At 37.5% G+C, this 144,179-nt stretch overlaps 1 protein-coding gene and 2 pseudogenes across 3 annotated transcripts; all 3 read right to left on the bottom strand.

Annotated features, from left to right (window-relative positions):
* Window positions 1-80,408: 80,408 nt before the first annotated feature.
* LOC122052052 lies at window positions 80,409-100,950 on the bottom strand (annotated as a pseudogene).
* A 4,179-nt stretch (window positions 100,951-105,129) lies between these two features.
* LOC122052050 (protein RICE SALT SENSITIVE 3-like) lies at window positions 105,130-137,511 on the bottom strand. 3 transcript variants are annotated; one of them, XM_042613439.1, is made up of 8 exons: window positions 137,280-137,511; window positions 136,903-137,213; window positions 136,784-136,837; window positions 135,727-135,876; window positions 135,508-135,619; window positions 112,346-112,387; window positions 112,194-112,250; window positions 105,130-105,536 (listed from the first exon to the last, which is right to left on the bottom strand). In XM_042613439.1, exons 2-8 carry the CDS (start codon window positions 137,043-137,045, stop codon window positions 105,207-105,209), a joined length of 888 nt encoding a protein of 295 aa, XP_042469373.1. In that variant the 5' UTR covers window positions 137,046-137,213; window positions 137,280-137,511; the 3' UTR covers window positions 105,130-105,206. The 3 variants fall into 3 exon arrangements, with proteins under 3 accessions (XP_042469373.1, XP_042469375.1, XP_042469372.1); XM_042613441.1 differs by having other exon boundaries at window positions 136,903-137,210; XM_042613438.1 differs by having other exon boundaries at window positions 136,903-137,511.
* LOC122054532 lies at window positions 112,613-112,745 on the bottom strand (annotated as a pseudogene).
* Window positions 137,512-144,179: the final 6,668 nt, after the last annotated feature.

The following is a 144,179-nucleotide window of genomic DNA, read 5'->3' as shown; positions in this document are numbered from 1 at the left end:
AGTGTAAGACATTCCTTTTGCATCCTTTCTTTTCTTCCTTTTAAATCCTACCCGAGAGCCCTAGAAAGTGCTAGCACACTTGGGGCTCTCTTCTCCATCCTTTGAGTGTGAGAGACACTCCTTGTTCGTGTGGATATCACTAGAGAAGTATTTACCTTGATACTTTGGAGATCCGACACATACCTTGGACGAGCGGGAATTTTGCGAGGGCACGCATCAAAGGTATAAAGTGTTTTCCTTTATAGATCTACTGTAGATCGGAGTTTATAACTCGTACTCGTGTTTTCAAAATTTTTCCTTGGACGGATCCTACGGCTTTGGGTGATTCGGGGTTTCCGCGACGCGAAAAGCGGTTTTCGCGGCCCGAAAAACCTAACAGCCTTGCCTTCAGGAGCTTCCTTCGGCCTCATCCTAGTTATCGAGTTCTCCTTGCCAAGTCACACTAGGACTTACCTTGCCAAGACCACATGCTTGGACTTTCAACCTTTGCCAAGATCACACTTGGACTTTCCCAATTGCCTGGCTCCTCACCAGGACTTTCTCCCTTTGCCAAGATCACACTTGGACTTTTCAATTGCCAGATCTCACTTATCAGGACTTTCACCACCAAGTCTAGTCAACACTGACCTACTTGGATTTTCACTCTTACCAACCTTCCTGTTGGGCTTACCTTTGCCTAATCTCCAATTAGGACTTTCCCATTGCCTAAACTCCAGTTAGGACTTACCCGGTCAAGTCTCCGGTCAACACTGACCCACCTGACCTGTCTTCTCATCAACCTGGTCAATCCCTTGACCATCTCCACAATCGGACGATTGCTCCAGCAATCTCTATACATTATCAAACGGGCGATTGCCCTAGCAATCTCCATATATTGTCAAACATCAAAACTCAAATTCCGACTCAAGCTTGACTCAACTCAAGCTTAGTCAAACTGGTCAAACTTGACCTAGGAAAATTGCCCCAACAAGAAAGACCTAGTGAGTGAAGCCATGCACGTGGAGATCAAGGTAGGTCAAGATTGACTAGACACCTGGTGTTGGGAAGCCCAAGTAGGTCAAAGAATAGACCGGATACTTGGCACGAGAAAATTCAGATGGGTCAAGGGTGACCGGACATCTGGTGGAAGTCCAAGTGGGTCATGAAGAACCGGACACTTGGCGCGAGACGGTAAGTCCAAGTGGGTCAAGGTTGACCAGCCACTTGGCAAAGAAGTCCCAGCAGGTCAAGATTGATCGGATGCTAGGCATGAGGAGTTCCAACAAGTCACGATTGACCGGATATTGGATTTGGGGACCCCTAGACTTGAGTTAAGCAAGTCAAAGGGAGGTCAATCGATCAGCCGATTAATTGAACCGAAACCCAGTCGATCAAATTATCGATTGGGGAAGCTACTGTGTGCTCGATATAGGCTCCCAATCGATCGACTATAGCGTCTCGTCGCGCTTGCTCGTTCTTGCTTCGTCTTTATAATGTGCAGCGGAATACAAAGACAAAACAACACAAAACACTCACAACGCTAACACCTAGCGTTTACTTGGTATCCACCTCAAGAAGAGGTGACTAATCTAAGGATCCACACACCGAGCACACACCTCCACTATGAAACACTCCTTCTCGGTCGCAACCGAAGGCGGAGAAGCCATACACAAACACCTCACAACAAGAATCACTCAGACAAGAAAAAAATACACAAGTGTATAAAATAAAACCTCTCCTTGCTTGATCTTGCTGATGTAGGTTGCCTCTTGAACCTTGGAGATGCACCCCAACAGCCTTCAAGAACTGGCGGTGAAGATCGAATGAAGCTCGGTGAAGATCGAACGAAGCTCGGTGAAGATCGCACAAAAAATCGCAGGAAGAACACATATTTCTAGCAAAGCAAATGCTCCACCCAGACATAATACAGTGCTCCCAATGAATGCAAATTAGTCTCAATCAATTGCCACAACACATCTGCACAATCCCAGCCGCCCATTGCTCATTTCCTGCTTTACGGTCACTTCCCAATCGATCGACCGATCGATTGGGACCATCTGAATCAATCGGCCGATCGATTCAAACCCATTCTGTGCTCTCGCGTCCGCGCGAGAGCTTCTCCTCCCCAATCGATCGACCGATCGATTGGTAGATCCCAATCGATCGCCCGATCGTTTGGGAAAGCTTCTGTGCTTGCGAGTAATGCTCCCAATCGATCGGTCGATCGATTGGAGTCATCCTACACTCACGACACACTCCAATCGATCGACCGATCGATTGGACACTGGTTCTATCGATCGACCGATCGATTGGATACTGGTTCAATTGATTGACCGATCAATTGAACACTCTGAACTTGCCTCAAACTCAAGTTCAAGATCCAAAACCCAACTCCAGGTTAACCATGACCAGTTGGGTATCTATGCCTAGCATTTGGCCAACACCCGACCGACCTCGAACTAGCCTTCTACCCTCCTCCATCAGCCTTACGCCCCTCGGATATCTCCCATCCTTCACGCCTTGCCTTCAGGAGCTTCCTTCGGCCTCATCCTAGTTGTCGGATTATACACCACACTCGATCAAGCTCGAACTAGCCTTCTAGCCTCCTCCATCAGCCTTGCGTCCCTTGGATATCTTCCATCCTTCACGCCTTGCCTTCAGGAGCTTCCTTCGGCCTCATCCTAGTTATCGAGTTCTCCTTGCCAAGTCACACTAGGACTTACCTTGCCAAGACCACATGCTTGGACTTTCAACCTTTGCCAAGATCACACACGGACTTTCCCAATTGCCTGGCTCCTCACCAGGACTTTCTCCCTTTGCCAAGATCACACTTGGACTTTTCAATTGCCTGATCTCACTTATCAGGACTTTCACCACCAAGTCTAGTCAACACTGACCTACTTGGATTTTCACTCTTGCCAACCTTCCTGTTGGACTTACCTTTGCCTAATCTCCAATTAGGACTTTCCCATTGACTAAACTCCAGTTAGGACTTACCCGGTCAAGTCTCCAGTCAACACTGACCCACTTGACCTGTCTTCTCATCAACCTGGTCAATCCCTTGACCATCTCCACAATCGGACGATTGCTCCAGCAATCTCTATACATTATCAAACGGGCCATTGCCCTAGCAATCTCCATATATTGTCAAACATCAAAACTCAAATCCCGACTCAAACTTGACTCAACTCAAGCTTAGTCAAACTGGTCAAACTTGACCTAGGAAAATTGCCCCAACAAGAAAGACCTAGTGAGTGAAGCCATGCACGTGGAGATCCAGGTAGGTCAAGATTGACTAGACACCTGGTATTAGGAAGCCCAAGTAGGTCAAAGAATAGACCGGATACTTGGCACGAGAAAATTCAAATGGGTCAAGGGTGACCGGACATCTGATGGAAGTCCAAGTGGGTCATGGAGAACCGGACACTTGACGCGAGACGGTAAGTCCAAGTGGGTCAAGGTTGACCAGACACTTGGCAAAGAAGTCCCGGCAGGTCAAGATTGATCGGATGCTAGGCATGAGGAGTTCCAACAAGTCACGATGGACTGGATATTGGATTTGGGGACCCCTAGACTTGAGTTAAGCAAGTCAAAGGGAGGTCAATCGATCAGCCGATCAATTGAACCGAAACCCAATCGATCAACTGATCGATTGGGGAAGCTACTGTGTGCTCGATATAGGCTCCCAATCGATCGACTATAGCGTTTCGTCACGCTTGCTCGTTCTTGTTTCGTCTTTATAATGTGCAGCGGAATACAAAGACAAAACAACACAAAACACTCACAACGCTAACACCTAGGGTTTACTTGGTATCCACCTCAAGAAGAGATGACTAATCCAAGAATCCACACACCGAGCACACACCTCCACTATGAAACACTCCTTCTCGATCGCAACCGAAGGCGGAGAAGCCTTACACAAACACCTCACAACAAGAATCACTCAAACAAGAAGAAAATACACAAGTGTATAAAATAAAACCTCCCCTTGCTTGATCTTGCTGATGTAGGTTGCCTCTTGAACCTTGGAGATGCACCCCAAGAGCCTTCAAGAACTGGCGGTGAAGATCGAAAGAAGCTCGGTGAAGATCGCACAAAAAATCGCAGGAATAACGCAAATTTCTAGCAAAGAAAACGCTCCGCCCAGTTTTTATACAGTGCTCCCAATCGATGCAAATTTGTCTCAATCGATTGCCACATCACATCTGTAAAATCCCAGCCGTCCATTGCTCATTTCCTGCTCAACGGTCACTTCCCAATCGATCGACCGATCGATTGGGACCATCTGAATCGATCGGCCGATCAATTCAAACCCATTCTATGCTCTCGCGTCCGCGCGAGAGCTTCTCCTCCCCAATCGATCGACCGATTGATTGGTAGATCCCAATCGATCGCCCGATCGATTGGGAAAGCTTCTGTGCTTGCTAGTAATGCTCCCAATCGATCGGCCGATCGATTGGAGTCATCCTACACTCACGACACACTCCAATCGATCGACCGATCGATTGGACACTAGTTCAATCGATCGACCGATCGATTGGACACTGGTTCAATTGATTGACCGATCAATTGAACACTCTGAACTTGCCTCAAACTCAAGTTCAAGATCTCAAACCCAACTCCCGGTCAACCATGACCTGTTGGGTATCCATGCCTAGCATTTGGCCAACACCCGACCGACCTCGAACTAGCCTTCTACCCTCCTCCATCAACCTTACGCCCCTTGGATATCTACCATCCTTCACGCCTTAACTTCAGGAGCTTCCTTCGGCCTCATCCTAGTTGTCGGATTATACACCACACTCGATCAAGCTCGAACTAGCCTTCTAGCCTCCTCTATCAGCCTTGCGCCCCTCGGATATCTCCCATCCTTCACGCCTTGCCTTCAGGAGCTTTCTTCGGACTCATCCTAGTTATCGAGTTCTCCTTGCCAAGTCACACTAGGACTTACCTTGCCAAGACCACATGCTTGGACTTTCAACCTTTGCTAAGATAACATTTGGACTTTCCCAATTGCCTGGCTCCTCACCAGGACTTTCTCCCTTTGCCAAGATCACACTTGGACTTTTCAATTGTCTGATCTCACTTATCAGGACTTTCACCACCAAGTCTAGTCAACACTGACCTACTAGGATTTTCACTCTTGCCAACCTTCCTGTTGGACTTACCTTTGCCTAATCTCCAATTAGGACTTTCCCATTGCCTAAACTCCAGTTAGGACTTACCCGATCAAGTCTCCGGTCAACACTGACCCACTTGACTTGTCTTCTCATCAATCTGGTCAATCCCTTGACCATCTCCACAATCGGACGATTGCTCCAGCAATCTCTATACATTATCAAACGGGCCATTGCCCTAGCAATCTCCATATATTGTCAAACATCAAAACTCAAATCCCGACTCAAGCTTGACTCAACTCAAGCTTAGTCAAACTGGTCAAACTTGACCTAGGAAAATTGCCCCAACAAGAAAGACCTAGTGAGTGAAGCCATGCACGTGGAGATCCAGGTAGGTCAAGATTGACTAGACACCTGGTGTTGGGAAGCCCAAGTAGGTCAAAGAATAGACCGGATACTTGGCACGAGAAAATTCAGATGGGTCAAGGGTGACCGGACATATGATGGAAGTCCAAGTGGGTCATGGAGAACCGGACACTTGGCGCGAGACGGTAAGTCCAAATGGGTCAAGGTTGACCAGACACTTGGCAAAGAAGTCCCGGCAGGTCAAGATTGATCGGATGCTAGGCATGAGGAGTTCCAACAAGTCACGGTTGACCGGATATTGGATTTGGGGACCCCTACACTTGAGTTAAGCAGGTCAAAGGGAGGTTAATTGATCAGCCGATCAATTGAACCGTAACCCAATCGATCAACTGATCGATTGGGGAAGCTGTTGTGTGCTCGATATAGGCTCCCAATCGATCGACTATAGCGTTTCGTCGCGCTTGCTCGTTCTTGCTTCGTCTTTATAATGTGCAGCAGAATACAAAGACAAAACAACACAAAACACTCACAACGCTAACACCTAGTGTTTACTTGGTATCCACCTCAAGAAGAGGTGACTAATCCAAGGATCCACACATCGAGCACACACCTCCACTATGAAACACTCCTTCTCGGTCGCAACCAAAGGTGGAGAAGCCTTACACAAACACCTCACAACAAGAATCACTCAAACAAGAAGAAAATACACAAGTGCATAAAATAAAACCTCTCCTTGCTTGATCTTGCTGATGTAGGTTGCCTCTTGAACCTTGGAGATGCACCCCAAGAGCCTTCAAGAACTGGCGGTGAAGATCGAAAGAAGCTCGGTGAAGATCGCACAAAAAATCACAGGAAGAACGCAAAGTTCTAGCAAAGAAAACGCTCCGCCCAGACTTTATACAGTGCTTCCAATCAATGCAAATTAGTCTCAATCGATTGCCACATCACATCTGCATAATCCCAGCCGTCCATTGCTCATTTCCTGCTCAACGGTCACTTCCCAATTGATCGACCGATTGATTGGGACCATCTGAATCGATCGACCGATCGATTCAAACCCATTCTATGCTCTCGCGTCCGCGCGAGAGCTTCTCCTCCCCAATCGATCGACTGATCGATTGGTTGATCCCAATCGATCACCCGATCGATTGGGAAAGCTTCTATGCTTGCGAGTAATGCTCCCAATCGATCGACCGATCGATTGGAGTCATCCCACACTCACGACACACTCCAATCGATCGACCGATCGATTGGACACTGGTTCTATCGATCGACCGATCGATTGGACACTGGTTCAATTGATTGACCGATCAATTGAACACTCTGAACTTGCCTCAAACTCAAGTTCAAGATCCCAAACCCAACTCCCGGTCAACCATGACCTGTTGGGTATCCATGCCTTGCATTTGGCCAACACCCGACCGACCTCGAACTAGCCTTCTAGCCTCCTCCATCAGCCATACGCCCCTCGGATATCTCCCATCCTTCACGCCTTGCCTTCAGGAGCTTCCTTCAGCCTCATCCTAGTTGTCGGATTATACACCACACTCGATCAAGCTCGAACTAGCCTTCTAGCCTCCTCCATCAGCCTTGCGTCCCTCGGATATCTCCCATCCTTCAAGCCTTGCCTTCAGGAGCTTCCTTCGGCCTCATCCTAGTTATCGAGTTCTCCTTGCCAAGTCACACTAGGACTTACCTTGCCAAGACAACATGCTTAGACTTTCAACCTTTGCCAAGATCACACTTGGACTTTCCCAATTGCCTGGCTCCTCACCAGGACTTTCTCCCTTTGCCAAGATCACACTTGGACTTTTCAATTGCCTGATCTCACTTATCAGGACTTTCACCACCAAGTCTAGTCAAGACTGACCTACTTGGATTTTCACTCTTGCCAACCTTCCTGTTGGACTTACCTTTGCCTAATCTACAATTAGGACTTTCCCATTGCCTAAACTCCAGTTAGGACTTACCCGGTCAAGTCTCCGGTCAACACTGACCCACTTGACCTGTCTTCTCATCAACCTGGTCAATCCCTTGACCATCTCCACAATCGGACGATTGCTCCAGCAATCTCTATACATTATCAAACGGGCCATTGCCCTAGCAATCTCCATATATTGTCAAACATCAAAACTCAAATCTCGACTCAAGCTTGACTCAACTCAAGCTTAGTCAAACTGGTCAAACTTGACCTAGGAAAATTGCCCCAACAAGAGAGACCTAGTGAGTGAAGCCATGCACGTGGAGATCCAGGTAGGTCAAGATTGACTAGACACCTGGTGTTGGGAAGCCCAAGTAGGTCAAAGAATAGACCGGATACTTGGCACGAGAAAATTCAGATGGGTCAAGGGTGACCGGACATCTGGTGGAAGTCCAAGTGGGTCATGGAGAACCGGACACTTGGCGCGAGACGGTAAGTCCAAGTGGGTCAAGGTTGACCAGACACTTGGCAAAGAAGTCCCGGCAGGTCAAGATTGATCGGATGCTAGGCATGAGGAGTTCCAACAAGTCACGGTTGGCCGGATATTGGATTTGGGGACCCCTAGACTTGAGTTAAGCAAGTCAAAGGGAGGTCAATCGATCAGCCGATCAATTGAATCGAAACCCAATCGATCAACTGATCGATTGGGGAAGCTACTGTGTGCTCGATATAGGCTCCCAATCGATCGACTATAGCGTTTCGTCGCGCTTGCTCGTTCTTGTTTCGTCTTTATAATGTGCAGCGGAATACAAAGACAAAACAACACAAAACACTCACAACGCTAACACCTAGGGTTTACTTGGTATCCAGCTCAAGAAAAGGTGACTATTCCAAGGATCCACACACCGAGCACACACCTCCACTATGAAACACTCCTTCTCGGTCGCAACCGAAGGCGGAGAAGCCATACACAAACACCTCACAACAAGAATCACTCAAACAAGAAGAAAATACACAAGTGCATAAAATAAAACCTCTCCTTGCTTGATCTTGCTGATGTAGGTTGCCTCTTGAACCTTGGAGATGCACCCCAAGAGCCTTCAAGAACTGGCGGTGAAGATCGAAAGAAGCTCGGTGAAGATCGCACAAAAAATTGCAGGAAGAACGCAAAGTTCTAGCAAAGAAAACGCTCCGCCCAGACTTTATACAGTGCTCCCAATCGATCCAAATTAGTCCCAATCGATTGCCACATCACATCTTCACAATCCCAGCCGTCCATTGCTCATTTGCTGCTCAACGGTCACTTCCCAATCGATCGACCGATCGATTGGGACCATCTGAATCGATCGACCGATCGATTCAAACCCATTCTGTGCTCTCGCGTCTGCACGAGAGCTTCTCCTCCCCAATCGATCGACCGATTGATTGGTAGATCCCAATCGATCGACCGATCGATTGGGAAAGCTTCTATGCTTGCGAGTATGCTCCCAATCGATCGGCTGATCGATTGGAGTCATCCCACACTCACGACACACTCCAATCGATCGACCGATCGATTGGACACTGGTTCAATCGATCGATCGATAGATTGGACACTGGTTCAATTGATTGACCGATCAATTGAACACTCTGAACTTGCCTCAAACTCAAGTTCAAGATCCCAAACCAAACTCCTGGTCAACCATGACCTGTTGGGTATCCATGCCTAGCATTTGGCCAACACCCGACCGACCTCGAACTAGCCTTCTACCCTCCTCCATCAGCCTTACGCCTCTCGGATATCTCCCATCCTTAACGCCTTGCCTTCAGGAGCTTCCTTCAGCCTCATCCTAGTTGTCGGATTATACACCACACTCGATCAAGCTCAAACTAGCCTTCTAGCCTCCTCCATCAGCCTTGCGTCTCTCGGATATCTCCCATCCTTCACGCCTTGCCTTCAGGAGCTTCCTTCGGCCTCATCCTAGTTATCGAGTTCTCCTTGCCAAGTCACACTAGGACTTACCTTGCCAAGACCACATGCTTGGACTTTCAACCTTTGCCAAGATCACACTTGGACTTTCCCAATTGCCTGGCTCCTCACCAGGACTTTCTCCCTTTGCCAAGATCACACTTGGACTTTTCAATTGCCTGATCTCACTTATCAGGACTTTCACCACCAAGTCTAGTCAACACTGACCTACTTGGATTTTCACTCTTGCCAACCTTCCTGTTGGACTTACCTTTGCCTAATCTCCAATTAGGACTTTCCCATTGCCTAAACTCCAGTTAGGACTTACCCGGTCAAGTCTCCGGTCAACACTGACCCACTTGACCTATCTTCTCATCAACCTGGTCAATCCCTTGACCATCTCCACAATCGGACGATTGCTCCAGCAATCTCTATACATTATCAAATGGGTGATTGCCCTAGCAATCTCCATATATTGTCAAACATCAAAACTCAAATCTCGACTCAAGCTTGACTCAACTCAACCTTAGTCAAACTGGTCAAACTTGACCTAGGAAAATTGCCCCAACAAGAAAAACCTAGTGAGTGAAGCCATGCACGTGGAGATCCAGGTAGGTCAAGATTGACTAGACACCTGGTGTTGGGAAGCCCAAGTAGGTCAAAGAATAGACCGGATACTTGGCACGAGAAAATTCAGATGGGTCAAGGGTGACCGGACATCTGGTGGAAGTCCAAGTGGGTCATGGAGAACCGGACACTTGGCGCGAGACGGTAAGTCCAAGCGGGTCAAGGTTGACCAGACACTTGGCAAAGAAGTCCCGGCAGGTCAAGATTGATCGGATGCTAGGCATGAGGAGTTCCAACAAGTCACGTTTGACCGGTTATTGGATTTGGGGACCCCTAGACTTGAGTTAAGCAAGTCAAAGGGAGGTCAATCGATCAGCCGATCAATTGAACCGAAACCCTATTGATCAACTGATCGATTAGGCACAGTGCTGCGACAAATGGCAACCCAATCAATCAGTCGATCGATTGGGAGCCTATATCTAGCACACAGTAGCTTCTCCAATCTATGAGCTGATCGATTGGGCTCCCAATTGATTGATCAATCGATTGGGGATAGGTTTCTCGCACAGACGCGAGAGAACAGAAGAAGGCTGAATCGATCAGTCGATCGATTCAAGCCTTCCTAATCGATTGGTCGATCGATTTGGATTCGACCATTGCATAGGATGCAGGTGATGGATGGTGCATTGGCTAAGATGTGATGTGGCAATCGATTGGGACAAAGCTCAATCGATTGGGAGCCACAGGAGCACACAGTATATTGCCGTTGCGAGCAATTTTCTCAGTGCTTTTCACGTGCAATTCTTCCCAATTCTTCATTTGGTTTCTCCATTGCTCACAGCCAGTTCTTGAAGGCCCTTGGAGACAAGTACTGGTGCACTTCCAAGGTTCAAGAGGCAACAACAAATGATAAGTAAGCAAGAAGAGAGGGATTTTTGTTGGTGCAATTGACCTCTAGGTTTTCGATGTTTGACAATATGACCAAGAGTTGACCCAAACAGGACTTAATGTTTGGGAGAGAGAAGTCTAGTCAAGACTAAATGACTAGCAAAGGTAAGTCATAACCAAAGGTTAGACAAAGTGGAAGTCCCGGTGAGTGAAGTCGGGCCCTAGTGAGTGAAGCTAGGTGGTGGAAGTCCCGGCGAGTGAATCCGGGCCCTAGTGAGTGAAGCTTGGTGAAGGAAGTCCTGGTCAGTAAAGTCAGACCCTAGTGAGTGAAGCTAGGTGGAGGAAGTCCTGGTGAGTGAATCCAGGCAATGGAAGTCCTAGTGAGTGAAGCTAGACAACCCTAGGAGGTAACCTTAGGTTATACTTGAATTCTGTTAATACCATGCTAACTCAGTGTTGCAGGGGAGCTCAGCTAGGTTGACGGGCAGACCAAGTAGCTGACACAAAGTCTAGACGGGTCGAAGGGTTGACCGAACGTTTGGCAGGTAAGTGAAGGTTAGTCACTAGAGGAGAGTGACTGTGAGGACACGTTCCCGGGAAGGGAACATTAGGCGTCGATCCGACTTAGATCCATTTCAGATATCTAAGTCAAGATCGTGACTAGATTCCGATCTCGAGGAGACGGAATCTAATTAATATTCTGTTTGATTTTAAACTGTGCTAATTTTCTATTTTGCAGGATATATATCTTGTATTTGCCTCCGGACTAACATTTTCTTGCAGGAAGGAAACTGCTGGAAAACAGGGTCCGGGCGCTCGAAAGCAAACTTTATCCATTTTGTGCGTTGACATATGGAGCTTCATGTTTGGCTCATCTATGTCATATCCAGGGTGCCCGAAAGGATCCAGGCACCCCGAACCTCCTATATAAGGAGGGTAAAGGTTGGATTCAAGATACAACGACTCACAATCTGTTCTTCTGTGCTCCTGCGACGCTGCGAAGACTCTCCGACAAATTGCTAATTTGTTTGTATTCTTTCTTATTGTCGGTTGTTTTATTTTCTAATAATTCCTGTGCTTCTTTTGTAATCCATATTTCGAATTATTAGTGATTGTCCATCGAAAGTACCCTTGTGTGCGGGCCTTGGAGTAGGAGTCGACATAGGCTCCGAACCAAGTAAAAAATTACTTGTGTCATTCTTTTTGCTTTACTCTTTCCGCTGAGTATTTACTCACTCGAATATTTTTAATCGATATTCACCCCCCCCCTCTATCGAACGCTTCGATCCAACATTTTTATTTGTTTTCATTGTACTTTTCTTCTTGTGTTGAGTTGTTGTATGTGTGAGTGTTGTATGAGGTTTCTCCACCTCCGGTAGTTACCGAGAATGAGTGTTTTTATTAGTGGAGTGAGCGTCATATATGGATCCTTATATTAGTCACCTCTTCTTGAGGTGGATACCAATTAAATCTACTTGTTAGCATTGTAAGTGTGTTTTCTTGTTCCTTATTCCGCTGCACATCATCAAAGAAGCACATCATCGAAGCACGATGAGCTACTCACCCCCCCCCCTTTAGCTACAAATCAACCCTAACAAGTGGTATCAGAGCGAGGTCACTCTTCACCAAAATCATCGCTGGAAGGGGCAACGATCTAGAGGGAGAAGAAGTTGAAGCAAATTTCAACAAGTCGAAGACTTCATCAAAGGCTCAACTTCAAATGGAATTACAAGATGGACTTAGATTCGACATGAGGGTGCCTCCACCATTCATATCAATGAGCTTCGATTCTTGGAAATCAAGATAAAAAATTTTCTCATGATGGAGATAGATCAATGGTTTGCTCTAATGGAAGGCTTTAAAGCTGCAAAAGATTCAAAGGGCAAAATTCTCAAGAAAAATAAATGGAGCAAGGAGCAAACTCAAAGGTGCAAGGTGAACGACAAGGTAACCAAATTATTGGTTAGTTTATTGCTAAGCACAATCATTTGCAAAATTGGAGAATACAAGGATGTAAATGAACTATGGAGCAAATTGGCCAAGCTTCATGAAGAATGCTCCACTGCACCAAACCAAGAGAAATCCAAAGAGAGCGACTCATTGAAGTAAAACCAAGAGGAAGAGGACTCCGAAGTTGAGAGATGCTCAACTTCCAAAGAAGAAGTCCAAGAAGCTTCATCCTCAAAGTAGTGCAACCAAAAGAACAAGGAGGGAGCATACTTCTTGTTTCATGTACATGAGGATGATGATGATGAAGTCTCTACCTCTAGGATTGAGGGGGAGTATAGATCATTGACACCGGAGCAAGAAGAGGCTTCTACTTCCGGGTCAAGTGAAGAAGAAGAGGATAAGGCAACCTCCACAAGTCAAGCGAAATCAATTGGAGGATCGAATGTCATCCCTACACATGAAGGTATAATTTATTAATTAAGGTGTTTATTAATTTTATCTAAATCTATTTTCTTATTTTTTTAAAAAATCAAATTTATTTTAATGTTTGACTTAATTATTTTTGAATTTTCATTTAATTTTAAAATTTTTTAATTAATTAATTTATCTGAATTGATTTGGTCAATGTTCTATTTGACCAAGTCACAATTGATGTCAATTTAATCGAAGTCTTGATTGACTTTATCAAAATCTAGATTGTCATCCATCTTACTAGGGATAATTTCATAATTATCTAGATTATTATGAAGATTATTTAAACTACTACTAATAGGGGTATTTTGGTAAATTATACTAACCTTAAGCGTATTTCCTAATTCAGTAGGCTTCTCCGTTGGATTTGACTCGAGTCTAGATTCACTTTTAACTTGATCCTCTAGCTCCATCGACTCCTCGTGAAGTTTGGTTAACCGAGTCCAGAACTCAGGCATCTCGGTGTTCTCCAATTCTACATGTGATTTCATTAGGTAATAATTTTACAATTAAATTTATTACCTTTCTATTGGCTTCTATGTTTTGGGTCAATCGCCTCAGTGGCATGCCGCCATCGAAGTCGTTCATAAGGATGAAACATTCCATTTGCATCCTCCACAGATTGAATTCGTGCTTCTTGTACACTTTATATGGTGGTGGTTCGTGGATGTTCTGTCCTTCTTGATGAGACATTGATATACTTGCAAAAATTATAGACAAGAAGTGATAAAGAAACCTTGTAAATGGATCACCTTGAAATTCAGCTTGGGGAAGGGTATTGACGCCACACTCAAGCAAGATGAGAAGGTGAGTGATAAGTCATGGAGTTTTGATCGCCACAAGTTGCATTGATAAGATCGAAATTAGTTCTTTGCCTAAGAACAAGAAGGAAGCTCTCACAAAAGAGAAACTCAAATTTTCATTCAAACTTACATGATTTGTCATACAAGAGTTCTCCTATTTAACATCCCTTAAGATCCACTATGCACTAATTATGCAATAAATATCATGCTTGCATGCATGGGCTTTATTATCCACTAATACAATCACTAATCCCTAATACTAGCTTAATGCAACCATGCATGCATGGTATTTGTTATACTAGCTTAGGAACTCTCAAAAATGCATTAAAAACCCACAAAGGATATCAAAAATCACTTTAGAAAAACCCCCCCATGCATGCACACGAAAATGGTCCTCATGTTGGTCCAATTTCACTTTCAAATTGAAGGAATGTGATCCACTTAGTTGTTGCCTCCATTGTGCATTGATCTTCCTTTTCCTTGAGCCTTATTATTAAGCCTTCCAAAGCTTGCTTCATTCTCTTAGTCTTGGACCTTGTCATGGGTCCCCCAAATTCCCTTCAATGCCTCTTCTTGGCTCACATCATTCCCTCCTTCTTTAGGTGAATTCATCCTCGAATTTAGGTCTTCATCTCCTACATCAAAAGGACTCAAATCAGCCACATTAAATGTTGCACTAACACCATACTCACCGGGCAAATCAATTTTGTAAGCATTATCATTAATTCTTTCCAACACTTGGAATGGTCCATCTCCTCTTGGTTGAAGCTTTGATTTCCTTTGGGTAGGAAACCGTTCCTTCCTCATATGAACCCACACCCAATCACCGGGTTCAAGGACCACTCTTTTTCTCCCTTTATTGGCTCGATTTGCATATTGCTCCATTTTCTTCTCAATTTGAGCTTTAACTTGCTCATGAAGCTTCTTCACATATTCTGCCTTTGTTTTGCCATCCTTGTGAACTAAAGAAGAAGTGTTAGATAAAGGAAGCAAATCAAGAGGTGTTAGTGGATTGAACCCATAAATAATCTCAAAAGGAGAAAATTGAGTAGTAGAATGGACCGCCCTATTATAAGCAAATTCAACATGAGGTAAACATTCTTCCCAAGACTTAATGTTCTTCTTAATAATTGCTCTAAGAAGAGTAGAAAGTGTCCTATTTACCACCTCAGTCTGGCCGTCAGTTTGTGGGTGGCATGTGGTGGAGAAAAGAAGCTTTGTTCCCAGCTTGTTCCATAAGGTCCTCCAAAAATAGATTAAAAATTTGGTGTCACGATCTGAAACAATGCTCCTAGGCATGCCATGAAGTCTTACCACCTCTTTGAAAAACAAATCTACCACATGAGTTGCATCATCCACCTTGTGGCAAGGTATGAAGTGTGTCATCTTGGAGAATCTATCAACTACCACAAAAATAGAGTCCTTACCTTTTTTAGTACGTGGTAGCCCTAAAACAAAATCCATAGACAAGTCAGTCCAAGGAAAATTAGGAATAGGCAAAGGCGTGTAAAGTCCATGAGGTAATATCTTAGATTTTGCTTTTCTACACACAATGCACCGTGCACAAAATTTCTGCACATTGTGTTTCATGTGTGGCCAATGAAAATGTTCAAGCAGCATTTCTAAGGTCTTTTGAACCCCAAAGTGTCCCATTAAACCCCCCTCATGTGCTTCCCTAACTAGCAATTTACGCATCGATCCTCTAGGCACACAAAGTCGGTTATTCTTAAACAAGTAGTTGTCATGCCTAACAAACCCATTTTGTGATTTCTTTTCACATACAGCATATAATTGGGAAAACTCATTATCATGTACATACAATTCCTTAATATGTTCAAAGCCAAGCAATTTAGTTTCAAGTGTAGCTAACAAATTATACCTTCTTGAAAGTGCATCTGCTACAACATTTACCTTTCTTTGCATATGCTTAATCACATAAGGAAATTGTTTTAAGCACATAAGGAAATTGTTCAAGAAATTCGACCCATTTGGCATGCCTTTTGTTGAGCTTCCTTTGCCCTTTCAAATATTTCAAAGATTCATGATCACTATGAATGATAAATTCTTTAGGCAAAAGATCATGCTGCCATGTTTGCAATGCTCTAACTAGGGCATACAATTATATGTCATAAGTGGAATAGTTGAGGGTGGCACCACTTAATTTCTCACTAAAATATGCAATGGGATGACCATCTTGAAGTAAAACAGTCCCAATACCCACATGAGATGCATCACATTCAATTTCAAATGATTTGGAAAAATCAGGTAAAGCAAGAATGGGTGCATGTGTGAGTTTATCCTTAAGTGTTTGAAATGCATTTTCTTGATTCTCTCCCCATCTAAAGCCTATATTTTTCTTAACAATTTCATTTAGGGGTGCTGCCACTGTGCTGAAATCCTTCACAAACCTCCTATAGAAACTTGCCAACCCATGGAAGCTCCTAACCTCACTCACAGTTTTAGGAGTTGGCCAATCTCTAATGGCCTTAACTTTCCTTTCATCAACCTGCACTCCTTTAGAACTTATGACAAAACCAAGAAAAACCACATGATTAGTGCAAAAAGAACACTTTTCCAAGTTAGCATATAGTTTTTCCTTTCTAAGGACATGCAAGACAGATTGGAGATGTGCAATATGCTCAACAAAACTCTTGGAATATACCAAAATATCATCGAAGTATACTACCACAAATTTTCCAAGAAATTCTCGTAAGACATGGTTCATAAGCCTCATAAAAGTGCTTGGTGCATTAGTTAACCCAAAAGGCATTACCAATCATTCATACAATCCATATTTGGTTTTGAAAGTTGTTTTCCATTCATCCCCTTCCCTTATCCTAATTTGATGGTACCCACTTTTTAAATCAATTTTAGAAAAGAAGCAAGCACCATGCAATTCATCAAGTAAATCATCAAGTCTAGGGATTGGATGTCTATACCGAATTGTGATGTTGTTGATGGCTCTACAGTCAGTGCACATCCTCCATGTTCCATCCTTTTTAGGCACCAAAATTACGGGTACATCACAAGGACTTAAACTTTCTCTAACCCATCCTTTTTGCAATAACTCCTCCACTTGATTTTGTATCTCCTTTGTTTCTTGAGGGTTGCTCCTATAAGCTGCCTATTGGGTAGAGAAGCGCCAGGAATAAGGTTTATTTGGTGTTCAATCCCCCTCATTGGTGGCAATCCGTGAGGTACTTCCTTGGAAAACACATCTTCAAAATCCTGCAAAATAACAACAACTTCACTAGGCAAAGAGTTAGTATTAGATTCCAAGCAAGTTTCCTTGCACAAAAGAAGAAATATTGGATGCCTTGTCAAATAAGCTTTCTTCACCTCACTTACTCTTGTAAACAAATTTTCTATTTTTTTCTCTTTTTTTTCCTCATTCTTTCTTTTCTTTTGAATTTTGTCCTCAAAATCAAGTATTTTCTTTTGCACACACTCTTTCTTTTTCTTATGCTCTCGCTCTTCTTTTTCTCTTTTCTCTCTCATTTTTATTTGATCCTCACAAACCTCCCTAGGTGATAATGGTACAAGTGTAACTTTGCGAGAATTGTGGACAAAAGAGAACTTGTTGGAGAATCCATCATGGTGAGCTCGCCTATCAAACTGCCAAGGTCTTCCAAGAAGAATGTGGCTTGCCTCCATAGGCACAATATCACATAGAACTTGATCTTCATATTTGCCAATGGAGAAATTAATCAACACTTGCTGGTTCACTACCAATTCACCACTATTACTTAGCCATTGGAGTTTATATGGTCTTGCATGTGGTGTAGTCTTGAGGTTGAGTTTGGTGACCAACCTAGTGCTTGCCACATTGGTGCAACTTCCACCATCAATGATCATAGAGCATGTCTTTCCTTGAATAAGGCAGCGGGTATGAAAAATATTTTCTCTTTGGTCCTCCTCATGCTCCTTGGCTTGGCTTCCCAATAATCTCCTAACCACCAAGATATCTCCATCTTGCGCATAGGTTGCTCCATCATTTTCTTCATCGCTTGAGGAAGAGGAATGAGAAGAAATTTCTTCACTAGAGATACTCCCATTATCCCTCACCACCATAGTCTTCTTATTCAGGCATTCGGATGCAATATGACCTTTTCCCAAACACCTAAAACACTTGATATCCCTACTCTTAGAAGTGGAAGAAGAGGTAGTAGGAATAGGCTTCTTAATGCTTGCTTCCTCCTTAGAATTTGAAGAAGAACCCTCCTTCTTTGGCTTGTCCTTCCAACTTGAAGAGTAGTTTGGAGAAGATGATTTCTTCATAACGCCCTTTCTCTTTAATTGTTGCTCTATTTTCATTGCTTGATGCACTAAGTCGTCAAGCTCCACATAATGTTGTAACTCCACAATGTCTCCAATGTCTCGGTTTAGGCCATAGAGAAACCGAGTCATGGTAGCTTCCCTATCCTCCACAATATTGGCCCTAATCAAAGCCACCTCCATCTCCTTGTAGTAATCATCCACACTCCTACTCCCTTGGGTGAGTCTTTGCAATTTGTTGTGCAATTCCTTATGGTAGTGGGAAGGCACAAATCTCCTTCTCATCAAAGTCTTCATTTCGTCCCAAGTGTTGATAGGATGCTCTCCATACCTTCTTCTCTCCTTTTGCAATTGATCCCACCAAATTAAGTTAGAGTGTATACTAAAAGCCTAGCTTTTGGTATAAACATTTATCTAGAAATAAGAATCACATTGGTCAAATGTCTACATTTATGATAAATGTAGTTGTTCAATTAATTTATATTGTAGATAACATGGTGTGTGGTGTCACACACAGAGGATCATGTTATCAGTATCTTATAAATTATTAACAGTAGCTCACGACCATAATGGAAAGGAACAAACCATTGGAAGGTCGTAGTATAATTAGGTATCAGTTTATCTTGACTGTATAATTACACTAGTACACTCATAGTGTATTGAGTAGGACCATTTGAGGTCGTTTCTTTTATACTGACTTTATAAAGAAACAAAGACCTCGGTTATTATGGAAGTGTGTGCTCTTAATCCTAATATAATAACAAGCACATATATTTGATATTTATTTCTTTAATTTATCAATGGGTGAGATTTAGTTCGATAAATCAATAAGCCCGATAAGTTGGGAAAAGGTATCACTTATAGTGTGTGTTGTTGATTATAAAAGGAAACTGTATCCTAGAGATACTAGGTTGATAATGTCCTCAAGAGGAGCTCATAAGGATTGTCATGTTAAATCCTGCAGGTGGACTTAGTCCGACATGATAATAAGGTTGAGTGGTACTACTCTTGGACTAAGATATTAATTAAATGAGTTGTCAGTAACTCACTTAATTAGTGGACATTCGATATCTTAAACACAGGGAGACTAACACACTCATAATAAGAAGGAGCCCAAAAATGTAATTTGGGATTGGTGCGGTAGTTCAATAATAGTTCTCTAGTGGAATGAATTATTATTGATAAAATTAAGTTGTGTGTTCGGGGCGAACACGGGATGCTTAATTTTATCGGGAGACCAAAACCAATTCCTCCTCTCGGTCCCTATCGTAGCCTCTTATTTATAGAGTACTATACCCACCTATACCCATCTTCATACCCATGAGAAAGGGGCCGGCCAAGCTAGCTTGTGGTTCAAGCTAGGGCCGGCCAAGCCTTGGTTCATGGGTGGCCGGCCCTAGCTTGAACCCAAGCTTAGGTGGCCGGCCCCCATTAAATTAAAAAGAATTTTAATTTTAATTTTTATTATGTGGAAGATATAATTTATTACAGAGAATTAAAATTAAAATATCTCTCTTTAAAAAGATCTACAAAAAGATTAAAAGAAAGAGATTAGATCTCTTTCCTTATTTGTAGATTGGAAAGATATTTTATTTTTTCTCTCTGAAAAATTATTCACATGTTGAAAATTAAAATTATAGAAATTTCTTTTTATCAACCATGAAGGGATTTTAAAAAGGAAATTTTATTTTTTAAAATTTCCAAAGACAAAAAAGGAAGTTTTAATTGTTGATTAAAATTATCCTAATTGCTCTACATGAGGTGGCCGGCCACATACAATTAATTAGGAAAATTTATTTAATTTTTTTCTTAATTAATTGTTGTCAAGGAAAGTTAAGGAAATTTTATTATAAATAAATTTCCTTATTTGCCAAAGCCAAGGAATATAAAAGAAGGGGTAGGGGTGCCTTCATGAAGAACAACCTCTATTTTTTTTCTCCCTCTTTTCTTTGGTGTGGTGGTCGGCCCTTCCCTTTCTCTCTTCTCCTCTTGTTGGCTGAAACCTATCTTCTTGGTGGAGCTTTTGTTTGTGGCCGGATCAAGGAAGGAGAAGAAGGAGAGAAAGCAAGTCTCATCTCTAGCATCCCTTGGAGCATTGGTGGTGGCCGAAATTATTCATCCTTGAAGAAAATTATTGTGGCCGGCCATCCTCTTCCTTTCTTCCTCTTTTGTGGTGGCCGAAACTTATCTCTTGCTTGGAGTTCTTGTGGTGGCCGGATACTACTTGGAGAAGAAGAAGAAGAAGGAGAGAAAGCTTGTATCCCTTGGAGCTTGGTTGGTGTTTTGTTCTTCGTCCTTGGTGAAGCTTCTTTGTGTTGGCCGAACCTAGCTAGGAGAAGAAGAAGGTGCTTGGTGGTTTCTCATCTCGGAAGATCGTTGCCCACACAACGTCCGAGGTTAGAAGAGGAATACGGTAGAAGATCAAGAGGTTTTTCTACAAGGTATAACTAGTAATTTTTCTTTCCGCATCATACTAGTTATTTATGGAAATAATACCAAATACAAGAGGCTTACGATTCTAGAATTTCGAATATGTTTTTCGATGTTGTGTTCTTTTGTTTTTTCTTTTCCTTGTGATTTGATTGTTCTTTTCGGTTAACCTAAAGTTATTTTAGGAAATTAAATATTAGCTTTCTATAAAAGGTTTTGTCTAGTCGGTGGTGGTTGTTCCCATATCCAAGAAGGCCGTGTGCCTCGCCACGTCAGTACTGGGAACCAATTATGGAAATTAATATTTAATGAAATTAATAACTTAAGGTGATTTGGGTCGAACGTGTTAAGTTCCGCAGGAGATCCAAGTCAAAACCTAAAAGAACAAATAGGTTAAGTTTTGGATCAAACGTGTTAAGTTCCGCAGGCGATCCAAAATTTAATTTAAAAGAACACATGGTAGCTAGGAAAAGGTTCAGACCTTTCTACAAAATTTTTGTACAGTGGAACCTCTAGGTTTTCCGAGTAGCAACCAACAATTGGTATCAGAGCTAGGGTTTTGCCTCTGTGTATTTGGTATTAGTTTAATTATGCACATGTCATACATAATTTAGGCAGGTTAATAGTAGGATGTGCTAACTTTGTGGATGCAGGATCCAACTATTATGGCTTTTAGTTATTATGTGTGTGATTGGACCCTTGGACATGTCAAGGGCATTTATATGTGTGTGCATGATTGTATTATAAAATACAGCAGGAGCTGTATTTAGTTTGATTAGGATTTTATTTTTGATCTAGATACATGTACATTCCTTTTATGGAATATAGGATCAAAAATGTAAAATTCTATTTATGTCGCGGATCGAATCTTGCAAAGCGTGGAACCTTCTAAGGACCAGAGGCGCAGCGGAACTAGGAGCAAGATGGATGTGACAGCTAGTCCCGGTGGCGGTGGCCAAATATGGCAGCAGCTTGGGATGACAACACACGGAGGACAACTAGAGATAAAAGCCATAATAGTTGAAAATTAGATTTTCTATTTATTGCTTTTATATTGTGCTGTGTGTGCATGTTGGTTTACATATTTAGTAGGCTAGCATTGTTAAAATTCCTCATTTATAAATAACTAAGTGGAAGAGGGATTTTTTAAGTAAACCCCATGGTCTCCATTACTGGTTTGTAAGTGATGCAAACAAGCTTGCGCGTTGGCTCTGAGTGCCTTCCTCCATAACGGATGAGCTTGTTTGTGGATCACTAGAACAGACTTCCATTTTTGGATGACTATAGGAAGTTAATTAAGAGCGTGTGATCTTCCCCAACGGAAGGGGCATAATCTTATTAATGGACTTAGTGTCAAGTAATGGTATACACTTAGACACATTTAATAGTATCCTCCCCAACGGAGTCACTACTATCACTTGTGTGACCAAAGGGAAACCAACTATTGATTTGTCATAAAACTAGATTGGCAATATAATAAAATTAATAAACCCCTCTTACAAATGTTTGAATTTGTATACGTCCACACTAACGTGGCATACAAGATTCATGGTGTTTGAGGTAATTTTATTTGTCAAAAGGTTATATTGACAAGATAGTCAATGGGTAAAACCCTCCTTTTACAAATGATGAATTTGTATACGTCCACACTAACGTGGCATGCAAAATTCACGGTGTTTGAGGTGTTGGTGAATTTAAATAATATTGTTTGAGGAATCAATGTTATTTTAAATTCAAAGAGTTTTGACCAAATATTTGATCAAAGAAAGATCAACTATTAATTTTATTCGTCATAAAGTAAAGTTGACGAGATAATAAAATTAATGAATAAAATCTCCTCTTCGATTTTGTATACGCAAAATTTATGGAGATTTTAAGGAGTTGATCTTGACCAAATATTTTTGTGATTCTTAGGATGTTTGTCAATCCCTAGTAGTCATACTATAGAAAAAGACTTAGTAGTCCCAATTGTAATGATTGGAAATAGGACTTGGACATTAAGGTAGACTGTCTTCTTAGAACTAAGAACAATTTAGGTGTATTTAATTCATTAGTTGAAACATGTCTAGTGGTGTTATCTACCAGAACCTGGAGTGTAGATACAAGATGCCATTAATCATGTCTGCAATTCATTGCAGGGTTCCAGGAAACCCGACAACTAAATGAAAGGTAAATCACCGTCCACATGGGCACTACTGTAAAAGTGGTAGTTATTGCAGTGGGAGATGTTTATCCTTTGATAAGAATAAAATATGGATTTTAAGTAATTGTCTTTACGTACCAAGTTTAGAAAGAACCTGATTTCAGTTTCTAAACTATTATAGATATTGTGTCTATTTTGATAACAAAGTTGTTATCAAGAAAAATAGGGAAGTTATCTATTCTGGTATGATGGTTGACAATTTATAATCCAATAACTCCCACGATGCAACAAATGGAAATTAGTAACACATCTTCTAATTTTAAGAAAAAGCAACCTTCGGAAATGAACCAATTATATCTTTGGCATCTAAAAGCTAGGTTATACTTGAGTAGAATTCATTGGTAGCTAATGAACTTTTGGGTTCATTAGTAGTGGAAATATTTCTAACCTGCGAGTCTTACTTGGAAGGAAAATAACCAAGAAGCTTTTAAGTCCAAGGGGTATGGAGTCAAAGATATGTTGAAATCGGTTCATTCTGATTTGTGTGATCCTATGACTATCCAGACAAGAGGTAGTATTGAATATTTTGTCTATTTTATAGACAACTATTCAAGATACAAATAAATTTACTTAATGTACCGCAAGACTAAGTACTTTGATTAGTTCAAAGAGTACAAGGTTGATGCGGAGAAATGTTAAAGTAAAAAGTCACTATGGAAGATCGTAGTGGCAAGTACCTCTTGAGAGATTTTAGGAGTCACTTATCAGTAGTTGGATTTCAATTCCAACTAACTGCATCTGGTACACCCCAACAGAATGGTGTAGTAGAAAGAAGGTAAAGGACTCTTATGGAATAATTAGATAGATGATGATGAGAATTACCAAATTTGTTTTAAGGATAAAACTCTGAAAATGAAAGTGAACATCGTACCTTCCAAGTTAGAACTCTCTACTCATATAGAATTACTGAATAGGCGTAAGCCTATTTTGAAGCATATTCGGATTCGGGTAATCCAGCACATATGTTAAAGAGAGATAATAATAAGTTGGATAGGAGTTCACTTGTTTGTAAGTTATCCTAGATAAATAAAAGTAGGTTTATAGTCTTAAAAATCATAAGGTCATTGTTAGCATCAATGACTGATTTTAAAAGGACTATATAATGAACCACGTGCTCATAAGTAAATTTGTTCTTAAGGAAAGAATAAAAGACATGTCTAATCTAGTACCAACTGTACAAGATGAGATACCACAAGAAAACTGCAACACGTATCACAAATGATACACAATTGCAGAAAATGCCTTGTCGTAGTGGGAGGGGTGTTAAGCAACCTTAAAAGATTCATGTTTTGGGAGAGTTTTTGAACTCGATCCCTGAAGGACATGAACCTGATCTCCGGACATATGACGAAGCACTCCAAGATAAATATGCAGCATCTTGGCAAAGAGTAATGAATAATAGAATTAGAATATATGTATTCTAATAAAATCTGGAAGCTTGTAAAACCACCAAGTGGTGTAAAAGCCTTTGGGTGTAAAAGGTCTATAATAGGAAAAAAGAGGGATAGACAGGGAGGTAGAAACCTTCAAAGCAAGGCTTGATGAAAAAGGAAACTTTTTTCACTGGTAGTCATGCTTAAGTCTATCCGGATTCTTTTATCTATTTGGCAAGTGGATGTCAAGACAGCATTCCTTAATGGAAGTCTTGAAGAAAGCATCCATATAAAGCAACCAGAAGGGTTCATTGCAAAGGGCTAAGAGCATCTTGTGTAAAGCTCAATCAGTCTATGGACTGAGGCAAAGCTTCAAGGTCTTGGAACATCCGGTTTATCAAAGTAATTCAGACCTATGGATTTATTTAGTAACCGGGTAAGTCTTGTGTATACAAAAGGTGTGATGGAAGCGTGGTGGTATTTCTTGTACTATACGTAGATAACATTTTTGGTAGTTGGAAACAATATCAAAATGTTGTCAGAAGTAAGGGTATGGTTGTCCAAATAATTCGATATAAAAGACTTGGGAGAATGAATATATTCTTGAGATCAAAGTAATAAGGGATCGCAAGAAAAGAATATTTTACTTATCCCAAGCTTCATACATCGGAAAAATCCTTGCTCGTTTAAAGCATGCAAAACTCCAAGAAAGGTTTCTTACCTTTTCAAGATGGAGTAACTTTATCTAAAGATATGTCTCTATAGACATTAAAGGAGATAAAGGAAATAAAGGCAATTCTTTATGCTTCGGCTGTCGGAAGCCTAATGAATGCTATGCACGAGATAAGAAATCTGTTTTACCAAGGGCATAGTTGGCAGATATCAAAATAACTCTGGACAAGGACAGTGGACTGCAGTAAAGCATATATTGAAGTACCTCAGAGGCACTAGAGATTATATGCTAGCTTACAAGGCAGTTAATTTGGTCCTTGTGGGTTGCATGGATTTTGACTTCCAATCGGATAGGGACAATAATAAGTCAACCTCGGGGTTTTGTGTTTACTTTAGGAGGTAAAGTCATAACTATGGAAGAGTGATAAGCATAGGTGTTTTTCTGGACTCCACCATAGAAACTTAGTATATGGCAAGCTTCTGAGGTAGCTATAAAAGCTGAATGACTCAATAATCTCAAGATAGACTTAGATATGATTTCTGGTTTGTCCAAAGATTATTACAATTTATTGTAATAATATTGGTGCAGTAGCAAACTCGAAGAAACCATAAGTCTATAAAGGCAAGTAAACACAATAGAGTGCAAGTACCACCCAATACGAGAAATCGTATAAACGAGGAGAAGTTGTTGCTGCCTAGATTGCATCAGGTGATGACCTATAGATCCTTCCACAGAGGTCCTTAAGGCAAGAGCTTTTGATGGACATGTTGAAGGGTTAGGAATCAGATGTATGGCAGCAGATATAGCAGCTTAGTCTTTTAGTATAAGTGGGAGATTGTTAGAGTGTATACTAAAAGCCTAGCTTTTGGTATAAACATTTATCTAGAAATAAGAATCACATTGGTCAAATGTCTACATTTATGATAAATGTAGTTGTTCAATTAATTTATATTGTAGATAACATGGTGTGTGGTGTCACACACAGAGGATCATGTTATCAGTATCTTATAAATTATTAACAGTAGCTCACGACCATAATGGAAAGGAACAAACCATTGGAAGGTCGTAGTGTAATTAGGTATCAGTTTATCTTGACTGTATAATTACACTAGTACACTCAGAGTGTATTGAGTAGGACCATTTGAGGTCGTTTCTTTTATACTGACTTTATAAAGAAACAAAGACCTCGGTTATTATGGAAGTGTGTGCTCTTAATCCTAATATAATAACAAGCACATATATTTGATATTTATTTCTTTAATTTATCAATGGGTGAGATTTAGTTCGATAAATCAATAAGCCCGATAAGTTGGGAAATGGTATCACTTATAGTGTGTGTTGTTGATTATAAAAGGAAATTGTGTCCTAGAGATACTAGGTTGATAATGTCCTCAAGAGGAGCTCATAAGGATTGTCATGTTAAACCCTACAGGTGGACTTAGTCCGACATGATAATAAGGTTGAGTGGTACTACTCTTGGACTAAGATATTAATTAAATGAGTTGTCAGTAACTCACTTAATTAGTGGACATTCGATATCTTAAACACAGGGAGACTAACACACTCATAATAAGAAGGAGCCCAAAAATGTAATTTGGGATTGGTGCGGTAGTTCAATAATAGTTCTCTAGTGGAATGAATTATTATTGATAAAATTAAGTTGTGTGTTCGGGGCGAACACGGGATGCTTAATTTTATCGGGAGACCAAAACCAATTCCTCCTCTCGGTCCCTATCGTAGCCTCTTATTTATAGAGTACTATACTCACCTATACCCACCTTCATACCCATGAGAAAGGGGCCGGCCAAGCTAGCTTGTGGTTCAAGCTAGGGCCGGCCAAGCCTTGGGTGGCCGGCTAGCTTGAACCCAAGCTTAGGTGGCCGGCCCAATTAAATTAAAAAAGAATTTTAATTTTAATTTTTATTATGTGGAAGATATAATTTATTACAGAGAATTAAAATTAAAATATCTCTCTTTAAAAAGATCTACAAAAGGATTAAAAGAAAGAGATTAGATCTCTTTCCTTATTTGTAGATTGGAAAGATATTTTATTTTTTCTCTCTGAAAAATTATTCACATGTTGAAAATTAAAATTATAGAAATTTCTTTTTATCAACCATGAAGGGATTTTAAAAGGAAATTTTATTTTTTAAAATTTCCAAAGACAAAAAAGGAAGTTTTAATTGTTGATTAAAATTATCCTATTTGCTCTACATGAGGTGGCCGGCCACATACAATTAATTAGGAAAATTTATTTAATTTTTTCTTAATTAATTGTTGTCAAGGAAAGTTAAGGAAATTTTATTATAAATAAATTTCCTTATTTGCCAAAGCCAAGGAATATAAAAGAAGGGGTAGGGGTGCCTTCATGGGGTACAGCCTCTATTATTTTTCTCCCTCTTTTCCTTGGTGTGGTGGCCGGCCCTTCTCTTTCTCTCTTCTCCTCTTGTTGGCCGAAACCTATCTTCTTGGTGGAGCTTTTGTTTGTGGCCAGATCAAGGAAGGAGAAGAAGGAGAGAAAGCAAGTCTCATCTCTAGCATCCCTTGGAGCATTGGTGGTGGCCGAAATTATTCATCCTTGAAGAAAATTATTGTGGCCGGCCATCCTCTTCCTTTCTTCCTCTTTTGTGGTGGCCGAAACTTATCTCTTGCTTGGAGTTCTTGTGGTGGCCGGATACTACTTGGAGAAGAAGAAGAAGAAGGAGAGAAAGCTTGTATCCCTTGGAGCTTGGTTGGTGTTTTGTTCTTCGTCCTTGGTGAAGCTTCTTTGTGTTGGCCGAACCTAGCTAGGAGAAGAAGAAGGTGCTTGGTGGTTTCTCATCTCGGAAGATCGTTGCCCACACAACGTCCGAGGTTAGAAGAGGAATACGGTAGAAGATCAAGAGGTTTTTCTACAAGGTATAACTAGTAATTTTTCTTTCCGCATCATACTAGTTATTTATGGAAATAATACCAAATACAAGAGGCTTACGATTCTAGAATTTCGAATATGTTTTTCGATGTTGTGTTCTTTTGTTTTTTCTTTTCCTTGTGATTTGATTGTTCTTTTCGGTTAACCTAAAGTTATTTTAGGAAATTAAATATTAGCTTTCTATAAAAGGTTTTGTCTAGTCGGTGGTGGTTGTTCCCATATCCAAGAAGGTCGTGTGCCTCGCCACGTCAGTACTGGGAACCAATTATGGAAATTAATATTTAATGGAATTAATAACTTAAGGTGATTTGGGTCGAACGTGTTAAGTTCCGCAGGAGATCCAAGTCAAAACCTAAAAGAACAAATAGGTTAAGTTTTGGATCAAACGTGTTAAGTTCCGCAGGCGATCCAAAATTTAATTTAAAAGAACACATGGTAGCTAGGAAAAGGTTCAGACCTTTGTACAAAATTTTTGTACAGTGGAACCTCTAGGTTTTTCGAGTAGCAACCAACAATTAAGGCATAATCGGTGAACTCAAGGGCAGCCACCTTTACTTCCTTTGCATCATTGTAATTGTGGCATGAGAAAATTTGTTCTATTTTCATCTCCCATGCAAGATATGTTTCAGGATCATTCCTCCCTTAGAAGGAAGGTATCTGGGCTTTCACACCTCCTAGATCATCTTCTCGTCTATGGTCTCTACCTCCTCTTTCACGTCTTCTTCCCCCTTCATGCCTCCTTCTTTCTCTTGGTGAATCATAGAATGGTTCACTTTGACGAAATTCTTCATGATTAGAATTGCCCCCACAGTTCGAAACTTTTTCTCCTTCAAGTCGGTCCATCCTTTCGTGTATTTCTTCAAGTTGTCTTTGAAGTATTCTTTCAAATTGTTGAGTAAGTGCCTCCATTTGAAGCCTATTAAGATCTCGCCTAGGGGAATTAGGTGATTTTTCTCCACTCATGCTTGCAACAAAAGAAGATGACAAGGAAAATTACAAAAGAAATGTTATACGGACCTCACCACTCTACTCACGTGGTTGCACTCAGATTTATCCACTCAGCTTCCTTTATAAGCTCTTAAGGAAAGAACTTTATCAATGTCTTTCTCAAGACAGCAAGTAGACAATCAAGTGAACAAGAAACCAACAAGAGAAATATGAGTAGAACAAGAGAAATAAACGGATAAAACGAGAAATTCAGCAACGATCAAGAGCAATGAAAGGAATATCTTTTGAATTCAGATTTCACAAAGAAAGAATATTGAGTCCTTTCAATTCACAAATCCTCCTCTCTTTTTTTTATATATTATTTTTATTTTTTTCAATCAGAAACCAATGACTAATGGTTCCTTTTTTTTCTTTTTTTTTCAAATTTTCCTTTTTTTTTTTTAAGTTGAGGACTCAAATAGTGAATAGAAATTTGCGACAGATAGGGATGGATAGATCAACAAAGATGGACAAGAACGAAGATGAAAACAAAACACAAACCTAAAAATCAAGGAGCCAAGGCTCTGATACCAAATGATAAAGAAACCTTGTAAATGGATCGCCTTGAAATTCAGCTTGGGGAAGGGTATTGGCGCCACACTCAAGCAAGATGAGAAGGTGAGTGATAAGTCATGGAGTTTTGATCGCCAGAAGTTGCCTTGATAAGATCAAAATTAGTTCTTTGCCTAAGAACAAGAAGGAAGCTCTCACAAAAGAGAAACTTAAATTTTCATTCAAACTTACATGATTTGTCATACAAGAGTTCTCCTATTTAACATCCCTTAAAATCCACTATGTACTAATTATGCAATAAATATCATGCTTGCATGCATGGGTTTTATTATCCACTAATGCAACTGTTGGAACCCCAAGGTTGTTTTGGTGTGATCAACAAGTTAAGTTAGGTCTTGTTTGTTTCTAACCTTGTGTCTAAGTGTGCAGGAGCTTAGGAGCACAGGTACTCGAGCGGAAGACGCAGCTAGCGAGAAGGACGGCACGCGGTGCGTCCGAGGGACGAGGCGCTGCGGAAGAGTACACCGGCGGACGAGAAGGAAGTGTGCGCGATGGTTCCGAGGTACGAAAGCCGGAGCGGAAGATTGCTCAGGGAGCAAGAGACGCAGCTAGCGTGAAGGTCGGCACGGGGTGCGATCGAGGGACGAAGTCTGCGGATGAGTACGCTGGTGGACGAGAAGGGACACGCGGCAATTCCGAGGGACGAGAAGCCGGAGGGAAGCACGCTCGAGAAGACCGGAAGATGGGTTCGGGTGAGCCCTATTCCGGATGTCAGAGATCACCCAATCAAGCGGATCCGGAGCAGAAGACCCGGACCGAGACGGGGACTTAACGGAGAAGTGGTCCCGGACAAAAAGTCAACCGCAGTTGACTTTTTGCTCCGGGGCGCCCGGAACCAATCCGGGCGCCCGGAGCTGTCCGGGGCGCCCGGAATGCTTCCGGGCGCCCGGAGCTGTCCGGGGCGCCCGGAATGCTTCCGGGCGCCCGGACCCTGATTTTGACCAAGATCGCGATTTACGTGATCTGAACGTTGGGGGATAAAACTTTATCCCCCCCAGGGCGCCCGGAACCCTTCCAGGCGCCCCGACAAAGGCTATAAATATAGCCTTGGTCCAGAAGCTCTTGATGAGTTTAGAAATTGTAAACAACACTTGTGTGTTTCCACTGTTTTGATTAGCTTCCTTCTTTTTGTGCCTACACTGCTGTAAACGAGGCTTCTCCGCCTGAAGGAGTTCTTAGTGCAATCATCTTCCTTGGATTAACAACCTCCCCGGTTGTAACCAAGTCAAATCCGGTGCCTTGTTTTTATGCTTTACTTTTTGCTTAATCTATTTTTCAAGTGTTAGCTTAATTGTTCGAGAAAGGGTTGTGTTTAATTCAGGGCTATTCAACCCCCCCCCCCCCTTCTAGCCGGCCCAACGGTCCTACAAGTGGTATCAGAGCCGAGGTGCTTCAGGAGGACTAACCGCCGAACGAAGCAACGAAATGGCCGGACCAAGCATCCACCTTCCGAAATACGAAGGGGATTTCACCATATGGAAAAAACTGATGCAGGTATTTCTTAAAACCGATATTGAACTATTTTTAACGATGAAATTTGGCTTTGAAGCTCCAGAGGACAAGGAAATAGATAAATGGACAAAAAAGGAGCAGGCTGACTTCGTGGCGAACGGCAAAGCAGAGTACCATCTGCTAAGCGTACTTCCGCCTCAAGAAGTCAACAGGATCGGTAAATACAACTCGGCAAAGGAACTTTGGGAAAAGTTCCTCGAGCTGCACGAAGGGACGTCCGAAGCCAAGCTCGCCAGAAGAGATCTGCTTCAAAATCAGCTCACAAACCTGCGACTTGGGGAAGACGAGATAGTCGCACATCTGCACTCCAGAATTAAAGAAATAATCACCGGGCTCACGAATCTCGGAGAAGAGGTAAGTAACCGAGATTCGCTCAGGTACGCGTTAAATTCATTTCCGAGAAATTCAAAATGGACATCACTAGTAGATGCCTTTTACATTTCTAAGGACTTAGAAAAAATTTCATTAGAAGATTTTTTTTCAACATTTGAAGTCCATGAGTCAAGATGTGCAGGGATGAAGGAGCCCAAGAACAACGTCGCCCTCAAAGCTTCGAGAGACGAACCTGAGTCGGAATCCTCTCTCGACGACGAGGAAATGGTAATGATGGTAAGAAGATTCAAGAAACTTTGTAAATCTAGATCTGCTAACCATCCGCAGGGGAAGAAGAAAAGGATGATCCGCTGCTACCACTGCGACGAAGAAGGGCACGTCAAGGACAACTGCCCCAAGCTGAAGAACAAAGACAAGGAGAAGGGAAAGAAGCCTATCCAGAAACGAAAGGCCCTGAAAGCGACGTGGGACGATACGTCGTCCGAATCGGAAGTCGAAGCATTCTCCGGACTCGCACTGATGGCGAGCCATCAAGACGACGACTGCGATTCAAGCTCTTCCGAAATGAGCATCGAGAGCATCGATGAAGGGGGAGACACGTCGGAAGAAAGCAGCAGCTCAGGGGGAGAAACGGACAACGAGATCGACAAGGTAAGTCAGGTACGATCTCTTCCTCCCGATAAAATGTTTAAGTTCGTTAAACTTTTAACAAAAGACTGCTGCAAATTAGAAAGTGAAAATAAAAATTTAAAAGTAATTCTAGCTAAGTCTTGTCTCTTAGAAGAATTAGATAAATTAAAATTGAAAAATGAAAAATTGGAATTAGAAAATCAAAATTTGAAAATTCAAATAGATAACTTACAGAACTATGCATGTTCATCTAAAACCAATTTTAGAAGATTTAATAATTTAAATTGGTACTTTAAATATCACCCGGGACAAATCAGGAACATCTCAAGAAAACATGTCCCTAAAAACCTTTTAGTTAATCCAGTAGGTTGGAACCTGTATTGGGTTCCTAAATCATGCTTAAATTAATTTTAAAATTAAAATTAGCGCTTTAAGTGAGAGAATTAAACAAATAATTTCTTTATGAGGCCTTGTCTAAGGAAGTGGTTGTTGCTCCAATAACCAAGAAGGCCTAGTGCCTCGCCACGACCTGGAAGCCAAAATATTGAAATAAATGTTTAATTAACTTACTAATAAAGCATTAATACAAGAATTAATTAATGCTTGAAAAAGGTTATTCAAAACATTTTATTTCAAATTAGAAATTTACTTAGAATTTTTTATATTCTCAAAAATCATTTTGTAAGTTAAGAATCTTTCTAAACAAAAAATCTCAGCTTAAATGACTTAGAAAAATTTTCTAAATTTCTTAAAAACTTAGAAATTTTTTAAGTATTTAACCCTTAGATTGTTTTTCTTGGAACCCCATTTTTTGTGATCAAAGGGGGAGAAGGGAAAGTATAAGTCTAGGGGGAGGTAGATAGATTTAATTTGATTTATATCTTTTCTCTATCTTTTTGCACTTAAATTAAAAATTAAGTTAATTTACTTAATGTTATTTAATGTCTATTTTTAACCCTAGCTTAACTTGGGTTGATCACACCAAAAAGGGGGAGATTGTTGGAACCCCAAGGTTGTTTTGGTGTGATCAACAAGTTAAGTTAGGTCCTGTTTGTTTCTAACCTTGTGTCTAAGTGTGCAGGAGCTTAGGAGCACAGGTACTCGAGCGGAAGACGCTTCTAGCAAGAAGGACGGCACGCGGTGCGTCCGAGGGACGAGGCGCTGCGGAAGAGTACACCGGCGGACGAGAAGGAAGTGCGCGCGATGGTTCCGAGGTACGAAAGCCGGAGCGGAAGATTGCTCGGGGAGCAAGAGACGCAGCTAGCGCGAAGGTCGGCACGGGGTGCGATCGAGGGACGAAGTCTGCGGATGAGTACGCTGGTGGACGAGAAGGGACACGCGGCAATTCCGAGGGACGAGAAGCCGGAGGGAAGCACGCTCGAGAAGACCGGAAGATGGGTTCGGGTGAGCCCTATTCCGGATGTCAGAGATCACCCAATCAAGCGGATCCGGAGCAGAAGACCCGGACCGAGACGGGGACTTAACGGAGAAGTGGTCCCGGACAAAAAGTCAACCGTAGTTGACTTTTTGCTCCGGGGCGCCCGGAACCAATCCGGGCGCCCGGAGCTGTCCGGGGCGCCCGGAATGCTTCCGGGCGCCCGGACCCTGATTTTGACCAAGATCGCGATTTACGTGATCTGAACGTTGGGGGATAAAACTTTATCCCCCCCAGGGCGCCCGGAACCCTTCCAGGCGCCCCGACCAAAGCTATAAATATAGCCTTGGTCCAGAAGCTCTTGATGAGTTCAGAAATTGTAAACAACACTTGTGTGCTTCCACTGTTTTGATTAGCTTCCTTCTTTTTGTGCCTACATTGCTGTAAACGAGGCTTCTCCGCCTGAAGGAGTTCTTAGTGCAATCATCTTCCTTGGATTAACAACCTCCCCGGTTGTAACCAAGTCAAATCCGGTGCCTTGTTTTTATGCTTTACTTTTTGCTTAATCTATTTTTCAAGTGTTAGCTTAATTGTTCGAGAAAGGGTTGTGTTTAATTCAGGGCTATTCAACCCCCCCCCCCTTCTAGCCGGCCCAACGGTCCTACAGCAACCACTAATCCCTAATACTAGCTTAATGCAACCATGCATGCATGGTATTTGTTATACTAGCTTAGGAACTCTCAAAAATGCATTAAAAACCCACAAAGGACATCAAAAATCACTTTAGAAAAACCCCCCCATACATGTACACGAAAATGGTCCTATGTTGGTCCAATTTCACTTTCAAATTGAAGGAATGTGATCCACTTAGTTGTTGCCTCCATTGTGAATTGATCCTCCTTTTCCTTGAGCCTCATTATTAAGCCTTCCAAAACTTGCTTCATTCTCTTAGTCTTGGACCTTGTCATGGGTCCCCCAATTCCCTTCAATACCTCTTCTTGGCTCACATCAAGAAGCAATTTCCAAAACTGTCTTGGGGTAAGTAGTGTGAGAGATAAAGAAATGAAGGCATTTCACCAATTTCAAAAATAATAAAAAAATATTATAACAAATTTTATCAAACGAGTTATTTCACCAATTCTAAATAATAGTGAAAAAAATTAGAGAGAAAAAATGAAAAGCCTTTAAAAATGATATATAATTTTTTCTTTTAAAAAGGAAACCCCTTTGCCTAATTGGTGGTTACACCAATTCAAATTGGTACCTGCTCTGATACCACTTGTAAGATCAGAAAGACACTAGATAAAGGGGGGGAATAACATTCGTCGAAAAAATCGAAGAGCGAATTAAAAATAAGATGCAATAGAAGAATTAAAAAAACAATGCTAGCAAACTAAGTTTTACTTGGTTCTGAACCTTCGACGACTCCTACTCCAAGGCCCGCACTCGTCGAGTGCTTTCGTTGGAGAATTACTATCAGTTCACAAAAAATGTTACAAGAGTTGAGTACAAGAACTGAAAATAAAAGTTACCAACACACGGAAAGGAAACAAAATGCAATCTCTCGTTTCACGAACTTCGGAGCAGCCTTTCGGTGTTGTCAGATCCTTTTCGGAGTAGCACGCAAGAGAGAAACTTATAGTAGTTGTTATTTTGAAGCTTCTGGTCAAAGGCCTTTAAATAGGCTCATTCCGAGTGCCTAGACCATGTGGCTCGACCAGTTGACATGCTCCACATCAGCTTGTGGATGAATTTTATGGTCCAAGCACCTGGACCGACTCCGAGCTCCTGGATCGCCAGGGTGCCTCAGACACCTACCCGGGTGAGACTGGTCCGGGCACCCGAATCCCTTTTTTAGCTCCTTCTTTTCCTATAAAAAAAAGGGTTAGCCCTGGGTAACAAAAATAGGATCATCCTGCAAAATAGAGTTAGTACAACTCAACAGATAGGAGTAGTAATTAGATCATGTCTCCTCGAGACCAGAATCTAGTCAAGATCTCAATTTAGGTTTCCCAAATAGAACTAAGTTGGATTGACGCCTACAATTCTCTCAACGGGGAACGCGTCCTCACTGGATCTCTCCTCTAGTTGCTTACTTTCATTTACCAACTGCAGTTACTTGACTTTCCTTTGACCCACCAGGCCTTCCCGCCAGTTGTTAGATCTGTAGACCCAACTAGATTTTGGTTGGTTGTCAGGTCCCGCGGACCCAACCAGACTTTTTGCTAGATATCGGGTCCCGCGGACCTAGCTGGATTTCAACCTAGTGTCAGGTTCTTCAGACCAGTCAACTCTTGCACACATGGTAGAAAGGATAGACAAACATCACATCTAAGTTTAACCTATTTGTTATACATCAAAATCAGATTATTAGTGCAACCTGCACTAACATGAACGACTAGATTTGCTTGGATCTGACATGACAATCGATTGGGGGTAAGACCAATTGATTGGGGGCCCTAATCCACGAGATATAAGGCATTCGAATGATTCAAATCAACAACTTCTTCTCCACTCTTCACCATCGATTCTTGGACGATTCAGGGCAAAATGTTGCTACACTTCCGAGTCTACAAGAGGTGATTTCAAGAAAGGGAAAAAGCAAGCAAGGTTCTCATTGTATTTGTATATTCATTTTCTTGTTCTTGTTGTTTTTCTCTTATTGTGAGCTTGTATAAGGTTTCTCCACATTCGAATTATTTTTAGAATGAGTGATTTTTATAATAGAGTGTGTGCACTGTAGTGATCCTTGAATTAGTAATCTCAAGAAGGTGGATAACAAATAAATCTTAGTGTTAACGATTGCTTCAATTTTTCACTATAAATCATGATCAATGAAGTGATTGGAGCTAATCACTTCTCTCTAGCTTCTGGAGTGTCCTAACCCTTTCAACTTAAGTTTAAAGCAATTTTAATTTATCATGATCAAAATTAATATAAATTATAGTAATTTTTGTTAAAATGATTATAAAAACTATTTTTATCAATTTAGAAATTTTTTTAATTAATATTGAAGTAGTGAAGTAATTTTTAGATGTAAAAATTAGAATAAGACATTTTTTAATATTATTTTTCAATGTATTTTAATAATAATAAAATAAGAGATTATTTTTGATTGTTTATTAATATATTTGTTTCTATTTATATTTTCCTTAAATTTAGTAAAATTACAAGACAAATTAAAATGGATTGACAAACAAATTAAAAAATGACAGTGCTCCTATGATAATATAATCAGCTTTCTTTCAGTTTGACCCTCCAAATTAGCAAAATCTAACACCGCAAAGCCAAGTGGCCTTTCCTTCAGTTTGGCATACATATCCGAAATTTCATGCCAACCAATAACTATTGCTATTTCGATCGCTTTCTCCTCTTCATAAATCCCAACACATTCCACAATCCATAAACAAACACTTTTAGTTACATCGTTGGCATATTATATTCTTGAAGGAATGGCTTCGATCAATAACAAGATGCTTCTTCGTGTTCTTTTCCTCCTTTTTGTTCTCCTTGCATTCACTTCCACCATCGTGAATGGTGTAGGATGCTTTGACGACTGTGTTAAGCGATGCTCAGAGTCTCCGTCAGAATGCGTGAGGATTTGTGGTTTTACTTGCATTAATTTTATTGGGCATCGGAACTAATAAGATGGAAGGTTCTTCGGGTGGACTATCATTCATTCATTTATCTATTTATTTCTCTATCTATCTATCTGTCTATCTATCAATTGAAATAAAGGCTATAAAGGCATAAGTATGTTTGAGATGTTATTTATGTATTCTTTATTTATCTATACTATCAATGTATTTATTTTATTAATGAGTCAATGAAATGGAATTGATTCTAGTTGATTGATGTTTTAAGTCGATTTCCTTTAGGTTCTACCTCCAAATATTTCTCAATTTATGTTTAATTTCTTTTCGATTGATTGTGATATAATATCATTTTTTGTTCATTTTATATATACAACCCCGATATTCTCTTGATTTGCTATGAAATGATATGATTTTTAAATGTTTTTTTTTTTGTCGTCACCTCTGTGAATAAATTATCTTCTATACTCAAGGCATAGGCCTCACTCTTATTTCATAGTGTTTATCTTATAATCAGATAATCATTAAATATTTATTATAATTTTAATACTGACAGATAATTTAATATCACCTTCCTCTTTTATCCAAATGTAGGGTATGGCCATGACTAGGTCGTCATTATAACCAAATAATCACGGTGTAATTTTTTTATTTATTATTTTTGTTTTTTTATTTCTTTAATTATATATATATATATATCCATAAATTTTAATTTTTTTTAGCCAAATTAAGTTTAACAGTAAGTTTAATTTTTGACCAGCTGTCAATGGATTGAGTATATAGTTTTTAATTTTTTAGTGATCAAAATTATGTTTGATGGATAATTTTAAATTTTTTACTAATTAAATTTAAATTTAATTAATCTTTTACTATTAAAATTAATTTAACTATAATTTATTAAAATTTATCATAATTTAATTTTTTTTATTAATTAAAATTTAAAAGTTATTACCTAAATATTTTTTCTATCTAACACCTCAAAAATTATTGAGAGAGACGGCTCTACTGAGCTTCTATCATCCCAAAATCGAAATTGCTAATGTTAGTTCATCATAATGATTATTAGAAATAAAATGGAATGATCTTCGAACATAGGAAGGACTTTTTTCTGTTCGACAAAACAATCATAACATTTAAAAAAACGTCAAACCTAAATGATCTTTGTAGCACTTAAAGTTATGAACAAATATATAGTTCTAAATTCTATTCATAAATAGAGATTACCATTAGTAATCACATTATTTAATTAGTAAATTAAATGAAATTATTATATGATCATTTTCAATTTATTGTTGGCAAATTTAAATAACAATCTAATTAATTATAAACGGATCAATACGACTACCAAAGCTTCTAGTTATTGAGATATTAATATAGTTTATAAAACAACAAGAAGAACATGCAGCTTCTAATATTGCCACACGGGGCACAACGTAAGTGGCAAAGTAATAGTGGCATTAAAGGAGCACTTTGGATCAATTAAACTTTTGCGCGAGACCGAGATGGTCAGTTACCAAAATTTTTTTTATTACTGAAATTCTATTTATTCTACATGCAAAAAAAAAGTCTGAAAAAAAATGAAGAGGTTCGGCATTTCTTAATTCTAATTTTAAAAAAAACATAGATTTAGATTAAGCTAAACTAAAATAACATATTCCATGAGAATATATGTGAGAAACAAGAACAATGAATAAAGTCCATATTGCTACGTAAAATCATTTGCTCCGTAGTGTCTGGTGAGAAAAATTTTATTGGATTAAATTGGTGAAAAATTTGCTCCTTAGTGGGCGGTGACAAATTTTTATGTGACTAAATCGATCATCCCAAAAAATAGTCAATAGAACTAACTAAAATTATTATTTTTTTTCTTATATCATTAAACATAATCTGTTGATCCATATAGCATGAAACGAAAACAGAAACTAACTATAAATGACTTACATTGATCTCCCGAAGAATTCGCTGAAGATGTCGCCGAGAAGATTGCTTCTGTCGCCGAGAAGATCACTACTAGGAACCTCCTCGAAATCTTTCACGAGCAAAATCCCAAACGTTCTGCTTTGCTTCTCCGTTCACCTCCAGAGCTTCTGCTCTTATGCCCTCTCTGATCACCTTCCCTTTTCCTTCTCATTTCCTCTCTGATTACCTTGGATGCCTTTTATAAGACGAAAGAGGAAGACGAAGGAGAAAGGACGCCCCTTCGTCTCCTTGATGTTGCACAAAGGGGAGATGAAGGGGAAGCAACGCCCCTTCGTCTCCTCTCAACGTCCAACATCTCCCACTCATCCAAGTTAATCCATAAGGTTATATGGTCACATAGACCATGTCAGTCACATAGACTACAAGCTAATCATGTCACGAAGACCAGAGCAAAATTAGTCACAAAGACCAAATAAGTCACGTAGACCTTATGAGGATCAAGTCACGAAGACCAGAGCAAAATTAATTAGTCACAAAGACCAAATAAGAACATCCATTCCATACATTAGGGAAAATGGTTCGTGCGACAGCAAGCACAGTGAGCATTCAATTGCTAAGAAGCTTGTTACACCTTACTTAGCTACTCCATTGAACGAATCAGAGAGATCAATGACTTGCCTTTACCCCAGATTAAATTATTTACATCATTATGAACATCTCTAATCCCTCATATTGACTATATGTCAAGAGCATATTCAACATCTCCAATCAAACAAATTATTCACAATTATATTTTATGTACTAGACTAAAAATGTAACTGGTACCAGTGAATAAATGTCATAGATGTAAATCAATCTTAATCTTCCTTTTTAGCTAGAATCTATTCATTCTAATCAGTCGCTTTCCTAGTTATGCTCCATAGACCGAATCATCCATGGCCAATAAGAAACACACTAAAGTAGTAGACACTGATCAGAACTTCAAGCAGACAGCTAAATAGTCACTTAGGGTAAGATTGAGATTAACTTATAATCTCAAAGGTCTCACATAGTAGAGAAGCAAGGATCCATTCTCCTACTACCCTTCTTGTCGCCATAGCACATATGGTATGAATCACATGCTAAGATGTTATTCTCTTTACTAAAAAGAGCTCATGTTTTTCTCAAAATTTAACATTGTACAGATTTTGATATAGACATACCTAATGTATAATCCTAAATTCAACATATGAATTCCAATCTGGCTTTCAACAGGTTTAGTAAATAGTGGGTTCATTTACTTCGATCATTACATAAATGATCTCATCTTGATACAATTATCAAGACAACCTTACCTTATAGGTATGTCTCTATTCACAGCTACATAAGTTGTCACATAAGTAACGGTCTTACCTCTATTTATACTCAATAAATAGAGATGATTGTCCATGTGAGTGGACCAATCTCAACCTGCCAACATGCTCATTGAGACTTTTATTCGAATGTAACAAAGACATATACACTGAATAAATCATGGCATTTTTATTTATCAAAAATGTCTTTACAATAAGTTACATTCTTTGAAGTCCCAAAGACTTCACATGTTCATGAAATGACTCTTTAGTCAATGGTTTAGTAAAAGAATCAGCAAGCATATTTCGTGTAGGGATGTACTCAAGAATAACCTTTTTCTTGTCAACAATATCCCTTACAAAATTATACTTAATTTCTATATGCTTATTTTTGCTGTGATATTTGGGATCCTTGGAAAAAGCTATTGCAGCTTGACTGTTACAGTATACTGTAACAGGACTCTCACTATTCACAGTAATCTTCAGATGCTTCAGGAACCTTCTTAGCCAGACAGCCTCTTGCACAATCGCTGCACAAGCCACTGTTAGCTAGAGCCCTAGAGCCAATCATTTGATGATTGTATTTTGGACTTGTTGTATCATATTCTATATAAATAAAGGCATTTAGTTTTTGGTTATTATACTTACTTGTAGTGGTGCCAAATAAACTAAGTATAATAACGTCCTTGAGTAGAAGGTTCTTACCTATATCAATCGATTGGTTGAATCGATAGTGAGATGATATAGGGAACACTACTCTTAATCATTCCTAGTCGAGTATTAACATTCAGGGACAATGTTAATGCAATAAAACTAGCATGTATGTCAACTCGATGACTTGATCTCACAAGTCATGGATATAGAGATATCAAGTTGACACATGGGTATGCATTAGAGAATGTATACTGAATGACCCGCCATGAGAAAGTATCATGGATCGTTATATGAGTGTCATATACTTTCTCATGTGGCTATTAGTATGACTACTAGTTCTTAGACCTGAAGTCACCATGGTTCCCTACATAAGGAGTTATGTACTTTGGTTTCGTCAAACGTCACCTGTAATTAGGTGGACTATAAAGGCGATTACTGGGTATGTAACAAATTATGCGGAGGGATGTGAGTGATGTAGATGGGATCTATCCCTCCTATATAACGGGAGAGACATCGATATTCTTGATAGAGTGAGACCACGAAGTTCATGGCCATGCCCAAATGAGTCAATATAAGATATTGAGCTCATTTGATTTATGGAGTCTACTTGGAGTTCAAGATTTAGATTGATCAGAGGATGACACGGTCTATGCCTCACATTGATCAATCTAGATGTCAAGGATAGAAGGACACTTATCATATATTGTGAGGAGTCACAATTAGTAGTCACAAGGTGATGTTGGATCTCAACATTCTTGTAACTTGGGTAGTAATGATGTATTGTTAGATATCGCTCATTACTTATGCTTCTAAATGAGTTTAGGAGCATTGCCAACGTTACAAGAACCTATTGGGTCACACACAAAGAACAAGTGGATGGAGATTAGGTTCATATGATGAAACAAGAGGATTAGATTCATGTGATGAATCAAATTGGATTAAGAGTCATCCTAATTGGGCTAATTGAGTTGGACTCAAGTTGATTCATGCGTTCAATGAGTCTAATTTAGATTATGACTCATTGAATCAATTTAATTAAATGAATTAGATTCATTATATTAAATTGGCTTGAATTAAATGGTTGGATTAGATCAACCATGAGAGAGATTAAGTCAAGTTTGACTTGACTTGAGAGGAAGAGGAAGAGTCAAGTTTGACTTGACTATTTGTCACATCATTAGTGATTTGGCATTAGGAGGACTAATGATGATGTGCCACATCATCAAAGTGTGCCACCTCATGGAGGTTACAACTATTCTCTTTAATGGCCTCCACATTAATTGTGATTAATGTGAAGGGGGTTACACTATTTGATGGAAAAAGAGAAGTTTTCTTTTGGTGAGTAACTCTCATTCAAGTCATCTTCCTCCTCCTAAGCTCTCTTCTTGCTCCTTCTCTTCTCTTGGTCGTGGGTTTCAAGCAAGGGAGAAGAAAGGAGAGTGAATCTAATCCAAGAAGAAAGGTTAGTGAAAGTCACATAGAGATTTTAGAGGAGTGTGTTCTCTTCTTTTCCTTTCTTCTTCTTCCAATCACATCCGAGAGCATCAAGAAGTGCTAGCACACTTGTGGTGTTCTCTTCTCCATCCTTGTGTGTTAGAGAACACATCTTGTTCGTGTGGATACTTCTAGAGAGTTGTCTACTTTGACAACTAGAGATCTGGCATCTCCTTGGACAAGCGGGACTCGCGAAGGGCACGCATCGAAGGTATAAGATTTTCTCCATGTAGATCTAAGTGTAGATCTACGTAAACTCGTACTCGTAGTTTTTCAAAATTTTTCTTTGCACGGATCCGTTGGCTAGGGAGTTTCGGGGTTTCCGCGACACGAAACAGCTATTTTCGCGGCCTGAAAAACCCAACAGACACATACTCAGCTTCCATTGCCGACAAGGCTACACAAGCTTGCTTCTTGTTGTTCCATGAGATGGCGACACCATTCAGCAAGAAGGCATAGCTAGATGTGGATTTTCTGTCATCAAGGTCCCCTGCCCAATCTGCATCTGTGTAGCCACTTAGGCTCATATCTAATCCTTGAAAACAGAGAAAATAATCCGTTGTACTTTTGAGATATCTGAATATCCTCTTCACCACTTTCCAGTGTCTCGATCCTGGGTTTGACTGGAAACGACTAACTAAGCCAACAGCATAGCTTATATCAGGACGAGTACACAACATAGTGTACATCAAACTACCAATAGCACTGGTATATGATTTTTTTTTTCATCTCGGTTATTTCCTCAGGAGTCTTGGAATACATACTTTTGCTCAAGACAGTAACTCTCGCTATAGGCGTCTGTTCAATGTTGCAATCTGACATATTGAAGTGTTGTAGCATCTTAGTGATATAAGCTTCTTGAGACAAATCCAAGAGCCTTTTTGATCGGTCTCTAATGATCTTCACTCCTAAGATGTACTCTGCTTCTTGTTGGGTTCGTCGGGCCGCGAAAACCGCTTTTTCGCGTCGCGGAAACCCCGAGTCACCCAAAGCCATGGATCTCGTGCAAAGATTCGTAAACAAAACTTTTCGAAAAAAAACCTTTTTCTTGTACGAGTTTGTAAAAACTTTAGATCTACACTAAAATTAAGACCATTACCCTTGTAGCGAAGCCCTTCGCGTTCCCGCTCGTCCAAGAAGTTGTCGGATCTTTAGACCGTCAAGCATCGGTCCTCTAGAAGTATCCACACGAACAATTCTTGATGGAGAAAACCTAAACAAAGGTGTGCTAGCACCTTGATAGGTCATGGCAAGGAAGAGGAGGGAGAGCAAGGAGAGAACACAAGGAAGAAGAAGGAGTTACACCACTTGAATGAAAAATGAATTCCCACTCCAACACAAAGTGGTCGGCCACTCTCAAAAAACTCCCAAATTAATTGCATTAATTGCAATTAATATGAAGTCATTAAAGAGAATGGCTTTGTAACTTCCATGAGGTGGCACCCATGATGTGGAACATCATTATTGGTCCACCTAATGCCAACTCACCAATGAGGTGGCAAAAGGTCAAGTCAAAATTGACCTTTGGTCTTCCTTCTCAAGTCAAGTCAAACTTGACTCAATCTCTACCATGGTTGATCTAATCTAACAATTTGATTCGAGCCAACTTAATATAATGAATCTAATTCATTAAATTAAATTGATTCAATGAGTCAAAATCTAAATTAGACTCATTGAACACATGAATCAACTTGAGTCGAACTCAAGTTAGCCCAATTAGGATTACTCTTAATCCAATTTGATTCATCAAATGAATCTAATCCTCTTGGTTCATCATATGAACCTAATCTCCATCTAATTGTCCTAAGTGTGTGACCCTATAGGTTCTTGTAACGTTGGCAATGCCCTAAACCCATTTAGGAGCATAAGTAATGAGCGGTATCTAGCAACACATCATTACTACCCAAGTTACAAGAATGTCGAGATCCGACATCACCTTGTGACTACTAATTGTGACTCCTCACAATATATGAGACATTGTCCTTCTATCCTAGACATCTAGATTGATCAATATGAGGCATAGACCATGTCATCCTCTAATCAATCTAAATCTTGAACTCCAAGTAGACTCACTCGATCAAATGAGCTCAACATCTAATGTTGACTCATTTGGGCATAGCCATGCACTTAGTGGTCTCACTCTATCAAGAATACCGATGTCGCTCCCGTCATATGGGAGGGATAGATCTCATCTACATCACTCACTTCCCTCTACATAATTCGTTATATACCCAGTAATCGCCTTTATAGTCCACCCAGTTACGGGTGACGTTTGACGAAACCAAAGTACATAACTCCTTATGTAGGGATCCATGGTGACTTCAGGTCTAAGGACTAATAGTCATACTAATAGCCACATGAGAAAGTATATGACACTCATATAACGATCCATGATACTTTCTCATGGCGGGTCATTCAGTATACATTCTCTAATGCATACCCATGTGTCAGCTTGATATCTCTATATCCATGACTTGTGAAATCAAGTCATCGAGCTGACCTACATGCTAGTCTTATTGTATTAACATTGTCCCTGAATGTTAATACTCGACTAGGAATGATTTAGAGTAGTGTTCCCTATATCATCTCACTATCGATTCAACCAATCGATTGATATAGGTAAGAACCTTCTACTCAAGGACGCTATTATACTTAGTCTATTTGGCACTAATATAAATAAGTATAATAACCAAACAAATGCCTTTATTAATATACAAGAATATGATACAATGAGTCCATACAATCATCAAATGATTGGCTCTAACTAACACTTCTCCTATATTTATTATGTCAAATTGCGATGAAAATCAACTTTTGACTTCTATCACATACTTTATGTCACTTCCAGCTATTAACATATCTTCAATATATAATGATAAAATGATAAATTTTCCTTTTTCCTTTCTTAGGTAAACACAATGATCCTCATTGATCATTTCAAAACCATAAAATAAAATGACGTCATTAAATCTTATGTTTCATTGTCTTGACGCTTGCTTTAGCCCATATATAGACTTCCTAAGTCTACATACTCTTTTCTCTTGGCCTTCAACGACATAACCTTCTGGTTGTACCATATAAATTTTTTTGTCAAAATTACCATTAAGGAAAGCCGTTTTTACATCCATCTGATGTAATTCCATGTCAAATTGTGTTACTATAGCTAGGATGACACGTATTGACATAAATTTCACAACTGGGGAGAATATCTCTTCAAAGTCAGTACCCTCCATTTGGGTATATCCTTTTGCAACTAATCGAGCTTTGTATCAATTAATCGATCTATCTGCTTTCCTCTTTACTTTGAAAATCCACTTATTCCCAATAGCCCTTCGGCCCGGAGGAAGATCGACTAAATCCAAAACTTGATTCTTTTTCATTGACTCCATTTCTTCATCCATTGTAATTTTTCATTCTTTTCTAACTGAGTTTCTCAAAGCTTCCTCAACTGTTCGAGCTTCCTCATCATCAACCGGGAGAATCATCAATGCCTCATTCTCAATATCAAACCTTCTCTGAGGAATAATCTAACAACTACTTCTTCGAAGGTTAGACTATTGAGAAGTTGACTCATTCAGTGGCAAATTGCTCTCACTAGGTTGACTAGATTCAGGCATCTCCTGATTTGTTGATAAAGGAACATTATCCTCCTCCTCTATCTCATATAGAGGAATTATCTTATCAACTTCACCTCGTGTTGGGAACTCAGTTTCAAGAAAAGTAGTATCTCTTGACTCTATTTCAGAGATTGTTCCATCTTGTCGCTCACCAATAAAAACATAACACTTAGAAGTCTCAAAATACCTTATAAAGATATACTTCTTACCTCTGGGTCCTAATTTTTCATATTCGTGAGTCTTATCATGAACGTAGGCAACTGACCCCCAAGGTCTTAGATCACTCAAATCCGACTTTCTGCCTGTCCAACGTTCATGTGGGGTAGATGGAATTGACTTTAAAGGCACTTTGTTAAGCATATAGGCCGCAACTGATAATGCATCTCCCCAATAGGAGATTGGCAAATTAGCCTGTGTCATCATAGACCTAACCATTTTAAAAAGAGTCCTATTTCTTCTTTCAGCAACCCCATTTTGCTGTGGAGTTCCAGGGATAGTTAGCTATCTAATAATCCCTTTCTCATTACATATTGTCTTGAACTGATCAGACAAATATTCACCTCTACGGTCAGTGCGCAAGGTTTTAACCTTACGTTCCAATTGATTCTCAACTTCGTTCATGTAACGAATAAAGCAATCTAATGCTTCAGATTTGTGAGAAATCAAATACACATGACCAAAACGTGTGAAGTCATCAATACATGTAATGAAATAAGAACTCCCATTTCTAGCCTTCATATTCATTGGACTACAAATATCCGAATAAATTAATTACAATGGTGATTCAGTCCTAATAGTCTTACTAAATGGTTTTCTAGTCGTCTTTCCAGTAAGACAATGCTCACATATAGACAAGTTAATCTTAGCATAAGTGCCTAAAAGGTCCTCCTTAGCTAATCTATTCATTCGTTCTTGTCCTATATGTCCTAACCTAGCATGCCAAATTTCATCATTAACATCAGCATTACTAGTAAGAGCAATGTTTAAAAAATAACCATCATTATTATTTGGTTCTACATCAAGAACCATAAAAATATTTGTTACATAAAACCATACCCAATTAACACAGAGTTAATTCGAAGTTCCACACAATGGGTATAAAAATTTACATTATAACCTAAATCAAGAACACAAATGACGGAAACCAGATTCCGTCGAATCTCAGGAACATACAGGACATCATGTAGAAACAAGGTACGCCCACCGCGTAGGTTGAGCTTGCAAGTGTCAATTCCTTTGACTTCAATTCTTGCATTGTTTCCTATATATATCTATTTGTTGCCAACTGGTACCCGACAGTACTCCACATATATAGCTCGATCACGTGCTACGTGGTTCATTGCTCCTGAATCTACAATCCACAAAGGATATGAATCAGCTAACAATACTATACTTGCAACATATTGTTCATGGAAAGAAGATAACAATGGATCTACCTTTTTAGGCTCAGTACAATCCCGAGTAAAATGACCCTTCTTGCCACAGTTGAAGCAGGTCAACTTGCTCATAGGTCTTTGTCCATATCTCTTTTCTTTCTTCTTGATTTGGTCTTTAACAGCAACAGCACTAGCCTCCTTTCCTTTTCCCTTTCCTTTCTTAAACCATCTTTTCTTATTCTTGGAACCAGAACCTTCAGCTACAAAATCTTGACCAGAAATCCTTGCTGATTCAATCCTCTCCACCTCAAGTTCAACATGGCGTGAGACATCGGTGAAAGTCTCAAGAAGGGAATGGATAACTACTTGAACCTGTTGTTTATCAGTCAATGCATAACCAACAGTCTTAAGCTTTCGAATCATGTTACCCATCTCCCTGAGATGTTGGTTCATGGTAACATTCGAGTGTTTTTTACAGCTATCAAACTTAATTGTTAGCTGACGGAGCTTACTGAGACTTACTCCACTATACTTCTCTTTAAGGGCTACCCAGACAGCATGAGCCGATGGTAATGGCTCATACTCAAATACCAGGTCACCCACCATTGAACTAATCAATATACCCTTAGCAATGAAGTCTTTCCTTTTCCATGCCTTATAGGCATCAAGGTCACGTCTGTGCTGTGTTGTAGAACCATCAGCTGGTTCTTCCATGATTTGATTTACAACCTCTAAAACTTCTTGTTCCTCAAGACCATATTGTACCTTGAGGTGCCAGATTTTGTAGTTATCCCCATATAATTTCTCACCCTTATTGAGTTCAGCTATGATGTTTTTAGTTGCCATGATCTATATAAATAAACACATTATTTATTATTTTAGTGTAATTCATATATGTGCAATTAATTATTGACTCAGTGTAAATTAGAATTAGTTTACAAAATCAAGTGATAACATTGTTTCCACTCATCATTTGTATGTTCTAATCTAATCAACATTGATCAAACATATTATACATATCCCATCTAATGAACAAATCATTATTAAAATGAACTAATCATTTTTTTCATATGAACTAATCTTGAGCAAGTTAGTTAACATATAACATAACTTTTCATTATATAATTATGTTCGTACATAACGACAGAAATTATTTCATGACTCAAACACTAAATGAGCTAACACTATTCGTACATAATGACAGTAAATAGAACACTAATAAACTAGATAGGCCAGCACTACTCCCACTAGGATAAATGCTAGAGCAGTGGGCAATTGTATCCCGTTTATCTCAGACTCTATAATGGGTGGATCAGCCTCAGATGTATCCATCAGATCCATTTCTGGATCTTCTACACACTCTTGAGGATCCTCCTCTGATTCTTCAAGATCCATCTCTAGATCCTCCTCGGGATCCATCTCTAGATTCTCCTCAAAATCTTCAGGATCCATTTCTGGATCCTCTTCAAGTTCTTCGAGGTTCATTTCTGGATCATCTTCAGATTCTGCAGGATTTGGATCCTCCTCTAAATCTTCAGAATCTATTTCTGGATCCTCCTCGGATTCTTCAAGGTTCGTATCTTCGGGATCTGGATTCTCTTCAGATTCTTCAAGACCCCATTCCAAATGAAGTAATTGTCTGCACATCTCTGAATATGAGATGTGCCCATCAGAATCATCTCAAAGTTGGAATGTTATCTGCCTTAGATGTTCCGATAATGAATAAACCAGAGACCATCTTCTTTCTTTTTCTTGGACTGGATACCCTTCTTGCTCAAGATTCCAGAACAATCAATCAAGCCGACCAATAAGCCTACCGACTCGGTGATCTGGGTCATATTCCAGCTTCTTGATCTCCTCCTATAACTCATGTTGTCGTTCATAGCGACCAGACATCATGTATATCGTTCTTTGCATCTGGAATTGAAAATTATGATGTTAGTATAAAATCGACAGACCAATAACAAAAACCGGTCATATTCAATTCTTACATATAGAACAAAATATACAGAATACACAAGCAATTAAGAAAAACAAATTTCCTTATTTTGGGGAATCTTATGTAACTGACACATTAGATCGGTCGATCAAGAATCCGGATCTTAAGCTTAGTCTATCGTCCTCATTAAAACTAATCTAATTGGACAGGGATTTCTGACTTATGTTCTATTATTATTTAAACTCATTTGAGTCAATCTCAGACTTATTGATCAAACTTATGACCATTTGATTCACCCAATTGCCCATTGGATTAAGTCTGACCAATTAAAATAAATCTAATCTTTTTTATCAAATCTGACACAACAAAACTAATCTAATCATATTTGATCAGCCTAACTTCTGTAATCAAGATCACCCCAATTAATTCAATAATAAATCGAACTAGTTATACCAATAAATAATTTGAACCAGATCTAGGTATCATTGAATTAAACTGGTCTGCTTAAATCAACAGATAAACCAGACCTGGGTTTGATTGGACAAGTTGGTCTGGTTCAAATTTCAATAAATTGAACTATAAATTAATTAAATATCTATTTATTAATTAATAATATATTTCCTTATGTATTTAATTAATTAATAAATATATTTAACTAAAGGTTTACACATGCACTAGTTTAATGAAAGTCTTATGTATTGAAAAGAACGAATTAAACTATACACTATGCTTCTCATTTTTTTTCAATCGATTCATGAATTGATTAAGCACTGTGCTTCGTTAAAAACTGAAACATTGTTCGCTCCGATTTTGAATCGATTGAAATTCATTTCAATCGATTCAATTAAATCGAATCGATTCGTTAATCGATTCAATTGACAGATGAACAGTAGGTACAGTTCATCTTCTTCTCGACAAAAAGAAAAAAAACGTGAGCTTTCTCGCGATAAACACGAGGCGTCCCGCAGCCAACTTCCACCGATATTTTAACGTGATCGTCGGCGCTCCTCTACCGTCATATGTCCGGGAGGAAATCGCGACTTCGACAGCATTGACGATTATTGCGAAATCGCAATGTCGCCATTTCACAGTTAATTTCATGTTTTCAGAACCATAATTTTGGCTCTGATACCATTGTTGATCCAAATAGCATGAAACAAAAATAGAAACCAACTGTAAATGACTTACATTGATCTCCCGAAGAACTCGCTGAAGATGTCGCCGAGAAGACTACTTCTGTCGCCGAGAAGATCACCACTCGGAACCTCCTTGAAATCTTTCACGAACCAAATCCCAGATGTTCTACTTTTCTTCTCCGTTCACCTCCAGAGCTTCTGCTCTTATGCCCTCTCTGATCACCTTCCCTTTTCCTTCTCATTTCCTCTCTGATTACCTTGGACGTATTTTATAAGATGAAAGAGGAAGACGAAGGAGAAAGGACGACCCTTCATCTCCTTGATGTTTGCACAAAGGGGAGATGAAGGGGAAGCAATGCCCATTCGTCTCCTCTCAACGTCCAACATAATCCCCCCCCTCTCTCTCTATATATACACACATGAAATGGTCTATGATAATTTATTCGAGGTGTCTGAAATTAATTCAAGCGCCTCAATTTATTTTTTATTTTTAAATTTTTGGTCAAGGCGTTTGGATTAAATCAAGGCATCTAGATTCTTTTTATTATTATTATTATTTCATTTTTAAAAACAAAAAAAAAATTAAATCTTAAATCCGAAATATCATAAATACATATATTATTCCCCGTGAGCATATCAACTTTTTTATCTTGAATACTATAATCCAAGAGGAAAGCCTAAACTCTAGAGAAAAATCTTATTAACTTAAACTTATTATAACTCAATCCCTCAATTCTAAAATCTTAAACCCTAAATACATATAATATACTCAGTGAGCATCTAAAAATTTTAATATTGAACACTATAATCCAAGAGGGAAGCCTGAATCCTAAAGGAAAAATCTTATTAACTTAAACTCATTATAACTCAACTCCTAAATCCTAAAATTTTAAACCCTAAATACATATAATATACCCAAAATAAAAAAAAATAATACTAAATGAGTCTAGGCATCTGGATTATATATATATATTTGAACGACAGTATTAGTTCATACCATCGAATTTAAGAATATCTTATAGGAAACAAAAAAATATTATAAATTATAAGTCATAAATCATAAATCATGACTTAAAATATTATATCTATTAAAAGACTTAAAACATCCAATTTGATAAATTATCAAAATTCAAAATTACTCGCTTGACGATCATGTGACTAAGTAACATGTCATACACTAAAAAAATTATAATTTAGTAATAAATATTTGTGATAAAAATTATTCGTTGTAAATTTGTGATAACTTTTGTGACAAAAAATGAACTTGTCCCAGTTTAGTGACAATGTTTGTGATAAAGATATTTTCATCGCTAATTAACAACAAAATATTATTCATCTTAAAACTCAATGAAAATTAGCAACGAACTACCATATTCGTCGCTGAATATGCGATGAATAATGGATTCGTTGCATATTTTGTGAATAATGATTCATTCATCGCAAATTTTTGCGACAAATTTAGGACTCATGGCAAATTTTACGATGAATTTAGGATTCATCGCAAATTTTGCGACGAAATTAGTATTCGTCGTAATTTTTTTTGCCTAACTAGCCTCGAAAATTTCAAATTTATATATATATAAATATCAAATATGTTACGAACTTTGAAATTCATTACAGATCGACGATGAATTTTGAAATTCATTGCAGATTCTATTTTTTTAAAAAATAAACTTTCCAAAGCCAGTTGAGGTACCCAAAGAGCTCAGAATGACATGAAACTAGTTTTTATGAGTTTCTATAAATTTTCTAATCATGGATACTCATAATGTATGATACATCGAGCTGAGTTTATAACATAGCATACATGATAGATCGTATCATAAATGCATAGAGAATCTTATTTATACAAATCCCCTTATCTTCTGTGCGTGGGCACATAGATTTTAAAAGTGAATTACATACTGTATGGGTATAAAATCTTTCTTTGATTCAGACATGCTAAACCATTTTAGCACTCTGTCTATATATATAGAATGTGAAAGACCAAACAACCTTTTTGATCTATCTATATAGATCTTCATCCTGAGGATGTAAGTTGTTTCTCCTATGTCTTTCATGAAGAACATCTTGGACAACCAAATTCTAACTGATTGTAGAATTAGCATGTCGTTTCCTATGAGTAATATATCATCAACATATAATATAAGGAATACAACTATACTCTCACTAACCTTCTAGTATACACAAGGTTCGTTAGGATTTTGTGAGAAATCAAACTTTTTGATTGTCTCATCAAAATAGATGTTCTAATTACTGGATGATTGCTTCAGTCCATAAATGGACCATTGAAGCTTGCATACTTTATTTTGTCAACAGATGTGAAATTCTCGGGTTGTATCTATAAGTACCCCATGGTAGTTTTGGTGTGATCAACGAAGTCAAGTTAGGTCTTGTTGTGTTTGATCCTTATGTCTAAGTGTGCAGGAACTTAGGAGCACAAGAAGTCAAGCGAAAGATGCATCTAGCCAGAAGGATGGCACGGGAAAGAGTTGGCAGGCTCGGTGCATCCGAGGGACGAGGTGCCGTGGAAGAGTATGCTAGCGGATGAGAATAAAGCACGTGCATTTTCGAGGGACGAGAAGCCAGAGCGGAAGATTGCTCAAGGAGACGGCCGGAAGATGGGTTCAGGTGAGCCAAATTTCAGATGACCAAGATTAACCAAGCAACCAGAAAAGGTGCTGAACAGTCAGCACAAGGCTGATTGATCTGGACACCCGGATCATTTTAGTGCTAAAAGGGTGCCTCAACCCAGTGGATCAACTTTATGTCCACGTCTACAGTGGTCCGAGCGCCCGGGAGTGCATAAAAAGTTATCTTCACACTGTTGCGAAGGCCGTTGTGTGGAAATAGAGTTTGCCACGTTGGGGCACCCGGATAGGGTCTGGGCGCCTGGATCATGCCACATCAGCAAACGGTTAAATTCGACTAGCAGGATATAAATTGAGTATTGATCTTAGTAGTTTCGAACAACACTTTCTGTATTTAAAGTTCTTATTCTATTTTCAAGTTCTTATGTTGTCAACTGTTAGGTTTTTCGGACCGCGAAAATCACGTTTTCACGTCGCGGAAACCCCGAAAGCCCCAAAGCCAACGGATCCGTGCAAAGAAAAATTTCTAAAACTACGAATACGAGTTTCTATCAAGATCTACTCCTAGATCTACATGAAAAAGGGTTATACCTTTGAAGCGCGCCCTTCGCGTATCCCGCTCGTCCAAGGTACGCCGAATCTCGAGATTGCCAACGTAGACAATCCTCTAGAAGTATCCACACGAACAAGATGTGTTCTCTAACACACAAGGATGGAGAAAAGAGCACCTCAAGTGTGCTAGCACTTCCTAGGGCTCTCGGGTAGGATTTAAAAGGGAGAAAGGAGAGAAAGTAAAAGGAATCTCATACATTCCTCTAGGTACCCTCCTTTGTGACCTTCACTCCACCCTATTCTCTTGGAACTCAACTCACTCACCTTCACCTTGCTTGAAAACTCATGGCAACAACAGCAAAGGAGGAGGAAGAGAGCTAAGGAGGAAGAAGCATTCAACACCAAATCAATGCCACAAAAATGAAACCCTTTTTTTCATTATGTGGTCGGCCACACATGGGTAACTCCCCATTTAATGTGGTCGGCCACATTAAATAGAGGATCGTAACCTCTTGATCTCCCTTGATGATGTGGAGATGATGTGGCAAGGTTAGTCATGCCATGTAGGATGAGTCAACCTTCATGATGTGGCAATACATCAAGTCAAACTTGATGTTTCAACTTCCATTTAGTCAAGTCAAAATTGACCAATTCTCTTCCTTGTTGAGTTAAATCCAACCTTTGATTCAAGTCAATTTTAATCTAATGAATCTCAATTCATTAATATAAATTGACTCAATGAATCAAATTTAAATTAGACTTATTCAACAATTGAATCTAATTGAGTCTAACTCAATAAATCTAATTTGAATTAATCCAAATCCAATCTTTGGTGCATCATATGAACCTAATCCAATTGGTTCATCATATGAACCTAATCTCCATCCACTTGTTCTTTGTGTGTGACCCTATAGGTTCTTGTAACGTTGGCAATGCCCCTAAACCCATTTAGGAGCATAAGTAATGAGCGGTATCTAGCAACACATCATTACTACCCAATGTTACAAGAATGTTAAGATCCAACATCACCTTGTGACTACTAATTGTGACTCCTCGCAATATATGACAAGTGTCCTTCTATCCTAGACATCTAGATTGATCAATGTGAGGCATAGACCGTGTCATCCTCTGACCAATCTAAATATTGAACTCCAAGTAGACTCACTAAATCAAATGAGCTCAATATCTCATATTGACTCATTTGGGTATGGCCATGCACTTCGTGGTCTCACTCTATCAAGAATATCGATGTCTCTCCCGTCATATAGGAGGAATAGATCCCATCTACATCACTCACATCCCTCCGCATAATTTGTTACATACCCAGTAATCGCCTTTATGGTCCACCCAATTACGGGTGACGTTTGACGAAACCAAAGTACATAACTCCTTATGTAGGGAACCATGGTGACTTCAGGTCTAAGGACTAGTAGTCATATTAACAGCCACATGAGAAAGTATATGACACTCATATAACGATCCATGATACTTTCTCATAGCGGGTCATTCAGTATACATTCTCTAATGCATACCCATGTGTCAACTTGATATCTCTATATCCATGACTTGTGAGATCAAGTCATCGAGTTGACCTACATGTTAGTCTTATTGCATTAACATTGTCCCTGAATGTTAATACTCGACTAGGAATGATTAAGAGTAGTGTTCCCTATATCATCTCACTATCGATTCAACTAATCGATTGATATATGTAAGAACCTTCTACTCAAGGACGTTATTATACTTAGTTTATTTGGCACCAATACAAGTAAGTATAATAACCAAAAACAAAATACCTTTATTTATATAGAATATGATACAACAAGTCCAAAATACATTCATCAAATGATTGGCTCTAGAGCTCTAGCTAACATCAACATCCTATACGGGACTTCTCCGCCTTCAACTTGTGTTGAAGAAGGAGTCTGCTAGTTGAGCTATACTTGCCTTTGATTAGCAACCTCCCTGGTTGCAAACCAAGTAAACAGTTTGTGTCTCGTACTTATTTTATGCATTTTAGTTTATTTTATTAAAATGTTTGTCTTAATCAAAGTTGTAAGTTTTGAGAAGGGTATACTTATTTTTTTAAGGCAATTCACCCCCCCCCCCCTCTTGCCGGCTGCACGGGACCTATAGTATCATATATGTGTCCTCGAGTAGGTTTCTATTAAGAAAAGCTTTTTTTTCATTCATTTATCATATCTCATAATCATAATGAGCTAATATGGCCAAGAGTATCCAAATGGATTTAAGCATAGCTACTAGTGAGAAGGTTTCGTCATAGTCACTTTCTTACCTTTGACAATAGTCTTTTGCCACTAATCTTACTTTATAGGTAATTACATTACCATCCATATCAGTTTTCTTCTTAAAAACTCATTTGAATCCAATAGGTGTAATGCCTTCAGGTGGTCCATTAAGTTCTAAACTTGGTTTTCATACATGGAATCCATTTTTGACTCCATGGTTGTAAGCCACTTATCTCTTTGTAAACTTTTCATAACTTCTTCATAATCAGTAGGGTTCTCATCATTAATGAGTAACTTTTTATTCGATTCACTTATGAGAGATCTATATCTTTTAGAAATATTGTGTGTCCTACGAGATCTACGAAGAGGCTTTGTTACCATAAATTCAACCAATGGTTTCATTATGAGTAATTGATTGTGATTCTCAACCAGGCATCTCTTCAGCATCTATTGGAGTCTCTTAAACTTCATCAAGTTTAACTATACTCCCTTATTTTCGGTAAGAGAAACTCTTTCTCTAGGAACACAGCATGCCTTGAAACAAACACTTTTTGTTCTAAGAGATTATAGAATTGGTAACCCTTTATTTTCTTAGGGTAACTAACAAATAGACACTTATCAAACTTAGCGTCTAATTTGTCTGATACAATCCTCTTCACATAAGAAAGACAACCTCATATCTTCAAGTGAGATAGATGAGGTCTCTTATGTTGGTGCAGCGGAGGCCGGCAAGAGGGAGGTGAATTGCTTGAAAAAATAAAGTATACCCTCCTCGGAATTTTCAACTCAAAATAAAAGCAACTATAATAAGACTAAAACAAAAAGCAAACAGAAATAAACTAGAGACTCAGGCGTTAACCTGGTTACAACCAAGAAGTTTGTTAATCCAGGGCGATGAAAAGCGCGCACTAAGAAAATCTCCTTTACTGTAAGCGGAGAAGCCTTTTTACACACTGAGAAAGCTCACAAGCTGCTAGGAATTAATTACAGAGTTGAATACTGAGTTGATTTCTAATTCCTAGTTCCAGGGGCCTTTAAATAGCCTCTGGAAATTCTATCTCGGAGGTCCAACGCGCCTCCAACTGAGGTCCAACGCGCCTCCATTGATTGGGTGGATAAAATTTTATCCGCAGCGCAAACGGTCAGTTTTGACCAGCTCAAGGTGCCTTCAATGAGTCATGAAGGCGCCTTCAATGAGCCCATGAAGGTGCCTCCATGCTTTGTTCAAAGTTCCTTGAGCTTGAATTCCAGCTCGCTGTTTCCTTCGCTTTGACTTCCGAAGCTCCGTTCTTTTGGGTGATTTCGGCAAACCGAAAAAGGGCTCACCAGAACCCAATTTCCGGCCTCCTCCTCGAGCAGCCTTCCTCCTCGGCTTAACGTCCCTCGAACGCCGCGCATGTTCTTCTCACCCACCGGTGTACTCTTCCGTAGCACTCTCGTCCTTCGGACGCACCGAGCCCGTCGGCTCCCTTCCCGTGCCGTCGTTCTCGCTAGCTGCGTCTTCCGCTCGACTTCCTGCGCTCCTAAGCTCCTGGACACTCAGACGTAGGGATCAAACACAAAGCAGGACCTAACCAACTTGGTTGATCACATCAAAACAGCCACGGGGTCTAACAATCTCTCCCTTTTTGATGTGCATCAACCCAAGTTCAAGTTAGGGTAAAAATAGACAAACAGTAATTAAAAAAAATTACTAAACTAACATATTAAGCATAAGTTTGCAATAAATAAAATTACAACTACTTAATTAAGAGTTAAGCAGAATTTTTTCAAAAATATTTTAAAATTTAAAAAATTCTCTCCCCCTAAACTTGTACTTTTCTCTCCCCCGTTGATCACAGCAAAAACGGGGTAATAGTAAGAGAATATGATATTTTAAAAAAATGTTTGGCAAATTTTTAAGTTAGGCTAAAATGAGTAAACATATCTAAGTAAACTGAATTTTTTGAATTTTTCAAAATAATTTCTAAGTCAAAATTAATTTTTAGAATTTTCCAAAAATATTTGAAAACTTTCAAAGAATTATTTAATTCTAGTTTTAATGCTTTTTCAGAAAACTAATTAAATATTTTATTTCAATATTTCAGCTTCCAGGTCGTGGCGAGGCACTACGCCTTCTTGGTTATTGGAGCAACAACCACTTCCTTAGACAAAGCTTCATAAAGAAATTTTAACATTTAATTTTTCTTCTAAAAGCCTTAAAAAAATTTTAATCTAGCAAGGATTTTAGAATCTAGTATAGATTCCTTCCTACTGGGTTATTCAAAAATTTAGGGGCTACATAATTTCTGGGGACTTTCCTAAGTTGTCCCTGATGTTTTCTAATATACCAATTCAATTTTTCATAAATTCTTAATTTTGATTTTGAAAATTTATTTAAGCATGCATCATTATTCTTCAATTTCTCAATTTTAACTTTTAATTTTTCATTTTCTAATTTTATATTATCATACATTTCTAGTGGGCATACTTTTCCTAGGTTCAATTTCAATTCAGTATTTTCTTTTTCTAATTTGAATAAATCTTTAGAAAGTGACTTAATAAATTGAAACGATTGAGTAGGGGTTCAGATTACGTACTTGATTTACCTGACTCGGTGATGCTCCCACTTCATCGTCGCTTTCTTCGTCTGAAGTTCCTCCCCCTTCATATATGCTCATTTCTGAGCTTGACTCTTCTTCTAGCTGATGGTTAGCCATTAGTGCTAACCCAGAGAAGGTTTCGACGTCTGATTCAGAAGAAGACGAATCTGGCCAAGTGGCCTTCAGGTTTTTCTGTTTGGAGGATTCTCGTTTCTTGTACTTTGTATTTTCCTTCTCTTCCTCCTTTTTCTTTAATTTTGGGTAGTCATTCTTGATGTGTCCTTCTTCGTTGCAGTTGTAGCAACTGGCTGTCCTTCTCTTTTGATGATGTTTACTTGACTGCGATCTAAATTTGTTAGATTTAAAATATTAAATCGTCTTACCATTAATGCAGCTTCAGATTCGTCGATCAAGGATTTGGAGTCAGAACCGTTTATTCTTGCCTTTAGAGTAATGTTCTGACTAGTCTTCTCTACTCCATTGGGCTTTGCAACTCGAGATTCGTGAAGTTCAAAAGTAGAAAACAAATTTTCTAAAGTACTTACCTCGAAGTCCTTAGAGATATAGTATGCATCTACTAAGGATGTCCACTCTGGAGTTCTGGGGAAGGCGTTGAGCGTGTACCGGATCAAGTCCCGGTTCGATACTTCTTCTCCAAAATTGCTTAGTTGAGTTATTAGCTCCTTAATCCTTGCTTGGAGTTGCGCTACCTTCTCGCCACTGTTCATCCGAAGATTCGTTAACTGGGTTCGGAGGATGTCGCGCCTCACTAGCTTAGCTTCCGAGATACCTTCGTGAAGCTCTAGGAATTTGTCCCAGAGGTCTTTAGCTGAATCGTAGATCCCGATCCAACTTACCTCCTGGGGCGGCAACACGCTGAGTAGGTGGAATTCTGCCTTTCCGTTGGCCACGAATTCTGCCTGTTCCTTCTTTGTCCAGTTGAATTCGTCTTTCTCTTTTGGAACTACATAGCCATATTTCATGATTAAACAAATATCAAATTCTATCTTGAAAAATACCTCCATCCGGCGTTTCCACGTCGCGAAGTCTCTGTCGAACTTTGGGAGATGAATATTTGCTCCGGCCATCGTCTTGATCGTTGTGCTTTAGTCGGCGGTTAGTCCTTCTGAGGCGGTTTGGCTCTGATATCAATTGTTGATGCTGCGGAGGCCGGCAAGAAGGGGGTGAATTGCCTGAAAAAATAAAGTATACCCTCCTCGGAATTTTCAACTCAAAATAAAAACAACTATAATAAGACTAAAACAAAAAGCAAACAGAAATAAACTAGAGACTCAGGAGTTAACCTGGTTACAACCAAGAAGGTTGTTAATCCAGGGCGATGAAAAGTGTGCACTAAGAAAGTCTCCTTTACTGTAGGCGAAGAAGCCTTTTTACACACTAAGAAAGCTCACAAGCTGCTAGGAATTGATTACAGAGTTGAATACTGAGTTGATTTCTAATTCTTAGTTTCAGGGACCTTTAAATAGCCTCTGAAAATTCTATCTCGAAGGTCCAAGGCGCCTCCAACTGAGGTAAAAGGTGTTGGGGTTGCAAGGTTGCAAACATAGTCCCATATTGGAAACACATGGGAAAGATCATGGGTTTATAAGAGAAAAGATATCTCCATTGGCATGAGGCCTTTTGGGGAGAGCCCAAGAGCAAAATCATGAGGGCTTAGGCCCAAAATGGACAATATCATGTAATTGTGGAGATATCTAAATTCTTATCGATCCTACAATTGGTATCAGAGCCCGGACTGCCAGAAGGTTTAACCGCCGACTGTGCACAAGAGCTATGGTCTGATTGAGCCATGTGGGTATAATATTGACCTCAAACAAAGAAAGTGGAGGCTCCTATGTTCGGATCAAGAGGACCAGACACCGGGCAGGAAGTCCTAGTTGCGGCTAGGCAAGGAAGTCCTAGTAGGTCGGGTGGACCGAGGGGCAGGAAGTCCTAGTAGGTCGGGTGGACCGAGGGGCAGGAAGACCTGGTGGGTCGAGGATCAGACGTGGGAAACCTATGGTCCTTTGTTTGAGGGGGGGATTGTTGGGGTTGCAAGGTTGCAAACATAGTCCCATATTGGAAACACATGGGAAAGATCATGGGTTTATAAGAGAAAAGATATCTCCATTGGCATGAGGCCTTTTGGGGAGAGCCCAAGAGCAAAACCATGAGGGCTTAGGCCCAAAATGGACAATATCATGCAATTGTGGAGATATCTAAATTCTTATCGATCCTACAAAAGGCGCCTCCATTGATTGGGTGGATAAAACTTTATCTGCAGCGCAAACGGTCAGTTTTGACGAGCTCAAGTGCCTTCAATGAGTCATGAAGGCGCCTTCAACGAACCCATGAAGGCGCCTCCATGCTTTGTTCAAGGCGCCTTAAGCTTGAATTCCAGCTCACTGTTACCTTCGCTTTGACTTCCGAAGCTCCGTTCTTTTGGGTGATTTCGGCCAACCGAAATAGGGCTCACCCGAACCCAATTTGCGGCCTCCTCCTTGAGCATCCTTCCTCCCCGGCTTAACATCCCTCGAACGCCGCACACGTTCTTCTCGCCCACCGGTGTACTCTTCCGCAGCTCTCTCATCCTTCAGACGCACCGATCCCGTCGGCTCCCTTCCCATGTCGTCCTTCTCGCTAGCTGCGTCTTTCGCTCGACTTCCTGCGCTCTTAAGCTCCTGCACACTCAGACACAGGGATCAAACACAAAGCAGGACCTAACCAACTTGGTTGATCACATCAAAACAGCCACGGGGTCTAACAATATCTCCCTTTTTGATGTGCATCAACCCAAGTTCAAGTTAGGGTAAAAATAGACAAACAGTAATTAAAAAAAATTACTAAACTAACATATTAAGCATAAGTTTGCAATAAATAAAATTACAACTACTTAATTAAGAGTTAAGCAGAATTTTTTCAAAAATATTTTAAAATTTAAAAAATTCTCTCCCACTAAACTTGTACTTTTCTCTCCCCCGTTGATCACAGCAAAAACGGGGTAATAGTAAGAGAATATGATATTTTAAAAAAATGTTTGGCAAATTTTTAAGTTAGGCTAAAATGAGTAAACATATCTAAGTAAACTGAATTTTTTGAATTTTTCAAAATAATTTCTAAGTCAAAATTAATTTTTAGAATTTTCCAAAAATGTTTGAAAACTTTCAAAGCATTATTTAATTCTATTTTTAATGCTTTTTCAGAAAGTTAATTAAACATTTTATTTCAATATTTCAGCTTTCAGGTCGTGACGAGGCACTACACCTTCTTGGTTATTGGAGCAACAACCACTTCCTTAAACAAAGCTTCATAAAGAAATTTTAACATTTAATTTTTCTTCTAAAAGCCTTAAAAAAATTTTAATCTAGCAAGGATTTTGGAATCTAGTATAGATTCCTTCCTACTGGGTTATTCAAAAATTTAGGGGGTACATAATTTCTGGGGACTTTCCTAAGTTATCTCTGATGTTTTCTAATATACCAATTCAATTTTTCATAAATTCTTAATTTTGATTTTGGAAATTTATTTAAGCATGCATCATTATTCTTCAATTTCTCAATTTCAACTTTTAATTTTTCATTTTCTAATTTTAGATTATCATACATTTCTAGTGGGCATGTTTTTGCTAGGTTCAATTTCAATTCAGCATTTTCTTTTTCTAATTTGAATAAATCTTTAGAAAGAGACTTAATAAATTGAAACGATTGAGTAGGGGTTCAGATTACGTACCTGACTTACCTGACTCGGTGATGCTCCCCCTTCATCGTCGCTTTCTTCGTCTGAAGTTCCTTCCCCTTCATCTATGCTCATTTCTAAGGTTGACTCTTCTTCCAGCTGATGGTTAGCCATTAGTGCTAACCCAGAAAAGGCTTCGACATCTGATTCAGAAGAAGACGAATCTGACCAAGTGGCCTTCAGGTTTTTCTGTTTGGAGGATTCTCGTTTCTTGTACTTTGTCATTTCCTTCTCTTTCTCCTTTTTCTTTAATTTTGGGCAGTCATCCTTGATGTGCCCTTCTTTGTTGCAGTTGTAGCAACGGACTGTCCTTCTCTTTTGATGATGTTTACTTGACTGCGATCTAAATTTGTTAGATTTAAAAAACTTATTAAATCGTCTTACCATTAATGCAGCTTCGGATTCGTCGATCGAGGCTTCGGAGTCAGAACCGTTTATTCTTGCCTTTAGAGTAATGTTCTGACTAGTCTTCTCTACTCCATTGGGCTCTGCAACTCGAGATTCGTGAAGTTCAAAAGTAGAAAACAAATTTTTTAAAGTACTTAATCTCGAAATCCTTAGAGATATACCATGCATCTACTAAGGATGCCCACTATCTGGAGTTCCAGGGAAGGCGTTGAGCGCATACCGGATCGAGTCCCGGTTCGATACTTCTTCTCCAAGATTGCTTAGTTGAGTTATTAGCTCCTTAATCCTTGCTTGGAGTTGCGCTACCTTCTCGCCGCTGTTCATCCGAAGATTCGTTAACTGGGACCGAAGGATGTCGCACCTCGCTAGCTTAGCTTCCGAGGTACCTTCGTGAAGCTCTAGGAATTTGACCCAGAGGTCTTTAGCGGAATCGTAGCTCCTGATCCGACTTACCTCCTGGGGCGGCAACAAGCTGAGTAGGTGGAATTCCGTCTTTCCGTTGGCCCCAAATTCTGCCTGCTCCTTCTTTGTCCAGTTGAATTCTTCTTTGTCTTTTGGAACTACACAGTCATATTTCATGGTTATACAAATATCAAATTCTGTCTTGAAAAATACCTCCATCCGGCGTTTCCACGTCGCGAAGTGTCCGTCGAACTTCAGGGGATGAATATTTGCTTCAGCCATCGTCTTGATCATTGTGCTTCACTCCGCGGTTAGTCCTTCTGAGGCGGTCTGACTCTGATACCAATTGTTGGTGCAGCGGAGGCCGGCAAGAGGGGGGTGAATTGCATGAAAAAATAAAGTATACGCTTCTCGGAATTTTCAACTCAAAATAAAAGAAACTATAATAAGACTAAAACAAAAAGCAAGCAGAAATAAACTAAAGACTCGGGAGTTAACCTGATTACAACCAAGAAAGTTGTTAATCTAGGACGATGAAAAGCGCGCACTAAGAAAGTCTCCATTACTGTAGGTGGAGAAGCCTTTTTACACACTGAGAAAGCTCACAAGCTGCTAGAAATTGATTACAGAGTTGAATACTGAGTTGATTTCTAATTCCTAGTTCTAGGGACCTTTAAATAGCCTCTAAAAATTCTATCTCGGAGGTCCAAGGCACCTCCAACTAAGGTCCAAGGCGCCTCCAACTAAGGTCCAAGGCGCCTCCATTGATTGGGTGGATAAAACTTTATTCGCAGCGCAAACGGTCAGTTTTGACGAGCTCAAGGCGCCTTCAATGAGTCATGAAGGCGCCTTCAACGAGCCCATGAAGGCGCCTCCATGCTTTGTTCAAGGCGCCTTGAGCTTGAATTCCAACTTGCTATTTCCTTCGCTTTGACTTCCGAAGCTCCGTTCTTTTAGATGATTTCGACCAACCAAAATAGGGCTCACCCGAACCCAATTTCTGGCCTCCTCCTCGAGCAGCCTTCCTCCCCGGCTTAACGTCCCTCGAACGCCGCTCTTCTCGCCCACCGGTGTACTCTTCCACAACTCTCTCGTCCTTCGGACGCACCGAGCCCGTCCGCTCTCTTCCCGTGCCGTCCTTCTCGCTAGCTGCGTCTTCCGCTCAACATCCTGTGCTCCTAAGCTCCTGCACACTCAGACACAGGGATCAAACACAAAGTAGGACCTAACCAACTTGGTTGATCACATCAAAACAGCCACGGGGTCCAACATCTTATTAGCCCATAGTTCAAATGAGGTAGCAAAGATTGCCTTAGTCGGGACTCTGTTTAGCAAGTAAATAGTTATCTCGAGTGTATAGCCCCAAAAGACTTTGGAAAGAATTGTATGATTCATCATTGACCTAATCATGTCCAACAATGTTCGATTTTACCTTTCAAATACACCATTATGTTGTGGCTATAAGGCGGAGTTCATTGAGACAATATTTCATTGTTTTTTAGATAATCTTGAAACTCTTTGCTTAAGTATTCACCACCTCAATCGGATCGAAATATTTTAATACTTTTATCAAGTTGTTTCTCTACTTTATTTTTGAATTGTTTGAACTTTTTAAAGGTTTCATATTTGTGTTTCATAAGATACATATAACCAAATCATGAATGATCATCGATAAAGGTGAGGAAGTAGTTATAACTACCTAGTGCATGAGTTGACATTGATCCACATACATAGGTATGTATGAGACCAAGTAACTCCTTGACTAGTTTACCCTTTTCAATAAAAGGTAACTTTATCATTTGCCTTTTAAACATGAATCACATGTACTAAATGAACCTAATTTAAATGATTCCAAAATTACAAGTCTTAGCAATTTGAACATGCATTTCTTATTTATAAGCCAAGGCGACAATGCCATGAGTAGAAGGTTACGGATCATCTTTTTAAGCACATTTGTTGCTCGTTTCGATATTGAATATGTCGTCGGGCATATCTAATGCGTAGATGTTATTGCATAAAGTTCCAGTATAATTTAAAGTTATATAACAATAATTGTTATTAAAATCAAATGAAAACCCTTTCTATTTAAACAAGAAATAGAAATAATATTTTTTTATTAATGCAAGAACGAAATAACAGTTATCCAATTCTCAGACAAGCCCATTAGGAAACTTCAACAAATATGTTCGATGGCAACAGCTACAACCTTTGCTCCATTGGCAACTCACATATTTGTTTCTCCCTTAACGAGTCTTCTGCTATTACTTAGCCCATGTATGTCATTACATAAGTCACATCCGGTATCTAATATCCAAGTGTCAAAGGAAATAACATAATAAACAATAACGAAAATGTTGGGTTCTTCGAGCCGCGAAAACCGCTTTTTCGCGTCGTGGAAACCCCGAAGGACCCAAAGCCGTAGATCCGTGCAAAGATTCGTATAAAAATTTGAAAAACTATTTCTTGTACGAGTTCAAAAACTGATCTACTACTTAGATCTATGAGGAAAAAGTGTTTACCCTTGATGCGATGCCCTTCGCGTTCCCGCTCGTCCAAATGATGCCGGATCTCAAGACCGTCAAGCGCCGGTCCTCTAGAAGTATCCACACGGACACACTAGATGGAGATGACCAAAAACCAAGGTGTGCTAGCACCTATGTGGTTCGGCCAAGGGAGGAGAGGGAGAGGGAGAGCTTGAGAGGGAGAAGGAGGAAGATGCACACAAGTGAATGAAAAATGAATTTTTCACCCAAAAACCAAGTGGCCGGCCACATTTCAAAATTCACATTAATTGCATTAATTGCAATTAATATGAAACCATAAAATCACATTAATTGCATTAATTGCATTAATTGCAATTAATATGAAACCATTAAGAGAGTGGCTTTGTTACTTCCATGAGGTGGCACCCATGATGATGTGGAACATCAGTATTGGTCCACCTAATGCCAACTCTCCAATGAGGTGGCAAGAGGTTCAAGTCACAATTGACCTTTGGTCTTCCTTCTCAAGTCAAGTCAAACTTGACTCCATCTCTACCATGGTGGATCTAATCCAACCATTTGATTCGAGCCAACTTAATATAATGAATCTAATTCATTAAATTAAATTGATTCAATGAGTCAAAATCTAAATTAGACTCATTTAACACATGAATCAACTTGAGTCGAACTCAAGTTAGCCCAATTAGGATTACTCTTAATCCAATTTGATTCATCAAATGAATCTAATCCTCTTGGTTCATCATATGAACCTAATCTCCACCTAATTGTCCTAAGTGTGTGACCCTATAGGTTCTTGTAACGTTGGCAATGCCCTAAACCCATTTAGGAGCATAAGTAATGAGCGGTATCTAGCAACACATCATTACTACCCAAGTTACAAGAATGTCGAGATCCGACATCACCTTGTGACTACCAATTGTGTCTACTCACAAAATAATGACAAGTGTCCTTCTATCCTAGACATCTAGATTGATCAATGTGAGGCATAGACTGTGTCATCCTCTAATCAATCTAAATCTTGAACTCCAAGTAGACTCACTCGATCAAATGAGCTCAACATCTAATGTTGACTCATTTGGGCATGGCCATGCGCTTAGTGGTCTCACTCTATCAAGAATAGCGATGTCGCTCCCGTCATATGAAAGGGATAGATCCCATCTACATCACTCACATCCCTCTGCATAATTCGTTACATACCCAGTAATCGCCTTTATAGTCCACCCAGTTACGGGTGACGTTTGACGAAACTAAAGTACATAACTCCTTATGTAGGGATCCATGGTGACTTCAGGTCTAAGGACTAATAGTCATACTAATAGCCACATGAGAAAGTATATGACACTCATATAACGATCCATGATACTTTCTCATGGCGGGTCATTCAGTATACATTCTCTAATGCATACCCATGTGTCAGCTTGATATCTCTATATCCATGACTTGTGAGATCAAGTCATCGAGCTGACCTACATGCTAGTCTTATTGTATTAACATTGTCCATGAATGCTAATACTCGACTAGGAATGATTTAGAGTAGTGTTCCCTATATCATCTCACTATCGATTCAACTAATCGATTGATATAGGTATGAACCTTCTACTCAAGGACGCTATTATACTTAGTCTATTTGGCACTAATATAAATAAGTATAATAACCAAACAAATGTCTTTATTAATATACAAGAATATGATATACATGAGTCCATACAATCATCAAATGATTGGCTCTAGGGCTCTAACTAACAATCTCCCACTAGCACTAGTGCCAATCAGTATAGGCTCTAAGGCCTAAAGACCTAGTGTGACCACATGCTTCCTTTGTGACAAAGCCTTGGTCAAGGGATCTGCGATGTTAGCCTCTGTAGGTACTCTGCAAATCTTCACATCTCCTCTATCGATAATCTCTCGAATGAGATGGAAGCGCCGTAGTATGTGCTTGGTCCGCTGGTGTGAGCGAGGTTCCTTCGCTGTTATAGCTCCATTGTTGTCACAATAGAGCTCAATGGGTCGCGATGCTAGGAACCACCCCAAGTGATGATGAACTTGCGGATCCAAGCGCCTCCTTTGCGCCTCGATGCAAGAATATACTCGTTGTAGAATCACCATCGTATCCGCTTGAACTCTTCCGGTGATAGCACCACCATTAATGCAAAATACGAACCACGATCGATAATCATCCGATCGGTCTGGAAGCTAGCATCACTGTAACCCTTTACGGTTAGCTCATCATTGCCTCCATATATCAAGAAATATTCTTTAGTCCTTCGTAAGTACTTAAGAATATTCTTGACCGCTATCGATGACTTGGATCGACTGGTATCTGCTCGTCATGCTCAAAGCATACGAGACATCTGGTCGAGTACATAGCATGGCGTACATGATAGATCCTATGGCTGAGGCATAAGGGATCTGATCCATGCGGTCTCTCTCCTCTCTAGAAGAGGGACCTTGAGTCTTCGAAAGACTCACGCCATGTGACATCGGCAGAAATCCCTTCTTGGAATTCTGCATGGCAAACCGAAGGAGTACCTTGTCAATATATGTACTCTGACTTAGGCCAAGCAATCTCTTAGATCTATCTCTATAGATCTGTATCCCAAGAATACGAGATGCCTCACCTAAGTCCTTCATTGAGAAGCAACTCCCTAGCCATGTCTTGACAGACTGATGTCCTTCCCAATGAGTAGTATGTCATCCACATACAGTATGAGGAAGACAACTATGTCCCCTACAACCTTCTTGTAGACACAAGGCTCATCTTCATTCTTGATGAAACCAAACTGTTTGATCGCATCATCGAATCGAAGATTCCAGCTCCGAGAAGCTTGCTTTAGTCCATAAATGGACCTATGCAGCTTGCATACTCTACTAGTATGTTGTGGATCTACAAAACCCTCAGGTTGTGTCATGTACACATCCTCGAGTAGGTTTCCATTCAGAAACACGGTTTTGACATCCATCTGCCATATCTCATAGTCATGGTAGGCTGCAATAGCAAGCATGATCCGAATGGACTTAAACATCGCCACTGGAGAAAAGGTTTCATCATAGTCAATACCATGAATCTGCTTGAAACCTTTAGCTACCAAGCGACCCTTATAGATAAGTCCATCCATGTCAGTCTTTCTCTTAAAGACCCACTTGCACCCAATGGGTTTTACCCCTTCAGGTGGATCAACCAAAGTCCATACTTGGTTGGTGTACATGGATTCTATCTCGGATCTCATGGCTTCTAGCCATTTCTCAGAATCTGGTCTCATCACAGCTTCCTGATAGGTGGTAGGCTCATCCTCTATGAGCACAATGTCATCATGGTCAGACAAGAGAAATGAGTATCTCTCAGGCTGACGACGTACCCTATCAGACCTGCGAAGAGGTATGTCTACTTGAACTGGTTGTTGTTCCTCAACTCCTTGTGGAACAACATCATCCACAACACTTTGTGGTTCCAGTTCAATTTCCATCGAGGCATCAGTGCTATTGTTCGCATCTTGAACTTCTTCAAGATCGAACGTGCTCCCACTAGTCTTTCTAGAAACAAAGTCCCTTTCTAGAAAGACCCCAGTCTTTGCCATAACTACCTTGTGCTGACTGGGAATGTAGAAGTAATATCCCTTAGTTTCCTTGGGATATCCGATGAAATAGCACTTGTCGGATTTGGGTCCTAACTTGTCTGAGACTTGACGTCTAACGTAAGCCTCACAACCACAAATCCTCATGAAAGACACCTGGGCATCTCTCCCGGTCCATATCCTATATGGTGTCTTTATCACGGCCTTTGATGGAACTCGGTTGAGTATGAAAGCTGCCGTGTCTAGAGCATATCCCCATAGATATGTCGGAAGATCTGTGTGACTCATCATAGATCGTACCATATCTAATAAGGTACGATTCCTCCTTTCGGATACACCATTCCACTGTGGTGTTCCAGGAGGAGTGAGTTGAGATAAAATCCCACACTCAGCTAAGTAGTCACGAAACTCATGGCTTAAGTATTCACCACCTCGATCTGATCGAAATACCTTAATACTCTTGCCAAGCTGGTTCTGTACTTCATTCTTGAATTCTTTGAACTTTTCAAAGGATTCAGACTTATGTGTCATCAAGTACACATAACCGTATCTACTAAAATCATCAGTAAATGTGATGAAGTATCTATAACCGCCTCTAGCAGCAACATTGAAAGGGCCACATACATCACTATGTATGAGTCCTAACAAATCAGTTGCTCTCTCGCTATGCCCACTAAAGGGGGTCTTGGTCATCTTGCCTCGTAGGCATGACTCGCATATCTCATATGATTCTAAATCAAATGAGTCCAGCAAACCATCCTTATGGAGCTGGGATAAGCGCTTGTCATTTATATGACCTAAGCGACAGTGCCAGAGGTATGTTTGGTTCATGTCATTTGACTTGAACCTCTTGGTACTAATGTTATAGATAGGGCTCTCAAGGTCTAGAATGTAGAGTCCGTTTATCAGAGGTGCACTACAATAGAACATATCGTTTAAAAAGACGGAACAACATTTGTTCTTTATTATAAACGAGTATCCTCTCTTGTCCAAACAAGAAACTGATATTATGTTCTTTGTCAAGGCAGACACATAACAACAATCGTGTAATTCTAGTACTAGCCCAGAGGGCAGAGATAGATGATAAGTTCCTATAGCAATAGCAGCAACTCGTGCTCCATTGCCTACTCGTAGGTCTATCTCACCCTTCGTCAATGCTCTGCTATTCCTCAGCGCTTGTACATTAGTACAAATGTGCGAAGCACATCCGGTATCTAATACCCACGATGAAGAAATAGAGAGGTTGACTTCTATAACATTTATACCTGAAGTAGAAATCTTATTTCTCTTCTTCTTAAGATCTTCCAGGTATTCTTTGGAGTTCCTCTTCCAGTGCCTTGCTTGTCCTTGATATAGGTGACAAAGATGTTCAACCATATCGTAAGCGCTCATAAACTCATGTTGCTTCTGAAGCTCAAAGTTCATGGTTGCGAGCATAAGACAAGACACATCTAATGCGTCATCTTGATGCTTCTTGTAAGCATCTCGGTCTGCTCGCGTGGCAGTGGCAGGAGGGGCCTCCGGAATGGGCTGCTCCAGAACGTTCAGTTTACGTTCTTGGGTGAGAACTATTCTCAGATTCCTGTACCAGTCCAGGAAATTTGCTCCGTTGAGCTTGTCCTTCTTAAGGACAAATCGCAGGGAGAAAATGTTCGTATTCGACGTCATGGCAATTCTACAACAGAAATAAATGCAGAAATAAGTATCATATTCTTTAAAATCATTTAATTAGGCCTTTAATTAAATGATGCTCCCACTGAATTCTATAATTCTTGTGGGACAAGATCCACATCATACTAACCCTTGAGTTAGCTTTGGCTAATACGCCCAAGGCTTAGTATGATCGGTAGGTAACGATTACCAATTACATCTCTATGCAACTCTTGTTTATAGAATCAATATCCGTATTTATATTAAAACTCGAGTTAGCTTTGGCTAATTCGCCCGAGAGTTAATATAGATGTGATTTTGACCTATCTTTTCCAACCGTTGGAATAATGCCTATAGTTGACTCGATCCAACCGAGTAACTAGGAATACTCAATCTAATTGAGTTTGTATTCACTCATGCGTTGATAGGCGGGACCAAGATTGTCCCTCCGTACCCTACCAAGATAATATGTATTGCTCTGCTTTGGCAGATTCAACAATACATGTGATCGAGGTAGTGATAGGTATCACGGCACGGTTAGGCATTTAGAGTTGGTTCGATCTAGATCTAATCTAATTGAGAAGGATGCATCTTGTGCATGACTTAGATCTAATCTAATCGCAAGGGTGCATCATGTGCACGACTTAGATCTAATCTAATCGTTAAGGCACTAATTAATTAATTAACTATTAAACATGCATCAGATACATAATAATTAATTAATTAATCTATTTGTGATTTAGTCATGGCCCTACTACGATCTTCTCAAACCAATGAGAAGATCGATTGGTCAACCTAGGGTCAACAGCTTCTCCAAGCGCCTCCCTTTGACCACCTTGTGTTGCTCGTCCCTGCCTCGGAACTCCGTCTCGTGTGGACCCTCCACCGCTCCAATTTGTACATTACAATTTGAAACTCGAGTTACATTCGAGTCTAAATCTAATTTACAACAAGAATAAAAGACGAGGCACGACGCGCAGGTCGCGAATAATAAAATAAATACAACACGCGAAAACACATCACGGCACGCAGGCCGTATTATGAATTACAACACAACCAATCATATTGGGCTTTGGGCCATGACTATCACAAATTAATATATATAATTCAAAATTATATATTTTCATAATTTTCTATAATTTTAAAATTAATTTTTACAATTTTACAAGTAAAATTTCCCGGCGGTCCCGTTTAGCGGTTTCGGGCGCAATCGCGGAACGGATCCCCTTGCGGGGCCCAGGGGCAGCGCCCCTACCCGCGATCTAACCATCGCGAGGGTTCCTTGACGATCCAACAGCACCTAAACCCACTGTCCCAAAACGATTTGGGCCGAGACATTACCGTTTCGGAAAAATCTTCCCGACGGATTCGTTTTTAGCGATTTCGGGTGCGATCGCGGAGCAAATCCCCTTGCGGGGTTAGGGGCAACGCCCCTACCCACGATCTAACCATCGTGAGTTGCTCCGTTGCGATCTAAAGGCACCCAAGTCCTCTGTCCCAAAAGATTTTGGGTCGAAACGAAGCCGTTTGGGAAAATTCTTCCCGATAGCCGAAGCCTACAAGTGCCGAGACACTTGTGCTTCGCCTATAAGGAAAAATTACCCATAAAAACATAAAAATTGAATTTTTACAGAAAATCACAGAAGCTTTTTGTTTTCCAAAAACCAAAAACTAACTCGTACAAGTCTTTGCACGTGGCTCTGATACCACTGTTGGGTTCTTCGAGCCGCGAAAACCGCTTTTTCGCGTCGCGGAAACCCCGAAGGACCCAAAGCCGTAGATCCGTGCAAAGATTCGTATAAAAATTCGAAAAACTATTTCTTGTACGAGTTCAAAAACTGATCTACTACTTAGATCTATGAGGAAAAATGATTACCCTTGATGCGATGCCCTTCGCGTTCCCGCTCGTCCAAATGATGCCGGATCTCAAGACCGTCAAGCGCCGGTCCTCTAGAAGTATCCACACAGACACACTAGATGGAGATGACCAAAAACCAAGGTGTGCTAGCACCTATGTGGTTCGGCCAAGGGAGGAGAGGGAGAGCTTGAGAGGAAGAAGGAGGAAGATGCACACAAGTGAATGAAAAAAATGAATTTTTTCACCCAAAAACCAAGTGGCCGGCCACATTTCAAAATTCACATTAATTGCATTAATTGCAATTAATATGAAACCATAAAATCACATTAATTGCATTAATTGCAATTAATATGAAACCATTAAGAGAGTGGCTTTGTTACTTCCATGAGGTGGCACCCATGATGATGTGGAACATCATTATTGGTCCACCTAATGCCAACTCACCAATGAGGTGGCAAAAAGGTCAAGTCAAAATTGACCTTTGGTCTTCCTTCTCAAGTCAAGTCAAACTTGACTCCATCTCTACCATGGTGGATCTAATCCAACCATTTGATTCGAGCCAACTTAATATAATGAATCTAATTCATTAAATTAAATTGATTCAATGAGTCAAAATCTAAATTAGACTCATTTAACACATGAATCAACTTGAGTCGAACTCAAGTTAGCCCAATTAGGATTACTCTTAATCCAATTTGATTCATCAAATGAATCTAATCCTCTTGGTTCATCATATGAACCTAATCTCCACCTAATTGTCCTAAGTGTGTGACCCTATAGGTTCTTGTAACGTTGGCAATGCCCTAAACCCATTTAGGAGCATAAGTAATGGGCGGTATCTAGCAACACATCATTACTACCCAAGTTACAAGAATGTCGAGATCCGACATCACCTTGTGACTACCAATTGTGACTACTCACAAAATAATGACAAGTGTCCTTCTATCCTAGACATCTAGATTGATCAATGTGAGGCATAGACCGTGTCATCCTCTAATCAATCTAAATCTTGAACTCCAAGTAGACTCACTCGATCAAATGAGCTCAACATCTAATGTTGACTCATTTGGGCATGGCCATGCACTTAGTGGTCTCACTCTATCAAGAATAGCGATGTCGCTCCCGTCATATGGGAGGGATAGATCCCATCTACATCACTCACATCCCTCTGCATAATTCGTTACATACCCAGTAATCGCCTTTATAATCCACCCAGTTACGGGTGACGTTTGACGAAACTAAAGTACATAACTCCTTATGTAGGGATCCATGGTGACTTCAGGTCTAAGGACTAATAGTCATACTAATAGCCACATGAGAAAGTATATGACACTCATATAACGATCTATGATACTTTCTCATGGCGGGTCATTCAGTATACATTCTCTAATGCATACCCATGTGTCAGCTTGATATCTCTATATCCATGACTTGTGAAATCAAGTCATCGAGCTGACCTACATGCTAGTCTTATTGTATTAACATTGTCCCTGAATGCTAATACTCGACTAGGAATGATTTAGAGTAGTGTTCCCTATATCATCTCACTATCGATTCAACTAATCGATTGATATAGGTATGAACCTTCTACTCAAGGACGCTATTATACTTAGTCTATTTGGCACTAATATAAATAAGTATAATAACCAAACAAATGCCTTTATTAATATACAAGAATATGATATACATGAGTCCATACAATCATCAAATGATTGACTCTAGGGCTCTAACTAACAGAAAATACCTGAAGTAGATGTGACATCGGATGTCTTCTTCTTCTTCACAGACTCAAGATAAATCTTATAGTTTCTTCGTCCGTGTCCCATCTTGCCACAATGATAGTATGGGCCTTTTATTGTCAGTTTTACTATTTTGTTCTTTTTCTTCTTTCCAGTGCCCAGATGCTTTAGTTTCTTCTTAGAACTTTTCTTCAAGGAGTCTACTAATATCAATGTCTTCTATTCTTTCTTCACAAAAGGTTCCACATCTTTGAGCATGTTGATCAATTCCGGAATTGTAGATTCAATGTAGTTCATCCGGTTGTTCATCACAAACTGTGAATAGCTACCGAGTAAACTATGTAGAATTAAGTTAATACTTAATTAATAATCCAATGCAAATCCAAGTGATCCCAAACACTTAATTTACTCATTCATCTTCAGCATAAATTGTACCGTAGATGAACCCTCCTATATCTTTGAGCAAAAGAGTAGTTTGGTGACCTTGAACTATTCAGATCTAGCTTGCTATCAAATAACTCACACAGATGAAAAATAATTATATAAGCATCCATATGCCTATATAGTTTTTGTAGTTCATGAGACATCAAGGTCAGCATGATGCAACTTGTAAGCTCAGAATCAGTCATATGCTTTTAAAAAAAAACAATATTTGATCTAGTGTTGCATCATCTGCTATACTTATGGAAAGTGCCTTTTCAAGGACATATACTAGTTTTTTAGTCTTGAGAACATTTCTCATGTTTCAAAACCAATCCAAGAAGTTTGGCCTAGTTAGTTTGTTCGAGTCCATCAATGAACACAAATTCAAAGATGTCATAATTAAATGATTAACCTAAAAATATAAAAATGAGAATATATGAGAGATGATTCTATTATGTATACAATTTACATAGAATAAAATTTCCATTTATTTATTAAATTCAAGAGCTCTTATTTTGAATTTGGGAGATTGTAGGTTTTCTCCAAGTGGGTTGATATCCTCTTCAGATAAGAATAATCTTGGCTTTGACACAACAAGTCATTCTTAAATATAGTGGTTGGTATCAAATATACCGATTACATATCACATATATGCAACTATCACATTATGCTATCAACTAATTGATATTTGCATAAACATCGGATTGCTAACACATTAACAAATATACATCAAATTCATATCATCCAACTTCACCTCTATCCACGTTGACCTTGGCTTTGGTACAATAAATCAACGCTTCAAGTTAAAACTAACCCATTAATCATGAGATCGTATCTCAATGATTCAAACATCTTTAATTTTAGGTTAAGCTTGGCTTTGGCACAACAACTCAAACAAATAATTAAACTCTGGTTCTTACCATATTAACAGAATGTATAAATTTTAATATTTTGTAAAGGATTTAGGTCTCATCGTCATCATTCATATGATTTACCTATATGGCATCACACGTATGATATAAATGATAATATGTCACATCACACATGGCATATAAAATGATATAACACATCACACGTGATCTTGTCTGAAGGTGTGAAGCTGGAAAGCTGAAGAGGTGGCAGTTCTACTGACTGGATGAAGACCTCTCTGGCGTTGGCCCTCTCTGCAAAACAAAACCAAGACCAGGGAAGGGGTCCCTGGCGTTGGCCCTCCTACGCTTAAGTTAGGAATAGAAAAAGAAGAGAAAGTGAAAGTACTAGGGACAGAGATTCAACTTTCCTTTCTTCATACCTGACATACTCTTTTATACCTTTTTTTTCACTCTCCATCTTTCCCTGTTTAATAATATTAATTACCAACAGAAGACATTTTTGTCTTGGCTTCTTCTCATCTCTTTCCCTTATTAATTATGTATCTTTTCCTTTTTTATTTATTATTTTATCGGTTCATTATGTGTACAATGTCAACGTCATACCTTAAGTCGGACAGGTGGTCCGCTCGGCTCGGGCTCCTGGCCTGCTCAGCTTACTCTCCTGTCGACCGGGTAGACCACACTGATTTACTCAGATGGCCGACCAGACAATGATCCCTCTGATCGGCCGATGAACCGCTTCCCGCTCAGGTGCGGTCAAGCCTTGCTTATGCCCTGGCGTTGACCATCTTGACTTTGACCTACACCGTGACAATTGACTCATGCAAGGTCAGCTCCTCCTTATCGCCGCATCAAAATGCATAAAAATGACATGATAAATCACGCGTATGGCAAAATGATGATACGCATCTAATACATCTATATCACATACAAGCGTAGAGTGAATAATTTCATAGTTGTCATAATATTATTAGGAAATAAAATATATCATAAAATCTGATTTTAAAAATAAATATTTCTTTAATTAAATTAGAAAACAAATTTTTAAAATTTAATTACATATTTTATTTAGAAGTAATTCTCTATTAAGAAAATATAATTAATTAGGAAACAATTTACTAAATTTAAATTTACTAAAAAATTAGGAAATATGTAATTAGAATTTCTTAATTAATGGAGAAACTTTTAAATTTGGAAATTTTCAAATTTATTTTAGAAATTTTACAAAATTTAAAATTTCCTAATAACTAGGAAACTATTTAAAATTAGAATTTTTTTAATAAATTTAGAATCTTTCTAAAATTTAAATTTTATAAATTTATTTTACAAAATATTTCTAAAAATAAAATTTTTTAAATTTTTAAGAAACTTTTCAAAAAATAGAACTTTCTAACAAATTAGTAAACCTTCAAAAAAAAAATAGAAATTCGTAATAAAATTAAAAATTTTCAAAAAATAAATTATGACTAAATTTATTTTAAGAATATTTCCAAAACCTAAATTTTTCAAATTTTTAAGAAACTTTCCAAAATAAAATTTTCTAACAAATTGAAAAACTTTTCCATAAAAGAAAATTCATAATAAAATTATAAAAATTTCATAAAATAAATTATGACTAAATTTTATTTTTACAGAATATTTCTAAAACTAAAATTTTATTCTAGACATGGTTTGAAATCTCGTACCGATGAAACAGTCGAAACATATGATTATAGTAAATTACCAAAATTCGATCACTCAACACCAAAGTTCAAAATCTCGAACCATGTTGTAGTTTTAGTCTTTGATTGAAAAGATACTACTTCAGTATTGTGTCGGCCTAATGTATAATGTTGGTGACAAATTGAATGTTGAAGGAAGGAGACAAGGCAAAGGAAGAATATTGTCTGTGCTGAGTGGTATCAATTTTTGATTTCGGGATGATATATTTTGACCGTTTTGTTAGTTAGAGCCCTAGAGCCAATCATTTGATAATTGTATGGACTCATTGTATCATATTCTTGTATATTAATAAAGGCATTTGTTTGGTTATTATACTTATTTGTATTAGTGTCAAATAGACTAAGTATAATAGCGTCCTTGAGTAGAAGGTTCATACCTATATCAATCGATTAGTTGAATCGATAGTGAGATGATATAGGGAACACTACTCTAAATCATTCCTAGTCGAGTATTAACATTCAGGGACAATGTTAATGCAATAAGACTAGCATGTAGGTCAGCTCGATGACTTGATCTCACAAGTCATGGATATAGAGATATCAAGCTGACACATGGGTATACATTGGAGAATGTATACTGAATAACCCGCCATGAGAAAGTATCATGGATCGTTATATGAGTGTCATATACTTTCTCATGTGGCTATTAGTATGACTATTAGTCTTTAGACCTGAAGTCACCATGGATCCCTACATAAGGAGTTATGTACTTTGGTTTCGTCAAACGTCACCCGTAACTGGGTGGACTATAAAGGCGATTACTGGGTATATAACGAATTATGCAGAGGGATGTGAGTGATGTAGATGGGATCTATCCCTCCCATATGACGGGAGCGACATCAATATTCTTAATAGAGTTAGACCACGAAGTGCATGGTCATGCCCAAATGAGTCAACATTAGATGTTGAACTCATTTGATTGAGTGAGTCTACTTGGAGTTCAAGATTTAGATTGATTAGAGGATGACACGGTCTATGCCTCACATTGATCAATCAAGAATATTGTGAGGAGTCACAATTAGTAGTCACAAGGTGATGTCGGATCTCGACATTCTTGTAACTTGGGTAGTAATGATGTGTTGCTAGATACCGCTCATTACTTATGCTCCTAAATGGGTTTAGGGCATTGCCAACGTTACAAGAACCTATAGGGTCACACACTTAGGACAATTAGATGGAGATTAGGTTCATATGATGAACCAAGAGGATTAGATTCATTTAATGAATCAAATTGGATTAAGAGTAATCCTAATTGATCTAACTTCAGTTCGACTCAAGTTGATTCATGTGTTCAATGAGTCTAATTTAAATTTTGACTCATTGAATCACTATGCTATTTTTATTTTCACGGCATTGTTATGCTCATAATGTTCTATCTGTCCGTTTGGTTTTCTTCCTTTTTCTGTTTTTTATTGCTCCGCTAGTGGCTCTTCTCTATTTTGTTTTCTACTTTCTATACATTTTCACAATTGCATGTCTTAACAAGTGCTCATTCCTCGTCTCAATTTTGAATGCTCTCTTTAGTCTTCTAAGATCCTGTCACCTTGTGTGCAATTATTTTATTATTTTTGACTCATGTTTTCTAGTTTACACCATTTATTTTGCAGGTCAACGGACACTGAGGCTAGGATATTGAAGGTCAACTCAAATGGATTTAGTGTTTGCTCCCAAGTATGTTCCATTAATATTTTCACTATTATTATCCCTGTATCTTGTTGATATCAAGTGTCATTATTTATCTTGACCCAAAAAAACACATCAATATATATGCTATAATTAAGTTATAATATTTTTAGTATTATTATCCTTTCATCTTTTGATATCATGTATCATTATATATCTTAACCAAAAAACGTACTATACATATGCTTCATATAAGGACAATAATTTATGCATTTGTTCTTGTATGGGTCATTAGACATTTATATTTGCTCGTAAGGTTCATTTCTTCAAAAAAAAGAACATATTTATGTAAAATATTTTATGAGATTTGTTCCCTTGTTTGGCTATATACAAAGAAACATTTCCCTTCCATTCCTTGCTTGTCTGCTCGCACCACCAGCAACTGCTTGTCCGTGAAGTTGCTGCACGTTGATCCTTGCTTGTCTGCTCGCACCCCCATGGTGTCAATCCCTAACCACCTTTGTTTGCTCGAGCTCCTGTGCATGCCGATTTACAAGGTAACTACTGAAGCCAAAGAGGAGATAGACGGGTGTATTGGTTTGAGGGGTGCTCATTTGAGTAGTGGCTAGGCTAGGGCTAGCTAAAGGGTCAACATTGGTGGAAGTTGGTGACCGAGGATAATAGGGTTATAAATGAATCAGAGACTAATATTTAAACTTATTTGAAAAAACAACCGTGGCAAATTAAATCGAACCTAAAATAAATCGAGTAGTTGAAATAATGGTTGAAATTTGACTTAATTTCTTTTTTTTCATGAGCTTAGCATTTGTCATAAGGATATCAATTCAGATAGGAATATCAATTCCGATGGATCAGATCATATTCGGATCAGGTTCAAAAATAAATTAAAAAAAAAATCTTAACCCAAATTCGGCCTGAATAAAAATATAATCCAAAACCCTTAATCCAGAATCCGACCAACCCAATCCTAATTTAAAAATAACTTTTTTAACTATTTTCTTTATAATTTTTTATTTTTATCTAAATAATTCATCATTAATATTGATATACATAAAAATATCTTAATTTTTAAAATAAAATTTAATTTACCCTAGAAAATCACTAAAATCTAAATTTAGAGTTTTTTAACTCGAAAATCCTCCTATCTGATTTTTTTTCAAATTCCCTCAAATTAAATTAGATTCATTTTTGACACCTTAACGTGTCATTTTTTGACACCCCTAACTTGTCGTTTCTTTTGTGAAGTATCAGGCTTCCGTGGGATGCCGATGAGTAATAGTGCTAGGCCAGTGCACCAAAACCTGCCAAAGTACTCTAAAAGGGGGGAATAAAAAAACAGACAGGCAATAGGCGAGCAAGCTACAAAAGAAAGCACTTAATTTGAACTGCCTCACCATTCAATTCAAGCTCCAAGAATATCTTGATAGTTTCTTAGGACAATTCAACCAAATATTATCGGAGGAAATACTTGCGAACTATACAAATCAATGTTACAAAACCAAAAAAAAAAAATGAAACAAAATCCAGCAAGTTTTGAGTGCTAGAACATTCACATTGCTGATAATAAACAAAAAAAAAAGCATAAATAAGATTGGTTTGTGGCATAAACTGTCATTCTTAAACAGCAAAAGAGATTGAAATCACATATACATTCTGATCAATTCAAGTGTTCTTACATTTTCATTGCTCCTCGTTTTCTCAGACAAAGAGGACAAGGTGTACATGAAGACACCGATAATAAACAGCAGCAACTTTTGCTTCATCAAGAATTGTGGAAGCGGTGATGAGTTGCTTAATATGTGGAACTCCTTCAGATACATCCTTAGGAACCTTCTGTAGGATGACTAAAATAGCTGTTTAAGTTAACAAGATGAAAAATAGTGCATAAGCACATTACGGTGAGATTATTCTGTTGTTGCATTTATGTTCTCACATCTTTCAACATTCCACCTTTGTCCAGCTCTGCAACTAGATCTTTCAGTGACGGAACTTTACTGGCCAAGGTCCTGTACAATCTCGAGTACCTGGCTCTCGTACCATCTGCTGTTCGTGCGAGGGCTAGCAAGCTAATTGCTTCGGGCAATTGGTCAAACACCTTCTTGATCTCCTCAAAGCTCATATCAGCGAGAATCAAAGGTCTGGGAACAACTCTGATGATCTCACCACCCTTGGGTTCCTCCATGCGTGCATCCGCTTTAATGACCAACTCAGAGCTAGAATTCGCGCCACATTTCACGATGAAGGGGGTCGTAGAACCAGTGTTGAATTGCAGGACATTCCACTGCGATACAACCTCTGCACTGGAAGTCGAATCTGCTTGTGGTTGTAATGTTCGTGTTTCATCATCATGGGGATCATCTCTTTCTGGTATTGTCTGCAAAAAAATAGTACAAAAATACATTGAACTCAGTAAACTGAATCATTTATCTTCACTGTTTGTGTCACGTATGTTAAATGAACTATGACCTATATGAAAATTTTATAGATATGTCAATCATTTCCAATCACAGCTAATGAACATTTGCTATTAAACTGTTGGATACATTAAACCAATTGGAGAATGTTAACGACTAAATTTTGAAATGAGAGCTAGCAGATTGAACTTAAATCTTATTTAACCAAAACTAGAAAGCAAGGCACGACAAAATACGTATGAAAAAATATTGTGCTCAACTTACCTCAACAACTTTACGAGCACCTAAGATTTCCTTTTTAGCACATGGATGATCAATGTCAAGAAGCGATGGCATCCTCTCCAAAAGTTCATCCAGATTTGCAAGCATCGCTTTCTTCTTGGATTTAGTAAGCAAACTTGTGGATGTTTGTCTCAGAATTTCCTGCAAGATGAAAGCTATATGTTAGTGCTCTGCAGGACAAACATGGAGTACTCTTTCAAGAGGTAACAGAAAGCAAGGAGACAAGATACCTTGACTTCTTTTAAGATGGTATCCAATGATATGAGAGATGCCAATCGTGCATCTTCAGCAGCCGTAGATGGATTTCGGATGGGCGAACCGCCTTGCTCTTTTGTTAATAACGCTGAATCACTTCTCATTTGTTGTAAAATCTGTAATAGAGCAGCAGCAAAGGAACCATATTTATGTAGGGAAGGAATATTTCAAAAAGAAAAGGTAGTTTGTAATTAAGAAAACCAAACAAATTATGTAGCTCATTAAACATGATATATAGAGCACCAAAGGCACACTTCTCAACAATAAATATGAACCACATAATCATCGAGTCATGTTTCTCCCAATAATTTAGAGTTGGCAATATGAATCGGTTTTGAGCTCTATGCAAGCTTATATCACTATTAATATCATAAACCATGATATAATAAAAGAAACCATGGATTCAAGTGTCCATTGATATTGGTTAGCAAGGCTAAAGTGTATCTTCTAGCCACCAACTGATAAATGTATTGTGCATAGGTAAATATGCTGACACATTTAGGAAGTATCAACTGAAATCACACTCATCTTGGTTGGTACCATCGGGATCAACTGTAATAGGAAGATTCCAGAGTATTGGCACAGTACCTAACTGTACGACCAGACAACAAAACTCCAATTTGGTGCAATGCTTTAAATCTCAGCAGAAATTATTTTCATATCTTTTTATTATTGGACACAAGTAATTAATTCTCCACTGAACTAATTGCATAAACACAAGAATGAATTTTTAACACCTATTGGTATCCATTAATGAAACTTTTAATAGAGGAAAAGTCCATCAATGAACCCCCAAATTTTAATTAAGATAGGACAGTTTGTATTTCATTACCTTTTTTCTCTTATGATCGACAGATTCCAGAGCTGATCGCAGCTTGTTGACATGGGCTACATCCTCAGCTTCCTCTGTTGCCAAAGTACCTGCTATATCCTGTTTAACCCAAATATGAGGAAAGCTCCAAGTACAAAATTTAGAAATTAACAGAAAAATGGGAAGTACTTAAAATAGGTTTTATAGATTAGCATTTTCAAATTACTAAAATAAGTACATCCAATGGAATATTAGAAATAGACTGTTAATACAGATAACAGGATAAGAATGGAGATATGCAGTCAAGAATGTTTCTGATTCCCAGTTCATCATACATGTGAGCTTAAGTAGAAAAGAAGGCATACTAATGGAGTGTGATTCATGGAATTGAATCATAGAAGGAATAAAATAGACAAGGAATAAAATAAAATAAAATAAATATTCCTTTGATTCATAGAAGGAAATAAGAAATACTATTCTAGTGTTTGACTCATGGAATTGAAATATTATAAGAAATAGATACAAAGTTGTTTTTACAATGATTAAATGTTTTACAAGAAATATTGTCTAATTCATCTAGCTCACACAATTTGCCTAGTCCGGTGTGATTGATCCACCCTGCCTCCCAGACTAAGCAAACTGGCCAATTAATATGCATTTTCAGATTGAATAATCCATCCAGCCCAACTTATCCCTTACCCTCCCCAACTTGTTCTGCCCATTCGTTAGTAGTTACACCCAAACCATATAGTACACTTGACCCACCCAAATTGCTCAGCCTGCTCAGTCTTACACCGTCCAACACATGCAACCCGACATGCAGTCAGGATCATTCAATCCAGCAGTACCTATCGGGCCACCTGGCCTAATCACACCTTCTGAATCATCTGGCTCACCATGTCTTGATGAGTCAATCAATCCAACCACCTAATCAATTCATTCAACTCACCCCCACCCACCTGCTTGGACTGAAGCAAACCAATTATAATCTGTTGTAAAAATACAACACTCCATTTGAAATAAGAAAAAGAGGTAAAGGAATGTAAACTTCAAGAACTTACAACCAATAGTAGAATAATAACAATAGTAGCACCTTTAAATGTTGCAATTGTGATGAATAAACCCGTTTGGTGTACTCAGACAAAAGTTGGCCCAAAGCATCAGTACTCGGAAACTGTGCAGTACCTAGACCAGCCATCCATCCATCCATAATGGCAGTTGACAGAAGTTCTAGTTGGTTGGTAGAATTTCCACTGATAGAATCAGCACCCACGACAGAGAGGAAATCATAATTCTCTGCGAGCCATGACCGAATTTGGCACTGCAACTCACCAGCTGGTGTATGAACAAAGAGTGCGGCAAGTGCCTCATTTCCAATGGCAAAAGCTTTAGCCTCCTCAGTTATTTCTCGGAGCTTTCATCCAGTAACATGATGCCTCCACGTCTCCTACGCTTACAAACCAAAGAATACTTAGGACACAAGTAACATATGTGTTAGCCAATAGTCTAAGTAGTACTTTTTCCCTGTCTTGAAAAAGGTTTATACATGATCAATCCCTCGAAGCTTTAAGACTATGGATGACAATTTAGACTTTTTTTTTCTGGTTTTATGTTCACCTTAAAACCATGAACTGAATCATAGTGAACCAGAGATCTACTAGGACTACTACCACGGCTAGAGCATCTGCTATGGCCATCATTAGCTTTTTCAAGGAACCGTTCTACTGAAGAAACCTACTAAAAAGGAGTGGAACAAGATTAAAGGATTTCACAGCTAGCAAGAAATGAAACCAGTTCAGTAAGAAACTCTTAGAAGGTAGCAGCGAGTGGGATACATTACCTTGATCAATTGCAGCTCAGGTGATCGAGCAAGCAGAGATCTTATGTATAATATTCTGACACGTGAAACTAGCATAGTATCCATAACCTTCTTTGGTTCAATTTTACGAATAAATGAAAAAACAGCATCTCTGATCTCAGCAAGTATTTCGTGTTCCCTAGCAGCACCTGCTTTGATGACTGCAGCCAAAATCTGCAACACGATTTACATTTTATAAGTAAGACACTCTAGATGTCATAAGGACTATGAAGTACCAACCAAAAAAAATACCATTATCACACACAAAAAGAACATTTATGATTATTCTAAACATTATGTGCCCAATTGATATAATTCCGTAACTATAACTAATTCCCAACTTACCAAAACCAGAGATTTGAACCAAACAAATCTTTTAAGAAGTTGTAGGTTGTTGCAAATTTGAGGGAAAAAATTCTTGGAAATACCAACCCTAGAATAGCAGTATCAAAAGTTCAATTAATTAACTCATTGAATTTATTCATCTACAAACTGCTTTTAAAGTGTCAATTGTATCACCAAAATTGAAAAGTATATCACTTTGTATTTTTCATAAAGAACCAACTTTGTTAAGTAATAATGAGAGCAATTTAAACTATATGCTTTACAATGAAACTTTGGAGGACTACACAATTTATACTAAGCATCAGACTATCATCCTGCAATGGAAGGACACAATTCACCATATAATTCACAAGAAATGATGACACATGCTGAATGAGTAACAAGGATAGCAATAAATACAAGCTTGACATGGAACCAAGAAAAAACTAAACATAGTTAACTCCCTCATGTCATCCGAGACAACCAGCATGCTCTTTATTGTCCAATGTAAGAGTCACGGCTACAATTTCATATAGGTAGTGGAGATAAAAAATTAATTAAAAAAAAAAACCTACTCTAGAAATTCTAGGGTTTTTAAAGTCCACAAGCGTGGAGGAAGCCAACAAGAACAGGAAGAATAAGTGGTTTTCATCTCATTTGTTTTTTCTTTTATTCTTCCTCTTCACATCTTCTATTGGCTAGGGATAGGGGAGTATGAAAGATGAATAAGAAGACAAAGGTGGGAGAAAATCAAGAAGCAAGAGACGGTATAAGCAGGAAACAAGGGAGGCAGCACAAAAAGAACAAGAAGGGAAATGGGACTGAAAAAAAGGATATCAGAGATTAGGTCATCACGTTTGATTTTGATTGGTGTTGAAATGCATCGTGTAGGCATAAAATAAGTAGATATCCAAATCAAGAACAAGATCTGTAATGATACCAAGATTTAACATTAACATTTGTCAGATCACTGAGTGCTTTACCTAGTAGACAATGTTTTGTAAGTGCAAATACAATTACCTGCATCTTCCCTGTTGTCAAATAAAGACTATGCACATTGTGTTTTGCAAAAATAGCACCATGCAACTAGATTAAATAAACATTAATATCTACCATAATGAGATAAATCTTTATTAACAAACTTGATCTATACAATCAAAAATATATACCAGCATCAAAAGTTTATTAGCACTATCAGATATTGCAGCAAAGCTCTCAAACTGGTCCGGATCAAAATCAGCAAGTGCAGCAGTAAGATACTCTCCAGCAGGTGTTGTCTTTCTCATCTCATTACTTGATTTCACAAGAGCTCCTGTGTTTTCATTCTTGTCCTGTGAACCAGGCCATGCTAGGGCATTGAGTGAAGGTACTCTGTTGTTGTCACCCCTGCCCAAAATAGAAAGAAGACATATATATTGCAATCTTAAAAACTAGAAAAGCATTCAAATGTAAAATGTACCTGTTTAAGTCTCTTCTCTGCATGTCCACATTTCTTCCAGCAGCAGGGCTCGACACAATCTAGGGGATAGAAAAATTGAAGGAATTTGAGATGGAATGAACAACCAAGAAGAATGTTTCTTTTGAGTTTATTCAGCTTGAACAATATTTATAGTTCCAAGCATTGATATATTGCTTACTCCCAAGCTTGTCAAGAACGAGATCTCAAATACAATGAGAGGTTCATAGGATAGGAGCATAAATGTAAGATCATACAATGAAGCAACAATAATTTTTTGCAATATCAAAGTAAGATGTTATCATCATTGTTGTCACCATCAACAACCTATATTTGTCCCAACTCTTTGGGGTCGGATACAATAACCCAAACCCAATGAATTCAATTAGACAATATTATTGTCACAAACATATTTGAAGATTCACGAAGTACCTCCTATTAAAATACCACACTAAAATTGATTGGCTAATTACTTGTGATTCAAAAGCTTGATCTGCTAGAAAAGTGACCACTCCGTATATTTATATTCTTAATAGATATGATCTGCTAGGAGCATTAATGTGAGGACATTAAATGAATAGGTACTCAAAGAATTCACTCTTAGCAACAACAGACACGGGTAGCACTTAGACATGTTAGTTCACAGCATGCTTTATGTCCTGAATTTTGGTGCCTGACCATAACCAAGTTTGAATACTACCAACTATCTCAAATTCCAGTTGAAATCTATTAATCAAACTTCACGCGACTATATCAAACATGACAGCAACTTTAGACCAAAGCCTAATTGGCAATAAGTATAGATACAATACCCAATTAGTTGTCAAATAGATGAACCAAGCATCACTACAAGCTATAAGAAGTACAAAAAGATTCAAAGATAACCTGAGGTGATGAAGCAAGTGATGATTTTTCTGTAAGCCTATCAACTAGCTTCTCATTCTCTTGGTGCAATTTCTGCATTCAAAACAAATTCAAATCAGAATTCAACAGGTTATTGGAAAACAAAGCAACACAATAAATAAAAAAGAAACCAATCTGAATTAGCATAAAGCATATTCCAAAAGAGAAGTTCAAATACCAAATAATGCATCAAAAAATTATATCCAAAATATATTTTTCTATCAAAAAACTGATTCCAAAGCAATTCTCATCAGCATTTATCCTACATAAACTGAAAAAATCTGTGATGTAAGCATGAGAAGTATAACTGAGGTGAATAAGTTGAAATAGTTCAGTAACCTCAATAAGAGCATCCCTCTTTGACAGTTCCTCTTCAAGTTTCTTTATGACCTGTGAAGAATCAACAGTATCCTCTGTTACCTTAGCAGTTGAAAGAACTCCAGTAGACCCTGCCTCATATCTGCTAGTTATGCGGGCATCACTTGATTGGAGGGCCTCATTAAGTTGAGACTCAATCCCCTTTAGTTTGGCCTACCGAGTGAAAACAAAGACATTCAATCAAAAGCATCATTTTAGAAAATATGCACAATTTCATCACAAACTTTTTAAGATTCTTGATTGGAAAACTATGGAGAAAAGAGAAATGATACCTTAGCATTTAAATGTTATTATATTACAACATTAACTAGTACTTGAAATTTCCAAGATGCTTATCACCAAAAGTTCCTGATGCAAGACATGTCATACTAATGTCAACAAGAATAAAGGGACCATTAAGGCTCAACAACTTCAAAGTTGTATCGAATGATATTTCTCTTCCAGTTTTATATAAAACTTAAACAATTACTATGACCAAAATACTCTTTGCAGGAAATCATTCAAAGATATAGTATCAGGTATTAATATAATGTGGCCTAGAAACAAAGTCTGTTTTCCTTAGGTAAATTGTAAACTATACTAAACCATTTTTAATTTATTGCCATTACAAGAAACGAATTATTGGAGAATCATAATTCCTAGGTATGTGCTCTGTCATTAATATGAACAACTGTGCCTAGACATGTTTAGTTGATCTAGTAAATTCTCAATTTTGAACAAGCTCCAATATGAAACTTATTGCAATAACCTTGGGAATGTTTAAGGCTACAGTGCATTTCAAAGAAGTGGAAAGTATGATTCTATGAAAAAACATGCTGAATGGTAAAAGCAAATATATATATAGGCACAAAATAAAATGAGTATAAGTAGCAGAAGCATTTGCAATTCGTAAAAAAAAGACTGTTAGATTTTGTACTTTCAAGTCTCTTATTTGAGTCAGTAAGGTCACTCACTACTTTCCCACAATGACAATTTCACCCAATGTTTAACATGTAGAAAACACTAGTGGGAAGTGGAATAGGTACCAATGGGAGTCCAAGAAATATTCTTTTTGCAAGAGATAAGAAGACAGAAGATGTGGATACCAAAGGACTCAAGAACAGAGCTAAATGCTCAAAACTGCAATCAAGGTAATATGACAGAATTGTTTCAATTTTCAATAATCGTTCAATATGTCCCCACGGGAGTGCCCAGTTGGCTAGAGGGTGACAAGTTTGCTACGAGTTGACCCCGTGATTTACCTCCCTTCACATAACTTAGGAACAGGCTGTGAGAGGAGTTTAGGGGTGAGTGTAATCATCTTTTACTATAATAATCATTCAATATATCCAAACTGAATTAAAGTAGCATCAATGATCAAAGATCTTATTGAAAAAAATAAAAGATAGGTGAACGAAGCTCCCCAACTTATATTATCATCTAAACCAAGATAAAAAAAAGGAAATAAAATACAAGATCATAGAAAAACCAATCTTGCTTCAAGGTTTAACCTGCAGCTTTTGAATGACTTGATCACGTTCATGGATCTGGGTTTTCTGTTCCTGCTCAGATTGCAATATGCGAGCAACTTGATTCTGAAGCTGAACATTCTGTTCTTCAACGTTTTGTTTTTCTATCAGTGTTAAATTTTCTGCCTACAAATGGAAACCTTCAGTAGATCCTTACCAGTGACCTCATACTCGATTAACATTCTAGCATTAACCATAGTAATCAAGAACTTGTACAAATGAACACAGGTAGATCTACTCAAATGCATGCATGTAAATGCCATCAGGCATGAATAAGTCTAAAATGCATGGCAGGGTGTGAATTTTTTAAGCTTCTATAAATTATTTTAGGCTACTAATGTTGGTCCCAAGTTTGAAAGGAAAAAGGTTGATTGTGCGGCACATTAGGACTTGACAGTAATCATAAAACCCTATGAACATCATGATAGTAGAATTGCTTTAGGTTAGTACAGTATAGACTAAAAAAGATTAATCCTGGAAAAATAATATTTAGAAGAAAAAAAACCCTCAATATTCATGAAACATTTTGTCTATCAAAATGAATATGAATAAAGCTTAATTTATTAGTTTTCAAAACTATTAACCTTCATATGATTCCATAATTATTATGTGAAAATTACGGTCTCATACTCTCATCTCTTAATATGGATTTTTTAGATCCCACCCCGTATAGGTTTTATAGTCCTATCAAATCCATAACCAACCAAACATGGATTTTGTTGGCTGTTAACCAAATCCTAAGGCACAGAAAATAAAGCTTCCATACCGAAGGAGGGCCCTTGCATAGAAATGCTAAATTTGTAACGTTAACTCCCAGTATAATGCTAACAACAAAAACCATGGTTTAAGGTACAGATCAAACATCAACTTAGAGGTCATAAAATGCTTTGAACAAAACTTCCATACTTCAGCGTGCTTGGTGGGTATACATACTTCCAAACTTCAGGTGGATCAAAAGTCAACTGTGACTGTGTGGAATTTAACCCAATTTGAACTTCGGACCGCCATTGGTTTTGGAGATCAATCTTTTAAAATGGAGATATAAACATTCATAGAGAAAAGCCAGAATAGGACCTTTAAATCTGCCTGAAGTGTAAAAGAAGCTTTCTGAGCTTTTTGTACTTCATTAAACAACTGACTGCATTGATCATTAGCATCTTTAAGAGCAAGCTTAAGCTCCATCACTTCATTCCTAAGATCAAGGATTTCTTTTTCTTTCTCATAAAGTTCCTTTCGTGAATCATTTGCCTAGAAAATAAAATAACAATTTCATCATATAGCTTATCAACCCTATAATTATTGAGCAAGAAAATTATGGAAATTATTATATAATGTTCTTACCACATCTTTATATTTCTTAATTGTATCACGGTTACCAAGGCTCAATTCTGCATTTCTAGCTCTAGCACAAAAGTTAAGTGTAGTCAATGTTTCAGAAAGATTTGAAGCATCTGAGCAAACATGGGCAATCAGCAAGGTCTTTGAGCTACCACCTGCCACAGTTAAAAGGCATAAACCGTCTAGTATTACATTGAAGAATTTAGCAAACAGAATTGGTTAAATTAAAGTGCAAATGCAGTGTACTCTAATTCATCATACTCATTGTCACAAAATACTCATGATGGCAAAAGGCGAATACGCTCGCCCCCAGCGCCCCTACCAACCCGTCTCAGGGCCAACACGGAGGAGGTAAATCACGGGCGGCTACTAGCCTTTGGAATAATGACTAGCATGTAGGGATCTAGCGCGCTAAACACGCTTAAGTGCAACGGAAAATTAACTAGATCCTCTCCAGAAGATCCATACGAAGGAGAAAACAATCATATATTAAGTTTACATGAGAGATATACCTTTGTTGCATGCCCTTCGCTATCCCGACAACATCCCTTTTTTCTTTAGATGCAGATCTTAATGCGATCAAGCATCCGCGCCTCTACGGTATCCACATGAACACATCCTTCGTTCATCACATGAACGAAGCCTTCGGAGAAGAACCATCTTCTTGTGCTAGCAAGAAAAATGGTTCGGCCAAACTTGAAGATTCGGCCAAGGAGGAAGGAGGAGAAAGAAGAGGGAAGATCAAGAGTCACTTTTCTCATCACTTTCTCAACTCATCTTCATCTAATGAAAAATTCAGTCCAAAAAACCTATTTATATTCATCCCATGAATACCAAGGGTTTTTTGTCTCTTTGTATTCCTCTTAATGGGTTAGATTATTATATTGGATTAACCATTAATCCAATAACCCAATAAGTCTAACCCATTAATCCAATGTGTCTAATTCGGATTGGACTCAATCCAATCCAATGAGTGGGTTCATTTGAGTCTAACTCTATGAATAACCCAAAAAGGCTAATCATCTCATAATTGGCTCTTAGGACTAATTACTAACATAGCACATAAGAGAGGTATTTACCTCGGCTTTGCCGAGATTTGAACCCCAGACCTCATGATGGCAACACTGCTAGACACTATGGCAACACCTTATGTGCTAGCCACTAGACCGTCCCGAGGGGACATTGTCACAAAATACTCATGATTAATAAAGTAGTTGTCATCAATGAAACCTGCTATTAAATAAATTAAGAACGACCATCTTTTTATGGAGTCATAACAGCAGGAAATATTTGAATAGGATATGACACCTCAACCAAGAAGTGAAGCATCCAATAGGATTAATCCTAACTCAAAGAAGACATAACACAATGGTACTGCCTTCAACAGGCTTAATCAAAGTATAATATAAAATAATAATTAAAAAAAAAAGAGATAAAAAATGCCCACTTTTCAGTAGATCCTCCCCTACCATAGAAAAATTCTCAAGATAATACAAAAAAAAACAAAGAGTCACAAATAAATGTTGAGGCATCATAATATGAATGGTGAATGCTTTCTCAAGGAAATAGAAGCCGTCCTGAGTTCATAAGTTGTTCAGTGGACATCCCGTTAACCAAATGGTAAGCATAGACTGCTGACTAAAGTTATTTGTTATTCGTCAAAACTCAAAAGACCAGCAATAAGGATATAAATGGAATATTGTCAACCTACTGAAATCCAAATGTTCTACCATATCATTGTCATATCATCAATCAAAATTGTAGATATATCAGCACCATAATCAATCAGAACTGAAAACAAAAAAGAGAGAGAGAAGGTAGAGAAACATTGACTTCTCAAGCATGAGGAATGATTTTATTGCAATTTCTGCAAGTGACTTATTCATAATTTGTATTATGCATATCTTATTGGACTGAGACCCCTACCACCCATGCTATGATGCCTAGAAACAGAAGTGAACCTAGCCATGCTCTTCAACCTAAATCACTTTGCCAATGAGCTATGAGTGAAAATTGAGCCTATCCCACAGGACCCAAACAATTAACCCATTATAAGGCCTGTTAAGCAGGGTTTCATAGACCTAAAACCCATTCAACAAAAATAAAAAATAAAAATAAAAAAAATGCATATTTGTTAATCAGTGGAAGACAATTCCACACAGAAACTCCTAGGCTTCAAGCAACATTATGTGCTCCTAAGTCATTAAACAAACTGCACAAAAACCATAGGGATCAAAATTGCAATATATATTTTAATGGCATGAAACATCATGTAAAAATTTGATGAAATAGGAGTTACCCAGGGAATCAGAAAGAATTTGAGTCATCCTTGAATTTTCAAATGGTATAGACTCTTTCTTTGTAGTCAATGAATTCAAAACATCACCCAACCTAATCAGTATACAAAGGAAAAAGATATTTGAGAATAAAAAAATATCATGAATCAGCATTCTTCAAAATTCTAACTAACAACAAAACGTAAGAGCAACATGCATTTCAAACTTACGCAGAAAGTGACTTTGAAACATGTAAAAAGTTTGTTAAATGATCTCGTGTAGCATCTTTCACCATAAAGCATTCACTTCCAGGTAAATCAACAAGAGAGAGTTTGCTGTAAAGACTTTCTCCAGTGACCCAATTGGAATAATGAATATGAATGGTAACAATCCTGGGAAAAAGATACAATGCATGTCTCAGATAAAAACATGACAATTATATGCAGGCAAGTTTCGTGATTGACCATTTGATTGCAATTTAAATGACTATCCAACAAATGCAAAGAAGTATCAACGATCGAACAATCAAGAGAACTAGAAAGTTGACAAATTTTGTTTGAAATGAAATGCTACTGTGAGATTAACCAAAAAAAATATTTTCTCCAACCAAACTACAACATATAAGATCAGCATTTTCTTAGTTTAACAGCTAATCTAATTGATTTTCATGAATGAAACTGGGATTACTCTCAACAGTGTTTACCATATTTACTGAATCAGTTGGAAGTCTGATGCCAGCAACTACGCCATACAAGCTACAATCTTGAAGTTCAATATGTCCAGATACAACATAGTGCAAATAAGAGAATCTTGGATATAATGAATGTTAATTCTTTAACAGATCGTCAACAAGTTTTTGTCGGAACTATTTGAGGTTGGCTCAATGGCAATTAAAATGACAATGCCACAAAATTGCAGGTGTAACTAGAAGAAGAGGACAATCCTTATGGGCTCAACTCATATATAACCTCCATCTTGCATGAGTTCCATTATGAACAAAAAACAGAATTGGTGTTACCATCCAGCTTCTCAACAGTAAGAACTGAACCCTATGAAAAGATATCAAATTCTCTAACATTTCCATCCCCGCAAGGAAAGCTGCAAGTATTCAAGAAAGAGCTACCTCTAGCTGTCTGCTAGATGCTGTCATATCGACATTGTAAAGCATTTCTGAAAGCAGTGTTGCCTTCGGTGAGTGGTCTACTACCATGTGAGGGATCAGTAAAACTTGAGTCTTTGGTATAAATTGCAACAATCAAACCTCTTGATATGGCCAATGGAGAGAAAAAAGACAAGTTAATTACAAGACAGGAGTGGCGTGTGTAGTTTTACTCAAGAAAGCAACAGGATAGGGTCGGCATGCAGCAGCCTCAGACTATATACTATCGACACAATTAAATATAATTTTTTAAGGTTGTGTCAGATTTTGCAGATGTTATGCTGATATGGACAAATATGAACCAAATTCAACAATAAACCCTAGCAACAATGCCAACCAGGAAACAGTTCTTGCAGAGTATAGTCAAATATCAACCAGTTCCAAAACAAATCCAACTAAAACATGCTGCTCATTTCTTCACAGATTCACAATTAATCCAGCCTATTTTTAGTGCATATAAAATTGCTCAACTGTGGATCTGCGACAACTATCTTAAAGAATCCCCATCCAAGACAGTGTTTATACATACAAATGTGACATGATGGCTTTTGAAGAATCTGTCCCTCGATTCTGCAGTGCAACTTTAAGTACTTTAGTAAATTCCAAAGGGTTGTCTACTTTCTCCTGCACTAGTTCCAAGGATGAATCTTGGTTGCTGAACTGATTGCTTGATGAGGTGCTTAAAGATTTTACCAGCAAATCTTGAACCTAGCACAATATAAAAAGTGAAAACAACAAGATAAATTAATCTCATTTGAGAAATACATGCATGCAGATTCTAGGAACTGGAAACAAATGCTGTGCTTCCTTAGAAGGCTATATACAAGGAATGAGAGATATGGGCATAAAAATAAGGGGAGAAAGAGAAAGAACTTCCTTTTATGTTATCACCTCAATGAAAAAAGGCAGAAAAAATAAAAATCCCTAAAATACACTCAACTTCTATTGTACAGGCATGGCACTCACCCATCTCCATCCCTATCCTAAACATGGCCAAATACATGAATTGTTGTTGCTAACAATTTCTGCCTATCTTCCGCTATCTCCCTAACCACCCTCCACCATTGACCCAAGATTGTTGCTTGAATAGTGTCAAAACAGACAAAAATCATTCCCTGCACCCTCATGTTGTCAGATTTGCATGGCTCTTAACGTTATCGCTGGCAGAGGCCACAAATTCTGACTCGAGAGTCAAATGGCAAAGATGAGGATGCAAAGACACAAAAGGATGACGCCGAGACAGATGGCTGCATTGAGCAAGGGCACAAGGATCATAGGCACTAGAAGGGGCTTTCCATCCAAGTTGGGTTGTTTCTTTTTGAGAGAAAAATATCCCTAACTTTGTAGTTCTCACTTATCATCCTACCAAATAGTAAAGAATTGGCTTGCCTCTTTAGCTTCCCTCCTTGTTTCACGCGAGTTTAGTCTCACATGATGTGTTACGGGTTAATAAAGAAGATGCTTAGATGAATGAGCTACCATTGAGGGTTTAAGCATTTTGCTATAATGGTTAGGCATGACAAATTCATAGGTTAATTTTCTTATTCAAGTATGTTGTGACAATTGATATTAAAACAAAGTTAATTCAACACATGTTGAGGTGTTGGAAAAGGCTTCCTTATGGTGTAGTGACCATTGGACCTTGCAAGTTGATTAAGGATGATTCTCGAATCTCAACTATGAGTTAGAATTTTAAGTATTGTCAAGAATCTAAATCTATTAAGTGAGGATATCATGAACATGGTTTAAAGTGTCGTGCCAAAACGGTCGAAACGGACAAAACGTCTCGTTCTGCTCGACGATCGGCACCGGCACGACCCGGCACCAGACCCACGACAGGTGCGACGTGTTACACGACCCCGTAGTCACAGCAAAGGGATGACTTGACCCTGCAACAGTAGCGGAGAGGTCGCATAACCCTTCCGCTGCCGTCGTGGAGGCATCGTGCGACCCTGTGGTCACTGTAGAGGGTCGCACGACCAACATGGTCGCACTGAAGGAGTCATGCAATCCCCGCGACCATGGCTGATCACGCAACCCTATGACAGCACCGAAGTCGTGCGGGCTCGCAAGTGGTGTCGGATTTCAGATTTTTTTTAATTAAACTTAGGTTAATTTTTTTAATCAACTCCTAGTTATGGTGGAGATAATCTAAAGATACTTTATTAAACCCTAATAAAATTATCTAATTAATTTAATATTTCATTTATTTTAATTTAAAAATTGTAATAAAATTTTTATTTATTTATTTATCTATTTTCATATCTTTTCCTTTTTTAAAAGATTATATTTTATCTTGTTTATTTTTTTAATATTTATGTTAAATATTTAGTTTTTAATTAATATATTTTATATTTACAAATTTTGAAACTATATCGGCACGGTACGATACGGTACTGAAATTGTATCATTCCGATCCAGGACCGAAACCTCGGCATGGGTCGAAATTTTAAACCTTGATCATGAATCACCTCGATTTAGTCCAAAGAGAAAGTTGTGGGCTAATAAAGAAGCTTTATAAGCTTAGTTGAGTTAGCAGCTATTACCTTGCATTTATGTATTTTGGGTCATTAGTTGGGTTTGACAAGTTAATGGGTGAATCCTCTCATCTATGTAGGTTGTGACACCTTGTTTTATCCCATTCTCTCAAAGGAAACACATCTTAAGAGATAACTAGAAAGCAAATGAAAAGATTATAAATTGGAAGTCTGGTACAACCTGTTCATTATGAAGCTCAAAGACAGTAACATAGAAAGTATACTGAGATGATGAAGTGGTATCTGAATTAGACAGATCAAAAAGCTCCTCAAAGCTGCGAAGGTATAAACCACGTTCATGACTAGATCCTTCCTGAAAACAGGATCTGAATTAGAGAGCTATGAGTGCATACGAGCAATGACAAACAATTTATTCAACATAAAGAATATCCTTTCAAAGTAACAAGTCAATGATATCCTGCAATCACTATGGATACCTAGAATTTGAAAGTAAAGGACATAAAGGTAGCAAGAAAAATTAACACAAACCTGCTAAATAACAATTTTAAGCCCCATAAGGTAATGAAATATTGAATATTTGATATTAAGAGCAATAAAAAGAAAGAATATAAAATTTATGAAATGCCTCAATGGTTGGGTGATCATCAAGCATCCAATCCAAAATGTGTTGAGAACATCATTTTTACAATGCGTTCAAGTTTCCTTATGCAAGCACCATTTCCTTCAGTTAATTACTTTGATTATCCTCAACCTAAAAAGATGCACGAACTAATTGTCACACAAACAATTAATAAGACATACAATTAAACCTCCATAGTGAAGAGCATTGTGATGATGGTTGGGAAGATTTGTAATTTTCCTATTTCTCCAAGACAAAAGTAAGGTTTCAGCTATGCATAATAGACTGACCATGCTATCCATTCTCAATATCAAATGAAGAATTTATAGTCGAGAGTTATGAATCAATTGTTTCTTTCTTTGAGAATGCATATATTAATTATTTGTTTCTTCTAAAAATCATTAACTTCTCCGAAGAATAATTCAATGGATCCTCCAGTACATGCAATATGTATCAGTCCATAGAATGGCCAGTTTGCAAAACTATAGCAGGGCAAGAATCAGGGGAAGTAGAGAAACCAATGATATATAATGCACATAAAATCAGGACACGCTGGTATGCTGATTCCATTTCCACATAGCATGATTCACAATGTTGTTTCAGCCGTTGCTGACCAGCACAAATCAAAACATCTACAACTATATGTCAAAAATCTTTAGCATAATTTAGCAAGGAACATGGTTAACCCACCTAGCCTAACTTATTTTTGGCTTGAGACAACTAATGTTGATCAACATGGCAATACTTGATTGCTGAATCATAGCTTAACTTAAGTTTTTTATTTTAGAAAACTTAACTAGGGCACTATGGAACTTGAGAAGAAAAACTGAATGGAAACTCCAGCTTTAAGTGATTAAAAAACTTAGTAAATAATGATTGAATATAAGTATAGAAGGACTTGCAAAGAATGTATCAAAAAAAAATTCATAGTTGATTAAGAAGCAATTTACTAACACATATACAAGAAGTCCAAATGGATGTCCACAAATGGTGGTTGGTGTCATAACAAATTCAATGCATACAACTACCGAAACTTCGAAGTGTATTAGTAGGAAACTAAAAGAGAGAAGTAATAAGATCAGGAGGATCCAATGAAAGGAGGAAACCATTGTGTGCGTCTTCCCAGAGCCGCTTTGGCCATATGCAAATATAGATACATTATATCCATCCAAAGCCGACTGTACAAACGGTTGAACATCGCAAAAGAATTCCCCTATAAATATGCATATAACAAGATAGTGATGAGAAGTCAGGTAAATGTCGTTCACATACATGGTAAAACAAGATGAACAAAGAATCAAAATTAGCATCTGAGAAGAAAAAAAGCAAGTGAAACCACAGTTCATACAACCAGTTGTTTATGCAGGTTCAAAAATGTGAGCAATTAGAAGTTGGAACCTGGTAAATGTATAGAATAGTAACATCATTTTACCTTGCCCAACATGAGGGCCATATACTCGATCAAATTCATAATCCTTCTTAGGATTGGCAAGAGAATCATCACTGATGTTTACTCGAACTATGAATTCATCTGGAAGCTCAATTATAGAAGGGCCTTCATCTTCGAAAGGTGGCCTTATACGACAGTATACTTTAATGCTTCCTGAAATAACAAAAACCTCAAAACATAAGAGGATTGCAACAAAAGATTGCCAAATCTAAAAACAACGAGCATACATTCAGTGGAAGTGATATCATGGATATTTTATATACCTTTGGCCATCAACAAATCATTGAAAACTTTTTTCTTTTCATTGATTAGAGGAATTATTCTAGCCTCACTTTCAAGAGCAGCTTGATCTGAAATAGAATACAAATTTCAAACAATGGGTCAAGTTAGCTGGATATGACATTTATTTCAAAATCATGCCAAGTGGAGTATTAAGAAATAGCCACATATTGTAACAAAGAAGCTATTTAGAAAGCAATATATAACACAGCTAATGATATGAGAATCCAACAGAAGTATCTAGATAATTAATAAAATTGACAACAGAATTATAATATTCAACAGAGGAAGGGCATAACAGGATATTACGGCAATAAAAGATTATTTGTTTAAAATACTTCTTCTACATTTTATTTGTTATATTGAGGCAAAAATAATAAGTTAACAGATGTAAATAAAATGAAATTGATTAAACAAGATATAAATAATTCAAAGGTAGAGAAATGATAGCTCATTGTCAAAAACAAAAGTGAAAAGTCACAGAATAGCTTCAACCAACCACCTATTCTACATTAACTAAGCATACTGTTAAATTTTTTTACATATGTAACTATCAGACTCAAGTATTCACTTTAACTGTTAACTATCATGTTGTATAGTAATAGTTAGGAAAATGCTTAAACAAGATCCCTCCCTCCCCTGTGATAAAAAAAATCCAAACAAGACCATCAATTTTAAAATTCCCTATAAGGCCTCAATAGAACAAAACGGCCAAAATGCTCCTGGAACAGTGTTTTAAACAAAGTTTTTCTGCAGACAATTATGAACAAAAATGTTTTCGAGAGATAAAATCCGATTTGTTTTTTATGGAACCTTAATAATGAGTTTCTACAGAGAGTACGTTGCTTCCATGTTCTTTGAACAAAAGGAATCTTACTGACTTTCTCCTAGTTTCTTCTTCATGCCATTCCTAGGTCATGCTTGCAAAATGCACTAGCATGTAGCATTCTCCAAAGAGGCACACATGGGATTATTCAACTGAGATAATAACCTACTCTATGATGAGGTTTTTAAAAACAAACATCATTTACTCCCATATAGAGGAGCATGTATAGTAAACAGCCATTCTAATCAAGAAATCACTTTATGGTTACAAGACCCTGCAAGAGAGGTAAACAATCAAACATACCATGAAAGAAAAAATGGCAAAAGGAAAAATAGATAACCTCGAACATGTAAGAAAACATCAGGTTTACATGGCCTACCTAATTTTCTAGCCCTGTCTGCAAGTACACCAAGGTAACGCGTAACTCGATCGAGTTTGGCATGAGAATATTCTTTAAGATCGGCAGCTTCCTGCTTCAGTTCCAAGTAGTAATCTCTTGTGTGCTAAGAAGCCAAATCGATAGCAATTATTAGCGGTGCACTGGATATAGTAAAAAAAATGCATTAAATTAGGCAAAAAAAATCAAACCAACACTCCTTCATCAAACAGGAGTAAATGATGGACTTTTTTAGAAGTGTCTGCACAGATTAATCCCAAGATGAAGAGTCGATTCAAAGAGTTCGTCAGGTCGTTTTAACTACCAATTTGATGTGTCATGTGTTCAAAATTCTTAGCAAATCGTCTCCAAACTTAACCGTTTTCCTTTCTCGTCCCCAATACCAATAAGTTATCCATACAGTTTTCAAGATTTCAAGCAACAAACCAAACTCACAATCGAGTTTGCAACAAATGCTCAATCTCGTGGCTGCAGTTTATATATCATATAGCATAAAAATGATATCTTTACTGCAGGGAGGACGTGCGAGACCAACACCTCGGGAACAAAATAGGAAGGTAAAGTAAGGTAAGGTAAACACCTAATAAAACAGGGGCGGAGAAGCAAAATCAAACCTTGACCTGTTTCTCCAACTTCTGGAGCCCGACGGCGATCGGTTTCTTCGAGGAGTCCGGCCGGGGAGACAGGGACGACTGCGAAACCGACAGCCGTGGCACCAATGGTGGGGAGCGCTGGTCCTCTGCCGACCTTTTCGGCTCGAACCCCGGCAAATCCCAAGTCCACCGGTTCTTCGGCTCCGCCATTGCCGCCGCACTTCTTCCCTCGAATAAAAGCCAACCCGAACCCTAGATCGAAGCAGCGAAGACAAAGAGAAAAAATGCAGAGAGAGAAGAGTGAGCTAGGAAGGAGAGGAGAACCGGGGAAGTAAAAGAGGCCTATCTATATGTTCATCGCGGCAGCCATGAGATGATGAGGCGAGGAGCTGCGGCGGCCATTGCTTTTTTGATTGGCTCAGAAACGGGATCGAGTTAGGTCCGCGTCGAACTGGGTTTGGATTGAATCCCAATTACGCATTATTGTTTGAGAGCAGGTAAGGGAGGAAAGGGTCAACTTTGGGAGGAGGTGAGGAAAGGGAAGGAAAAGGTCAAGAAGGAGAAAAAAAAATTGAAATCGTGTTTAAGAGGAAGTGAGCTATTGAAAGGTAAAGAATGGTAAATTTTAACCTTCTTGTAATTTGATTTGAGGTGTAAAGAAATATAAAGAGAATTAAAAAAAAATTATGTTTTAATTTTATCTTTATTTTATTATATTAATTTTAAAATTTATTATTTTAGATATTCTTTATGACGCGATAAAAAATACTCGCATCGTCCAACGCTCACATTCCGTCAATGCCGACATCAACTTTAATGATGACACCGACTTCGACACCGATGCTGACTCCGATGCCGACGCCAAGTTCAACACCGATACCGACTTCGACGGCAGCTTTGATACCAACACCAACTTTGATGTCGACGCCGACATCGACTTCGACGTCGACGCTGACACTGACTTCGACGTTGACGCCAATGTCAATTTTGACGTCGACGTCGACATCAATACTGATACTGATTTTAACAAATGAGATACAATTGCTTGAATGTGTAAGTCTTTAATAAAAGTGAGTATAATTTCGTAACTTTATATATTTAACCTTTGTTACCTTCACTTTCCTCCCACATACAGTAACAATGTTATGTTAATGAACTTTCCCTCTTTCCCTCCCTCCCTCCCAAATAAAGAGAATATAAGTTGTTTATTTTCCTTCCCTTTTACTGCATTCCCCCCTTTTCTTTTCCATTAATGAACCTTCGTTCATCTCATCCAAACATAGATTTAGGGTTTAAGGGCATTTCCAATAGTTAAATCTCATCATAAACTTTTTTGTAATTTTCAATATGTCGTATTAATGTCACATCAAAAGTGAAAAAATCTATTATTCTCTCCACAATAAAAAAAACCTCCATACAATTTTTTTGTGGGGCATACATTACAAATCACACATCTTTATTTATTATTTTTTCATTTAATATTTCTATATAATTTTTACTTAATATTTTATTTAATTCTCATTTAATTTATTTGTAATTTTTAATTAATAAATTAATGAATTTATGATTTTTAAATTTAATTTAATTTATAATTTTTATTTAATATTTAATTAATTTATGAATTTTAATTTAATTATAGTCATTTGTATTTTTTTAATTTATCAAATATATTTATTGTCAAAAAATGTATAATTTAATTATTAAATAAAATAATTAATGATTTTAAAAAGTCAAACATTAATTTTTAATGATTAATAGTTCCATTTTCAAAAAAAAATATATTTGAAAAATTAAATCGTACTCTTAAAATAAAAATCTCAAAGTTTATCTTCCCATTCATTAGAGTTTTTTTTTTTTTTAAGCTTTTTTAATTTTATAAATCTTTTAAACTATTTGGATTGGAGATGCTCTAAAAAGGTACGAACTCCGCCGGGCTGGTATCTGCCATTAATGGGGAGAAAGGATGAGACCAGAATGGCAAATCCGAGATTCGATTTCGAATTAGTTCATAATTGGAAATCTGTTGGAATACAAGAAAGTAAAGTGGTTTGGTTTAAATTTTAATTTAAATTAGATAAAATAATGTATTTGTATTTATAAATATTAATAAAAATTAAAAATAGTATTTATTATTTTTAATGTCCTTATAAGGAATGTCCTCCTACATTGTTGACCAATGGACAAGTCACTCCCCTCTAATCTTGTCTCATGGCTCCGGTTGAGGAGAGGGTGATAATTTTTCTATAATAATTCTCGTATGATATACATTCATTTTAGAACTTTATTCCAAAAAAATAAATCTGATACAAATGTAAATATTTTTCATTTTATAAGTCGATTTTTTATATGTATTTTAGACGTGGGACTTGATTATATTCACATTATACATAGAGATAGCAAACGAACTTAATCAAGGGTAGGGATCCTCTGGTACAGGATCTCTAGATCATCCCTGATCCCTTATTTATTCATTGGTTGGATGAATTGGACCCTACTATTTAACAGGTGGGGTCCAGTTCATCTAACCAATGAATGGGCAGGGCCAGGAGTGAATCTAGTGCATGACTAGGGGGGCCACGACCCCCTCTAACTTTGGGACATGTTCACATATATTAGATTCCCTATATGTTTAAAGGTCGTGTAATCATGTGACAAAAGACACATCAGCCATGAAATCTAATGTGTATGCTCCATCTTCATTCATATTTTATTTTGTGCCTCAATCGGTAATGCAAATACCTTTTATTGAATCTCTCTAATTAGCTCGACTTGTTTCAGTCTAAATTCATCACTTTCGAAATTGTGCTCTAACATCATGGCAACTGGCGAGCAAAAGTAGCACGAAGTTCAACAAGACCGATGCAGGAGGACTAGCCTAGGGACGCATCTCTACCACTTAATTTCTAACACCAATTTCAATTTCTCAAACCTTTCTTTGGAGGGTAGCGAATGGAAGCAGATTCAGAAATTAATGAGCGTCATAATATATTTCCTTATTGTAGCATTAGCAAGTATATGTAGGATGATTCTCATAATATATTTCCTCGTGATTCCTCGTAAAATTATTTGAGAAGGGAGAGGACTATTGGATATAGAGTTTGGTTAGGAGCAACTCTGGGTCTAGTGGCTAGCGCATGAGATGTTACCACAATGAGGTCTGGGATTCGAATCTCGGCAAAGCCGAGGTAAATGTCTTCCTTATGTGCTAGTCACTATTCCAAAGGCTAGTAGTCGTCCCGTGATTTACCTCCTCCGTATTGACCTTGGGACGGGTTGGCAGAAGCGCTAGGGGCGAGCGTATTCACCTTTGCCACAATTGGTTAGGAGCAACTCCCTGCTCAATGAGACAATAATCACAACATGAATAATACGAGATGTTAGACATCACTGTGAGTATTCTATTTATTATTTTAATTATTGTATTTTTTTTATTATTGAAAATTATATACCACTTATTTTTATCACTTAGTATGCGGTGCTCAAATATAAAATTCTAGATCCATCCCTGTTGATAGATTGATCACACTACCTCGTTACAACATTTTCATGGATAAATCATCGCACAACTAAAAACTGCATAAACCCGGCCCCCCAAACCTAAAATCCTAAATCCACCCCTAGACAGGGTCTCTTATGATCCAAAATTTTCTTGACTAGAGGATCTGCCCCCTTAATCAAACGAATAGTATGAAAATATTAATATTTGAATTTAAATTTAAAAATATATATAATATTAGAATTGCACGGAAATATAATAAAATTTGAGTTTAAGTTCAGTCCGAATTGATTGAATCTATATCAGAATCAAATTATAATTCAAAATAATTTAAATTCGAACTCACTTTCGAGTTATTCAGATAAATTATGAAAAAATAATTACAGTCGGATTCGAGTGCAACTCGTCTCGCAAATGACTCATAAATAATTAAATAAAATATTATAAATTTAAATTTAGTTAGAAAAAATTATCAAGCGCGTTTCAAATTCTAACTCCAATTCAATAATTTCGAGTATAAATCAAATATTTTAAAGCCGATTCAAAAACTGGCCAACAGACTCGTTTCTCTCTGGTCCTGTATTAAATAAATATTAAACTTTAATATATTTTTTATAGATGGTAAGGAAAAATATACTTCTAAAATAATTTCCTTTAAATAACTTTTACGAGTAATTAAAAAATTGGAAGTAGTATTGCAAGCAACCATTACATTTTCATGTGATCATAAAATATTCTAGACAAAAATTAAAAGGCACCATTTATCAGTATTAGTATTATTATTTTTAAAAACATTAAAATAATATTTCATCATATTTATGATCTTCAAAATACTCTTATTTTAAATACTTTAATATATCAATATTTTATGTATAATAATTTTAATTAAATTGAGCTCATTTAGTTTAGTATATTGTAGTAACTATACAATAATATTGAGATAAAAAGTATCTTCGATCGGGATGAAGAATATATTGACGGTTGTTTAAAAAATAATTATAGACTTTTTAAATTTATATCAATTTACCCTTTATACTTTTTTTTTTTCAAGATGCTATCAAAAAAATTAAATCGTTAAAAATATCTCTAGATTTTTAAAATTTTTAGTATTTGATTTTCTAACTAATTTTTTTTAATAACAGAAAATTAATTTCGCATACATATGATTCCATCAAATAGAGAACAATTCGACTGATTAAATTATTTTACAAAATTAATTACTAATTAGAAGTAGTGGATTTAAAGGTGACAATCACTACCATCATTACCATGATTGCCGGTCTCTTCCTCCTTTGCCCCCATCATAGGGAATGACTTAAAGACCGGTAGACTTGAGAGTAACAACTCGAGGTTGTTGATCGATGGTGTGATCAAATAATGATCGTAGAATTTCGATGGCATAGATGACGAAGGCAAGGAGGCCCATTGCGAAGGAGGAGGCTTGTCGATGACCGAAAAAGCAGCAAGGGCGGCGATGGAGGATGGGTGGGGGAGGAGCACACCGGGGATACTCTCAAGGTAGTTAAACTTCTCGCGAAGCAACAAGATGAAGCTCAAATCCTCCATTACCTTCATTTATTAATTTGATGCATTTTATATTACATACATAAATTAAATTCATGTATTATATAAATTTATTATAGAATTTAGCATTTATAATTTTTTACAAAATAGTATATTTGTGATTATAGATTTTAATTTAACAATTTAAAGATTTTGCCACAACATATTTTTTCCTAATTAAAAAAATTAATTATATACATATTATACGAAATCTATAATTCTATAAAATTCCAATGATGATAATCGATTAAAATAATAATGTTGATAATTATTTAATTCCACATTTATTTGTTTAAATTTTATTTTAATTGAATTCAAATATTATTTCCAGATATTAAACAAATATACACTCAAATTAAAAAGATAATATTGCTAATTGGTATTGTAAAAGATTTTAAAGTGATAAATACGAAGAAAAAAAAATCTTTTAATTAATATTTGAGTGCCTGAAAATTTATGGTCAAAGTCAAAACACATCTTCTTTGTTTTTTTACTGAAATAGTAGAAAGATGTTCCTTTTCATTTATTATCAAAACATATTTTTCCATTGCATGCTGATATTTTTAATTTTTATCTTTATCCCTATAGTATTCATCCTCATCAAATATTCATCCTCTATCTACATCCATCTTCGAATCAAACATTCTCTATACAAATATTTTTCTTCATTTCATCCCATTATCATTATTTTTAAAAATATAGTAGAATATCATATAAAAAAATAAATTAAACATGTACTATACTACTAATTTATTCATATTCAATAAAAACATATTAAATACAAACAATATACTACTAATTTATTCATATTCAATAAAAATATATTAAATACAAACAAAAATAATGTGTGGATTTGGAAAAGAAAATTTTCTTTAATATATATAATTTAATCAGATATCTGTATCAAATATGGATAGGATTATATTAAACTCGTCTCTATACTCGATTACTCGATAGCGATATTTGATTATCTGATTATTTAATCAGGTCAAAAAAAATTTCTTCATAAGCCTCCTCTATTTGGTTCGGATATTGGATCCTTTATCGGATTCGGAGAAAACTGTCACCCCTACAGTCGTCTTATCCTATTTTTATTTCAAAATACCTTTATTTTTTTACAATGTTGTAATATTTATGAGATTATAACTATTACATGATTGTATAGCAGCTACAATCCTGTAATTGCTACACAATTATAATAGTTATAATCTCATAACTATTACAAGATAAATAATTATGAAATCATAATTGCTACTGTAAGTATCTCGAGTTAGTTTTAATGTTAATCAACTGAGGTAACTTAGTCTTTATGTATTTGATGTCTTGTGTTTGAATGTGTAGGGACTCAGGAATACAATAAGTTGAGCAGAAGTTGCAGCTAGTGAGAATGATAGCACGAGAAAGAAGTCGATGGGCTTGTTGCATCCGAGAGATGAGGAGCTACAGAAGAGTACACCGGTGGAGCGAGAAGGACGTGCGCAACTTATAGGAGGGATGAAAAGTCGGAAGGAAGTATGCTTAAGGAGAATATCAGAGTTAGGTTTAAGTGAACTCAACTTTGGACGATCAGATCATCACCTAAGCGTGTGAAAGTGATGAAGTTGACCATTCAAGGAATCGACTGAAGATGCCCTGTTGAAGTGAAGATCTGAGGCGCCTTCGACATGTCTGATGCATCTCTCGTGTAGTGGATTTGAGGTGCCTCCGATGGTTCAAGGTGCCTCAGAATAGTTGGAGAATGTTGGCAGAGAGATAAGCCACGGAATCCATGTCAGCCGATCTGAGGCGCCTTTGATTCAACTGAGACGCCTCTATTGGAACTAAGGTGATGAACCGAGGCGCTTCCATTTAGAAAGATCAATCGAGTGTTGGTAAACTTCATCTAATTAGAGGTGCCCCCGGTCAACCGAGGCTTCCCGAATTGCCACATCAACAAAATGATCACTTCGACCAGTAGGCTATAAATAATGTCCCAAAGCTAGGAGTTCATATCACACTTGTACTTTCATTTCCATTTGTGTTCTGTTAAAGTCTAAACTTCCAACTACTGTAAAGGGCTTCTTTGCCTTCGACCTTATCGAATAAGGAGATCTTTTAGTGAGTTGTTATTGTCTTGGATTAGCAACCTCCTCGGTTGTAAATCAAGTAAAAATTTTGAGTCTCTTACTTTATATTTTTATTATTTGTTTTTAAATAATTAGTATGTCCTTACTAGTTCAAAAGTAAGAGAAATAGTTAACTTTTATTGCAAGCTATTCGCCCTCTCCCCCTCTTGTCACTCCATCCAATCCAACAAGTGGTATCATAGCCCAATCATCTTTGAAAGACTAACTGCCGACTAAAGAAACGTGAAGATGGTCGGATCAAGCATCCATCCACCAAAGATCAAGAGGGAGTTTACGCTTTAGAAGCGACGAATGGAAGTATTTTTCAAAACAAATAGCGATATATTGCTAACAATTAAATATGTTTTTGAAGCAACCATGGATGAGACCGGAGAAAAAAATGAAGAGCACTAATGGAACAAGAAACACTAAACTAATTTTGTAGCTAACGGCAAGGTAGAATTTCATCTGCTGAGCGTACTACCGAGGGGCGTAGCCAGAAAATATATTAATCTTGGGTTGACTAATTTAATTAATTAAATGACTAAATACTTTGAAAAATCAAAGAACAACTTAGTAGAAATGGAACCACAAGCTAGGATTTCGGCTTTCAAATTGGTTCACATTTTATATCCCAAACTTGATATCAAAATGAACTTTATACTGTAAGCTCAATCAATTTTGAGATTGCATGATTGCACCAGGGAAGTGCGACATTTCCTAACAAGTAATAGCCCTCGAGTTTTAGATTATGACATAAAGAGAGAAAACTGATCGGTTATTTGAGTTTCCTATGTTTTATTGGGCTAAAAGAAAGTTAATAGACAAAAAATTGTAATAGGTTAAAGGCCAAAATAATTTACCTAGGGCTTAAGCCCAATAAAAATAAAATCCATTATATACTACTAACTTAAAAAAAAAAACTGGGTTGGATCCCACCCCACCCTTTGGGTGTGGCTCCATCCCTGGTACTACCGTCTCAAGAAGTCAACCAGATTGAGACATACGACTCCTCTAAAGAACTCTGAGAGAAGTTCCTGGAGCTTCATGAATGCACATTGGAGACCAAACTAGCAAGACGAGACTTGTTCTGAAATCAACTAAGCAACCAATGACTAAAAGAAGGGGAAACGATAGTACAACTGCACGCAAAATTGAAAGAGGTACTCATTAATACTAACAAATATAGATTCACTAAGGTACTCATTAAATGTATTTCCAAGAACCCTGGAATGGACATCAATCATAGACTCCTACTATATCTCCAAGGATCTCGAGGTAAGTACTTTAAAAAGTTTATTTTTAACTTTAGAACTTCATGAATCTCGTTGTGCATAACTCAGAAAAGAAAAGGAGTTGAAACACAACCTAGCGCTAAAAACCAAAAAGATTGAACCAGATTTAGAATCATCCCTCGACAAAAATAAAGAGGCTTATATGGTAAAAAAATTTAAAATGTTTTTTTAATTCTAACAACTTTGATAAGACATGGGCCAAAAAACTTCTATGAGGAAGAAGGAAAATGAGGTGCTATAACTGTAGTGAAAAAAGACATATCAAGAACAACCACCATAGATTAAAGAACAAAGAAAAAGAAAAGGACAAAGGGTCAAGAAAGTCTAAACAGAAGAACCTCAAAGCAACTTAGAGCTAGTCTTCATCAGGAGAGTCCAAGACAGAGGAATATGCTGGACTAGCACTAACGGTCAACCGCCTATCTAAAGATGACGAAAGCTCTTTAGAAGAAAACAACAATGAAGAGGATCAGAAGCCTCAACCTACTAATTTGACACGGTAAGTGAGGTACGTAACATTCTCTTTGATCAACTTTAAGATGCTATGAAATGTTGTCTAGAACTTTATACAAATTACAAACCAAGTATCTAGATCTAAAAAGGATTAATACTACTTAAAAAAGAGCTATGATACGCTCAAGGATAAATCTTAATGAAATGCTCAAGGATAGACACATAAATTCATGGCTCACCATTTCACTTTTTGTAGGCCCCATCATTTTATGCATCTATCCTTGAGTATTTCATTGAGATTTTTTCCTTGAGCATATCATTTTTCCTTAAAAAATAAGATAGAAAATGTATGCTTAGAGGAAGAATTTGATAAAGTTAAAATTAAAAATGTAAAATTAAAAAAAAATCAAATATAGATACTAGAAAAGAATTATTTATGCTCAAATTCAAATTTCTTATCAGTTTTAAATTTTAGAAATTATAGAGAGTTTAATTGATATGTTAGAAATCATATGAGACAAATTATAAAAATTATTAAAAATAATATTCTAAAAAAATATTTGATTAATCCAATAGGTGGAAGTTTATTTTGGGTTGTTCTAACTTATTAAACTATTTTTATGTGCATGTTAGAAAATAAATTTGTGTTATTTATTAACATTAGTGATAAAATTATTTTTCATAAATTTTCTCTTCGGTTGTTTTTTGTTTAAATTTTCCTTGATAGAAAAATGTGTTATTTGTTAAGAGATTTTTTTTTTTGAAAATTTCCAACCACTAAATAATTTTACATGAACTTTTTAAATTAAAAATTTTGAGAGATAGATTGTGGACAAACCTAATTTTTCGATAGATATCAGTTATAATTTGCATAGTTAGAAAAAAAAGTAAAATGTTTTGACGTTAAAATCTATTTTTAAATATTTAATTTCAAAAATAACTATTTCTGTGCAAAAATATTTATTTTGGTGGTAAGAAAAATTTTCTTGTGAAATTGTTTCTATGGTTAGATTACTGTTTAATATTGACAAAAATTTCTAGATTTTTTTTAAAATTATAAATAATTTTTAAATTTTATTTTAAGAATTTAACGTATACTTCTTAGAAATTATTTTCTATGAAAAATAATTTATATATATATATATATACTATCATGCTATTAGTAAAACCCTTAGAAATGTTTTCATGTTTTTTTTGGTCTATTTTTCCATTTTATTTGCTTTTTTATGTGATCAAACGAGAAGATATTATGAGAGTTAAGTTAAAGGGGATATTGCAATGTTATTATTTATACTTAATTACAAAATTTAATATTTTAAATTGTTAACATAAATCTTTTATTGTTTGTTTATCCTATCTTTAACTTGGATCGATATACATCAAAAATAAGAAGATTGTAAGTACTCCGGAGTTAATTTTGATATTGATCAACTAAGTTAAGTTAGTCCTTGTGTATTTGATATATTGTGTCTCAGTGTGCAGAGACTTAGGAACACAATAAATCAATCGGAAGATGCAACGAGTGAGAGGGATGACATGGAAAGGGAGTCAATGAGCTCAGTGCATCCGACGAAAAAAGAGATGTGGAAGAATACATCGATGGAGCGATAAGTACGCACACGATGTATCTGAGGGACGAGAAGCCGAGAGGAAGCCAACTTAAGAAAAAGGTTAGAGTTGGGTTCAAATGAGCTCAACTCTGGACGACCGGATCATCACTCAGGCGTGTGAAGAGTGATGATAAACTCGGAAGTTAACCATCCAAGGTACCTCCAATCGACTAGAGGCACCCTATTAAAGTGAAATATAAGGTGCCTCCAATGGGTCTAAGGCACCTCTCATGCAGCAGACTTAGGCGCCTCGGATGATCTAAGGCACCTTAAAAGAGTTGGAGACCTTTGATGAAAAGATAAGCAATGAAATCCATGTCAGCCAATCTGAGGCTCCTTCGATTGAATTGAGGTACTTCTATTGGAATCAAGATGCCTCCGATGAACCGAGGCACCTCCATTCAGCCAGATCAATTGAATGTGGGCAAGCTTCATCCGACCAGAGGCGCCCCCAGTTAATCGAGGTGCCTCAAATTGTCATGTCAGCAAAATGATCACTTTGATCAGTGGGCTATAAAGAGTGCCTCAAAGCTAGGAGTTCACATCACACTTGCACTTTCATTTCTATTTCTATTTTGTCGAAGTTTAAGCTTCCAACTGTTATAAGGGATTTCTCTGCCTTTGACCTTGTCGAAGAAAGAGATCTTTTAGTGAGCTGTTATTGTCTTAGATTAGCTGAGTCTCTTACTTTATATTGTTTATTATTTGTTTTTAAATAATTAATGTGTCTTTACTAGCTCAAAAACAAGAGAAATATTAAATTTTTATTGTAAGTTATTCACCCCTTCTGACTGGTCTACCCGATCTAACAGCTACAACATAATGTCAATTAGTATTCACTAAAAACAAACTCTATATTATAAAAGCTATGATTCAAAATTATTATAATATAATATCAATTAATATTGATTACATGAAATGTTTATATTGCAGTAGCTATAAACGGTGACTATTACATCTTAATGTTATTAGTTTTGATTATAGTTGAAGTATTCCGTTATGATTTGGTAGTTATGATAATGTTGAACATAAAGATATTTTTTAAAATAAAAATATATTAAGATAAAATGGGATATTGTTTTAATAATAAATGAAAGAGGATGCTTTTTATGATTTAATAAAAAGGGTGCTTATTTAATTTTTTTCCAAAATTTATTATAAATCATATAAATTAAAGGAGATGAAAAAAAAGAGATAAACCTTGTCGATGGATCCTAATTGCACAACACCTTCCTTTACTGCCACCAGAGCAATAGTCTGCATGAATAAAGCATTAATAACAATTACTCAAAATTATCATGGCTTAATCTAAATAATCATAAGAATGAATTAATATGTATATATACAGTGACCTTGATGCCTGATTGGAATTGAGCCTCCCATGTTCTTGGTTGCTGGATCAAATTCAACAAACATTGTAGAATTAATAATTTCATTAGAAATTTTGGTAGGAAATTTGTTGTTTACTCCTGAAGTTTATATATATGTTTTAAAACAATATTCTTTGAAACTTTTAAGTCCTGGAAATATTTCAGTGTTCTTGTCGTTTTACCTCTTAAATGATTTAGAAAGGCCACCCATAATTATTAAAATTGTCAAAAAGCACCCTTTTTCAAAATAAAAAAAAATGCCCTATTATATTTCTCGTACTGAAAAATACTCTTATTTCAACCGCATGTGTTAACGGTAAAGCCCGAAGGCCGTTCCCGCCATTGTCAGGAGATGCCAACAGTCACTCCTTTCTAGGAGCACAAAATATTTTGATATTGAATATTTTCATATAAAATTTTAAGATCAAAATTTAACATATCTTAATATATTTTTTTTTCTTCATATTTTAACTATCTATACTAATAACTAATAATCATCTGAGCAAATAAATTATCTTTTACCATCTATCACATAGGAACACAAAATACTCTTATTTCAATGTTATTGTAGTAGTTAGTAACTGCTATAACGTCAAAAACACTATTTTAACTAAATCAAAAAATTACGCACAGAACACTTATATTAAAAAAAATTCTTCACGGCCATTAATGTCTACTACAGCATAGTACCAACCATTAATTAGCAATTACAAAATTTTGACAACAATATTATGCTCCTTTTGAGCATATTAAAATAATTTTAATTTAATTTAATTTAAACATTTTTAATTTAGTAAAGATGTTTTTTTTACATAAAGATGTTTCATATAGATTTTTTAACGGAGTTGAATCGGTTTAAAAAATAAAAGAGCACCTATCATATTTTTCGTACTGAAAATACTCTAATTATGTTCTAACGATTGTAGCAATTAAGAGATAAAATAAATTTACTTAGTCAAAATTATGATAGTATTATTGTACCAGTCATTATATTAATGTCTATTACAGTATTGTACCAATCATTGATTAACTATTAAAATATTTTGACAACAATATTATGATCATTTCGGGAATACTAAAGTGATTTTGATTAAATTCAACAAATATTTTTAATCAAATCAATAAAAAGTTTTTAATATAAAAATGCTATGGATATAGATTTTTTTTAACCAAGTTAAATTGGTTTATTTTTACACATTCTCTCACCTACGTTATAAGGCTATGATAAGAGTAGAAATATTAAAGATAATTTTTTATAATTAAAAATAAGGTGAAATAAAGGAGAGAAAAAGGGAGCAGTAGAGCTTTGCTTACAGCATCAAGTGAATGGTGGTTCCAAGTGGAGATGGAAGTGATCTCAGTGTTTTGGGTATAGATATTTTTTATATAAAAATGTCTCGGATGTAGTTTTTTTAACCAAGTTAGAATCGATTTATTTTTATACATTCTATCAGCTAGCTATGCAACGATATGGATCCTTATAATGACTGTCCTGAGCTTAGCTTAGCTATGCTTAAGATGCTCAATAATGGTTCTTTAATAATATAATTAAAGAAGTATAATCACCTATGTAAATTTTCTATTGAACCCATTAAAATTCATCCCTTTCACTTCCAAAATCTAATCCACCTCTAATTCTGAGATCCATCCATGCACTATAAAAACTTTATCTTATTTTAATTTTTGCCCCCGGAGTTATGGTGCAGCGACAGGATATCCAAGCTGTCACTCAAATATCCACGGTTCGAGCCTCAGTTATAACGAATTTATAGGAATTTTTTCTCTAAATGGGGCACATAACTAAAGGATGCTGGGCTCCTGGGCTGTCCGCTACCAGATCGATCATCCCAAACTCAACGTTACGCAGTCTGATTAATCATGTTTTTTATAATAATATTGGAGATATATGACGAAATAATATTTTAAAAAGAGATTTTTTTTTTTTATGATTCTAATAATTAGGAGAGATCTGTTGATTTTTGTCCATTTAAAAATATCACAAATATTTTTTAATAATTAAAGAGGGTGAAATAAAGGAGAGGAAGAGGCAGCATTAAAGCTTTGCTCCATCATTAGAAGGGTTGTTCCGAGTGGAGATGGAAACGTGCTCATATTATTTTGGATATAGATTTTTTATATAAAAATATTTCGGTTACAAATTTTGTAACCAAGTTGAATCAATTTTTTTACACATCCTAGTAGCTAGCTATGCCAAGGGCATATCCATATAATGACTGTCCTGGGCTTAACTCAGCTTTTCTTCAGATGCTCAATTATACTTCTTTAATAGTATAATTAAAATAATATAATAATCTATGTAAATTTTTTATTTAATCAGCTAAAATTTATCCCATTCATATCCAAAGTCTAGTCCATCTCTAATTCTTGAATTTGCCCATGGCTACATCATAGCTGCTATAACAATATTGATAAATAATAATTTGTAATTAATTAGCATAAAGCATTAATTATATTTATGTTTTTTAGGAGTCAAGTTCATATTTAGTATTAAGTATCTTTATCTTTTCTTAGCTAGTCAAACTGTATTTCCTAGGCTAATTAAAGTTTAGCTAAAGTTTATATTTTCCATGCAATTAATGTAATTTTGAAGCATTTCTCTATAAATTCATATACTGTATATCCATGAAAGTAATGGCAAAAATAAAAAGTTAGGGAAGCAGATTTACCTCTTCTCTTAATTTTCTTTCTTCTTCTTCGGTCTCCAACAAATTTGGTATCAGAGTAATTATTAGAAAAGATGTCTCTATCAAATTCAAACTCTATTTTCTCATACACAACAAGTCAGATTCCAATTTTCAATTGAGAGCATTATGATTATTAGAATTCTCAAATGGAAATCATCTTTCTTTCACAAGATTTATGGGACATGATTGAAGAAGGTTACATGGAGAGACAAGACCAGCAAGATTCTTCTTCTCAAACAGGAGAAATAGAGAAGGAACACAAGAAGCATGTGAAGAAAAATGCTACAACATTGAGGATCATCCAACGAGGGGTAAGTAAAACATTTATCCCGGAACTTATGACATCAAGAAGGCCAAAGAAGCTTAGGAAACTCTAAAAATAGAGTTCAAGGGTTAGAAAAAGTCATCTCCATCAAGTTACAAAGCTTATGGAGTGAATTTAAAATTTTATCAATGAAAGAAGGAGAGCTTATTAAAGATTTTTTCTCTAGAGTTGCTGAGATTATCAATCAAATCAAGAGTTGTAGAGATGCTATTCCTGAAAAGAAAGTTGTTGAGAAATCTTAAGAGGCTTCCTCAAAAATTTGAACATATAACTTCTGTTATTGGAGAAACAAAAGATCTCACCAAGTTTACACAATATTAACTTATGGGATCTTTAGAAGTACATGAGAAAAGAGTAAGCAGATACAATAATCAACCCATGGAGCATGCTTTTCAAGCAAAAGTGAATAACTCGAGAAATTCCAAACCAGAACAAAAAGGTAAAGGGATCACATTTCATGGACAGTTTGACATTAGAAGTCGTGGAAGATATTTTCAAGGTAGAGGAAGAGGAGGGAGAGATTCTTTAAGTGGAAGAGATTCTTCATGGCAACAAAAATCTGGTAACTATGATTCTCATGTTTCATTTGTAAGAAAGCTGGCCATGAGTCCAAGAATTGTTATTTAAGATGCACTAGATGCAAAATTCTTAATCATTCTTATAAGGATTGTTGGAATAAAGAAAAGGGAGAAAATCAAAAGGGGAAAAAGGTAGGTAATTTTTCAGCAAAAGATGATAACAATAAATTGTTCTTTTCTACTATGGATGATGAGAAATCTGGTGAAATGTGGTATTTAGATATCAGTCAGCATTTGAAGAGCTGGATAAAAATTACTCTTCTCATGTTGAATTTGGTGACGAAAAGTAAGTTAAGATGAAAGGAAAAGGAGTTATTGCAGTTCATACAAGTGGAGGTAACAAAAAATTTATTCATGATGTGCATTATTCTCCTAATATTTCCCAGAATCTTTTGAATATTGGACAAATGATGAGAAAAGGTCACAAGCTAATCTTTGATAATGATAGATGTGAAATTTTTGACAAGAAATCTGAAGAACAGATTACTGTCGTGATGTTGACTTCCAATAATTTTTTCACTTCCATATGAAATCATCTCAAAAAACTACTTTTAGAAGTGAAAGTGTTGATAAATCTTATCTTTGACATTTGAGATATAGTCATTTGAATCTTAAAGGACTACAGTTATTAAAACAAAAGAATATGGTTGTTGGACTTCCAGAAATTAAGCAACAACATGAGGTTCGTGAAGGTTGCATTTATGGGAAAATACATCGGTTTCCATTTCCAAAAATAGCTTGGAGAGATTATTTTCCTCTTGAGCTAGTACATGCAGATATTTGTGGTCCAACTAGAACTCCTCTCAGTAATAAAAGGTATTTTCTACTCTTTTTTGATGATTTCACTAGAATGATTTGGGTTTATATTCTTGAGAAGAAATCTGAAGCCTTCACCAAGTTTCTACACTTTAAAGCACTAGTTGAAAATCAAAGTGGTTGTTTTATAAAGACCTTAAGAACAAATCGTGGAGGAGAGTTCATTTACAAGCCTTTTCTCCATTATTGCAAAGAAGAAGGCATTCAAAGACAACTTACAATCAGATATACACCGCAATAGAATAGTGTCGCCAAAAGGAAAAATAGAACAATTGTAGAAATGACCAGAAGCATGTTAAAAGGCAAAGGACTTCCCAATAGATTCTGGGCTGAAGCTGTAAATACTACTGTGCATATTCTCAATCGTTCTCCTACCAAAGTAGTTTAAAATAAAATTCCTTTTGAAGCATGGCATGACAGAAAACCAATTGTAAGTCAATTTAAAGTTTTTGGGTGTGTTGCTTATGCTCTTGTTCAAAATAGCCGATGAATCCAAAGGTTATCTACTTTTCAATTCATTAACTAATCAATTAGTGCTTTCAAGGGATGTGATTTTTGATGAAACTGCAACATGGAATGGGAAACTGAAGAAGTTGCTGAAGTACCTATCGAAGACTTATTTTTTGAACCAAATCAATCAGTTAAAAGATGTTGGTTCATTAAGGAGTAATTATGAAGATGATTTAGATTCAGGAACTCCTCCAAAAAGATATCCTTCCTTGGCAGATATTTGTGAATCCTGTAATGTTGTATTTTTTACTTGTGAGCCATAATATTTTGAGGATGTTGTAAAAGAACAAGTCTGGAGAAAAGCCATGAATGAAGAAGTAAGGAACATTGAGAAGAATCATACTTGACAGTTAATAGACCTTCTAGAAGAAAAAGAAGCAATTGGCTTAAAATGGATCTAGAAGACCAAGTATAATGAAGATGGTAGTGTGCAAAAACATAAGGTAAGGTTAGTGGCAAAAGAGTATTCTCAACAACCTGGTGTGGATTTAAATAAAACTTTTGCTCCCATAGTACAAATGGAGACTATTAGAATTTTTCTTGCCTTGGCAACTCAACTAGAGTTACAAGTATTTCAACTTGATGTTAAATCAGCTTTTCTGAATGAAGAGTTAGAAGAAGAGGTTTATGTGAAACAACCTCAAGGATATGAAATAAAAGGGAAGGAATAGAAAGTTTATAAGCTACACAAAGCACTTTATGGGCTTAAACAAGCTCCAAGAGCAAGGAATAGCAAAATCGACGCTTATTTCCTACAAAATGGATTTGTGAAAAGTCAATTTGAACCATCTCTTTATGTGAAAAAATATGAAGGTGATTTTTTAATAGTTTGTATCTACGTTGATGATCTTATTTATGCAGAAACTAATGCTAGAATGGTGTAATCATTCAAAGAGGTAATGATGAACGAATAAGAAATGACGGATCTTGGATTGATGAAGTATTTTCTTGGAATTCAAGTAAAGCAATCAAAAGGAGAGATTTTCATTTCTCAAGCAAAATATGTAGTAGATTTGCTCAAAAAATTTCAAATGGAAAATTGTAAATCAACAGCAACTCCTATAGCCTTCAATGAAAAATTATAGCTGAATGATGAAGCAAAAAAGTGTGATCCAAATATTATAGAAGCCTTATTGGTTTATTGATTTATTTGGCCAATACAAGACCTGATATTGTATATCATGTTGCCTTAATATCTAGATTTATGAATGCTCCAAGTAAGCTTCATTTTGTAGCAGCAAAGAGGATACTTCGTTACCTTCAAGGGATAAAACATTGGGAATCAAATATTTGAAAGAAGAGGACAACAAGTTAGTTGGTTTTTGTGATAGTGATTGGGCCGGAAGTCTTGATGATAGAAGAAGCACTTCAGCATATATGTTTTGTTTGGGATCTAAAATCATTTCATGGAGTTCAAAAAAACAAAGTTCAGTTGCATTATCATCTGCAGAGGTTGAATATATTGCAGCAAATGAAGCTGTACGTGAAGTAGTTTGGTTAAGAAGAATTTTGGTTGATTTACAGCAAAAAGATACAAATCCTACTCTAATTTACTGTGATAACCAATTTGCAATTTGAATGATAAAAAATCCAGTCTTTCATGGAAGATCAAAATATATAGAGTTGAGACATAATGATATTCGTGATATGGTTTAAAAGAAGGAAATTCATTTAGGTTTTATCAAGACCACAGATCAGCTAGCAGATGTTCTTACCAAGGCAATATCTATTGAAAAGCTTCAACGGTTCAAGGATATGATGAAGATTATAAATTAAGAGGGGGGGGGTGTTAAATAGTAATTTGTAACTAATTAACATGAAGCATTAATTATGTTTATGTTTCTTAGGAGTCAAGTTCAGGTTGAGTATTAAGTATCTTTATCTTTTCCTAGATAGTCAAAGTTTATTTCCTAGGTTAATTAAAGTTTAGCTACAGTTTATATTTTCCATGCAATCAATGTAATTCTGAAACATTTCTCTATAAATTCATGTACTACATATCCATGAAAGTAATGGGAAAGAAAAAAAGTTAGAGAAACATATTTACCTCTTCTCTTAATTTCCTTTTTTCTTCTTCTGCCTCCAACAAATATTGGAGAAATATAACGAGATGTTATTTTAAAAAGAGCATCTTTTATCATTATTTTAATAATTAAGAGAGTCCTATTGATTTAATTTTATCCATTTAAAAATATTAAAGATATTTTTTTAATAATTAAAAGAAATATGGTGAAATAAAGCAGATAAAAAGGTAGCATTAGCTTTAATTCATCAGAAGGGTTGTTCTAAGTGGAGATGGAAGTAAGCTCATAATGCTTTGGGTATAGATTTTTTAACTAAGTTGAATCAATTTATTTTTACATATTTTAGCAGCTAGTTATTGTAAGTACCCCGGATCAACAACTATGTCTAAAGATGAATCTTATAATGACTATTTTGGGCTCTAGCTCAACTCTACTTAAGATACTCAATTGTACTTCTTTAATAGTACAATTAAAGAAGTACACTCACTTATATAAATTTTTTTATTTAATCCATTAAAATTTATCCCTTTCATATCCGAAGTTTAGTCCATCTATAATTCTTGGATTCATCCATAGCTACATTGTAGCTACTATAATAATATTGGAGAAATATAACGAGATGTTATTTTAAAAAGAGCATCTTTTTCATTATTCTAATAATTAGGAGAGTCCTATTGATTTAATTTTGCCCATTTAGAAATATTAATGATATTTTTTGATAATTTTTTTAAAAAAAATCTGAAGGGTGTAATAAAGGAAAGGAAGGTATAACATTAGAGCTTTACTTCATTAGAAGGGTTGTTCCAAGTGGAGATGGTAGTGAGAGCTTAGAGTGCTTTAGGTATAGATTTTTTACATAAAAATCCTTTGGGTATTGATTCTACCTAGGAACATCGTCAAACAAACCATTGGTGAGTTAGCATGGATGTTGACTTATCGTTAATCGCCTATCGACAATGAGGATCAACGAGGAGATCCGCTGGAGCCTGGATAAAAGAAGACTAAAGAGCAAGACATTTAGAATGATGGTCAAGGGGTTCCTCAGCATAGTCATTCCAACGTTCTAGTCAGTTTTCGGTGGAGATGGAGGAGGAAGAATAAAGAAAAGTAGTTATAGAGTTTTTTTATGAGTTTTTATACATACCTCAAACCATAGGGACGGGTTACATTTTATAAAGCGATAACTAATTCCTATGTTTCCAATGTGTTTAAAAATCCACATGATTTATTATTTGCTTCCTAAAATAGTCTGAAATCCTGAGATCCACGGGATCGCTATCCTCTTTTTGAAATAGTTAAAAATACCTACATTCGTGTGAGCTTTTCTTGAAATAGTCCAAAATCCCTATATCCACGCAAGCATTATTCTTTTCCTAAAATAGTATAAAATCCTAATTTGAGGCGTTAAAGGGTTGGACACCTGGGGGGAGGGGGAACTATGGAGTCGGGGGAGCCAAGAACTAAGGAGCACCAAAGAATCAAGGGGCGTCAAAGAGTCGAGGTCGACTCGGTTTTCCCTTGACTTGAATAGCCACCTTTGTAGGATTACTAACCTCTCTTATCCATGTGACGTTCTCTAATTACCCCTGGATCACTAATCCCTCATTCAAATCTAGTTAAAGAAGGTAGGAGTTCGACTGACTAAAATATTGTATGACAAAACATGCTTATTCTAGTTACCTTGATTGCCCAAGCTACGTGGTAGATTTTTTGCATATTTCTGAAGCGATTACAAATTACATGTCAGCACACCTCTATCATTATATCTTTAAATACAGTCATTCCTTTTAAACACACTGCCTGCATCATTTGTCTTGGTTTTTGAGCATAGAATGCACCAGTGTATATCCAAGGTTGCATCACATTAATGTGATGTGATCCATAACAGAGAAGGTTAAGCGTCCTTCACTAGATATTTGATTTGTTCCATGCGTTTGATCCTATGGTTGAAAATTTATCCCACCCATGTAACATCAGAAACCTGACAGCCTTGGATAATTAAGTCGAGATATATAAGGTTAGATAAGGATGCCCTTACCTTTAACCTTGCACTCGCTACTTCTGCGTTTGTTATTCTTCATCTTCATTCTCTTTGAACTTCTAGCATCTTCTCACTTAGTAAGTTGCTGGGTTCCTTTCTGTCGTTCCTTGTTTTAAATCACACAAATGTTGTTTTCATATCCGCTGTTCTTCATCTCTCATCTTTACTAAGGCTTTCAAATGGTAGTGACTGACTAGATCATCTCCTCCTAGTTTCGTGACCTTCTTTCGAAGTCATCTATTGAGTGGGTCGTGTTTCCCTATTCCAATATTTTTTTTATCAAAGTATCATAGTATTTTCGTATTCCATTATCACAACTTGGCCCTAACTCCTTTCGCATCTTAACTAGTATAGTAATCCTCTTCTGCTTGTATCACTTTCCTCTCTCCCCGCATCTTCCATTTCTTCTTTTACTCGAAGAAGATGGATGATGGAGTCTTCTTCTTCTCATCCTGAGTTGGGCTTATACTAATTAAGAGCCTCTCGTCATCACACAAGGGGTGGAACCCTAATTTTTCTTTGGCAAACCCCCGAGTGTAATGTCCTAACTGACCTGGTGACAACACGAGTTACCCATGCTATTTCAGTGCATCACAGAAGTTGAAGGACTTGAAGTTCGATAGCAACCTTCTATTTGAGGAGGGATTGCTGCATATGTTCGGGCTGAGTCATATCTTCATTCCCCTTAGAATTTCATTTGGTAAGATTTTTCATTCAAGTAAGTCTTGTCGTCTAACTGAAGGTATATCATTTTTTACAGCTGCCACTATGTTGCAGGTATCTATGAACAAGTTGTTGAAGCTCATTGAGGTGGAGTTGGAGCCACGCTGGGTGACAATTGTCGAGCTCACCTCAGATGAGGTGATGCTTGAGGAAAGAGCACCCCCGCCTCGACTACAGCTCCAACGGAGATTGTCAACCCAAGCAACGACTGGAGATTTGCCTCTACCCTGGGAACCAAGCTAGCCTCTAGCTCTGTGACTAGTGGCTATGGAACCGACTCCATCCTAGGAGTTGGGAACACCTTTTAGGTTCACTAGGAAGAGGCAATGCACGCCAGGAACTTCTGCCAATCGTTCGGGTCAATCTGTCCACCATTAGCTCCTACAAACTCCCCAAGTCCATTCATTGCTACACCTATTTAAAGATCAAGCAAGCTAGTCGGGTTAAGGAATCACCCAACCCTAGCTCCTACGTCCCTTACAGAGTCAAGGGATTTCTGCACCGGTGTTGGTTCTTCACACCCTCATGCGGACCCAAGTTTTATAGATAACTAGGCAGATTTCTGAGGTGATGATGATGCCCCGATTGTCCTGGAAGCATCCCAAGAACAAATCCAGGTGGCGCATAAACTGGATCTCACCCTTTATGGTTTGGCAGCTATTGGGTGGAGAAATGTTGAGGAAGTGACCAAGGACATGACCATCCATACCTTGTCAGAGGAGTTTTTACTAAATGAGGCCAAACACATGCCCCAGTTAATAGTGTTTGACCAATGGTATCATGAGATTTGGCAGGCTCGACGAGAACTGTGGGTCCAAGTGGCTGAACTAGAGTCTTGGCTAGTCGCAACCTCCTTCCAAGAGTTATTGACCAGAACCCAAAAAGAAATGGCTCTTGCGCAGTTGGAGATTGACTGTCTGAAGAAACAACAAGATGACCTCGCTTATGATCAGACAGTGATCACCCAACTAAAGAGAGGAATAGTAGAGGCGTTGATGGAGAGGATCCAAACCACATATGACCTAGACAAGATGATGTGGAAGGTTGAATCCCTCAAGGCCGAGAATGAGAAGTTGAAATAGGAGGGGGAGTGGCTGTGGAAGGAGATAGAGGAGACGAAGTCTGAGGTAGAAGCATAAAAGACCTCCTTAGAAGGCACTCGGGCGGGGACGAAGGCTGCTATGGCCGAGTTGGTGATAAATTGGACCGCATTGGAAGCTAGTCACACTAAATGGGGCTCCTAAAAGTGGAATTGGGGGCCATTGGATAAGAAGCTGAGTAGGCCAAGGCCTTGGTGGTGGAATCCTTGCATATTGAAGTGGAGGCTGCCAAATCTGTCATGGAGATCCTGGAAACCTCCAAGTTTAAGATTCAGGTGGCACCGGATGTCCAAAAAGGCCAACTAGAAGGTAAAATGATCGAGTTCCAGGATAGAGAGATCTATTGATAGGCCGCCAAGAAGAAAGAAATTCTTCGTTCGAAGAAATTTATGATATAATTGGTACCCACCTTATCCATATGGTATGATACAGAATAGACGACACCATTCAACAACTATTGGAGAATGGACACCTCCCTACTAGTATGCCACCTCCTCTTATTAACTTATCCAGAATCACCAACAACATCTCTGACAAGGATATAGTAGATTTAACTTAATTCGATCTAGAAATGTCTTTTGCTACTGAACATCAATAAGAATATAATGAAAAAACTTTTGTTTATTCCAAATTGCCCTTTTGTGATGAGCTCTATAATGCAGAGTCGAGAGATGTAAATTTGTCTTGAAAGGTCATCGAGAGTTTAGCCTCCAATGAGATGCACACTTCACCAAGGCTAGGAGGAATATTGAACTCAATCATGAGTACAAGGGGGGCATCACATCATAGGTCTCAACCCTGACTAAATCCGAGTTGGGGGAGTTTTTGACTCTCAAAAAGACAAAGTGATATGATACTCACTCGACCCTTATATAAAGGGGAGGTTGCTATCACAAACTAAAGGATCTCGACCTCAAATGTATATGAGTTAGGGAGTTTGGGGCCTTGAAAAGGACAAGATTATACGTTACACGCTCGACTATTGTGCGAAGAGAAGATTGCTATTGCAGATTGAAAGATCTCAACCCTGATAATATTTGAGTTGGGGGAGTTTGGACCCTGAAAATGATAAGGCGATATCATAAATGCTCGACCCTTATGTTGAAGCATTCTAGGTGCCCTAGGTTTTAATGTTTGGATAAATGTTTAAGTTAAATTTATTGTTATATTTAATATGCATTATGAGTATGTAGGATATAACTACAATAAGAAAAGTCCAAGTATGATCTTAGCAAAGGATAAAAGTCCAAGAGGAGTCTTGGCGGTGTAAATCTAAGTATGTAGTATTGGCAACATAAGTCCAAATGTGACTTGGCAATGGTAGAAGTCTCGGAGGTGAGGAGTCTCTTGGCAAAGGAAGACCTGACAACTATGACAAGGCCAAAGGAATCTCCAGCAGGCAAGGTGTGAAGGATGGGGAGACATCCGAGGGACGCGAGGCTGATGGAGGAGGCTAGAAGACTCGATTTAGGTTGGTCGGGTAAGGATGAGTGTTAGGTGAATGTACTTAAGGGTCAAAACCCTAGGGCTAAATTTTACTAGTCGATTGGGCGAGGGCACAGAATATTTATGTGTCTAACGACTATGAAAATAATAAATTGGAACTATAGTAGTACTGTAGCAGTCGACTGGTACTTCCATCAGTTAATTGGTATCGAGCCGTTGACATGTAAAGATCGAATTCCATAGAGGACCAGTCGACTAGTGATTTTATAAGTCGACTGGTGGTGGGAAACAGAGTTAGGTGTTTCCTCCCGAGCTCTATTTAAGAGAGTTCGAGGTGCTTGACTAAGGTTGACGAAAATAGAGGTAGTTAACCCCTATTAAAGTCTTCCAAGCTATCGTGTGATCAAGCGTGCTTACACGGGGTTGTGACGAGGTTTCTCCACCCACAAGGAGCTACTTGAGCTAGTCAAAATTTTTTGAGGAGTCATCCATTGATGGATTGAGATCGTCCACCTTATGAATAGCAATGGAGTAAGAGCCCTAATCTTTGAATCACATTGCATAAACGAGTCATTAGGTATGTGTTTTTTATCTTTGTATTGTTTAGGGCTTAGCTTCCTTGTTAGTATTTTATTTTGTATTTCCGTAGTGTACTAACGAGTGTAGGAAGCGACGGTTTGGGTGATCGACTATTCACTTCCTCTAGTCGGACATCAAGGTCCCAACACCTTATGCAAAGGGGAGGTTGCTATTACAGCTTAAAGGATCTTGACCTTGATTATGTCCAAGTCGGGAGAGTTTTGTTTTGGGCTCTAAAAAGGATAAGGCGATAAGATATGCACTCGACCCTTGTGGGAAGGTGAGATTGTTATCGCAACCTGAAGGATCTCGATTCTGACTATGCCTAAATTAGGAGAGTTTTGTGCCCTAAAAAGGACATGATGATATGATATGCTTTTGATCCTTGTACAAAGGGGAGGTTGCTATTGCATGCTAAAAGATCTTGACCTTGACTATATCTGAGTCGAGGGTGGGGAGTTTTGCATCCTGAAAAGGACAAGGGTAAGAGGATTCGAATTTCACAAAAAATTCTTATTTATTGATAAAGAATGAAAAAAATAAAGCATAATGCTAAAAGGATAATTTAATCAATTTAATATGAAAGACTTTAGGTGGTTGGCATTCCACGTGAGATCGAGCTTTTTGCCGCTAGCGTCTTCCAAATAGTATGCCCCAGAAACATTCTTATAGATCATATATAAGGATCTCCCATTATGGTTTCAATTTGTTAATGTCACAAACTGACTTAACTTTCTTCCAAACTAGGTCTCCAATTTAAAAAGCATGAGGAATAACATGCTTATTGTACTTAAGGCACATCCACTGCTAATACACGATGGATCAGGTAGCCACCTTTTCTCGGGTTTTTTTTATCAGGTTAAGGTCTAGGAGTCATTGTTCAAAATTATCCAGTTCATAAGTACTTCGTCGAATGGATTTTTCCCTAATTTCTACTGGGATGATTGCATCCCCTCTACAAACAAGATGAAAATGAATAATTTCCATGCTTTCCCAAAATATTATTCGATAGGTGTATAGAATACTCGGCAACTCATCCACCCAACTGCTTTTGATATGGTCTAGCTTGATTTTGAACCCACAAAGTATTTCTTGATTGACTACCTCAATTTTCCCATTGCTCTATGGGTAGGCTACTAAGGTGAAGAGTTACTGGATTCCGAATCTTTTACACCACTTCTTTAATTTACAGCCTTGAAAAGTTTGTAAGGGAAGTCATATCGGTAGATAATATATTTCTATAGAAACTTCTCGACTGTATCATCAATTATTTGGGCCAGGGCTTTAGTATCGACCCATTTAGAAAAGTAGTCGACAACAACCAGGAGAAATTTTTTATGTTGAGGTTTAACTAGAAAGGGACCTATAATATCCATGTTCCATTGGTCAAATGGAGTTGATACAATGGAGGCTTCAAGAACTCTGTTCGACGATGAGAGAGGTTCTGGTACATTTGATAATGAATGCAGACCACGACGAATCAGGCAATATATACATGCATTATTGACCAAAGATACTTAGCCAGCAATGCCTTTCGAGTAAGTATCCTCCCTCCATTATGATTTCCACAAATACCTCCATGAATTTTCATCATAACATAATCAAAATCATTAAGACCAAGACACTTGAGGAGAGGGAGTGAAAAGTATCACTGATACAATATGTTTCTAATTAAAGTGAAATGGAAAGCTCTTCTTTTGAGCAGGCGACCTTGTTCCAGATTAGGAGGTATAATTCCTTACTTGAGATAAACAATAATGGGTGCACTCCAACTGTTATACTCATTCCGATTAAGGTTTGGTCGATCTATGAAACCAGTAGAGTCTAAGACACGTAGTCATCCATTCTCCTACCTGTCAGTGTGTTTACTAGTTTGGCCAGCTCGTCTGTCTTTTGATTATACGCTCAAGAAAATTTTTGTAAAGTCAAAGTAACCTCTTGGAAAATACCTTTTAACATTTAAAAATGTCTTTGTAGCGCTACAATCGATCATTTCTAATCTCAAAACTTTTTTCTAGTTACTGTTGGTGCAATTGACCTTTAGGATTTCGATATTTGACAATACACCTAAGTCTAGTTAGTTTGACCAAGGGTTAATCCAAACAGGACTTGATATTTGGAAGAGAGTAGTCTAGTCAGAACTAGATGACTAGCAAGTGATAAGTTCTAACTAGAGGTTAGGCAAGTGGAAGTCCTGGTGAGTGAAGCTGGGCCCTAGTGAGTGAAGCTAGGTGGTCGAAGTCTTGGTAAGTGAAGCTGGACCCTAGTGATTGAAGCTAGGTGGTAGAAGTCCTGGTGAGTGAAGTCGGACCCTAGTGAGTGAAGCTAGGTTGTGGAGGTTCTAGTGAGTGAAGCCGAACCCTAGTGAGTGAAGTTATGTGGAGGAAGTCCTGATGAGTGAAATCGGGTCTTAGTGAGTGAAGCTAGGCAACCCTAGGGAGGTAACCCTAGGTAATGTGTGACCGATTAATTTTCGGTCGACCGCGCGCGGTCGAACGGACCAACGAATCCTGAAATATGTTGACACTATTTTACTTTACTATTTTATCTATTGTACTAACCCAGTGTGTAGGAGTTAACAGTCTGAGGGAGTTCAACTAGGTCAACGGTCGACCGGATAGCTGGCATGAAGTCCAGACAGGTCAACGGGCTGACCGGATGTCTGGCAAACTGGTAAGTTAAGGTAAGTCACTAGAGTAGAGTGACCAAGTGAGGACGCGTTCCGGTTGAAGGGATAGTAGACGTTGGTCCAGTTTAGTCCATTTAGGATCCCTAAGCTGAGACCTTGATTAGTTCCTGGTCTTGAGAGGACATGAATGAATTACTATCCTTTATTATCATTTATTATTTGTCCTAATACCTGTTTTGTAGGCTATTTGGACTAACGTCGTTTTGTAGGATAAAAGGAGCTGATTTACCTTCGGATGAACAGTGTCAAAGGCGCCTTCAAGCAGTGAAGGTGCCTTCGTATTGTTCATAGAAGGCACCCTCCATGGCTATGGAAGGCGCCTTCCGCAGGATAAATTTTGGTCGAAGTTGTGGATAAGTGCCGGGCTGTTTGGGATCGATTTTGCCTCATTGGAGGCACCTTCCATGGCTATGGAAGGTGTCTTCCATGCCTTTTATAAGGCTATCTCTAGAAGGCATTGAAGAACGACACTTATACGAGTTACTGTGCATTCATTTGAAGTTCCGATTGCTCTGGACTCCTGCTACGACTTTGCTGCAAAGCTACTGTGCCCGACGATTGTTCCGAGGACTTCCGATCGTGACCAACAGACCGATATCGACACGAGCGCTCCCACTTTAATCTTTAAGTGTTGGTAATTTTCTTTTGTAATTAATTATTGTAAAAGGATAAGTGCAATACGTTGCACTTGTTCAACTTTCTTTGTACTCAATTTCCTCTTCCGAAGGTATCAGAAGAGACCTTTAGTGGATTACCCGTCGATAGATCCGTGGGACATGAGTCTTGGAGTAGGAGTCACCGAAGCCTTCGAACCAAGTAAACCGCTCTTGTCTTCTTGTGTTCTCGTCCTTTTTAGCTTTCTACTACATTTATACTTTGATTTTAAAACTGAAAAGATGAGTTTTTTAAAATCACGTGATTCACCCCCCTCTCACGTGCGATTGATCCAATGGTTACTGAGCAACTAACTGGGAATCTGAATAGATGATCACTCGGGAAACCCCGACTTATTTCACTGCTTTAAGTCCTATGAGTAAGGCTTCATACTCAATTTCATTATTGGATGCCTGGAAGTCGAGTCAAATAGAGAGTTGAAGCATATTTTCTTGATGAGAGATTAATAATATCACGACCTCACTACCTTGCTGGGTGGAAGAGTCATCAACGTAAATCTTCCAAGTCTCTTTTACTTCCTAATCAAAAACTTCTATTACGAAATCCATTAGGCCTTGAACTTTAATGATTATTCAAGACTAATATTGGATATCGTATTCGCTCAGCTTGGTGGTACACTTGATCAACCTCTAAGAGGATTTAAGATTCATTAGCATTTTGCCCAGAGTACAATTGGTAAGGACTATGATCGGGTGAGTGAAAAAATATAGCCTTAGTTGGCGAGCAACGAGGGCCAATTTGAGAGTCAATTTCTCTAGATTAGTGTATTTTCTTTTAGTATCCTTCAGCAAGTAGCCTAGAAAATAGATAGGGTGTTATATAATGTCCTCCCGTCGAAGCAGGATTGTGGTGACTGCTCCTTCAAATGCTGATAGGTATACCCATAGTATTTCTCCCACTACTAATTTAGAGAGTAAAGGTAGTCAGTGTAAGTATCTCGGGTTGATTTTGATGTGACTAACTAACTTAAGTTGGATCTTGTCTACTTAGGATGTCTTGTATTTAAGTGTGCAAGAACTTAGAAACACAAGAAGTCGAGCGGAAGATAAAACAAACGAGAAGGATGGCATGATAAGCTAGTTGACGGACTCAATGCATCCGAGGGATGAAAAGTTGCGGAAGAGTATACTGGTGGAGAGAGAAGGGCATGCACGATGATTTATAGGAATCAGAAGCCAGATGGAACTTACTTGAGGAGAAGATCGGAGTTGGGTTTGAGTGAGCTCAACTTCGGACGGTCGGAAGCATCACCCATAGGAGCAAAAGTCTTCACTCGAAGGTTGACCTTGAGAGTGAAGAGTTATGCCTTGAAAACCCAAGGTGTTATGATGGAATGGGGGTGCCTCGGGTGGGTGGGACCGCCTCTGCCACAGAAAGGCTTAGAGGCACCTCCATGGATTGGAGGCGCCTTAGTTGAAAAGGCAGGGAGGCACCTTAGGTGGAACAGAGGCACCTTCGCGTAAATCTCAGCCACAATAATGGCTACTCACAGGAGACACCTCAAATGGAACAAAGGTGCCACCATGCGTCCCGACTTGTCGGATGGATCAATTTTGATCGGATAAGTTTTACTGATCTAGAGGCGCCTTAAGCTCAATTGAGCACCTGAAGTGTCACGTCAACTAACAGTAAAAGTGTTTTGAGCACTTTAAAAAGAGGGGATATCCTCTAGCTTAAATACAACTCTTGTATTCACTTCCTAGTCTTTTTTAAGCATTGAATTTGTGTAAAGGTTACTCTGCCTTCAATGAATGAGTACTTTTAGTGAGCTTTTTAACCGCCTTGGATTAACAACCATCTAGGTTGCAACTAAATAATTCTTGTGCCTCTTTGAATTTTATGAGTTGTTATTTTTATATGATTAACTAATTGTGTATCCTTGCCTAAGTTCAATAGCAAGAGATTTTCTCTAACTCTGATTTTAGGGCAATTTACTCCCCTCTTATCGACCGCAATGGGTCCAACAGTCGGGATAAATACTCCTTCAACTCAAGAAAAGCTTTATCGCACTTCATGCCCCACTCAAACTTAAAAGTTTCCTCAATACCTTTAAAAAGGATAAACTTTAATTGACTGAGCAGAAGATGAATGGGGAGGGGCATGTTCTAGAGCGTCTGCATTTCTTGGGGTTCACCTCAATTCCCCGCTTGGTCACTCAAAAATCTTCCCACTTTTGATCCTGAATAAGCATTTATTGGGGGTTAAATTTAAGCTCGTATTGCCTGAGCGTACGACATGTTTCCTTAATATCTGAGATCAAAGTTCCAAATAGGACATACTTGATTAAAATATTATCAACATATATCTTGATGTTTCTTTCGATTTGATACTTAAAGACCCGATCCATGAGTCGTTGATAAGCTACCCATGTATTCTTTAAGCCGAATGGTATAATAGTATAACAAAAGGTCCCTTTAGGGGTGATGAAATTGACTTTTTCTTGATTTTTAGAAGTTAAGAGAATCTGATATATCCCTGATAACCATCTAGCATGCATATGAGCTCATAGTCGGAAATAAAATCTACCAGTTGATCGATATAGCCCTGATAACCATCTACCAGTTGCATAACAACATAGAAGGAAGTAATCTTTTGGGTAAATTTTGTTGAGGTCACAAAAGTTAATATAAACTCTCCATTTTTCCCTGGCTTGGACACTAGTATCACATTGGCCAGCAAAGTTGGGAATTGAACATGCTGTATATGTCCGACTTCCATTAACTTGTAATCACTTGCTCCTGCTCTGGTAAGACATTTCACTTCTTTTGTCGAACGAGCCGAACCTCTGGTAGCATATTGAATCGGTAAACCATTATAGTTGGGAAATGCTTGTAAAGTCCTTTAATGACTTGGAGAAGATATTATGATTGCGTGAAGTCATGCAATTAATTCTTATTTGAGCTCTAAAGGGTGGTTGGGAGCTCTTCAAGTGACCCTGCTTGGATGACCGGGATGAACTTGCACACTTTCATAATTCTCCTCCGGTCAGGATGTCCTCTAGGACAACTTGGACATCAGTATCTTGAATTCAATAGGCTTTGCATGAGTCGGTCTGGATATTATATCAACGTAACATTCCCTCGCCACCAATAGGTTACCTTTTACCTCCTTGACTTGACTTTCCACCCGGAACTTGATTTTTTGATGAAAAGTGGAGACTACTATATGGAAGGTACTCAGTGTCAACCTCTTAAGTATAACATTGTAGACGGAGATGGTGCTTACAATAATAAAGGATGCTTGTCGAGTCTGCATTAGTAGTTACTCCCCCAAGGAAAGGGAGAGGTTAATTTGGTCGTCGATTATACTTTGTGCTCTGTGAAACTGTACAGGGATACATATATAATGAAATTCCTCCCCGTCCAGCTGCATCTGATTGAAAGCTATTTTGAAAATAATATTGACAGAATTGTCAGTATCGATAAACACTCTTATTATCCGATAATTGGAGATGAAAGCCTCGATCACTAAAGCATCATCATAGAAGCCTTAATTCATGCCAAATCTTCGGGTATGAAGTTTATGGAAGAACCTTTTCCTCTTTCCCAATTGGTGTTGACGATGTAACTCTTTAGCCTTCTACCGTGAGCCTTTCGGGCTCAAGTGAAGTCCCTATCTGTGAGACTACCTGAGATCATGTTCACGAGCATTGATCTTATTCTTTCTTGTATTTTTTTCCTTTCTCTTCTACCTCTTAATGAGACTAGGAGGAACCTTGGGGTTAGTTTGAGGGAGAATGAGATCGTTGACTTAAGGGTTGATGGGTATCAGTATTGCGATGGCGATAACGCATATAAAGTTTATGAGATTTTCTTTTGTTATGCTAACTCCGATTGATATTTTGCTCATCAGCTACTCGTTTCAATGCCCTCACATATTACTGACAATCCCGAGTGAAGTGAGTGCTTGATTGATGATAGGCATAATATTGAGTCACCTCGAAAGACCCTCAATCATATTCGAGAGCGAGTCGAAGCTACTTCCATTGCCTGTACCACCTTTTCTTCCCTTTGATTTGTGAACTCCCAATATCGCAAGGGCGAAGGAGGGGCTCTATGATCTGGATGAGTGGAAACGAGAGCTGAAGTCGGTGTTTCCTTTCTCTTTACGGGTTGAGCTTCCTCGACTTGAACATACTTAAGTGTCTGGGCTTATAACCCATCAAAGTCAGTCGAGCTTCTTCACCAACGATATGAAGAAATCTCCATTGATTAAATCTTGCTGGAAAGCATTGACCTGCACTTCGAGAGAAACTAGAGGAGACCCATGACCATCCAATTGAGTCATTGTAAATACTCTTTCAAGGGTTCTTTAGGCTTTTGCTTGAGAGCAAACAAATCATGTGGTTTTTTTATGTCTTTCACGGGCAGTAAAGTGTTACATGAATATTGTCTTAAACTCCTCAAAAGTTCAAATAAAAGAGACAGGAAGACGAGTGAACCACTTCTGTGCTGAGCCCGAGAGCGTCGTTAAAAAGACTCAACCCTTGATGTCATATATATACTGATGTAACAGGGAGACATTTTCAAATTTATATATATGATCTTCAGGATTGGTTGTACTATTATATTCTCTGATTTATGATGCTCGAAAGTATCTTAGTAACTCGTCTTGGAGGATGCTCTTTGAGAATGGAGGAGCTCGAAGTGCTTTGGCCCCTCCAGGTATGGGGGCTTTTCCTTTCAGAGGATCTTGATTGGGAGGGGGTTTCTCCCATAGATTCTACGGAAGATTTCTTTATGATTGACATACCAATCAATGCAGGGAATGCGTTCTGGGATGTTTCCACGGGCTAGGACATCTTCTGGTGAGGCACTGGCATCGTTTCAACTGACCGAGGTGGTGACTCAGTTGGTAGATTGGTTTCTGGCGAAAAGGAAAGTTGGGGCTGCCCTTGCAATACTGTTTGCATCGTTACTGCTACTAATTTATCAAAATCCTCTGTTATCACGATGATGACGTTGGGTCTTTCGGTGTCATCCATCTAAACATCCCAGTTCAGATCTTAGCTCAGTTTTCTCATAGACGACGCTAATTTGATCTGGCATGGGAACGCCATTGAACGAACCACCGGCGTGGACGCTGACTTACTGCCAATCACCTATCGACAACAAGGATCAATAAGTAGATCCGCTGGAGCCTAGACAAAAGAAGACCAAGGAGCTTGAGGGTTAGAATGACGGCCAAGGAGTTCCCCGGTGCAACCACTCTGACGCTCTAGTAAGTTTTCGACGGTAGTGGAGGAGGAAGAATAAAGAAGAGTAGTTCTAAGATTTTGGATGTGTTTTTACATGTACCTCAGCCAATAGGGGTATACTTCCTTTTATAAAGGATGGTTGATTCCTATGTTTCCCGTGTGTTCTGAAATCTGCGCGATTTGTTATTCACTTACTGAAACAGTTTGAAATCTCAAGATCCACACGATTGTTATCCTCTTCTTGAAATAGTAAAAAATCTCTATATTTGCGTGAACATTATTCTTTTCTTGAAATAGTCTGAAATATCTATATCTATGTGAGCATTATTTTTTCCTGAAATAGTCCAAAATCCTAATTTGAGGCTCCAAAGGGAAGTGCGCCAAAGAGATGGGGGCACTACGGAGTTGAGGGCGCCAAGGAGTCAGAGATGTCAAGGAGTCGGGGTCGACTCGATTTTTCTTTGATTTGAGCCGTTACCTCTGTAGGATTACTAACCTCCCTTATCTACGTAGCGTTCTCTGATTACCCCCAGGATCAAGTATAGATTTTTTTTAACTAAGTTGAATAGATTTATTTTTACACATTCTAACAGCTACGTCTAAGGATGAATCCATATAATGACCTCCTTTATGCTCTAGCTCAACTCTTCTTAAGATATTCACTTCTTTAATAGTACAATTAAAGAAGTACAATCAGCTCCTAGGGTATAACGTAGATGGTGGGCGGATGATATCTTTAGCGTAATGGCTAAGGGTCAATTCTCGGGAATTGACGACTTGGGTTTACCCCACCATGCGCCTAACGCCTGTGCACCTGTATTTACCTCCTTTCATATCCGTAAAATCGACACTAGGAGGACCCTTAATATAGAGGATCTATATTTTTATTAAAGAAGTACAATCATCTATGTATAATTTTTTATTTAATCCATAAAATTCTTTCCTTTCATATCCAAAGGCTAGTTCATCATGGCTACATTCTAGCTGCTATAACAACCTTAGATAAATATGACTAGATGTTATTTTTAAAAAAACATCTTTTTTATTATTTTAATAATTAGGAGAGTCTTATTAATTTAATTTTTCTCATTTAGAAATATTAAAGATATTTTTGATAATTAAAAAAAAAATCTAGAAGGCGGGTGAAATAAAAGAGAGGAAGAGATAGCGTTAGAGCTTTACTTCAGAAGGGTTGTTCCAAGTGGATATTGGAGTTAGCTCATAGTACGTCGGAGATAGATTTTTTATATAAAAATACCTAACCTATAGATTTGTTTAACTAAGTTACATCGATTTATTTTTACACATTCTAATAGCTATCTATGTTACGAATCCATATAATGATTGTTTTGGGCTCTAGCTCAACTCTGCTAAGATACATAATTGTACTTCTTTAATAGTACAATTAAAAAAAATATAATCATCTATGTAATTTTTTTATTTAGCCCACTAAAATTTATCTCTTTCACACCCAAAAGTCTAGTCCATCTGTTAATTTCTGGATGCATCATGATTACATTATGACTACATTGTAGTTGCTATAATAATACCGGAGAACTATGATGAGATGCTATTTTCAAAAGAAAATCTTTTGATGATTCTAATAATTAGGAGAGCTCTATTGATTATTGTCCATTTAGAAATATTAAAGATAAATTTTGATAATAATAATTAAAAAAAAAACTCAAGAGAATGAAATAAAGGAGAGAAAGAGGTAGCAGTAGAGCTTTGCTTACCGCATCATCATCAGAAGGATTGTTCCAAGTGGAGATGGAAGTAAGCTCATGCTGTTTAGCTTCCTTAAACACATATTTATGGCTCTCATCTGCTGCAACTTTTCCAATGAATCTGCCATGATCAATTCATCAAAATTTATATATTAATGTACAAAAAATTACAGAAAAATAAATAAATAATAAAATTTTAGTTTGTTTGAATTAATTAAATAATTTTACCCTTCTCCGTAGTTGTAGATTTCATGGGACATCTTGAAGAAGAGTTCAGGTTGCAGGCCTTTAACTTGGCAGTACTCTTCATAAGCTGAAGAAGAACTGGAGCTGGAAGAAGCAGCAAAATTGCAGAAGCCATCTTCCCATGCAAGAATCCTACTCATTTAAATTTATTGTCAAAGAAGCAAAAAAATTATCAATAATTCTCTTTTTTTCACTGATATTATAAAACATGTTTTTTTTTAAAAAATATATATTGAAGAAAAATGAAAACAGAAAATTTAAACTGAAATATTATTTCAAATTTACACATGAGCAAGTTTTTTGTGTGTATATATATACTAATTTTATATTTCGTTTATTCATAGTAGTATATTTTATAAACTTAATAATTTATTTCCTACATCTTTAAATATATTTTTTTTCTATATTTACCTTTCGGGGGACTGATGATTAAGTTGAGAAAAAGATAATTATTTTTAAAGAAATTAAGAGGGATTTTTATTTATTTTATGAATAAATAAATGAGAGAAAAAATTAATCATCTTTAAAAACTTAAAGAATTGTATTTCCATCAATATGGATAGTTTTTTTTATTTTGCAAAGACTATTTTAACAATTTAAACCGTCACATCCAGGACTGCGTTAAGATTCCCTTCCAAAAATTAAAGGAAAAAAAAAAAGGAAAAACATAACTTGGCTTCCAATGCAAGAATCCTAGTGATATAAATTTAAGTAAAATATTAAAAAAATATCAATAATTCTTCACACTGATATAATAAAACCTGTTTTTTTTACAAGAAATAAAAAAAGACTTAAAAAAATGTAAACAGAAAATTTAAACTGAAATATTATTTTAAATTCAAGCAAGCTTTTTTTTTTCTCTCTATATATATTTCCTCTATTTTATTTTTTTAACATTGGAAGGTGCTTGAGCTTTCCAAAAAATAAGATTAAAAAATCACTATGAAAAATATTGGAAATTGAAAAGAAAAGAAATTCTCTAGATGAAATATCCTTTTTCAAGTTTGAGCACGAGCAGGCTTATGTATTATATGCATACCAATTTCTCCTGTTTCCTCTGTTCTTGTTATAAACGCCACCTTCAAAATCCCACCTGCAAATAAATTGCACAAAAAGTAAGATCGAAACAAAAGATGAAATGAACGCAGTACTGTTTACTTGGGCGGTGGATAGTTTCTTGGCAAGATCCTCCAGAAGACAGCATAAATCCATTGGGTGTTCTTGGTGCTGCACAAGCTTCGGAGGGTGTGTTGGAGGAGATGACTCGCAGCTAAAGGATTCAGTTGTTCCTCCATGAACATTGAACAACCAAATCGAAGCAAGTTCGAAGAAGAATGAAAGAAAGAAAGAAAGAAGATTCTGCAAAACCAAAGTCTTGTTTTCGATAGGAGCTGGAGAAGTGAAGCCAAGCAGTGTGCAAGGGAGCTAAAGCCAAATATATATACCCACTCTCTGTGTGGTCTCTCCTGCTACAGAACTGAAACATGAGGCAAACTTTAGGAAAATTTTCATTTACCTTTGTTTTCAAAACTCACCAAAACTTCTTGTAGACTTTTAGGCTCCTATTTCTGTACTCCATAACCCGTCTTTTTCCTCTTCCTCATGCTTTCCCCCTCTCGTCTTCCACCCGATTAGACCAAACCTAATGACTACAAACAACATGACATATCGAATACCTGAAGTAGATGAGGATTCTCATCACATCATTTAATAAATCCCAATTTAGTACATAATTTGATTACTACTAAGTAAACTTAACCCAAAGAACAAAAATATCATTTACTTCTCTAATGATATCTTTTCATATAGTTTGACGGAGGAATTAAACTTATGTAACTAAGTCTAAATAATTGGAACTAACATGACTCAATGACAATGATAATGATATTGGGATAAGAACAATTATGAAAACTATATAAAGATGATGACAGTGATAATGACTCTAAACTCACTAATCAATTCTAAATAGTTTGAACAATTATGTCATGACAATTATAAAGATGATGAATATTTTATAATTACAAATGGAGACATGGATCCAAGGACCACTATAAAAAAAAGGATTTAGGGGCGAAAAATTTTTGTTTCAAATTTGTAACAAATTTAGTGATAAAATAAGAGATCATCGTTAATTAATAATAAATTTAGCAACAAAATAGTTTTATCACAAATTGACAACAAATTTTATTTCATCACAAACTTCGTTTCCAATTAGCGACGTAATTTAATATTCATTGCAAACTTTGTGATGAAATTCTAGATTCGTTGCAAATTTTCCAACAAAATTGAAATTCGTTGTAAAATTTGCAAAAAAAATAATATTTGTTGTAAACTCTGCGACGAATTAAGAATTTGTCGTAGAATGAGCTATTTTTTTTTTTTTTAAAAAATGTCCAAAATCAGATCGATTTAGAGAGTTCGGAATGACATAAAACCAATTCTTATGTATCATTCTAGTTCTCATAATTATATCCATGTCTTTAAACATTGATTTGACCTAATATATTGAGATTAGTGATTTTTTAAACACAAATATACCATAAAAATTTAATTTGTGTTCAAAAAATCACTAATCTCAATATATTAGGTCAAATTAATGTTTGAAGACATTAATATAATTAGAAGAACTAGATATATGAACTGGTTTCATATCATTCTAAGCTCTCTAGATCCATCAACCAACTTCAAATATAATTATTTTTTTTAAAAAATTGACCATTTTGGATTCGTCACAAATTTGGCGATGAATCTATGGATTTGTCGCCGAATCTTCAACTTTTTTTTTAAAAAATAAATATGTTAGAAGTCGGTTAATGGATCTAGGGAGCTTAGAATGACATGAAACCAGTTTCTATGTGTCCATCTAGTTCTCATGATTATATTCATGTATTCAAATATCAATTTAACCTAATATATTGATATCAAGAATTTTTTAAACACAAATTAGATTTTTTAAGTATATTCGTATTCAAAAAATCACTGATCTCAATATATTAGGTCAAATTGATGTTTGAAGGCATAAATATAATCATGAGAACTTGATGGGCACATAAGAACTTGTTTCATATAATTTCGAGCTCTCTAGGTCTATCAATCAGCTGTGAACATATTTATTTATTTTTTAAAATGGTCATTCTGCGACAAATCCATGGATTCGTCGCCAAATCTCCATATTTTTTTTTATAAAAATATGTCCGAAGTTGGTTGATTGACATAGAGAACCTAGAATGACATGAAATCGATTCTTATATGTCCCTCTAGTTCTCATGATTATATCCATGACTTCAAATATTAATTTGACCTAATATATTGAGATCAATGATTTTTTGAACACAAATTAATTTTTTCGAGTACATTCATGTTCAAATAATCACTTATCTCAATATACTAAGTCAAATTAATGTTTTAAGGTATGAATATAATAGGGAGGATTATATTCATACCATCAAATATCAATATTACCTAAATAATTGAGTTCAATAATTTTTTAACATCAAAATTACTCTAACATATTTAATCAATAACTCTTTTTAGTATTTTTGCTAAGTCATCAGTCGTTTAAAGTCTATTTAATTAACTTAGCTATGAAAAAATATATTGGATCAAAATTTAATGTTTAAAGACATGGATATAATCATGAGAACTAGAGAGATACATATGAACTAATTTCATGTCATTCCGAATTCTCTAGGTCCATCAACCAATTTTAGACATATATATATATATATATTTTTAAATGACAATTTGGCAACGAATCCATGGATTCATTGTAGAATGCCCATATTTTTTTAAGAAATAAATATATCCGAAGTATGTTGATATACACATCAATTTGACTTAATATATTGAGATCAATGATGTTTTAAACATGAATTATATTATTTAGACACAATCATGTTCAAAAAAACATCTATCTCAATATATTATGCCAAATTAATGTTTAAAAGCATGAATATAATCATGAGAACTAGATGGATACATAAGAATCGTTTCTTGTCATTCCAAGCTTTTAGGTTCATTAACCAGCTTTGGACATAATTTTTTTTTATAAAAAATATGGTTATTCTATGACGAATCCATGGATTCATTGCCATATCTATGATGAATCCAATAAGGATTCATCATAGATTTGGCCATAAATTTGGCGACAAAGTTGTTTTTGTCATAAAAAAATCCTAAGAGTTCCCCACCCACCCGACTCCCCTTGTTGCCCTAAGGTCTTCCTTTAGTGATGGAGGCGGCGATTCCTCTCCTACGACAACGATCTCCGGATGGTAAGCTCCCTACCTCACCCATGTCTTCCCTCTCCAATAGGCAACCAACCGGGCTATCCTTGGCTTGCGGCAACCGACCCGGCTAGCCTTGACTAGCCTCAAGTGTAAAATACCGGAAAAATGGCGAATAACGATAAGGAAATTTTTTGGAATTTTTAGAAATTTTCTGAGAATTTTTCGGAGCCCGTATGACTTAGGTTACGGGGATAAAACGGGTCTCCGGGAAAGCCTGTTTAGGCTACCCTATTTTAGTGAGGAAAAGTTTTATTTTCCTTTTCCTATTTCTTTTTCTTATTTTTCTTTTCCCTCCGCTACTGTGCCGTTTCCTTCTTCCTTTTTCCCCCGCGAGCCGTGCCCTACTTCACGCCGATTCCTCCTTTGCCTCTTCCTCTTAGCCGCTGCCCTAGCGCCAGCGCCGCCTCTTCTCTTCTCCTCTGCGCGCCGACGCCGACCCAGCGCCCCGTCGGTCGAGCCTCCTTCCCGATCCTGCCTCCCTCTCCTCTCTCGCGACGCTGATTTGATTGTCGGGTGCCACCCGATTGTTGGCTGCCGTCTCCTTCTTGCCCTAATCGTCTCCACCGCCGCTTGCTACGGTCGATCACTGCCGGTGTTCTCCCATGCCCTAGCACTGCCGGGTGTCGCTCTTCCTCAACCCTAGCGCCGCCCACTGTCTCCTCTGCCCTAGCATCGACGACTAAGCCGTATTCTTCTATTCTTCTTGCTGCCGACACCATTGGAGCCCTAGCCTTCCACCACTGCCTGTGGGAGTTGTTGGAGAGATTATTCGGTTGTTGATCACCAGAGGGGACCGAGCCTCCTCCAAGTCCTAATCTCATCTTCTGTTAAGTCTCAGGCAGAGAGGAAGAGTTTGGCGTCGTTGCAGGTAGAGCATGTTTGGGTATTAGGGATTTGATTCTATGTTATGGTTGAATCCTAAAGTTGATCCTTGATCTCCACTCTTGACCTCACTTTGATCCGAACCGTGTACTGGAATCCAGAAGAGAAGTGCTTGCTGTGGTGTTCTTGGTCCAGCTCACCTTGCTCCAGCCCTGAGTAGAGAGTTGACAGCCCTATAGTGGTGTTCTTCCAAGGATTCCCAGCAGTTACGATCCCTAGCTGTGGATAAGCAGTGGCAGTAAGCAGAGGTAAGGTGCTCAGGTTGTTTTGGAAATTTAGTTGTTGTTTGAATGTCGATTTCTTGAGCTTCATTTTGATCCAGACAGTGCATTGCAGGGCGTTTCTTGATTTCCAATAACTACCTCTGTCCCGATAGCAAGTTGTCTTTGCTATGGATTTGTTGGGCTATGGATTAAGGTAAGAAGTAGGGAAATTGGTTTGTATTGTTGATGAATTAGGTATGTGTTGAATTGGAAATGATATGGATTACTAGATGGTTAGTATGTCACTAGTTGATACATGATTAGTGTGATTGAATAGTTAAATGTAGGTTTTGATCTTAAATGTAGATCAGGGTTGGATTTGATTATTTTAGATGGATTATGCTTATTGCAAGTTCTAATTCATATGGATTAGTTAAGAAATGATCGAGGAGTTAGATGATCCAATTATGGATTATAATTGGATCTGGATTTATGTCAGCACTCGAGGATTTGATTTAGCTAATTTATTTATATCTAATTAGCTAAATCTGGATACTATGTATTACAGGACTCTGATCCGAGACAAGCGTATTGACGTCGGATGTGGACTGGATGGGACCTTCCTATTGGAGGCGGGTACCTTGACTTATCTTTTTGATATGTCTTGTTGATATGTCTAGTAGATCATAGCTTTTAGTAATAATTATGTTCGTCATTGTTTCGGTATGTCACTTTTGGATACCTGTAACATGCTTGTTTGCTCACCTGATATGCATTTTATGCTAGTACCCACATGATTATATATATATATATATATATATGCTCAGAGAAGTAGTGACATACCATGCTTGTTATGTTCAGGACCTAGGTTTTTGATATCCTATCTGACCTGTGTACTTTAGATTTTCGTATTTGACCATCGATATTATGATACTCATTTTATGTATATGGATATGGTTATGCTGATCAGTTTATTGTCATGCTTAGTGTCATGCATCATGATTGCATGCTGCGCGATTGTCGGCTCCACTATGGTTGAGCACATCGCCAGTTACATATACTGCACACACCACCACTCATGGATTAGTGGTATATCAGACAGGTGTGTGACAGTTCTGCTGTTTGGCTCCGTTGGTCTGAGGACTCAGCGTGGTAGCCGGCAGACAGTTCTGCTCTGTTTGGCTCCGCTGGCATTTAGTGTAGCAGCGTAGTAGCCGGCAGACGGTGGACTCTGTTTGGCTCCGTTGGTCAGGTGACTCAGCGTGGTAGCCGGCAGAGATACCTCCCCGTCATCGTGTACCGGGAGATGAGAGCATTGAGCTCCCCCATTTATGATTTGGGGTCACAGGACAGGAGTACTCCGACAGCATCCCGTCCACTCAGTCACTCATCAGGTATGGTGATGCTAGAGTGCACGGTTGTCACAACCCTACCCACTCGGTCTCACCATTGTGTGTGAGATGACTGACTGGCGTCAGGGGTGACCAGGACGCATCATTGGCATCATACACATTTATGTATTTACTGCTTGTGTTTGCTGCACTTATATGCTGCATTTGGATGGATGCATATGTTTGACATGCATACATGATTTATGACACTTCCGATCTGACGACCTGATTATTTTGATAGGTGGCCCTGGTGAGTACAGTACTCTTTAGCCTTTTCTATTATGCATTACCTTCTTTTGTTCAGGAGACTGTACTCCATAGTTATTACTATTTGATATAGTTTACTATACATGTCAACTAGGTATCTGCTGAGTTGTTGAACTCACCCCCGTGGACTCTATATTTTTCAGGTACCAGGTTGTTATGATGTCGCTTGGAGTATCCTGTCTGCTGGTCCCCACGTCACATCAGAAGACTTATCGGTTTCACGTATGTTTTGTTTGTTTATGTATCAGTTTGTTTAGCTCTGTACTCCGATTTTATTTTTGGAGTGTTGATGTTGTTATGTGGTATTTTGTATTTGTTGTTGGTTGTGTAAGCCTAGCCGGCTAGCAGTTTTGTGTTTGGTTGTATTTGGTTTCTGTCAGTTTTAGTTGTGTTTTGGTTTTGGTACAGCCGAGTGGGCTGCTTTACTTTTAACTGCGTGGTTATATCAGCCAGAGGCTGAATTTGATATTAACTGCGTGGTGTTTGTCTTCTTTTATTGTTATGATTCCAGCCGCATGTGGCTGAGGTATATTATGCCTGTAGATGTGCTTCAGATTGTCACCCGTACAGGGGAGGTGCTGTCGAAATTTCTTCGGACAGAGACTCCCTCGGGGCGTGACAATTTAGTGGTATCAGAGCAGGTATACGATACTTGCTATATGTTCTGGATTTTCGAGATTTATCTGATACCAATTTATTTGGTATCAGAGATCGACTTACGAGTCTTATTTTCCCGGTGTTTCGGATTTTTTGTTTTGGTCTTCTTGATGTGACTTTTCGGGTTTTGGGACCTGGCAGCAGCAGGACATCTCCAAGCTATAGGAGGTATGTTGGTATATTGTTATCCTACATTTTTGTTAGTATATGCACCGTTGACTATTATAGTTTGTGACATGTATTAGCACTCTTTACTAGTACCTGTCTAGTTGAGATAGTAGATATTTTATGTATTAGGTAAAACCCTGATGATGATCGACCTTGATAGAGATTAAGGGTTACAGTTTCTGGTGATTTATCATATCATACACTAGTAGTTTTTAGCTTATGTTATTACTAGTTGGTTAGCAGATTGAGGCACATACTAGCCTCTGCTTTTAATAGCTGGGTAGTGGATAGTATTTATATCTTTATGTTGACCTAGCCAGTAGTATACCATGTTATCTTAGTTAATTTCATTAGTAGATAATTGATCTACTCTTGTGAGATCGGTCAGTAGAAGTTTGATTTACCATAGTTGTTTAAAGGGGATTAATGTAATCTTGATCAGTTGGTAGATGACCGATTTAGTTTTGTTGGACCGATCAGTAGAGGACCATCATACCCTATTTTTATGGAGATGCTGATCTTTGGGTTGTTTGTGCTTAGTTTAGTATCTAGAGCACATTTGAGTACATGTTTTGTAC

Source organism: Zingiber officinale, chromosome 3A (genome assembly GCF_018446385.1).
Source record: "Zingiber officinale cultivar Zhangliang chromosome 3A, Zo_v1.1, whole genome shotgun sequence".
Classification (NCBI taxonomy): Eukaryota; Viridiplantae; Streptophyta; class Magnoliopsida; order Zingiberales; family Zingiberaceae; genus Zingiber; species Zingiber officinale.
Note: the sequence above shows the minus strand (reverse complement) of the source record. Positions and strands in the feature narration are given on the sequence as shown.

What these genes read in the sequence shown, in the direction of transcription:
- LOC122052050 (XM_042613438.1), bottom strand. Translation starts at nt 137,045, where the DNA reads ATGTTCATGGAGGAACAACTGAATCCTTTAGCTGCGAGTCATCTCCTC. An exon ending in AGAGGAAACAGGAGAAATTG is followed by an intron (nt 135,877 to 136,783) that starts GTATGCATATAA and finishes TTAAATGAGTAG; the next exon opens with GATTCTTGCATGGGAAGATG. An exon ending in ATCTACAACTACGGAGAAGG is followed by an intron (nt 135,620 to 135,726) that starts GTAAAATTATTT and finishes TGATCATGGCAG; the next exon opens with ATTCATTGGAAAAGTTGCAG.